The sequence below is a fragment of the Equus przewalskii genome, chromosome 4, assembly GCF_037783145.1.
Source record: "Equus przewalskii isolate Varuska chromosome 4, EquPr2, whole genome shotgun sequence".
NCBI classification, from domain to species: domain Eukaryota; kingdom Metazoa; phylum Chordata; class Mammalia; order Perissodactyla; family Equidae; genus Equus; species Equus przewalskii.
The window spans coordinates 61,009,162-61,136,455 of record NC_091834.1 but is presented as its reverse complement, the minus strand read 5'-3'; the positions used below and the strand labels follow the sequence as shown (position 1 = coordinate 61,136,455).

The 127,294-nt window shown below is 37.2% G+C and overlaps 1 protein-coding gene across 4 annotated transcripts; it reads right to left on the bottom strand.

Annotated features, from left to right (window-relative positions):
* Positions 1–32,306: 32,306 nt before the first annotated feature.
* Positions 32,307–123,672, bottom strand: ZNRF2 (zinc and ring finger 2). 4 transcript variants are annotated; one of them, XR_011539186.1, is made up of 6 exons: positions 122,743–123,639; positions 74,200–74,295; positions 53,533–53,609; positions 47,517–47,622; positions 39,701–39,780; positions 35,690–37,329 (listed from the first exon to the last, which is right to left on the bottom strand). XR_011539186.1 is itself a non-coding variant. In XM_008522959.2 (5 exons), the coding sequence occupies exons 1-4, from the start codon at positions 123,200–123,202 to the stop codon at positions 39,723–39,725; spliced, it is 720 nt and encodes a 239-aa protein (XP_008521181.2). In that variant the 5' UTR covers positions 123,203–123,672; the 3' UTR covers positions 32,307–37,329; positions 39,701–39,722. The 4 variants fall into 4 exon arrangements, 2 of the variants coding, with proteins under 2 accessions (XP_008521181.2, XP_070472246.1); XM_008522959.2 differs by lacking the exon at positions 53,533–53,609 and having other exon boundaries at positions 32,307–37,329; positions 122,743–123,672; XR_011539187.1 differs by lacking the exons at positions 35,690–37,329; positions 39,701–39,780 and adding an exon at positions 44,309–44,324.
* Positions 123,673–127,294: the final 3,622 nt, after the last annotated feature.

Here is a 127,294-nt window from a genome sequence, read left to right as displayed (position 1 = left end):
AAGGAGCGTTTGGCTCCTTGATATTTTGGTCCACTGCCAGGTGTGGCACATGTCTATTTCCAGTAACTAATCGCTGACTTACAGAAAAAACCTTGCTCTGGGGCTGAAAGGCAAAACCACGGCCATTATCCCAGGTCCACAGAGAGGAATTTAATGAAAGTGGAATTAGCTCTTGAGGAGGCCAAGGCTCGTGTTACGACACAGATGGGCTGCAGGACCCAGAGGCCATCCGAGCACGACTCTCCCAGCCTTAAAATTGAATTAACTGCACCCAAGACCAGCTTAAAACTTTTAGAGGCACTAAGCACTGGAAAGGTTATGGGCCCCCAATGATCTGTAATAAAATAAAAATTTTTTTAACTATAGTAAATTCTAAAATAAAATAAGTGCAAGGATGTTAAACACGTTTCCTATGACTACTTGGGTTCTTTTTGGGGCAAATATCAAAATATCTCAAGTTTTTTTGACTCTCTTCTGTCACAGTGCTTTTTGTTATAAAAGCAATATCACATTAAAGAAAAAATTTTAAATAATGCTTATAGTAACACTGCTTACAGAGCTAATTTAATTTTTGCATGTCATCTTCCCATGTTTCGCCTACTTTAAGACTTTTTTCCAATTTTTTTTATTGTGGTAAAATACATGTAATTCACCATCTTAACCATTTTTAAGTCAATGTTTTAGTGGTATTAAATACATTAATAATGTGTAACCATCACCACCATCCATCTCCAGAACTCGTCTTGTAAAAACTGAAATTCTATACCCATTAAATAACGCCCCATTTTCTCTTCCCCCAGCCCCTGGCAGCCACCATTCTCCTTTGTCTCTATGAATCTGACTACTCTAGGTACCCAATGTAAGTGGAAGCACACAGTATTTCTTTCTGCGACTGGCTTATTTCACTTAGCATAATGTCCTCAAGGTTCATCCATGTTGTAGCATGTGTCAGATGTGTAGCCTTTTTTTAGGCCAGAATATTTTGAAACATCTTTTTATATAGTTACAATCACAGTATGTGCTTGCAGTTTCTTTCAATCAAACATTTCTCTGCATTGTTACATCGTCTTTATACTTATCATTTGTATTCTATTGGTTTGATGATCTGCTTAATTGTGTTCCAAATGTTAGCCACTCAGGCTTCCAGGTTGGTTGTAGTGGTGGTGGTTATTATTATGGACATTTCTATGGAAGTAAAAGATTGTTTCAGATTATTTCTTTGGAGTGGGATTATCAAGTCAAAGATTCTTGCTATGAAATTTTCTTTCTTTTTCAACCTATGTTAGTCCGTAAAGTTGAGGGGCATTATAAATGGTTTGGAAGCAGGTGGAAGTGAGGAAACAATGTAATGTGAAGCCAGCAGTGTCTCCTTTGAAAAGGAATAAAGCTCCCTGCCTTGGACCCTCACCCCAGAGAATGTTCAGGCACTGCCCCCTCTGCCCCACATTAGAGCTACAGCCTGACACTGTAGTAACTACAACTGCGGGAAGAAGGACTCATCCATAAATCAGCAGGTTTGAAAGTGGGACTGTGCAAGATAATCGCTTATTAGTGAGGTGTCAGCATCTTCAAAATCAGTTGCCCTTGATTTTAAAAAGTTCTATTCATGTGTATGTGTCCTTGCTTTGTCTAAACAAACCCAGTCTGATCGAACCCATTAACAATGGGTCAAATGGGAACTACTTCTTCCCAATAACCCTATGAGGTAGGAATTAGTTCATGAATGAGGAAACAGAACTACTGAGTATAGGGACGTATCTTGTCTTACTAATCATGATGTGTATATAAAAATGGGGGAAAAGAAAGAAGAAAAAAAAAGCAAAGCCCCACAGGAAAGGGATTTTGGCAAATGTAGAAAGTTGGGCTTGGCAATATCTAAGATTTAGCGCTTAGTTCAATCCCCTCACGCTACCAGTGAGGAAGCTGGTGTTGGAAAGCAAAAGCAACTTGCCCAGGTCACACACTTCATCACTGGGAGAGCAAGAATCAGTCACAGGCTCTGGCTGGTTTTCTTTTCCCTCTATTCTGATAGTTTGAGACCTTCAGTTCATTCTGCAACGGACCTTTCTGCCAAGTCTGTTAAAGCTGGTCCCTCTCCTCTAGGGCAAGGTAAACAAAATGAACTCTCCACCCAAGGACACAGATGGGGTCTCTTTACTGTCCCTGGGATTCCTCAGGAAGCCTGATGTGTTCTTCTATATCCACGATGCTAAACGTTACAGGACTCTGGAGTCACGTTGATAAACCTTGTTGTCCAAGAGCCGCAAGGCTAAAAGCACCCTGGAGAATGTCGCATGACTGGAGTCTGACTCTACAGAGCCAACAGCTTCGACACTGGCCACATCTTCTATCTCCCAACCATGGAACTGGACCAGAGGAAGTAGGTGCACTACAGAGAGCTAGAGAAGGTCGTATTCAGATGATTTTCATCACAAGAGGGCAGCATGTGTCCAGCAATTAATCCATTATGTAAGTGGCCCAAAGCTTCAACTGTGCAGGAGGTCTGGTGACTGACACATTGTCCTATTTAAATAAGACTCAATCCAAAGCACATGGTGTTAAAAGCAATTTCATCTTAAACCCATTCATTTGAGTTCAAAGACATTGGTAGTAGGGAGAGTTGGCCCCAAGGCACACTAAAAAGCAGTATTACGGCAAGTTCTCTGGGTCCTGAGGATCTGGGTTCAAGTCCCAGTGCTGCCAGTGGCTGTGTGACCATGGACAAGTGACTGAATTTTTCTGTGCCTGAGTTTCCCATCTGTAATAGTGCTCCCCTTGCAGGGTGGGTTGGTTATGAGGAGTAAATTAATTCATATATGTAAAGTACTTCAAACAGTACTGACAGGTGCTAAGGGCTCCAGAATTATCTGGAGCCCTGCTTGTCATCTAAGCAGACCTTCTCGCCCCAGCACTGCGCTAATGAGCGTTAGGGATAAGGCGAGAGAAGAGAGGGGCCTGCGCTGGGCCATGCTTCCTACTCTTAAAAGCCTCTCCAAAACCACATGGCCATTTTCAAACTGAGAGCAAACTCCAGACTTTTCAGCTGCCCAGAGACCAGAAGCCGTTTCCAGGCTGAATACCTGTGGGATAAGAACTAACCATTCCCTACACTTGCCATTGTCTTCATTTTTATTTTGTTAAGGAGCTGCATATCCAGGTCATATCCAGAAGCATGAGTCAGGAAAGCCAAAAGCCTGTTTGCATTTTGATTTGATTTCACAGATGTTAGAGCGTATTATCTGACTTTCCACACTAAAGTCATATGGCTGAAGGTCATTTCTTTGAAGTCAGCATGTGGTCTCGGTTTCTAGCATCCTTTTCTTTCATTTTTAAACATTGCTAATGATTTCCCTGGCCTGTAATAGAAAATGAATGACTGGAGTCTTGAGAGTGAGCAGGAGAGGAGAGTAGGGAGGGAGATGGATGAGAAGGGAACAAAACAGATCGGGAGCAGGGGAGCTGGGTGGGTTAACTCCTGGAATCCTGACTTCCTCCCTGCCTTGTACCCTCCTGTTGCTGTGTCCAGGAACTGGCCCAGTGTGTCTGGGGCCATCAGCCTGGCACCCCGGGCACTGAAGTTGTGTGGAGCCAGCAGCTTATCACCTACTGAGCAGCTGTGGGGGATGTCCCAGCTGCCCGCTGCTACGTGTAGATTTCTCAGTGGATACTCACTAGGCGATGTGTAAGATCTTTTTCCTTCTGCTGAGACAATGCACTTGTTTCCAACTCATTTTCCCAGAGGACTCACTTCTGGTCAACAAAATCCTTCCATTTGAACCACCTTGTCTGTTGTGTCTCAACCTTTTTTTCATAACTGCCCCTTGAAGGAAACTTTTTAGACATTTTTTTCCTAATCCCCCCTCCCACCATGAATACCATAGATATACTGTATTTCTTTTTATATACAGTGGCCCTCTGGATTCAAACCATTGAATATCCAAGTTCCTTTTTGTCTCCCAAGAACCAATTCTCACCGTCTTGGGGGTGATAGACTCCCTGTTGGGAAAGCTTCATCTAGTCAAACCCTAGATAATTCTGGTCACCCTTACCATCTCCAAGAACCCCTTTGTCACCCTTAAGGCTGTTTGCCTTTCTACACATTATTCAGCTTCTAATTCAATAAATCTTAAGTTATAAATTTAATATTCTTATTCTTCCTTTTTACTCTTTGTTCTGAAAACAATTTTAATCTACGTGCAAAAACTTTATGTTATTTTAAAAAATGCTGTTTGTAAAAGGGGAACAGTGCATCCTAACTGGGACAGTTAGAGTCTGAAGCATTCTGGCACCAGCAGCTTCAGAGAGGAATTTCCATGACGAGTCCCCAGCTACTACCACCAAGCCTTTGGTCAGAACTTGAGGCTGACAAGTTTGCTTTTGCTGTTGTCTCACTTCCCTTTCTCACTTCCTGGTACCCCTACCTCACATCCCCTCCAGGAGACCTGGGAACGTCCAGAATTCTCCTTTTGAAATGGAACACAGACCCCTGCCCACCTCAGGGTGCCTGCCTCCCATATCAGCCCTCCCCACGCATCACTGCTGAGCTCAGCTAAATATTAGGACGTTACACTGATTTGAGTAATTCAGAATAAAATGCAACTGTCTAATAGGACTTCCCGTCAGACAGTTTACATATCAGAAGGCTGATCAAAATACTCTCCAATTAGACACATAAACCCAGAGGAACTTCTGGCCAAGTTAATCTTCATCTCCTCAGACATCTCCCTCACAATCCCAGAATAATTCCAGAACAGGGCTGACTCTTTTGAAAGGGTTTGATCCCTGCAACGTCTTAAGCAGAGCTGAGAAAGTCCATCCGTCCATCCGCTTCACAAATAAACACTGAACACCTTATCTACGAGTTATTAAATCAGGCTGTTACTGTGTTACTGTTTCATGGATGCCGGCACAAGACGGGAGACTCCTGGGTCAGAGACACAGGACTTTACTATTCACAGAACAGCAGACAGCCAATGACAAATATAAGGGTGTCAATAAGGAGATTACAGTCAACACTGTTGAACGTTTTTATAAGGCCAAAGTCAGGTTAGTCCTGAAAAGTGCCCATGGATTTAGTGACATGAGGTCGTGGGTCACCTTAATAAGAGTTGTTTTGGTAAACTGACAGCAGGGAAGCCAGATGGGAGTGTGTTGAGAAGTGACTGGAAGACAAGGATGCGTTACAGGAAATATGATGTGAAGGAGAAAAGCAGACAGTAGCTCAGAGGGGGTTCTAGGGAGAGTTACTTTGTCTGACTTAAGAAAAGAAGCTAAATGTTAACGGGAAAGACACAGTTGGGAGGGAGAGTAAGTACAGGAGAGAGAGAGGCAGTAATGGAGAATGCAAGGCTCCTGAGGAGGTGAGCTGGGCTGGGATCTCCAGGAAAGATGAGAGACTGGACTTCAGCCAGGAAGAAGGGCTTTGCCACTGAGAGAGTAAGAAAGGAGAAGACAGTGCAGACCAGACGGGTTTGTGAGGTTATGAGCAGGATGCTGATGCCACTGCCAACATCCAGGATTAATGCAAGATGCTACTGTTAAATAATAATCTCTTCAGGAGGAAAGAAGAAAGCAAAAACATAGTAAGATACATTTCTTCTAAATGTGGTAATATTTTTCAGGAGGATTTTTGCCCACTTCAATTTGTGTGTTCAAAAAGAATAAAGGAGCAGTATTAAGTAAGAAGCATCTGCAATCTTCCCCCAGCTCCCTGTCCTCAGGAAGGAGGCTCCAGGGCCCACCATCACTGAATGGAAGGAAATAAGTCAGGGCACCAGGAGATACTGCACTTATGGCAAACTCCTGGAGAAGGCTCACAGTATACCAGTGACCCTCCTCTGATCATTTATACACACTCATTGTTTTTCCATTCCTCACAACCACCTTGGAAGGTTGAGGAAACTGAGCTCCAGAGTCTAAAGTACCTTGCCCAAGGTCACACGAGTGACATTGCAGATATTCCAACAGAGGCAGCCTGGCTCCAGAGTCTGTATGTTTAACCCCTTACGCTCTGCTGCTGCTGTTTCTAAGTACACAATAAAGAGATAAGCCAAAGATGAGGAGAGACAAGAGGCCCTGCAGGGAAGAAATTCGGGAGACAGGAGCGGGAGAGGAAGAAGGAATGAAAAGAAAAACGGGAGATGGAGAGAAGTGGGGAGAGGATTTCCATCCTTCCTCCAAATTTTTATTATCAAAAATTTCAAACCTACAGAAAACTCGAAATACAATGAACATTCATATCCTACAAATATTAACAAGTAGTAAGATTTTACCATATTTGTTTTCTTTCTATTTTCAGTGTAATTTTCTTTTTTGCTATACCATTTGGAAGTAGGTTATATACCTCATGAAATTTTATCTCAATATTTTGGCATGCATCTGCTAAGAAAATAGGCAATCTCCTACCAAAACTAAACTTATGATGTAGCATCAGTAAATATTTCATTCTCAGATATAGGTCTGCAGAGTAACTAAAAAATAAGATTGTCAATTATACGTCAATAAAGCTGAAATTCAAAAAAAAAAATTAGTATGACTTTTTTTTTTTTTATAACCTTGGCTAGGCTCTGAACTAAGGGCTTTAGGTCAGTTATCTCATTTAATCCTCACAACCCTATGAGGAAGGTTGTGGTAATTATCCCCACTTCATAGATGAAGAAACTGAGGCACTGAGTAATTCAATCACCTAGGGTCACATAAGGAACAAGCAAAAGTGAGGGGATTTGAACCTGGGCATTCTGGCTCCAGAACTCAGGGTTTTAACCGCCATACTACTTCTCAAGTCAACATCATTGTGGAGGTAAAGCATGGTAGAGCACTGTGCCCTGAGCCACAGAGGGAAGCACTGTGCTCTTACAGGTGATTCAGTGTGGCCTAATAAAGGAAAAGTTAAAGGAAGGTGAGCAAGTACCGAATTTATAACTTAATCATTTAGTTACAAATTACTTTCAATAAGCCCTTTAAAGACTGCTTTAGTTAAAGTATGGATTTGGTTACAAATCCACAGGACCTTGAGAAATTAGATCCTTTAAACCTCAGGTAAAGTGGAGATCTTAATTTGGACCATAAACTAAAATATCATCACTCTAGTGGTTTAAAGAAATAAGATTCATTTGTTTAAATGCCAATTCTACTAACCTAAATTTATCATGTATTGGTAAATATTTTTATAGAGAGACCTAAATGTAATTTTAAAATAAAATCAATATGATTATTATAACCAACACTGATATTAAAACTTGATTCAGGGGTTATGAAAACAGCCTCATGGCTGAACTCTACTATCAAACATGTGGCTAAGATGTTGTACGTAAGTGACTGATTTGCCTAACCTGTGCATTAGTACTGCGGTATGTACGACAGATTGTTGCAGCAAGCGCTCCTTGATAAATTACACTTTCCTCTACCCATGTGACTTGCATTAGATAAGGGTACACGGCAAGCAGAAGCCTGAAAAGTATGTGCAGATTGGGGCTTGCCCTCTCTTGCTGCTGAGAACCCTTCCACTGCCACATGAAGAATCCCAGGCACAGCTGCTGGAGACATGTGGCCCAGCCAGCAGCCAGCACTTGTCTCCGGACATGTGAGTGAGGCAATGCTAGACCAGTTAGCCCCAGGTGACCCACCTGCTGGTTGTAGCTGCATGAACAAGTACCGGCAAGAGCCTAAATTTCTAACTCATAGAATCACGAGTACATTAAGACTGTGGTTTTAAGCTACTAAATTTGGGGGTGGTTATCCAGCAAAGGATAATTGAAACAGTACATAAAAATTAAGGAAGGCTAACTGCTATAATAAAAGACCTCTAAATACAGAATGGCTTAAATACAAGAGAAGTGTATCTACCACTCATATGAACAGTTCAAGGAGGTTTCAGATGGGTGGCAGGGAGCTCTGTTGTATGCAGCCATTCAGGGACCCAGGCTGTCAGTTTTTGCCATCTTCAATATGTGGTTTCCAAGGTCACCTTAGGCATCATAAATCCGACAGCAGAAGCAGAGAGAACATAGAGGAGAGCAAATGGGAAGTTGTACTGGGTCCCATCAAGAAACAGGGCATCTCTCCTCTTCACATTTCGGCCACAGAATCCAATCAGGTGACCAAACCTAACCATGACGGAGTCTAGCTGTGTGCCCAGGAAGATGAGGGGACAGTGTGATGAACAACTCACAGTGTGACGCAACAGAATTGCATTGGCTTTTTACGAAAATAAAAATCATGTCTGTCAGATCCAGAATGGCATAGTGCCTTGAGGGTTAGAAAGATCTGGGCAGGATTTCAGTTCCATACTCACCATGTAACCCGCGCAAATTACCTAATCCATGTTAATCTGCATTTCTTCATCTACAACATAGGGAAATAACCATCTTCACTAGGTTGTTGTGAGGATTAAACGTAAGGTACTTGGTAGAGTGTCTGGCACATGACAGCTTTTCAATAAATGGTAGGCATTAGCATTATTATTATTTTGCATGTTTCAACAGCCTCTGGAATAGTAACTTTATTTTATTTTTTTATTTTTTAAATTTTTTTTAAAGATTGGCACCTGGGCTAACAACTGTTGCCAATCTTCCTTTTTTTTTTTTTCTGCATTTATCTCCCCCCCATACACAGTTGTATATCTTAGTTGCACGTCCTTCTAGCTGTGGGATGTGGGACGCTGCCACAACATGGCCTGACGAGCAGTGCCATGTCTGCGCCCAGGATCCGAACCCTGGGCCACCGCAGCAGAGCACGTGAACTTAACCACTCGGCCACGGAGCCAGCCCCAGGAATAGCTAATTTTTAAATATGCGATAATGTTATTGTGGTTATATTTTTAAAAAGTCTTTATCTTTTACACATATATATTGACGCATTTATGAATGAAATTATATCAGGGTTTTGCTTTAAAATAATACTTTTTTTTTTTTTGAGGAAGATTAGCCCTGAGCTAACATCTGCTGCCAATCCTCCTCTTTTTGCTGATGAAGACTGGCCCTGAGCTAACATCCGTGCCCATCTTCCTCTACTTTATATGTGGGACACCCACCACAGCATGGCTTGCCAAGCAGTGCCATGTCTGCACCAGGGATCTGAACCGGCGAACCCTGGGCCGCCGAAGCAGAACATGTGCACTTAACCGCTGCACCACCGGGTCGGCCCCTAAAATAACACATTTTAAATATACCTGGGGAAGGGAAGTATAGAGCAGATGACGGATGACAATCAGCCATGAGTTGATAATTGCAGAAGTTAGTGGATGGGTACATGGAAGTTCACTATACTGGTCTCTCTACGTTTGTATACATGTGAAAATTTCCACTAAACAATCAAAGAAAAACAAAAGCCCAAGACTGATCTCATCTCAGCTTAGAGATTCAAGAAGAAAAAGGGATGGACTTGATTGGTCCATCTTACATCACAATTTTTTTTTAAAGATTTTTAAATTTTTTCTTTCTCTCCCCAAAGCCCCCCGACACATAATTGTATATTTTTAGTTGTGTGTCCTTCTAGTTGTGGCATGTAGGATGCCACCTCAGCATGGCCTGATGAGCGGTGCCACGTCCACACCCAGGATCCAAACCACTGAAACCCTGGGCCGCTGAAGCGGAGTGCACGAACTTAACCACTTGGTCACGGGGCTGGCCCCTTTCATCACATTTTTTTAGCTGTGACTTTCTGCCTTGGTGAAACTTTATGTAACTAAAAAGGAGATACTGCTGTGATCAGCATTATCCTTCACTTGGCTGCAGTCTTTCTGGATTTTGACAGAAATGGCTAAAATGACATACAGAAATCAAGACTTGACAGGGTTGGAAGAACTCAACTGCAACTGTTTCTTGACCTGCTGACTGCTGGAACACTTTCCCCACTCTCCTCACAGTGTATCGCCTAAGAAAGGCAGAGCTGTTTGGGCAATGTTTTCCTCAAGCACCATGATACTTAACAGAGTCTCAGGAGAGAACAGATCAGAGAAAAAGCAGGAGGACTGTAAAGATTACGGATCTACTTTCTAGTGATGGAGACAGTAAGCTTTCAGAATAGTCACATGTGTACTGAGGGTACGGTACTTAATCAGAATATCCAGTACACGAGCGATTCTCTGGTCAGCAGCACAATATAGAAGGAGAAAGAGATTAAGAACCAGTTACTATTTCTTTCTCATAAAATGTATTTTCTGAAAGAAAAAAAACCAATTTCTCTTTACTACACCAAAGGTGTGCATAGGTTTTGTAATCATGTTCTATGAACTGGTTGATCTCATTTGTTATACTGGTCACATAAAAAATAAGAACTGAGTAGAAAGATATTGATAACTTTAGAAAAAAAAAGTCTAGGGATACAGAAGCAAGAGTTTGTTGGCCACAATTTAGTGGCCAAAAAGAAAGAGTGTATTTGGAATGTAACTTACACCACTAACATCTTTGCTAATCAGTCGCTGTACTTAAGTCATGTTGTTGGATCCAAGTCAGACTTTTAATTTTCACAAATGTGGCAGACCGCCTTTTCCAAAGATGGATGGGTACAATATATCCAATCCCACACACTTCTTGTGTGTGTGTGTTTTTTTTTTTTACCATGGTTCCTCAGCCAGCTAAAGAAAGCTTACTTTGTTTGACCTCAGTTGTGTTCATGGTGACCTTTGGTTGGTGAGCTTTAACAAGAGTGGAGCTTCCTGATATCCGGCTTAGATCCCTCCCTGCCACAAACTGTGACCCTTCACTTGGAAATGGTGTGCAAATCTCAAACTCCTTATATCTCCATATTCTCAAGGCCATCCTTCCCAAGACAACACCAGCTGAATGTGAGCTCCAAATAATTTGTTGAGCTCTTTGGTGTTACGTTTACACTTAGCTCCTAGGACTTTTGAGTTCTGATCAGCTTGTACTGTTCCTTGGTGAAATCTGGCTTCCAAGCATTTAACTCAGTGTTCCTATTATCTGTCTAGGTGTCCAGTGTCTTGACTGTCACTCCTCTATAAGAGAAAACCTACAGTGAGGGACACAGACCAGGTAAATTGTCAGTGAGGCTGGTTATCATAGCTGATGAGTTCAGAACATCTCATTTCATCAGCCCTGAATCCTTGGAGCAAACTTGGCCTTGTGTCACTGAATTAGTTTGCCAAGAGTTGCCAAAACAAATTACCCAAAACCAGGTGGCTTAAAACAACAGAAGTGGACGGTCTCACACTTCTGAAGACTAGAAGTCTGAAATCAAGGTGGCAGCAGGGCCATGCTCACTCTGAAGGCTCTTGGGAAGAATCCTTCCCAGCTTCTGGTGGTCGCTGCAGTCTTTGGGGTTCCTTGGCTTGTAGCTGCAGCACTCCAATCTCTGCCTCTGTCATTACATGGCCTACTTCCCTCTTTGCATGTCTTTGTGTCTCCAAATCCACTTCTTCTTAAAAAGACACCAGTCATTGGATTTAGGGCCCATCCTAATCCATTATGACCTCACCTTAACTTGACTCTATTTTTCAAATTAGGTCACATTCTCAGGTACCTGCAGTTCAGACTTCAATAACTTTTTGGAAGACACCATTCAACCCACAAGAGTTCCCTTTCAAGATATTTTAGGAATTATTTTCTTTAGTTGTGTCCTCCTAGAGCTTTTCCTTTTTTTTTTTTAATAAGTCTTCAGTTAGTAACAGCTGGTCTTTGGCCAGACTCTGGAGACATGTGGTTGCACAAGCACATTATCAGTACAATAATTCACGTGAGGACTTTTTAGTCCAAGTTTGCACTCCCTTCAGACCAAATACTTTTTCCTTTATGATATCCTGTTACATTGCTAAATCGTGCACACATCTTTCCAAGTTGCATAATTTCATCATGGACAATTAGGTATTGCAGTGGTCACTTTGGAGAAATTTGACAGCAACATTGTTAATTTGACAGGCACCCTAGCACAAAAATGAAACAAAATCCAAACTATCCAATGGGCTGCTTCTACATTCCATTTGAAGTGGTATAATGTTGACATTGGTACACTGTGATCAGTTATACACGCAAATGTAGAATACCCCTAAAAACATTATATGAAGAGATATACCTACAAATACTATAAATAAATCTAAATGGAGCACTAAAAAGGGTTCAAGTAACTCACAGGAAGCTGACAAAGATCAATAAAGAACAGAAAGAACAAACAAAACAGCAGACAAATCCTAACACATCAATACTTACATGTAAATAGTTTCACACACTATTTAATAGTAATAGTCCTACACCAACACTTAAAGGTAAACGGTGTATACAAACAAATTAAGAGATTGGCACAACGGTTAAAAAGAGCGTTTTTCTGTATGCAAGAAAGAGAAGAGACGAGACAAATTTTACCAGGAACGAAAGTGGGGATATCATTACAGACCCAGCAGACATGAAAAGGATAAGGGAATGCTACAAACAACTCTGCACATAAATTCAACGCCTTAGATGAAATCAACCAATTCCTCAAAAGCTACAAACTATCAAAACTCACCCAAAATAGATAACCTGAATAGTCTTGTAACTACTAAAGAAATTGAATCAATAGTTTAAAAACTTTAGATACAGAAATCTCTAGGCCAAATGGTTTCATTGCTGAATTGCACCAAATATTAAAAGAATAAATAGCAATTTCATACCATTTTTTCCAGGAAACAGAAGAGAACACATATTGTAATTGAGTTTTGGCAGGGTCACAAGATACAAAGTTCACATATAGAAAACCAATTCTATTTCTATATACTAGCAACAAATGTTGCTTTCATTTCAACAAATGTTTTCATTTCAAAACTGAAATGAAAAACACAAAGCCACTTATAATTGCTCAAAAAAAAAAAGAAATACTTCGGTTTAAAATCTAACAAAACACATACAGGATTTGTATGAAGAAAACTACAAAGCTCTCATGAAAACATTTTATAAAGACCTAAATAGAGAAACCTAGCATGTTTATGGATTGCAAAATGATTCAACATACTGAAGATGTCAATTCTCCTCAGATTATTCTATAGGCTTAATGCAATTTTCAACAAAACCTCAGAAGGACTTTTTGTAGATATAGAGAAACTTTCTAAATTTATACGGAAATATAAAAACAAACAGAAAACAAAACAAAGAAAGAAAAGTTGGTGGAATCACACTACTCAATTTTCTAATAGTTACTATATAGCTACAGGAATCAAGACATTATGGCATTGCTGAAGGATCAGATACACAGATCAATGGAAGAGAAGAAAGAGTGCCAGAAATAACTGACAGAAGTACAGTGAACAGATTTTGACAAAAGGGCAAAAGCAAGTCAAAAGAGAAAGGATAGTTTTTTCAACAAATGGTGTTAGAATAATTGTACATTCTTAGGCATAAAAATGAACCTCAACCTAAACCTCACACCTGATACAAAAATTAACTCAAAATGGATCATAGATCTAAATGTGCAAAGTGAAAGCATAAATCTTTTAGAAGACAACACAGGAGAGAATCTTACGGGTTAGGTGGAGTTTTTAGACAAGACACCAAAATCACGATCCATAAAAGAAAACTATAATAAATTGGACTTTATTAAAATCAAATCTTTTTGCTCTGAAAAGGACCCTGCTAAGAGGATAAAAATACAAGATACAGACTGGGAGAAATATTTGCAATTCACAATTCTGACATGGGACCTATATTCAGAATATATAAAGAATTCTCTAAATGCAACCGTAGGGGGAAAAAACTCAATTAGAAAATGTGTGGAAGACACTTCACTGAAGAGGATATTCAAATCATAATGCTATTTAATGGTAAACAAGCACATGAGAAGATGTTCAACACCATCAGCCACTGGAAAAATGCAAATTAAAGCCATGACAATATACTACTATACACCTGCTAGACAAGGCATAAAAAACCCACAATACCCACTGCTGGTGAGGATATAGAGCAACTCGATCTCTCATACATTGCTGGTGGAAATATAAAACGGTACAGCTGCTCTGGAAAAGAGTTTGGCAGTTTCTTATTAAGTTAAACATAGACTTACCATAAGACTCAGCAATTGTACTCCTCGGTATTTATCCTTGAGAAATGAAAACACATGTCCACAAAAAAAATCTGTACACGAATGTTTAGAGCAGCTTTATTCGTAATAGCTGAAAACTGGAGACAATCAAAATGTCCTAGAAAAAGTAAGTGGATAAACTGTGGTACATCCACTCAATGGAATACTACTCAGCAATGAAAAGGAACAAAATATTGATACATGCACCAAGTTGAAAGGATCTCAATGCCATTATGCTGAGTTAAAAAAGCCTATTTCAAAAGGTTATATGAGTATAATTCCATTTATGTAACATTGTTGAAATGACAAAATTATGGTGATGCAGACCAGTGGTCACCAGTCGTTACAACTACTAGAGAAGGTATGATTTATAAAAAGGTTAGTATGAGAGAGTTTCCTTATGGTGATGAATAGTCTGGTATCCTGATTGTTGTGGTAGTTACAGAAATCTATATATGTGATAAAATTTCATAGAACTATACATAAAAAAAAATGCATGCAAAACCTGGTAAATTTCAAATAAGGTTTGTAGTTTAAAGTATCATACCAACAACAATTTCTTGGTTTTGCTAACGAACTATGGTTATATTACACAAGATCTCACCACTGGGGCATCTGGGGAATGCTAGGTGAAGGTACACAGGAATTCTTGCTACTATGTTTTGCAATTACGTGTGAGTATAAAATTACTTTAAAATACAGCTAAAAAATTGGTAGGCGAGGCTTCTAAATAAAATCCATAATCCAAAACTTCTCTAAAAGACTCTACCTAGACCAACAAAATGTAAAAACTTAAAATCTGCCTCACTTGTGGATTCACCTAAACCCTGTTCCACACTTTGCTGTTTTTATCTTTCCTTTCTCTTCTTTTCTCTTCTCTCTTCAGAACTATCCCTACTAACTCAAAGTCCCTTAAAATCATAATCTTCATGAAGAGGTCCCTCATATTTCCTAGTATGTCAACTTCTAATCCTGGTTACATTCAGATCTTTGTGCCATTGTTAAGAACTTCCCAAATCCTGTTCTGCCCCACATGCTCCAAACCCTCCTGACCTCTATACCAAGCAGTTCTTCTGATGGCTCCAGGAGATGCAAAAACATGATAGTGTAAACAAAAACATCACTAGAAAATTGTCCCTCTGTAGCCAAAAAGAGAAAGAACTAGAAGCCTGAGTGATTATAAAGGAGAGCCAAGGAAAGCTGTAGCATCCAAATTCCAATGATTCCCTTAGTCCAAGAAGGTGAATTATCTCTGACAGAAGGACCAAAACAAACCCTTCAAATTGACACAGGTGGGATTATAAATCCTGTAACTGTTTCTATAATTATAAAGTTATATTTTTTCAGAACTATAAAATTATCAGGTGGTAGGTTAACTTTCCTCTGTCTGATCTGCCTATAGCTGGCTCTCTCTCATTCCCTTCCCCGCTTCCCTTTCTCTTGGAAAAACTTCAGGAATTAATCAAAAATCAAAAATTAATCAAAAAACATTCTGTTACTCACATACACATCCAGTCCAGATAAAATTCAAATGATTTTTTTTAAGTCTCAAGGTTTACACATATGGGGTTTAAATTTTTCTTGCTAAAACTAATACAGGAGAAAAAGTTAACTGTTAGTTTGAATAATGGTCTTGGTTACTAGGTTGTAAGTTCCAAAAAGCAGGAAAATTAAAATTTTTGACATGATATAAATTTTTGGTTTATTGATACAGAGGTTCATCGTATATCAGAATTAGAGTGATACTAGAAAGGATTTCACCTAATATTCCTGATCTTAACCTTTTGGACATAGTGGAATGATTTTACTTTAAAAACAGCTCCAGGTCTCCTCACCGATTTACCATCACGTAAAAACCATGTTAGTGCAAAGTGTCAGTTTGTACAAGACTTGGATCTAAGGCTTATATGATTTGAACTTCCTGAATCTCCTGCCTTGGTTTTATGGTTAAGTTGATTTCATCATGTGTAATTCTTATTATGCTACAAACCATAATGACTTAATACGTAAACTTAAATTGCAGTCTCCAGATCCAGAGTTAACTTTAAGAACTTAGGTTAATATTTAATTGAGTTAAATTAACAATCAATCTTCGGATACCTCAATAATTTCTAAGTACAGAAAAGATACAAAACCCTGGTCATTTACCATGGTTTTAATTTATCCTTGTCTCCTATTCTTATATAGAACAGAATGACTAAAGAGTAAACTAAGTGCAAATGCCTTTGGACATTATTGATCTTTGCCACCTTAAAATCTATGAAAGATACAAAATGTGTAGCCATGGAGAAAAGAATTAAACAGTTTTTGGCTTTACATATTCTAGTTCCGTGTTTGGAGGAAACAAAAGCGGTTATTTTGGTTAAGCTAGTAACTAATAAAATGGTTGAGACTATGCTATAGTACAGTTACAAAACAATACATCTCCTACATATGCGATAATGGAGGTGCTTCAGCTATTTATTAAGGGAACGGTTAATTTTACTAAGATGATAAATTCAATATAATAATTTTATTTAATTGGTTTATTTAGTATGCTCATAAAGGTAATTATATTTTAAAGCTGAATTAAAACAATTTATTACATGTCTACACATTTACGTATGTCTAAATAAATATTTAGGTGCATTAATGAAAGGCATACAAATTCTTCACTGCAAATCATCATTTGGATGCTATAACAAAAGAGTCAAATTAGGGTTTTTTTTTTCTGTAAAATAACCCAACACATTCTGGGTCCAGATAGTAGAGTTTCTTTTAAAAAGTAAAATATTGTGAAATCTCTTTAGTATTGGCACACTCTTGAATTATTTTAACCCAAAGGTCCTTCTTTTTGAAAAAATTAAATTTTTACATTGCCACTTATTGCTGTTTTTATATTATCAACTTATAAAAATTTCTTACATTTAGATACTTCTTACTTATGTTTCTATTTTGTCTCCTCGTCAACTCTTCTGTAGTTTGCCTTTCCCAATTTGAGAATAAATAAAACTGCCAATGTGTCTTTTACAGCTAAATGTTCTCTGGTCACCCTGGAATGGCTACCAGGTAACCTGTGATTTGCTTCTTCACCTTATAAAAGAAAGAACAGAAATAACTGAATGTGTTTGATACTTCAAATTTTAACCAACTTAAAACTATTGTGAGAGTTCTTTTTAGTTGTCCAAACATAGGTTAAAAGAACAAAAATTGACAATTCTTAAGAGAAATTTCAAAAACTGATTTAATATCAGAGAAAACTATCTTTGAGTCTTAATGGAATAGACATTTCCAGGAGATCATAAATTCCTGAGTCTTAAAAATCCTCTGGGAACAGATGGTCTTCAGATGCAGACTGCTAAGTCAAGACCCTCAGATCAAAGAGATAATGACACAAAGCAGACAGCTTCTACCCAACATGGCAAAACAAGATCAATTTTCTCATTTTCTTTTTTCTGCTTTACTGCTAATGTGATTTGTTACTGTGCTTTGGTGCCCCCTAGCAATCACCTAATGGTTTCACAGAATGCTTTTACATATTCTCACTGTTGTATTTTCATTCTCCCATCTTCTCTGCGATGTAAGGAAAGGCAAAACTCTTGTGCCTTTTTCTCAGTCCCTAGCAACTGCTCTACATCTAACTGACTACTAGATTATTTTCATCCCCGACCTCACTGACAAAAATTCAACAGCTGTTACTTTATATACCTCAGATAGCAGGTCCCTTCTGATATTTGAATTTTCCTCACATTTATTAATCCAAACCTTCAGTCTCTCAAAAATTGGAAGCTAAGCCTTAACAAAATACTTCTGTTGGAATCATGATAGTAGAGACATTACAAGCTCACTAGTAGTGGGAACAAAAACTGGGCCTATCCTTGTGGCAATGGTCAGTCTGTTCTCTTCAGAGACTCTCCAGCCTCATTTGGAAGAACTCTTTACCTTCACACTCAGGGAATCTGCTCGCCTCAAGGCACCAATAGTTGGCTCATGCCTAAGGTGATAAACGTTATTTACACTCCCAATATAGTCTACCCCCATCCTTGTTTTCAACCAACTTTTGCTTTCATCCTTTTTTTAAACCAACAAAGCACAATTCGTGGGATACAGCTAAAGTGGGGCATAGAGGAAATTTATAGCATTCTACATAAACTCTTTCAGAAAATAAAAGAGGAAGGAACACTTCTCAGCTCTTTTAATGAGCCCTCCATTACTGTGATACCAAAACAAAGATACTGTAAGAAAACTACAGACTAATATCCCTCATGGACATAGATGCAAAAACATCCTTAACGAAAAATTAGCAAATTGAATTCAGAAATATATAAAAGGTTGGTTCAACATTCAAAAATCAACCAATCAAATTCATATCAGCAGATGAAAGAAAAACCACATGATCATTTCAACAGAAGGAGAAAAAGCATTTGACAAAACTCAATATCCATTCATGATAAATCCTCTCAGGAAACAGTAGGAAGAGAAGCCAATTTCCTCAATTTTATAGAGGGCATTTACCAAAACACCTACAGTTAACATAAACTTCACAGTAGGAGACTGAACGCTTCCCCTTTACCTTCAGGAATAAGCGCGGTTCCCAGCTTTCAGCACTTCCAGTCACAACAAACTACACAAGAGAAGGAAGGAAGGAAGGGAGAAGGTCAGGACGGGAGAAGGGAAGGAAGAGAAGCAGAAGGGAGAGAGAGGGAAAGACGAGGAAAGGAAAAAAAGAAGAAAGGAAACAGGAAGTAAGCAAAGGGAACAGATTAGAGAGCAAGAAATAAAGGATTTCAATTTGCGGACAGTATGATTGTCTATGCAGAAAATGCCAAAGAATCTACAAGAAAGCTACTAGAATGAGTGAGTTTAAGAAGATCATAGGATACAAAGTCAGTGTACAAAAATCAATCGTTTTTATATAATAGCAATAAACAATTAGAAATTTAAAATTTAAGAACTGTATCATTCACAACACTAAAAAGCACGCAATACTTAGATGTAAATCTATCAAATTATATGTAAGATCTATATGCTGAAAACTATAAAATACTGAAGACATTTTTAAAAACTGAAATAGATACAATGCGATCAATGGCTAGAAGAGGCAATATTTTTCAGACTATAACAACTGATCTATAGCTTCAATGCAATCCCAACCAAAATCCCAGCAAGAGTTTTTGTAGTGACTGACAGGCTAATTCTAGAACTTACTTGGAAGAACAAAGGAACTAGAAAAACTAAAATATTTTGGGAAAAAAAGAAGTTGGAGGACTCATACTACCTAATTTCAAGAATTACTACAAAGCACAAAGTTACAGTAATCAAGACAGCATAGTACTGAGGAAGGGCAGAAACAGAGGCAGAACAGAGAATCCAGAAATAAACCCACATATGTATGGATAATTGATTTTGACATGGTATAATTAATTGGAGAAAGAATAGTCTTTTAAACAAGTGGTGCTAGAATAATCGGACATACATATGCAAAAGAAGCTCAACTCATACTTTGCACCATATTAAAAAAAATTAATTGGAATGGATCACATACTAAATGTAACATGTAAACCTTCTAGAACATGCGTCAGCAAACTAGGGCTCATGGGCAGATCAATGGGCTGGTAAGATGTTTCTGTCTTGTCCTGTATGGTTAAGGAAGGTCTCTTTAAAGAGGAGCCTGTAGCCACTCGGAGGCAGTGTCAGGCACAGGGAAGAACAAGTGTAAAGGCCCTGAAGCAGGGGCTTGCCTGGTGTTTTTAGGAATATTCAGAGGCCAGCATGGCTTCAGGAGAACAAGTAAGAGGGAGAGTGGGAGAACTGAGTCAGAGAGGTGGGAGCGTGTGGCATGTACATAGTTGTGTATGTGTGCACATGCACTCCAGATGTTGCAGGGTCAGTAGGTTAAAGACCTCAGCTGCGGCTTTGAAAGATGGAATATATGGAGGATTTTCAGCAGAGGAGTAACATGTTCTGATATTATATAAATTAACCTATAATTTGACCTCTACTCCTTGATCCATCAACTTTAGGCAAGAATGTTCACTGAAGTATTGTTTATAACCGTAAAAAATTTGGGGAAATTATTCAACCATAGGCATCGTTTAAACATATTATGGCACAAATATGAAATGGAATACTATGCAAATACAAAAAATGATAAATGGAATGACTATGAAGAAAGTGGTTATAAAACACCATATATAATGGTATCCTGTGAATATATATGCATAGAAGAGAGTCTGGAAATACATATACCAACAAATTAAGAGGAAAAAAAATTCCCCGGGTTGACAAGGAAAGAAAGAAATACATTGTTTTCTCCTTTGTGCTTTACTTGTATTTTCCAAAGTTTCTACAACAAATAGCCGTTATTTTATGAGAAAAAATTTTACTTTAAAACATTCAAAGGATGCATTATTAGAACCATAAACTAAAATAACCTTTTTCTTTGCTTTACCTAAAGCCCAAAAGAATCATATGCAGCCCATTTCAGCTCCTATGATAATAAGCAAGTCTGAATATTAACTAAGTGGCATGCATGTGGCTAACAACTCTCTAGAATGAGCCACTGACATTTAGCGAGGGCTGAAAGAGAATATGGTTAACTGTCCTGAACAACTGTTTTAACTTATTTGAATACAGTGCAACTTTACTTTTTAACTTAGCTTGCCAACGTTTTGAAAGTTGTCTACAGGTTTCTCTTAATTGCAAGGATTTTCAAATGTCAGGATGCTGAGACAAGGAGAAGCTTTTGGTAGATAAGAACCTAGTCAACAGGGCATTTAGAGAAAACACACGCAATGGGCACCACTTGAAAAGCAAGCAGCCAAACACGGAGATGGTAAAGGACCATCCCAGTAAATGTGCTCCAGTGTTTCTAGGAAAGGTCTCTCTTCTAGTTAGTAGTGACTGCTATGTAACAAACAATCCCAAATCTAGTGGCATAAAACAATACTCATCATGAATTATCCTCTCTCACAATTCTAGGGGTTGAGTGGACTCAGCTAGGTAGTTCTCTCGGGGTCTCTGGCATGGCTGCAGTCTGACAGCAGCTAGGGCTGGGCTGGAGTCATCTAGGAGGCTTCCTCACTCACATGTCTGGAGGTTGACATGGCCTGAGCTTCCTCACAGCATGGAAACTTGGTTCCATGAAGAAGCTTCTGGGGAAAGCCAGGTAGAAGCTGTATTGCCTCTTCTAACCAAGCCTCAGAAGTCATACAGCATCATTTCTGCTCATTGGTTAGAAACAAGTTACTAGGGCCAGCCCATACACAAGAGGACTGAAATTGTTGTTTTACTTCTTGATGGGAGAAATATCAAAGAATTTGTGAGCACGATTTACAACCAGCACAGTCCACCTTCTGGCTTAAAATCTACTAGATGGAATCAGATAAGAATAGAGATAACTATAATAAAAGGCATTAGGCTGTGATGAAGGAAGTGTTTACAAATTCTGAATTATGAGCTGGGGGGTTCACAGTAGTTTAGCACAATCACAAGCAGCTTTCTCTAGAAAGGGCACTTTGAAGGCCTTATAGAAATGGTAGAATAGGGGGCTGGCCCGGTGGCACAGCGGTTAAGTGTGCACATTCTGCTTCGGTGGCCCGGGGTTTGCTGGTTTGGATCCCAGGTGGGGACATGGCACCACTTAGCAAGCCATGCTGTGGTAGGCGTCCCACAAATAAAGTAGAGGAAGATGGGCATGGATGTTAGCTCAGGGCCAGTCTTCCTCAGCAAAAAGGGAGGACTGGCGGTAGATTTTAGCTCAGGGCTAATCTTCCTCAAAAAAAAAAAAAAAAGAAAAGAAAAGAAAAGAAAAAAAAGAATTCGTGAAACTCAACAATAAAGATAAATAACTTAAAAATAGGGAAAAGATTTGAATAGATATTTCTCCAAAGAAGATATACAAATGGCCAATAAGCACATGAAGAGACACTGAACATCATTAGTCATGGAAATGCAAACCAAAGCCACAATGAGATATCACTTCATAGTCACTAGGATGGTTGTATTAAAAAAGATGAACAATAACAAGTGTTGGTGATAATGTGGAGAAACTGGAACCTTTATACATTGCTGGTGGGAATGTAAAACAGTGCAGCTACTCTGGAAACAGTTTGGCAGTTTTCAGAAAGTTAAATACAGCTGTCATATGTATGACTCAGCAATTATTACTAGATACATACTCAAGGTAATTGAAAACATATGTCCATACAAAGACTTGTGCACAAATGCTCATAGTCAAGATAGTCAAAAAGAGGAAACAACTCAAATATCCATCAACGAAATGTGGTGTATCCACACAGGGGAACTTTATTCAACCATACTGATATGTGTTACAGCATGGATGAACCTTGAGAACATTACGCTAAGTGAAAGAAACCAGACACAAAAAGACACACAGTGTATGATTCCATTTAATGAAATGTCCAGAATAAGGAGATTCATAGAGAAAGAAAGTAGACTGGCCGTTACTAGGGGTAAGGGGGAGGGGAGAATGGAGTGTAACTACTAATGTGCATGGAGTTTCTTTTTGGAGTAAGATAAATGGTCTGGAATTAGATAGTCATGGTAGTTGCACAACTTGGTGAATGTACCAAAAACACCGAATGGTACACTTCAAAATGGTAGATTTTATCGTATGTGAATTGTCTCAATTAAAAATTTTAAAAAAGAATGATGGTAAACTTCTTGCCTGAAGCTATGTAAGATAGAAGACAATGGAACAGTATCTTTAAAATACTGAAACAAAATAAAACAAAAAAAATGACAATCTAGAATTCTGTGCCCAGAAAATTTCTTTCAAAACCAAAGGCAATAATTTCAAGACTTATTATAAATCTACAATAAACAAGATAGTGTGGGCCAGCACTGATGGCCTGGTGGTTAAAGTTCGGCGCACTCCGCTCTGGCAGCCCGGGTTTGGTTCCCGGGCGCAGAACCACACTGCTCGTCTGTCAGTGGCCATGCTGCGGTGATGGCTGACATGGAGGAACTAGGACTTACAACTAGAATATACCACTATATACTGGGGCTTTGGGGAGGGAAGAAAAAAAAAGAAGATAGTGTAATACTGGCATAAGCATAGACATAGGTCAATGGAACAAAACAGAGCCCAGAAACAGAACAACACATATAAAGTTATTTTACTTTTAACAAAGATGCCAAGTTAATTCAATAGGGAGAAGACAGCTGTTTTAATAACTGGAGAGTCATATGGATAAACACAAACTTCAATACTTACCTTCACACAATATACAAAAATTAACTCAAATTGTATCACAGATCTAAAAGTTAGAGCTATAGGGAAAATCTTTGTGACTTTCCTTTAGGCAAAGATTTCTTACACAGGACACAAAAAGCATACCAGGAAAAGAATAAACTAATAAACTGGGCTTCATCAAAATGTAAGACATGTGCTCTTTCAAAGACACTGTTAAGAAAATGAAAAGACAAGCCAAAGACTGAAAGTATTTTCAAATCATCTGATAAAAGACTGGTATGCAGAACATACAAAGAACTCTTACAACTCAACAATATGATGATGGATGACCCAATTTAAAAATAAGCAGCCCTATGAGACTTCAGAAATAACTGGGTAAGGAGTATGGCAAATTTTCTCCCCAAGAAGTAATGATAAAATTTGACAAAACTGTCAAAACAAGCATTTTAGAACTTTGGAAATTGACCGAAGGCATGCAACAAGCTGAGAAACATTTACTCAAGAAAACGTACTGAGCCTTAGTCAAAACAGTCAGAATTTGGCATTTTCGCCTGGAGCAGCTCCTACCTCCACCCACCCTGCATGACCTCCCAAGTTCTGTGGCACTGTAGTTCTACCAGAGCGGGGCAGGCTGTGAGGACCTGTGGCCTCCCTGCTGGAGGGAGTTAACTATCCGGAACAAAATGTGGTAGAAACTCATGCTCAGGGGTACTGTTGGAAACAATATCGATCTTCGTGGCAATCAGGGAAGGCCAACATTGTAGCTCGCCTGAGGTTGAGATATTGGTTGTCACAAGCAACAGATGAACAGAACAGCAGAAATTTAACATAGAGATCTAGCGTGAGATGATAATAAGTGAGCCTCCAACATATCCCAGGGATGGGATGTAAGGCTGCATGCACATAACCCAGCAATTCTACTTAGAAGTACTTACCCAAGACAAATGAAAAACAAACACATTCACACAAAGACTTGAAGGTGAGTGTTCAAAGAAGCATTATTAATAATAGCCTAAAAAGTGGAAACAATCCAAATTTCCATCAAATGGTGAATAAACAAGTGTGGTATATCCGAACAATAGAATACTATTCAGCAAAAATAAGTAAAGAATTACTAATACATGCTAAACATGGATGAGGCTCAGAAACATTATGTTAGGTGAAAGAGGCCAGACGCAAAAGACCCTATCTTGTATGACTGTGTTCCATTTATATGAAATATCCAGAACAGGGAAATTATGGAGGCAGAATATAGATCAGTGGTGGCCTAGGGCTGGAGGAGAGGGAAATGGGGAGTGACTGCTAATGGGTATTAAGTTTCTTCACAGTGATGAAAATATTCCAAAATTAGATTATGTTGAGGATTGCACCACTTTCTAAATATAGTAAAAACCATGGAATTGTACACTTTAATTTTAATTTAATTATATACTACTTTACAGTATGTAAATCATACTTCAACAAAAGTGTTAAAAGTAATGGGATAAAAATTTGCACAGACATTTCACCAAAGATAGAGCAATGGCAAATGAGCACATAAAAAGATGTTTAGAGGCCCACCCGTGGCCGAGTGGTTAAGTTCGTGCGCTCTGCTTCAGTGGCCCAGAGCTTCACCAGTTCAAATCCTGGGTGCGGACATGGCACCACTCAGTGAGCCATGCTGAGGCGGCATCCCATATGCCACAACTAGAAGGACCCATAACTAAAAAAAATACACAACTATGTTGGGGGCTGGCCCCATGGCCGAGTGGTTAAGTTCGCGCGCTCCGCTGCAGGTGGCCCAGTGTTTCATTGGTTCGAATCCTGGGTGCGGACATGGCACTGCTCATCAAACCACGCTGAGGCAGCATCCCACATGCCACAGCCAGAAGGACCCACAACAAAGAACATACAACTATGTACCGGGGGGCTTTGGGGAGAAAAAGGAAAAAAAAATAAAATCTTTAAAAAAAAAAACCACAACTATGTACCAGGAGGTTTGGGGAGAAAAAGGAAAAATAAGATCTTTAAAAAAAAAAGATGTTTAATATTATTAGTGGTTAGATAAATTCAAACTAAATGGGATACAACTACATACCCACTAGAATGGCCAAAATTAAGAAGACTGACAGGGGCCAGCCCCGTGGCTGAGTGGTTAAGTTCGCATGCTCTGCTTCGGCCGCCCAGAGTTTTGCCAGTTTGAATCCTGGGCGCAGACATGGCACCGCTCATCAAGCCATGCTGAGGTGGCGTCCCACATGCTACAACTAGGGGGACCCAAAACTAAAAATACACAACTATGTACTGGGGGGCTTTGGGAGAAAAAGGAAAAATAAAATCTCTAAAAAAAAAGGAAGACTGACAATAGCAAGTGTTAGCAATAATGCAGCAGAACCCTCATGCGTTGCTGGTGGGAAAGTAAAATGGTACAGCCACTTTGGAAAACAATTTGGCAGTATCTTACAAAGTTAAATATTTACCATATGATTCAGTAATTCTACTCCTAGGTATTTATTCAACAGAAATGAAATCACATATTCACATAAAGATTTATATATAAATGTTTACAGCCACTTTATTCATTAGAGTCGCAAACTAGAAATATCCCAGGCATCCACCTGTAGGAGAATGGATAACAAACTGTAGTATATTCATACAATGGAATACTACACAGCAATAAAATAGAACTGATTCAAGCAACAGTACTGATGCCTCTCAGAGATATGCTGAGTGAAACGAGCCTTACACAAATGAAGTACATACTGAATATTCTCATCGAATCTATAGTAACATACAGCAGATCAACAGATCAACGGCTGCCTAGGGTTGAGAGAGATGGGTGGGAACTGATGGTACAAGGGCTTGAGGTAACTTTTGAGGGGTGATGGAAATGTTCTCTATCTTGGTTGTGGTGACAGTTACACAGGTATACACCACAGGTGTATATGTGTGTCCAAACTCATCAGACTGTATACTTATAATGGATGTTTTTGTCCTATGTAAATTATAACTTATTTGAGTTGCTTTTAAAAAGCTGTAAAGAAAAAAATTTCATTAGAAATATAACACCGTTCCTACTGAGGAAACAGGCCTCTAAAAACAGAAATGAATTAGGAAATCTGTGTCTGGCTGCCTCTATGCAAGCCTAATGTTTGTAGTACTTTCATCTGTTTTCACCTTTAACAGCATTGACACATACCAGAGTCTGGCACAAGGTATAAAACTGTTACCAGATGCAAAGTCAAAGTATTTTCCAATGACTTTAATAATCTCATGTCTCGAAAGATCTGACACAAACACTTATTCAAGAACCAGGTTTCACATACTTATGTTGTTTATATATTGGCTTGCAATACATGACTACCAACTTTTGCTAGGAATACTAAACCATAAGCTCTCTAAGGGGAGTAGCTGTCTTTTTTTCCCATCAGTGTATCGCCAGTGTCTCACACAGTAGGTTACATCTATCAAATGCTCAATAAATATGTGCTGAATGAATGAACCAATACTTCAGTTCACTCTGCATTCTAGTTCAAGTAACTCCCACACATTCTTCTTCAGGGTGAGAAGACTTCTGGAGATTATCAACATAACTAAGAATGAAAATCAGACTACAGTTACTCACAGTGGCTTTCTAGCAACTGATGTGAGTATAACAGAACCCTATTTTTGAATTATTAACTGGTACATTTTCCATTCCTCGTGTTCCTGGTTGCTTATGGCAACTTAGTAACTCACTGGTAGTTGCTGCTTCAATTGGGAGAGACAAAAAGGATAAAACAAAGACATCATTGCTCAATTTTCTGTCAAAGTCAAGTTTTTTTAAAGCCAAAGGAAGAGACAAGAGCCTTAAAAGCAAAGGGTTTTTGATTTGTCAGAGCCATGTTCTGGAGGCAGAAAGGAATCTACAAACTTTCCTCTGCCAATCAAGGATCTGAGCCTGGCTGAATCAGGCAGGTTATTCTACAGACTACAGAGCTGGGAATGATGCATAATGATATAGGAGTAGCTTTCTCATTCAGAAAGCGACAGGAGCTGGACCAAGCAGGAAAGACTTAAAGGGGACACAGCCAGAGGTGAGTTGCAGAGGTCTGAGACATGCTTGGCACTCCTCCTCAAGGGTTGACACCCTATTTTGGGGTATGTGAGAAAACCCCAGATATAGGTTGTACACTGGCTATACAATAGACTCACATCAGAACGATTAACTCAGCATCTCTAGGGTGGGGTCAGGGCCTTACTATCTTTAAAAAGCTGCCTTTGAGCCAGCCCTGGTGGCCTGATGGCCTAATGGTTAAGTTTGGCATGCTCTGCTTCAGTGGCCCAGGTTCAGTCCCCAGGCACGGGACCACATCCACCCTTTGTCTGTCAGTGGCCACGCTGTGGTGGTGGCTCACATTAAAAAAAAAAAAAAACCAAGAGGAAGATTGGCAACAGAAGTTAGCTCAGAGCAGACTTTTCTCAGCAAAACAAACAAAACCCCTGCCTCTGCCTTCCCTTCCAACCTTCTGAGTTGATCTAATGTTGAGCCAAGTGTTGAGAATCATTGGCTTATGGGGATCCCGAAGCAGAAGAGAGTAATATCCATCTTTCCGTGGTGTAGCCCATCCTGGTAGACCAACTCCCTGGCAATCCCATCCCCTGACTCCTTTTAATGAGGCACGTGAGCACAGAACCCTTACACAAACTAGGGAGCATCTTACTGAAGACAGCTTCGACTTGACCACTGGTGACTCTCCAGGTGGATTTTGCAGAGTCTCAGTTTTGTGAATGAGGGTCTGGTGGACACATTTAGCAGTTTAGGCATGGATGTGGTAAAAACTCAACTACTGCTGGAAGGCCTGAAACTCACGAAATGGCCCCGATAAAGTTCAACAGAGGGGACAACTCAGACCAGAGCAACACATCAGGACTGTTTACAATTCCTGCTGGTCATTTGGCTAAAACTTCAAAAAGACACCAACTCCTAACTATAAAACTGACCAGGTATTCAGAGCCTGTGTGTCCTCACCAAAACACTGTAATCACAAGGAAAGCCTGTGACATCTCTAAAAGCACATGAAGAAGATTCAATAGACCATCAACCTTTTAAGGTATTTCCATCCCTTTTCATTGAAAAAATTAGGAAACTCTGTCTCAATCTAGTAACAACATAGGACCAGCTCTGCTCATGCATAGTGCGTAAATTAACTTTGAAGGCAAGGTCTTCAGAAAGTAGGAATTAGTTTCAGGTAAGGATAGATAGGAATGGAAAACCAACCTCCCAGAGACACGTAAACTTGTGTGTCAAATATGGCAGCCACTAGTCACATATGGCTCTTGATCTCTTAAAATATGGCTAGTTCTAAACACAGAGAAGTGCTACAAATATAAAATACACATCAGATTTCCAAGACTGGGAAAAAAAAGGATGCAAAATATCTGATAATTTCTACACTGATTACATGCAAAAATGACAATAGTTTAGATATTTAAACACTCTAGGAGGGGGCTGGTCCCGTGGCCGAGTGGTTAAGTTCGTGTGCTCCACTTCGGCAGCCTAGGGTTTCGTCGGTTCAAATCCTGGGCGCAGACATGGCGCCGCTCATCAAGTCATGCTGAGGCGGCATCCCACATGCCACAACTAGAGGGACCCACAACCAAAAATACACAACTCTGTACCGGAGGGCTTTGGGGAGAAAAAGGAAAAATAAAATCTTAAAATACTCTAGGAAGGCCTTCAGCCTTTGCAATGTTTGAATTCCAACAATGGATGAACTGTATCTAGTCTGACTGCCTAGATGGATATCCTCCAAATATTTGGATAATGAATGCCATTAACATTTATAGATTTAATTACATTCCAGTTATTAGTGAGACCCTTTGAATGGTTCATGATATACAGTTATTTGATATTTTCCTGAAATACAAATTTACATTGCTAACACTGCACAGTTTGTTTTCAGTTACCCAGCGATTAAATGATCAAGTCTATCAGAAAGCACTTAAATCTCAAACTGACTTTGTTTGGAAGATATTTTTTGGTCATGCACTTCTTAAATCTCATAAAATAGTGAGTATTGAATTCATAAGTTGATGGAAAAGAACCATAGGAATAAGGCACTATATGGCAAAATTTAACAACTTTGTCTTTTAATTACAGCATCATTAAGGTATTGCAGAAAAATTATTTTTACTATATTTTATGTAGGAAAGCAAATCTTAAATCATGCAACGACATTTATGAATATAAGGGTTGTTGATACTTTAAGACAATTCCCTTTCAGGTGTTAAGTTTCTATCATTCTCACAGGCCTTGCTTTGCAGGAACTCTTGGTCTAGGAAGTTTCCAGTTATCTACAGGTGTGCCTTTGAACCAATTTGGAGAAACGTGTGAAAGCCTGAATTGGTGTTCCCATGGACACACCATATTAGATTAAGGAATCTATGAGGAGAACTGACTCCTTGACTTAATCTAATACAAGGACATCCCAAGATTTCTGCTGCTTCTCCAGGGACTAAATCTAAGTTTACCAGTCTTCATTTTCTGTCCTTCGCTAAACGAAGAAGATCATGACACAGCCAGCCAGTGGTAACACATAGCCTTCTAGAAACTAATAAACCTCTTCTGTCCTCCTCTTGCCTAGCCAAACCGACCCATCTCAACAGCAGCATCCATCAGGACACCAGGATTCACCTTTCCTGGATGTCTACTTCTACAAAGACTCTGCCTTCAACAGCAGCTTACTCCTGTTGTCAAAGTCTGAGAAGACTAGTTTAATGGAAAGGGTATGGGACAAATAAACCAAAGAGAAAAAAACCTAAAGAAAGTTTCAGAGTGCGTCTCAGCCTTTCACTAAGCAAACCTGGGAAAGTGTGGCCCTACTCTAACAGGCATCTGAGCTTAAGGAGGGATGTGCGGGAGAGTGCTGGGAGAGATCCAACTCAACCAAGCTAGATGTCGTGAAACTAGCTCAGTGTACCCCACTTGTTACGTACTTATTGACTCTTCTAATAGTGTTGGCAACTATTGTCTCTAGACACCTGCTGAACCCTAAGAGCCACACACACACATACACACACGCTTTGCTTTCTCACAACTTCCCAAATATTCCTGTTCTGGCTTCTCTCTCAAGGCTCTACCTCCCATTTAAGATCCAATTCCTTAGGTTAGAATTGATGTTCTTTATCTCTTCTCCAGCAGATACTTCTAGGATAATCAGCTTTCCCTAGGTAGACTTATTCTGTCCTTAAGATTCATCCTTTCTAGATGTGGAAAAAGAATGACTGGGAGTTGTCCTGGTCTTGTCTTTCATCTCTTGCATCTAAACAACTACCAAGATGAGTTACTTCCAGTCTCCAAATCTTTAAAGTCTTCCATTTTACTTTTCCTATTGCCAATGCTTTAGTTTTGCCCTTCATCATCTTCTCTGAATTACTATAAATTTTTTTTCCTTTTTTAAGATTGGCATGTGAGCTAACAACTGTTGGCAATCTTTTTTTTTTCTGCTTTATCTTCCCCCAAATCCCCCCAGTACATAGTTGTATATTCTAGTTGTGAGTACCTCTAGTTGTGGCATGTGGGACGCTGCCTCAACATGGCCTGATGAGCGGATGAGCGGTGCCATGTCCACGCCCAGGATCCGAACCAGGGAAACACTGGGCCGCTGCAGCAGAGCGCGCAAACTTAACCACTCAGCCCCGGGGCCAGCCCCCTGAATTACTATAAATTTTCTAACAGGCCTCTCTGCTTCTGGCTTCATTCCTCTCTAATCTGAAGGGTATATCTGATTATCTTTTTCGTGTTTAAAATCCTTCAGTCACAGTTTGGCACATACATCCCTTCAAGATTTGTCACCTGCTTACCTCTCCAGACACGGCAACTCTCCAAGAGTGTCATGCTTGTATGTGCTATACTTTCTGCCTTGGGAATATCCTTCCCAAACTTCCCATTCCACAAGTCCTTTTATCCATATCCCCTAGAGCTATGATCTAGTTGTTCTTAAAGACTTAGTTTAACCATTCTCTTGCCTAGTCTGAGTCTAATCATCTTCCTCGCTACCTCCACAACACTCTGTGTATATGTCTATTATAGCAATTATTACTCTCTATTATATGCTTATTTACTCATTTGCCTCACTCACTAAAGAATAAGTTCCTGGAGGTCACCTATCTTTGATTTCTATATTCTTGGTCCCTAACAATCCACAGAATCAAGTAGTGCCTAATATAACTGCTGAAATAGTAAAATCTCTAGATTTTAGCAACAGGGAAGATCAGAATCCACAATGTCCTCCATTATACTTAGGTTTCTTAAACACATCAGTTAAGGTCTAAGACATTACTCTTACACCTCATGACTGGAGAGAATAACAAAAATTATTTATTCTCAGATGGGCACAAATATTTTTATTTCTAATAACCGCTAGCATCATTAAGTGCCTACTATGCGCTTTGTGCATACATGTACCTTCCCACTTAATTCTCACAAAACCTTGAGGTAGACAGCAGTATTTCCTCTTTTTATAGGCAAAGGTGAGGCACAGAGCAGTTAAGTATCTCACCCAATGTCATGGAGATGGCAAAACTAAGCAGTCTGGCTCCAGAACCCATGTTCTTAACCACTATGTTACAAAACTCAATACCTCTTACATCATGAAAATTGTGCTTCAAAAGAACAAATACTCCCCTTTTTAAAACATAATAGAATGCTACTAAATACAATCCAAATTTTAAAAGTTACGACTGTACACTGACAGATCATCCCTTCCCAAAATGTAATAGCTCTCCAATCATATTTCAATGACAAAATTTACAAATAGATTTTACATTAAAAATTTGGAAGTACATCTTTACTTATGGTTAAGGTAATGAAGAAAGACCTCTTTGTGCATTAAGACTACAGTCATTTCTTAAGCTATTACAGAATTTTAACTAATACTTTTGGATTCAATTTTGTGGTAATGGGTATACAAAAATAAATAAATCATGACATCAGTTAATTCATGGTAACCTTTCAGCATTCAGATAAGTCTGTTTTATTGTGATGCACTGTCAACTTCTAGACATAAGGGTGGATATGACAAATATCCTTGAAAGCATTCTTCTCTTATTTTCTACTTCTAAATAATGGGATAATTTGGCAAGATCATTTGAAAGTCTTATTTATTAAAATATCAATAATGAGTTGTTCCATTCTAGTTTAGAACATACAAGTTGCTCTTAATACATTTTCTATATTTCTTGTGATTGACGCTTTTGATACCTTATTTAACAGGAAAATACTTTCTAATAGAGGAAATTAAGAGGTATTACAGAAGAGTTGTAGAAATCATGAACAAAGCAATAGAGATAAATATCTATTATTATCTTGATTTTCAAACAATGAAACTCAAATAGTCATTGCAAAGAAATAAAATATAATGGATTGCTGAAATAAAGATCAATTATCATCATCAAATTCCAAAATCTCTTTTGTATCTGCCTCTAGGGTCTGCTAACTGTATTATTTGCATATAGGTGCTCAAAACGCTATTGACTAATAATGAAACCTTTTCCAAATGCTGGAATCTGGTTCACTGGTAGCAGGGTCCGTCAGAACTGTTAAGTTTGTAAACATAAATCATCAGTACCTATCAACCTCAGTACACCAAATCAAAAAAGGAAGGCATGAGAATTCAGTAATAGGAGAAATCAGTCACTTCCAGTTCTAAGACTTGGAGTCCTGACAGGTGCCTTACAGTCCAGGGCAGAGCTAAGAAGCACAACTTTGGTTAAGAGATAGCACAGTATCATTTTTTAAAATTTCACTTATTTCCGGGATGTGAGTTCATGCCATGCTGCTCTTTGTCTCTCTCTAAGTAAGCAACCAACAATCCATCTTATTATTAGCCACTGGTCTAAAATTAGTGATAGCTTAAATATCTGAAAATATACCAACTCCCTTAAGTATAGTAATGTTGCACTTTCAACTAAAACTAAATATTAACCTATCTGGTTTTCTTCAATGCCTTTTACTTTCCATAAAGAATCAGCTGACTTAGAAGACTGGGTATCTCCCATTCAACACAGGAATTCTGTGATTTAAAAAGAACATTCTGTTTCCTAGCTTAAGCACAGCATTCACAGAATATGGTACTTAAAATGCTGTCTGGGTAAGTTACTACCAAAAAAGTTTTATCAGCTGTTACAGAATAAGAATCACTATTAGGAGTATACCAAGTAGCAATTTCCTCTAAAGAAAGCCAAGTAGCAATTTAATTTCAGAATGAAAAGATCTGGGTAGAGAAGAAAAGTAGACAGTAAAACAGATTAATTTAACTACTGTTAATCACAATATAGCAAAGAAAAAAATCAGAAGTTACATACTTCAGAAAAAGGTGGAAAGGGCCAAAGACAAAATGTTGGCATGCTATAGTTTTTTTTCCTAACTTAGAAAATATCCATACAAGAACAAGGGACACTTCACATTTAACCACCCACTGTCAATATGTATTTAGCTCACCTCAGGATAAACCAAACTGCAAGAAAATGGCCCAACTAACAAACTGTACTCGTATTTAATAAGCAACATTTACCTCTATGTAGTTTTACAAAGTTCCCAATAATCTGATTTATATGGAAACTTCCTCTGTGAAAGAATAAGATGATTTGGATATTATTATCAATGCAGTAATATGGATGTCAGTCAGATGGTAAATTCAATTATTCTTGAATTTTAAAAAAGGAGTTTCATGCTTTCTTCAAATGTGGCTCATTGTTAGGAAATTTCCCTTCTTCAACTCTCCAAGTTAATAAATAAAATTAGGTAATAATATTTACATTGAATTTACAATCTTTTTCATTTAAAGATATATCCCTATATCTTGCTATGTTAATTTAAATGATTCTCTGAAACTTCACTATAACCAAATTTAGAAAGTAAAATAAGCTTTGAAAAGGAATCTTCCATTTTCACTAACTCATTTAAACTGAAATCTTTTCAAAATACTTACTACAAATATACTGAGGGTGCTTCTCAGGCATTTTTGGGCTACATTCTAGTAAAGTGTTTAGTGGGTGAGAACTGAAATAACTGTGTAACATTTAAATGAAATATAAGACTTACACTAAGAAATTAAAACTTGTATAGTATGCAACAGTCAACAACACGACTTTTTCAATGTTGTTTCCACTACCACAAAACAACTTCAGTAACAGAAACATTATTTATATTTCAATCACAAACACTGCTCTTAGACAATCTGTATCTGATTTATAATCAGATCTGAAAAACACAGATTAAGACTATGCTTAGTCTATTTCTCTGGCAAAGAGCCAAAAGAAAGAATAATTTTACTATCTCTCATACATTCTGGCAAAAAAAAAAAAAAGCCAGATCAAAGTAAGATGAGTCAAAATTGGCAATAAACCCATCATGAAGAAAAGAGTGGCACTAAAGTGAAACTTCAGAACATATTGCTTTCTATATACGCAACTGTGATCTTATTTGAGAATAGGTATTTACAAAGATTCTAGAAAGTTATAACCAACTTGGTAACCTAGGCTTTCAATATCTGTCTCCATAATATTTAGTTGTCAGCAGTTTCAGCTACATATGTAAATATCTAATGTGATTTTATGTTCTACTTAGTCAGTGTCCACATACAGATTTACAAATATTATAAGTGATACTGTGTAAAATATTACTTATAATATTTTCCAGAATGGCAACTCTGGCTTTGAATAAACACTGGAGCATCTGGGCTTTAAAAACATTTTCTTTTCAATTTCTAAATTCTTTTTGGGAAGATACTGGTGGAAACTGAATTTAAAGTAAAAATTGCTAATTTTTGTAAATTTTAACAAAAATGGATTGCTATAAACAGATTTAAGTAAATACTGTTCTAGACAAATGTAATAATCAAGTAGCACTTGACACTGACAAACACTGAACTTGCTTTTAAACCACAGGAGCTTCTATTGTACCAGCTGCAGCACAGAACCTTACAACAAACAGAGGCCAAGTGAACCACACTGTGAGAGTATGGTACAGGATAAGGAAGGAAAAGAGAACTTCAGCCACTAAGTTTTAAAAAGTCAATGAGAAAACTATATCAGAAAATCAACTTCCAGGAGAATATTAACAGTTAACTACCACAACTATAGTAAATCTTTTCCTTTAAGAATGGAAGACAACAAAGTAATTCTTACCATAACAATATAGCAGTAATAGAAAGAAAATGAATTATTCACATTCTAAGAGGTTTTTCCTGGTGTGTGTGTGTGTATGTGCAAAAGCTTACAAAATTGAAAATGTGAATAAAATGGATTCATATTAAGATATCATGATAACAGAAAAAAGTCTAAAGAAAGAATATTTTCCTTGAGGGAAGAATATTTTCCAAAACTGGTTTAAAAAGCACCTAGGAAACTGTGCTGTCAAGCTGTCACGTGGAGGTTTTGGATTCTTTTATCAATTGCAGCATAACAAAAGGCATTTCACAGCATAACTTTAGGGAAAATGTTATCCAGTCTAGAATCACACAGAAAGCAATTATAAACTCTTTTAATTGTTTATAATACACAAATTTTTCTGGGTAGCAGCAGTTGCTCCTGTATGTGCCCTTTTAAGAAATATGAAACAGAAGCAATAGAGAAGGGAAAAAATTTGAGAAGAATAAGGGTAGCAGCATTAAATAGAAAAGCATATACTTAAATACATTAGAGTATAAAGAAAGCTTAAAACAAGGAAACAGTACTGTGCAACTTTCAATTACATTGAGTAAAGTGCACTGCTTAAATGTTCACTGATAACATTTTCCCCGTGTTGAAAACATGAAATCTACTTACTGGTATTTGCGATATTAAAAAAAAAAAAAAAATTTCACTACTATAGCCCTGATAGCTCTCTTCCAGTATTTTTAACCATTCAGATGAATTTTGTGGGAATATTTATTCACATAATTTTGCTTAATACATTTCTTTCTAAACAAGACTGAATTTAAAAGTCTCTATAACATCTTCAATTACAGTAATAACACATTAATAAATTATAAATTAACAAAATCTTCATATTTGCTTTAAAAAATCATTTATCAAACACTAACCTCCAGATTATCTGGAAAATTAAAGATGCAAATTGCTATAAATCTGGCATCCCAATTAAATTCTGATTTTTAAAAGTATATAAAATGTCCCTCAAATTATTCCAAGTTCCACTCAAGAAAATTTTATTTTACCCTTTTCATAAGTTATTAAGTTTATGACCTGCTAAACATTTCACCCAAATGTGGGAAAACTGCCTGGAGATGCAAAGCACAATAAAATAATTACATGAAAAAAACAAACAAAAATACCCGTTAAAACAAAGTTACTGTAGCTGGCAGCACTTAAAATTGGTAATTCTTTTTTTTTAAAAGTTGCATAGCAAGATGATTCACTGCCGATTAACTGTTCAGCAGTTATAAGAGCAAACAATGTATTTCATAAACTGCAATTCAGTAGACAATCGTAGATTTAATTAATTCAAATGTAATTATGTAACTTGATTTATTCTTTGGACTGCATTCTCATAATGTTAAGCCTTTAATTTAAAATATTAACATATTTTAGCTTTCCTATGTAGAAGTCTATTTTCCACTCTTGGGGAAAAGAATCGCAGAACTTGAGATCACGGTCTACATTCAGAGAATGTTTACTGCTTGATTACATTTCTTGGTTTCACATTTAAGACTTTATAAGAAGTAAATCATGTGTTGTTAAATTATTTAAGAATAGATGAAGGCAGAAACATCATGTTGGGGGAAAATAAAGAGACCCCAAACTAAAAAACAAAACCAATTAAAACACAACGAGTTGCGCAGCTCTAGAGAACTTAATAAAAAGTAAATCAACTTTTAAATCAGTTAACTTTGGCGTCTGAATACAAAATGTTTATCAGTATTACCTACGTAGATAACTATTAAGGGATGTGCAGCATTTCCAAAATCCCTGTGTGTCCTTTACACGCATGTTTGGTACACTGAGTCCTGCAGCAATTGTCCTCTCTTCAGCAGGATTTTTTCCTGTATGATTGTCCATCTCTGCATTTCCGAGTCTCACAGAACTCAAATTTCTGGCTGCGTATGCCTGTGTTTTTGTTTTTGTTTTTCCAGAGACAGATCCTCATATCCTCTTGGTTTTTCAAGCATCTTGAAAAGACAAGAAAACTTGTGTAAAAGTAGACAAATTTAGTTTAAGCAGTAGTTCATAAAAGTAATACAAATCAAAACATAACATCCATTTCCCCATGAACACTGCTTTAGTTACTATATATTTTCATACACTTATTTACTATTCTAAAAACTCATAAACTTAGTGTTCCGCAAAAGATCAGATCAAAGACACAGGAGGACCAATTAAAGCTTAAAATAGTCAAAAAATAGCCACTACATAACAGTCATTTGCCCTCTACAATAAAGACTAAACCAGAGTCAGAAAACACACTCCTACACACAACTTATTAATCTCTCCCCAAATAACCAAAAACCTCAAACTGAAATAGTAAACAATTTCCTAATTAATCAAGACTTTAGATATTCATTTATCTCTATTTTGGACTGAGTATTAAATTCCTCTGCTGAAGAATATCAAAAATGTTGTGCTTGCTGCTACAAGTTGTCTTTTTTTTTTTTTAATGCTTTAACAACACTGACTCCTCTTCAAACCTATATACTTTTAATCTGGGACAATAAAAGGGTTATGAGGAATTTCTCATTTGACAAATAAGAGCAGTCAAAACAAAATCAAAACGTGGAAGAGTCAAGATATGCCATGTATATACATTCGTAAAAATGACTCTTCAAGAACCACAGAGACAGACTCCATTGATTCAGATTTCTGAGGGCAGTTGCCACCAAACTCAGGTTGTACATAGAAAATAAATGAAAAGATAACACTGGTACATAAGGTGAAAAAACTGAAATGCTGTTTAAGACCAAGAGACCTGCATATGGACTATGAGATGAGACGCATGTTCCACACATCGCATTAAATCATTGTGACATTAAAGGAAAAATTTAGCTGATTAGACCAGGAAATAAAAAATTTTATGCTATAAAATTCCATCACACAGAAAAAAGTTTATTGACTCTAAAAGACAAATTTTACCTATACGGGAAAGATTTAGACATATTACTCTCACATGTAAAATACTAAGAATTTTATTTTATTAGCATTGGTTTTTAATATATCTGTTAAAATGCTTCTAATTTTAGCCAAAGTTTTACTTTATTACTCATACATAAGGCGACGCTCAAGACATTCCAAAGCATTCCCTTGTTCAAAAAACGTTTTTCACAGTGAAATAAAAACATACATGCACGTATACTCAAAATACCACTCCATCATCACACTTCTCTTACACAGCAATCTTATCCCAACTTCTACTTCAAGTGTGTAAAGGTATGAGCTGAATAATATCACAGTAAAAGGTTCAAAAGCTGACAGTCTTTTAGCTCCCTACAATTTACCAAGGCTTTCACATTTCACATGCATAACCCTCCTGTTCTTATGACAGAGGTCTGAATGTTGCCGCTCTTATTTCAATTGCTTATATCTGCTGATAAACTACCGCAAATCTCCTTTGTCATATTCTAATCTGCTGCTCTGAAATTATCCTCAGTAAGTGCAACAGAATTCCTTGAATGTGTTTATTACCTCCACACCTCAAATTTAAGACTAGAAGTTACTGAAACAAAAGGAAGTCGGGGGGGGCGGGGGGGGGGGACACACACAAGAGTAGACCTCAGGATATCATCTGTTTTAGTTCCCTGCCTTCAGTCTTGAGCCATTCAGAAAAGATTGTTGTCCGCTACTATCTCGAGTCTCTGAACATGGAGACTCGAACTCCTGTGAAACAGTTCCAGGATTGGCTAAAATGTTCTGCCTTGATGTAAAACCCAGTGCTTTATGTCATTTCTGGAAGTCTTCTCAAAAAGCGCTTTTCATATATAAGAAGATAGCAATTAAGTTAACTACTTTTCCAAAGCTAAATGAGGGCATTTAATTCACTTCACAGGGGGGCTGGCCTGGTGGTGCAGTGGTTAAGTGCAAACATTCCGCTTCAGCGGCCCGGGGTTCACCGGTTCGGATCCCAGGTGCAGACATGGCACCCGTGTCAAGCTATGCTGTGGCAGGTATCCCACATATAAAGTAGAGGAGGATGAGCATGGATATTAGCTCAGGGCCAGCCTTCCTCAGTAAAAAAAAAAAACAAAAAAAACAAAAAACAGGATTGGTAGCAGATGTTAGCTCAGAGCTAATCATCTTCCTCAAAATAAAGAAAGAAAGAAAGAACCAGGAAGGTAAAAGTTACTCAATATATGAGTCTCCTCAGGTATCAAGAAAGTTGTTTTTTATGTATCTTTTAATGTGAGTTTTCTATACAGTAGCCTCACACAATGTCCAGAACACACACACACACCCCTCAATGAATAAACGAATGAATAAAAATGGTGGTTGAGAACGTATGATTCAGCTGACAGTTTAAAAAGCAATTAAAACAGAAAAAGGGAGAATTACCTATAAAACAAGAAGCTGACGCTTAATCTGAAGGGTGCTCAGGGCAAGATCTATTTACTTCAAACCATTCATCTATGCAGCTAAAAAAGACAAAACCAGAAAAAATGAAATACTTACATTTAATTATTTATATCATGACAGCTATAATAAAAATGCTTACTTCTTGACTTTAAGACATCTTTGCAGAAAAAAAATTCAATATTTTAAATGATCATATCTGGCATATATAGATAAAAGATAAAGATATGTTTATTACATTTTGATTATTCTAAGCAGTCAAGGAAATAATATTTGCAAAATTATGCTATAAAGTACTTTAAAGTTTAAACAGAACAACCATTTTACTAAGAGAATCTAAAGAACTACCACTTTACCAATATTCAAAATTAAATGACAGATCTAGGCAGATTTTTCTTCAAAATAGATATCATTTATGCAAATATCAACCTGTTCATGCTACCTATCAACATAATCAAAAACAGCTTTTAAATTTTAATTTTTGACAATATTGCATCACATTTTAAAAGACCATATTTATATGTACTGAATACTTATTTTAATTCTATCCCATCCTGCAATACATATACATACACAAATAAATACACCTTCATCCATTTGCATTTATAAAGTATTTCATGATTTTATTAGAAGTTAAATATTAGGGTGCACATAATTACCCTCGTTGTAGATGTGCACCGTCCAATGCAGCAGCCACAAGTCACATGTGGCTATTTAAACTTAAATTCATTAAGATTAAATAAAAGAAAAATGCAATTCCTCAGTCACACTGGCCACATTTTAAGTGCTCAATAGCCACATGGCTAGTGGCTACTCTTCTAATCAGCACAGATACAGAACATTTCCATCACTGCAGAAAGTTCTATTTCACTGTGATAAATGATAATTTCAAGGCCTTGAAAAGGTTAAGTAACTTACCAACAGCTAGGAAGTTACCCATGCAGGATTCAAACTGTTTAACATCCTCATTGTTGACACATGTCAAATTTGCATATGCCACAAAGCTAGAAGGCTTGGCTAATACGCTGAAGGATAAGATTAATATTTATCATTCTCATATCCTGACAGGATGATTTGGTAGGTAAAAATAATGGAGAAAGGAAAAGTAATAGAAGAGAGTAAAGTATCTCATCTACGTGATATTCTTTCAAATATCTAAAACAATTTCTGTTGCCATTAAGACTTCTGTTGTCTAAATAAACATGCCCAATTTGGCTTATGACACTGTTTTCAGGCTGCTTTCTCCTACTCACTCGGCTCTAGAGGTCCCCTGGTCTACCAGAATACTTCTTAAAACAAAGTACTGAGAACTGAACAGAATATGCCACATGTGCTAACAACTCACAGTACCTCTGAATAGTACCTATGTGATCTAAAATGTGTACTTCTTATTTTACGACCATGTAATTTTGGCTCAATTTGAGATGGTAATAATTTAAAACCCCAGGTCTTTCTCAAATAAATTGCTATCAACCCACGTTATTTAAAATGCTATATTTCCTTCTCCCAACTTCAGTAGGAAATCATTATTCTCAATTTGGTGCTTTTCATTCTTAGGTCTGTAACTATATATGTGCATATAGTGTCGTTTCCATGTTTTAAATTTTACATAAATGCTACCCTAAAGGTAAGTATGCTTTTTCTAACTGCTTTTTTCAATCAAATTGTTTGAGATTTGCAATCGTTAATAAGTAAGGCTGTTTTTTACATTTTCATTGTGTATAGCATTCCATTATATAAGTATATTGCAATTTATGTAGCCATTCTTTTACTGATGGACACTTAATGATACTATGAACATTCTTACACGTGTCTCTCAGCACAGTGCTACTCAAAGTGTGGTCCAGAGAGACAGTGCTAATCCATAGCTGGTTTTTACTAGTCCTCAATAAGGGGCTTGAGCCAGAATACATGTTAATTTTGCCACTAAACACACTGTTTTGGGGATTGGTTTGTTTGTTTTTTTGCTGAGGAAGATTCACCTGGAGCTAACATCCACTGCCAATCTTCCCCTCTTTTTTGTAAGTGAGCTGCTTGCCACTTACAGCATGGCCACTGACAGACGAGTGGTGTAGGTGTGTGCCCAGGGAACTGAACCCAGGCCACTGAAGCAGAACACACCAAACTTAACCACTAGTTCACCAGGGGTGGCCCTAAACACAATTCTGATTGACTTTTTTTTTAATCATTTCAAGATTTTCTCAATGAAGACAGTATTATATTTACATTCTGGCACAAGCTCCTTTATCTCATCCTGGACCTGCACAATGAGTAGCACTGTCCTAGAGCAAGAGATTAAGAATTCCTCCAGGAAATATACCTAGGAGTAGAATTACTGAGTTGTAGGATATGTACAGCACTTAGCTATTACAGAGCTATCTGCCAAGTATACCAACTTAAAATTGTATGTTTATTAGCCATTTGGAGTTCCTTTTTCCTGAATTGACTATTAACAATTTTCCTAAATTTTCTTTGATATGTCTTTTTCTTATAGATTTGTACGAGTTATTATTCAAATATTTCAGCTATAATATTACATGTTTTTGATGAACCTTGCTTTCTACAGAACTGTACACTAATCTGGGCTTATGGGGAAAAAAACAGATTAAAGGCAGACCACTCACATAATACAACCTTGTAACCAGAACAAAGATGTGTTCATTCCAAATAAATAAGATACCACTGTAAATATAGGATGTTTTTAAAAAAACGGTGAAGTTAGCTTGACAGAAAGAAGATTAAGGAAGGATTGATATTGCTGGGTCAGGCAGACAAAAATCAATGCACAAAATTTGCGAACTACGAAGTAAGCAAGCACTTTCAAAATAAAGCTGTGATCTAAGCGAACTGGGTATAAGAACATCTGGTGAATGGGTGCCCTTTACCCACATTCTTCCATGGTGTGCTTCCACACACTCTCATCTGGTGAATGGGTGCCCTTTACCCACATTCTTCCATGGTGTGCTTCCACACACTCTCATCTGCTGAATGGGTACCCTTTATCCACATTCTTCCATGGTGTGCTTCCACACACTCTCATCTGGTGAATGGGTGCCCTTTACCCACATTCTTCCATGGTGTGCTTCCACACACTCTCATCTGGTGAATGGGTGCCCTTTACCCACATTCTTCCATGGTGTGCTTCCACACACTCTCATCTGCTGAATGGGTGCCCTTTACCCACATTCTTCCATGGTGTGCTTCCACACACTCTCATCTGCTGAATGGGTGCCCTTTACCCACATTCTTCCATGGTGTGCTTCCACACACTCTCATCTGGTGAATGGGTGCCCTTTACCCACATTCTTCCATGGTGTGCTCCCACACACTCTCATCTGGTGAATGGGTGCCCTTTACCCACATTCTTCCATGGTGTGCTTCCACACACTCTCATCTGCTGAATGGGTACCCTTTATCCACATTCTTCCATGGTGTGCTTCCACACACTCTCATCTGCTTTTATTTGATGGAGCAAAACATTAAAGTACTGAGAAACATTATGAACCAGTAGGATAATGTCATCATATTGTCATCATTCTTCCATCTACCAACTGCACTGAGCTAAGTGCATTACAGAAAGTCGCTGAAGGAGAGTATTGCTTCAGATATCAAAACTTTGTTGTAATGTGTATTGAAAAACACTCTCAGCTTTTTACTTTTTCACACTATCATGATGCTAAAAACTTTCAAATTTTAAAATAGTTGAATTTATCAACTTTTCTTTTAAATTTTTATTTTGCAGAAGGGTATGTTCTGCAAAAAATGATTCCTTACCAAGAGGTCAAGAACCTTTCTCTATACTCTTTCCAACACTTTAGATTTGGGTTTCCATAGACAGCTATTTAGTGAATCTGGAATCGATTCTTATTTCAAATGTAAGATAGGGATTCAACTGTTTTTCCATATCAATAACCAACCGATCCTAGTAGTATTCATTGAATAGTTCATTCTTTCTCCACTATACTGTAATACCACTGCTGGCAAATTTATTCATTTAAGAAACATACAGCATCTATTATGTGCTGGCACTTTCTAATATTTAACTCACTTAAACCTCACAACAACCCTATGAAGTTGGTACTATTGCCTCATTTTACAGATTGAGGGAGAGAAAAACTAACTTGACCAACATCACACAGAGAATTAGTGGAGGGGCTGGAATTTGAATCTTGGGAGTCAACTCCCAAGAGTCTATGCTCTTAACTCCAGTGTCATGCTATCCCTCCATATATGCATGAGTGTTTATGGACTCTTTTCTGTCCCACTGGCCCATGTCCTTTCCATACTGTTTTAATTACGTCTTATCATGAATTTGTATAAGACAAGTCCCCAGCAGCATAGTTTTTCTCCTTCATGAGTGTCTTGACTGTTCTTGGCTCTTCACTCTTTGGCCCATGAATATTTTAGAATCAACTTATTGAGTTACATGAAAAAACTAGTTGAGGGGCTGGCCCCATGGCCGAGTGGTTAAGTTCGCGTCCTCTGCTTTGGCAGCCAGGGGATTGCCAGTTCAGACCCAGGGTGCAGATCTACACACCACTCAGGAGGCCACGCTGTGGCAGCATCCCACAAAGAAGAACTAGATATGCAGATGTGGTGCATCTGGCTGAAAAAAAACAAATCTTACGTTACAATGGGGTTGTCAGTTGGCAACATCTATTTATTGAACACAGCATAGAACACTGTTCTAGGAAGGGACCTGCAAGGATATACGACTATGTCCTGGGGTTTTGGGGAGGAAAAGAAAAGAAAACCTAATTGAGATTTGATCAGGATAGTATTAACCATACAGATTAATGTGGGATGAAGTGACATCTTTATGACACTGAATCGTCCTTTCCACAACATGGTATACGTCCACATTTATTTTACATCTTCTATACTATCTTTCAGTGAAGTTTTAAGTATCTTTTGTAGGATTTATTCTTAATATACTTATTGCCATTGTAGTTTCTGTTGCTGTTAATGTTATTATTCTAAAAAAAAAGTTATTTTTCTTACTGAGATATGAATGTAACTGATTTTCATATGTTGAGCTCATATCTGGCAACCTTGCTAAATTCTTATTAATTTTCATAACTTATCTAATATTTATTCTTTGCTTTTGTTTTAAAATCATTAATACATAAGTATAGAATTTTACTGAAAGTTTTCTCACTTTTATTAACCTAATAAGGTATTTCTCCTTAGTCAATGTCATGAATTACACAAAACAATTTTCTAATCTCATAGTGTCTTTGCACTCCTAACGTAAATCCAATTTGCTCATGAGGCATTATCATATTTTAGATATATATTGATGAATTTGGTTTGCTAACATTTTTGGATTTTTGCATTTATGTTCTTAAATGAGAGTGCCTTCTAATTTTCTTTCTTAGACTGTCCTTGTCTAATTTTGGTAGCAAGTTTATACTATCCCCATAAAATACGTGGGAGAACCGTCCATCTTTTTATACTTTTTGTGCAGTTTATGAATGTTAACATGGTATTCTTTGGATGTCTGGTAGAATTTGTTACCAAACTGTCTTTGTAGGCCTGTTTTTAGGGTATTTTTCCCCTCAGGGTTAGTATTAATAACTAGTTATTAGTTGACTGAGATTTTCTATTTCTTTTTGAATCATTTTTATAATAATATAGTTTTTAAAAACTGCCCATTTTGATTTTTGGGTGTTCTTTGTTTTTTTGAGGAAGATTAGCCCTGAGCTAACATCTGCTACCAATCCTCCTCTTTTTCCTGAGGAAGACTGGCCCAGAGCTAACATCTGTGCCCATCTTCCTCCACTTTATAAGTGGGACACCTACCACAGCATGGCTTGCCAAGTGGTGCCATGTCTGCACCTGGGATCCAAACCTGCGAACCCCAGGCTGCCGAAGCAGAATGTGCGCACTTAACGGCTGTGCCACTGGGCCGGTCCCATTGGGTGCTTTTTTTGTTTTTTTGCTGAGGAAGATTCACCCTGAGCTAATATCCGTGCCGATCTTCCTCTATTTTTTAGTATGTGGGCTGCCAGCACAGCATGGCCACTAACAGAGCAGTGTAGGTGCACAGCCAGGAACCGAACCTGGGCCACTGAAGCAGAGCACAATGAATTTAACCACTAGGCCACTGGGGCTGAGCACCACCCCTCATTTTGTTTTGATTTTTTAATTGAAGAGTATAAAATTTTTCAGAGAATTTTCTGATTATTTTTCATTTCTGCCATGTCTGAAGTTACGTGTCCCTTTTCTTTCCTATACTATTTATTTTTTCCATCCAGAGACAGCCTTGCCAGAGGCTTATCTATTTTATTAGCCCTTTCAAAGAACCAACTTTTGGCTTTGTTGGTCTCTACTCTAGTGTGTCATTTTTAATTTCATTATTTTCTTCTCTGACTTTTATTATTTTCTTCCTCCTATTTTGTGTTTATTCTGCTGTCATTTTTCTAATTTCTTAAGAAGCTGGCTATTGATTTTCAGTCTTTCTTTTCACTCCCCTCTAGAAAAATGTCAAAAAGGTTTTCACTATTATTCAGTTCCAACTATTTTCTAAGTTCCATTATGATTTCTGCTTTGATCCACAAGTTACTTAAAAGTATATGTGAAGATTATTTATCTTCTATTACTGATGTTTAACAATGATCAGACGAAGGCTTTCTGTGTGGTACTAATTCTTTGTAGGTTGCTATGACTTGCTTTATTGGCAAAGTACACAATCAATTTCTATCATACTTCATGTGTGCTTGAAAAGAAAATGCACTAATTGCTGGGTGCAGATACACACACACTCATTGGATCAAACTTGTTAACTATATATTGCTCAATTGTTCTAGGTCTTAACTCATTTTGTGTGTGTCTGTTTGACTCAATAGGTGGGTTGAAATTTCCCATTATGACAGATGTGTCAATTTTTTCTGACCTGTATAAAAATAATGCGACTATGTTCTTAGGTACACAAAAAATTGTATTTTATACACTTTTATCATCATTATATTAATAATACTTTTGCTATAAAGTTTATTTTGTCCAATATTAATTTAGCTTTGTTGGTTTTCTTTCAGTGAATATTTGCCTGGATATAGTTTTCTATCCTCTTACTTTCATATTTTTCTATATCCTTATGTTTAAGTGTGTTGCTTATCAACAGCACATCCCAATCTTTCAATCTGTTTTCAACTGGTGAGTTTCTTCTATTTAGCTTTATTATAATTACTGATATTGGATTTATTTTTTCCTTTTTATTTTGTACTACTTACTGTTTCCTCTATGCTTCCCCCCATCTCCACCCCCTGCCTTTAAATAAAATTCCACCTTATTCCTTTTACTCGCTTGAAAGTTATGGTTTTCTGTTCTCTTTTTTTCTTAAATAATTTTTTTACATATAATTTTTCCTGTGTTGCTGTAAAACCAAGAATAAATACTTTATGAAACCAGATAGGCTCTGGTCAGACATGGCTGGAATCTCAGCTCTTCCATTTACTAGCCTCGTGACCTTAGGGAGATTTCCTATAGTCCCTCAGCTTATTTCCTCAGTTGTAAATGAGATCGTTGCAACGCTTACATGAGATAACCTATTTAAGAAGCTATGGACAATACCTGGGGTCATAGCAAACGCTTAACACATGGCAGATTTTTGAATAAAAACAGATGTGGGCTTAAATCTTGGTTCCTGCAGGGAAAAAAGACCATTACCTTTTAAGAAATGAGGTGAGGAAGTTTCAATGAAGAAAAAACCTTTTCAGCCCTAACTACAGTGTCTGAAACTCTGAGAAAGACCTTTTACTCTCATATCAACTTGGTAACCTGGTGAACATAAACTTACCCTTTGTGATATATGCACAGACACGGCAGTCGTGCTATAGTATCCCCCTGCTGCAGTTCTTCAAGGCATATTGCACATTCCCCAGCATCTTTACTCAGCACATCCTCTGAGGAAAGAGAAAATGAATTCAGGACAATAAAACTGCAAGAAGAATTACATCAATGCTAATTTATAAAGAGTGGTGTCTGGCATATTTGGTCAGAAATACATAAAACTCAGCATCCATATTTGAAATACTGTTCATAAATCAGTGAATAACGTTTACCTTTACTTATAGACAGTCTCTCTCGTTTCCATTTCATTGAGGCATTACAGTAAGCAAGAACAGTACAGAATTCCTCAAACTGCAAAGGATTTTGCTATAAAACTTTACCAGTCAAGTCAGTTATTTGTATTTTAGAATTCATTTTCCTTCTTTTACTAATCAATATTAAGCTGGTGCCCAAGATAGTTCAAAAAAGTTTAGAGTGTAATGTGGCTGAAAAGACATGAAAATGGTATTATAATTTTTAAAATTCTAAAATAATGAAATTGGATAAGTTAAAGAAATTACCCTGAATATAGGATTTTTAATAAAATCTGCTGAACTCAAGAAAATGCAAAGGTAGATCAAAGCTTTTACGTAGATTCTGAAGAAATTTTGGAAGTGAGGATTTCAGACACTGAATGCAACAATTCTTAATCTTTTCCAGGACAATGCAAAGCCCACCCCAGGCGGCAGCGAGAGTGGCTCCCAGGGGCCCTGCAGGTCTTTAAACACTATGTAAATGCCACTATGGTAACATCCGTTCTAAACCAAACATTTCTTTTGGAATAAAAAGTTCTCTCAACTTGTCTTATACTGAAAATTTAATTTGTTATATTTTATAAATGCTAAATTTTAAAAGGACCTTGCCGAAAATAGAATATGTTAGCTGGATATACTTTATGACTCTTTTTAAATGAGGAATAACTAAAACGTGCCATTACTGAGGAGTATAGTATGGAGAAACTGTTGAGGAGTATACTTTGTCAATAAGTTTAGAGAATGAAAAGTTTAAAGCAGGAGTGTGCAATATGAATTTACACCACAAATAAATAAATTACTGTTCTTGGAAATAAAAATCAAATAAGCTAGAGGGGAAAACTGCACAAATCTACACCTAAATGCTGGAAGAGCAAGGTAGGGAAGTTTCCTCAAATTAAGTGTGTCTGGTAGTACCACACCTCCTATAAAAACCAACAGATTTAATTGTACATATATCTATAATAGTTCCTTGTAGAAAAATTCATTCCATAAGAAGGAGTTCCCCCTTGAGTTACTCATTTTGAGCCAGCACATTAAGAGGAAACACAGACTTGTTCAGTCTATAGAAGGGAAAGTACCAGCAGATGATTTACCCGCAAGGCTTCAGGGGGCAAGTGGGCAACTTCCGCAGAAAAACGAGATGCCTTGGCAAGAAGGGCTTCTACTTTCAGAATCTAGGGACTATGGCTGAGGTGATTTTAACTAACTACTGGGTAGCTAGCTCACAAGCTAATATATCACAATCAGAGACTTAATCAAAAAAAGATTTCTGGATAAGTAAAGCTGGGCAAATGGAAAATGATGCTTATTAACTATCCTCCTCAAGTGTCCTTTCCTCATTTTTCTTTTCTTGATCCTGGAGGTCCCACCCACTACCCTGACTCCACCCCATCCCCCCCCCCCCCCAGCAACCCAAAGTCTTTCCTCCTTCTCTTGATCTCCATTTTCCCCTTACCGTGCTGAACAGCTTTCCACAGACAAGGAATCAGTTTAATGTAAAGCACCTAACTAGTGATAAAGTTAATTAGTATATGGAGACCCACAAAATGCAGGCCACCCCAGTGGCCCTGCCCACATCACAAATCTAAACCTAAATCAGCGGACACTTATGGGAAACATGTCACTGTCAAGGAAACCAAATATGCACCAATCACAACCCTCCAACTCTGCTCTAACTAGCTGACCTTACCCTAGAAAAAGGACCCGCTGGCCTTATAAGGAAACCCCCACCCTCCTAGCCAATCACGACTTATTTCCACGTAGCCTCTTCTAACATTCTGTAAAACCTGCTCTTGCCCAAATTTTTTGGAAGTGCTTGTTAGGCACTGAACTGCCCCAATCCATGGATTGTTTTCCCTTGAATAAAGGACATCAAACTTGTTACTAAATTATTTTAGTTTTGCCATTTGACACTAGGATGACAGCAGTGAGAACAAAAAGAAGAAGATCTGAAGGAAGCACTGAAAGATTTTAGTAAAGGTTTCTAATTCCAAATATTATGGCATATTCTCACTATTTAAGATTTTTTTCACCACAAAAATATACCACAGCATAATAATGAATCTAAGTTCCACAACAAACTCCAAAAAATCAACTATCACTTTTTATCAAGCCTAAGACATCAATGATTATAAGATGAACCATAGTGTTATATACCACCAAGAAGAGTGCTTCCATTAAGCTATGACACAAATCAATTTTAAGACATGTCTCATTTTTCAGAGCTTTTAAAGTAAGAAAAAGAAGTGTCTTAGAATTGATGGAATAGGGTATCACATTTTCTATCTTTTGGAATACGTTAACAATGCATCTAGATTTAAGTCTAAATGAACTACAAAATCTCAATTATCATAAATTAAGAAAATGAGATAGATAAGCTTTTAGAAAAAAAGACAAAGTATTGCCACATTTTTGCCATGTAAGTCTATGTAACTGATTCTCAATACCAAATCAAAATAAGTAGAAATCCATTAAGTACACACTTCAAAATGCATTGCTCACAGAAAGATAACTGTCTTAAAATACTTTTATGCTGACTTATGATTACCAAGCCTCATTTCTTTATTACAAAAGATTTTTAAAAATCTTTGAGTTGGGAAAATTTTAATATCTTAAAAGGCCTAGGTTTTATCCTGTTTATAAGAAAATTTATTTACAGTACAACAAAGACAAATCCAACCTGCATATAATTAACAGAATGATATATTTTTTAAGTATGTAATGTTATCCTTTGCAGGTATTAAGTTAAAAAATCTTTTTAGTTTACTCTAGAATGTCATTTTAATCATAAGCTCCCTAAGCCCTAACAATAAAAAATAATCAGCACTGTATTTTCTATGTTAAGAAGGTACACCTATATACAAGAACAAGCCAAACACATTAATTTCAATGCAGAAGCAGTCCAATGTCCACTGTAAATAGCTTTGAGTGAAATGATCTCTACTCAGAAAATTAAAAGCTAATGTTAACACATAGCCACTGCCCAAGTGCATTCTGATGAGCAACGGAATTAAAAAACAGTTCACTCTCATGGCAAAACCTCAGTTACTGTCTCAAATAGCAAATGCTTAACTTTCAAATTAGAAAGTCTTATTTCCAATAGATCTTTGAAAGTATTTTTCATTTTTGAAAATTCACTATGCAATATGATTAATTTTTGCAACCCTGGGGTTTGGTAGAGTATTTCCCTCTCCGACCCTATTATGACAATGTCTTTTCATTCAAAGGAAAGTTTTGAGCTTAGTAAGGTGTAATTAATTACAATTTAGTAATTCAGAATTAAATAAGGCCTAAAATACCACTAAATTCAGGGCACTGAAGCATCTTCAAGACAGATGGGGAAAGATTATTAAAAATCTTTAGCTAATTAATTGAAAAGATTTATGAAGATACTATCTACAGGCAATAAGGGGTCAACACTTTAGGACTGGAATGCAATGAAGGAAGACTACTAAGTAGCCAAAATTGATACTAGAGAAGCAGAGAAGAGAATGCTCATAGATTTAACTACCCTGGTTGGCTAGTCTGGATTCCCCCTCTCCACAAGCTCTGATCAACGGAGACACATCTGACATTGTGAACAGAAACTTCACTTGTGTTGCTTTTTCAAAAGTGTTGTTGATATCCTGCCTAAACATCTGGAACAGTAAAAGTTAAATCAGTATATTGCTTATCAGTCTAATTCTGTTTTATTCATATGGTCTATGAATTAATTTAGATGTACTGAAACAGAAAAAGAAGAATTAAACCCAGAAGAGAGCAATGATTTTCAACCAGAGATGGGCATTAGAATTACATGGGTATGCATTCTGTCTTAATACAGGGGAAAAAAAATTACATATACCTGGGCCCCATTCCTACCGATTCTGAAATAAAAACGTGCCTCAGAAATGCAATTGCTATCAAGGGAACAGCATATTGAAATAGAAGGAGCATAAGATTTAAAGTTGAAAACTTAATATGAATTTCCATTCTCACTATTAGTTAAGCTATGTAACCTCCAAAATGTTGGTAAACCTTGAGTTTTCTTCTACTCTTCCTTAATATTAGTATAATAAAGGTACTCAAAATATTAGAGATAAAATTTTAAAGAATTATGTGAAAAACTTTAGAGCTTATAAAAGCATTATATAAATTATTAGTGGTTTTTCTTTTTGATCAGCACCTGAGCTAACATCTGTTACCAATCTTTTTTTTTTTCTTTTTCTTCTTCTCCCCCTCAGGCCCACAGTACATAGTTATATATTCTGGTTGCAGGTCCTTCCAGTTTTGCTATGTGGGATGCCACCTCAGCATGGACTGATGAGCAGTGCCATGTCCATGCCCAGGATCCGAACTGGCAAAACCCTGGGCTGCTGAAGCAGAGGGCACAAACTTAACCACTTGGCCACAGGGCCGGCCTCCAGATTATTAGTTTTTACCATCATTATTATCAGAGAGTACTTTATGGACTTCTCCAAAAACAAAGTTGGTGATTTTTCTATTTCTTTTTCTCCCCAATCTGGTATTCTAGTTGTTTCAACTTTACACAAGTCATAAATAATCCCATGACCACTAGACACTTCCAAAGAATACTCCTGACCTAGCCATTTCCAGAGACCTATTATAACTGCCAGGCTGGGAACAATTCCATGCAAACAACACTACCTACTTAATTTTTAAATGTTTTGGCTTCACTCTATATTTAAAAGCACTATAAATGTCCACTTTGTTACATGCTTTTATACCTAAGTAAGTCTTTTACTAATCCTATGAAGTAACTAACGTTACCTCCATTTTACAGATAAGGAAACTAAGGCTCAAAGAAGTTAAGTAACTTTACTAAACGTTTCTAAATTAGTAAGTCCTGGGGTCACTATTCAAATTTAGGCTAAGTCCTTGGCCTTTTTATTACTTCATGAATTTTGCTACAAGAAACAACTGCACTTTAAAATAGCAAAAATACTGAAGCAAATCAACTGTTTTAGGCAACATTAAGTTTGAAATACTCAAGATGGTGATGGCTACATATCTAGAGGAAGCATGCCCAAGACTGGTCACATGCTTTATCTTCTGGAGTTATTAAATTGTTGTAAAAACTGGTATCAGAAATGAGCTTACATTTTATTCCTTACACTTTACTGCTTACTTCCTTCTACTGGACAGAAAAACAGTCCTATCCAATAGAACTTCCTATGATGACAAAAACAATCTTTTATCTGTGCTGTCCCAAATGGTAGCTACTAGCCACAATATGGCCTAAAAGCAGCACTTGAAATGTGGCCAGTGCAACTTCACATTTTATTTAGTTTTTAGTAAAATATCAAACTTTAAAATATACAGTAAAGAATACACATTTATAAGCTAATTAAAAACTTCTGTAAATTGATATTTCACTTATAACCTCAAGCTCTTAATTTGCATTGCCCAAAGAAATTACTTAAAATTCAAGCAGCCAAATATGCAAAATTAAAATATTTAGCAATTACAAGCACATATCCATATGGTTACTGCAGATCAAGACAACATGAAAAAAAGCAGACAGCCAAAATCCTTTTGGGGGGGAAAAGAAAGAAAGAAAGAAAGAAAACAACAACAACTAAGACCAAATTTGTTAGAAGCAGCCAAGAAAACTCCATGCGAAAATTTCATAATCATCACAACTTTATTTTCAGATCAAGCATCCAAACAGGTATATGATCTTTTCAGCAAAATACAATGCCAAGCACTATTATGGATCAGGCATTTTACCTGAAGAATTATTTTTTGTTCTTGAACCCTCAATGATAGCAGTAGAAAACAAAAGCAGCTGAAATGTGAAATAATCCCTAGAAAAATCAAGAATTAAAAAAATTCACAACATTAGTAAGAAGCAATTACTCAAAGAATGAAAAATTGGGCTCACATATACTTTCAGGTATAAAGTTATCTCTGAAGCAGTTAACATTAATATTCTAAATTATAGATTCATGAGCTATTACTGTGGTCAAAGATCACAAGGGGAATGAGAAATGATATTTAACAATGGGACACTGCCATTTTCAATGTAAGACAAATACATCAACAAAAACATGGGAATAACTTTTACTAAACTGTCTAAAACTCAAAATTCCTGGTTAGTGTCAGCTTTTATCCTTTTTAAAAACTTATTCTGGTTTGACTAGGAATTACTGGCTTCCTCTGCCTAGATGCCAGTGACAAATACTGCATCAAATGTTTTCCTTAGTTTGAACATAACTGAGAATTGACTAAACACATAGCCCGTTCCAGCTGCATTGTTAGAAACTTAATTGAAAATTAAGACTAATTCTGCAAAAGGAGACAGACAGAACTCATGACCCTTCTGATGACTTCTAAAGAAAATCGTGAATACTTGGGAATATTTTAGAAATTGACATTTGGTGCCTCCCCCAAGAAAATGTAAGTAAAATAAAAAGGAACCCAAACTATAAACTCTAAAAGGTGAAATACACAAAAGGAACACTAATCAATACTTACAGATTTAGCTTTCTTGGGTCTTTTTGTTCCTAACTTGGCTAGAAAAACTAGCTCAAGATTCAGTATTTTATAAAATTAGGTACCTAACAAGCTGCAAAAAGTCATACAAGTCACCTAAGAAATTATTAGTTTACCAAATTATTCCCCAATCTTCAAATCAAATTAACTTTCCTATGCCCCCTCCCTGTCACAATTCAACAATAAACCAAAATTCAAAACCAATTAACTGATTTTCTAAACCTTAAATAAGTGTTTTCCTAAATAAGATGTCCACATTACAAAGTAAAACAATATTTTGAAACTGCTGAATATATATAACAGAATAAAATATACTTTGAAGTAAACTTAAATTTCAGGTTCATTTTTATTTTGAATCACTGCAGAGAGAAAAACACCAGTCCTAAAAAAACAAAAAAGCTGATTAAGCTTAATTTATTACTGTAAACTTTTTAAGTCACATTAATGTATTAAATTATAATGTAGGCTCTTTGTGGCAATAAAAAGGAGTTAAGCAATCTGGGCAACATGATATAGCAAAACAAAAAATGAGTGTCACTTATAGACAATTCTGGGTTCTAATTCCAGATCTTCAACTTATCTAGGAATATAATGGGGATAACATTACCTACCTCATAGGGTAGTGGTAAGAATTAAATAAGATAATACCTGTTAAATGTCTACTGTACCTGGCAAGGAACAGATATGTTCTGAATACTAGCTATATGACTACTGTCAAGAAAGGACTCTTTCTGAGTTTGTTTTCTCTAATCTAAAGAAATGATGAAACCTGCTCAACTTGTCTCTGTAAGACTTGTAAAAATCCAATGAGACAATGTAAATGGAAGGCAATCTCTTGGAAAAAGAATAGGCTTGAACTTTGGACAATGCACAAACTTCCTTGAGGCTTGTTTTCTTCAAATAAATTGCAGGTCATAATACCTGTATCTCACATGGTCTTTATACTGATGATTAAAAATAACAGCTAATGACTGTGAAAATACATATAAGGCTCTAATTAAATGCTAGCTGAGTATAAACAAATTTTTACTACAGCATTATTGAAGTAAACTGAAAAAGTCAACTCAAATGGTATTATAGCAGGCAACAATACATACTATGTTATGTCAAAACTATCATCAGATTTATGATCTAGGATTCTATCTATCTTTGTTGGAATGAATTTGAGAGGGAGTATTACAATGTGTACGTCTACTGCTTTTTGTTGATTGATGCTCAAGTGTAATAGTCTTTCTCCTCTGCTTCCTCCTGAGGCCGGAGAAAATTAGCAGGCCGATTGATAAATATTGCACAAGGGTCACAAACTCAAAAGCCTAAAGGGGGAAAGCCAGAAAACGTTCAAGGTGCAGTTCATCTTTTTAACTATTTTATAGGAAGAAAAGAACAGCACCATTGTGACAACAGATGCCAAATGAACTGGGCTTTGGTTTTAGGGATTAATAGGTAATCACAACAAACTGGTGCACACAGTCCTATTAAAGGGGTAGTCGCTACTAGAGCAGAATGTCATGCGGGAATGAAGGCCCAGTGTGGTCAGACAGCATATATTTAAAGTAGTTGCAAATTTAAGTTTTAGGGTGAAATTTTCATTTTCAAAATATTGACTCAACATTTTTGATACATAAAAATGTCTGTGAGCCAGATGTAGCCAATACTTTGCAAGCTCTGTATTAAAGAAATGAAGTAAATTTCACAAGGGCAGGGAACCCTATGGGCTCTGCTTACTCTAGCACTTAGCATGGTGTTTTGCACACAGTAAGCACTCGATAAATATTTTCTGAACAGCTAATGAAGCGAAAGATCTCAGGAGACTAGGGAAAACACCAAGCAACCAATAAACAGCCAATGGACAGGAAATGCCCCAAAGCCAGGGGGCTGCTGTTTCAGTGACTTGGGCGGTTTGTTTGCAGTCTGGTGACTCCGCTGAGCTCAGACCTAATTTTTTTAAGCGTACCGGCTTCCTTATCCAAGAGGTTCCTATCAACCAATCAGCCAGAAAGCACCAATTATATGCCAAGTTTGTCAGCAAATACTCATAAGTCGATTAGTACGTATGGGTATTAAAAGTATGTATGCACAGGGAAGATATTTAAACTGTCCACTCCTGAGATAATAAAGCAACGCGTGAAACTCACATGTATCTGGAAAAAGCAAGAAGGTGAGAACCAACCAATAGCTCTAACAAGAACAGTCATGTAACATTAACAACAGAGTTCTTTCTTGATCCGGTTTTACTCACTACTAAATTTCTAAAATCACTGTGACTAATTGCTAGATCCTGGAGAATCTAAATCTAGATTTATTTAAAACCTGAGGAAATGAAACCACACGAAAATCAAGAAAGACCAAGTATGAAATGGATGTTTTAAACAATAGTTCTAAGGAGAGGGAAAATATATTGATTTAGAATGAGGTTTATTTGCTTTCAATGAGCCTGCTCAAAGTCTACCAATCTTTAAGTTGTCCAGGCAGTCAGTAGTACCTGAGTGAACCCCAGTGGGACAAGGGAGGAGGCTGCTCTGACACCGGAAGGAAACTACCAAGTTGGGTTGAGAACAGAAACTTCTTTCCTCACACCTTCAAACAAAAAGGCCTTAGAGTGTGCCAAGCTAATGACCACTGGAGAATATCTTCCATCTTCTATTTGAGAAAGAAATAACAGTATGATGTATATGTGTGCTGAGAGATTCTATATAACTGTTAACATTATATAATAGAAAAAAAGTCGTAAGCTATCTAAGTGCACACAAGCAATGTGAATGAAGGCAAACCAAGCTGAAAGACTGAAACAGACATCTACGATAGTGTCAGAACAAATGGAAGGAAGGGAGGCAGAGAGGGAGGGAGGGGATGATGACTTTATAAGTAAAAGTTCCTAGAACTAAAAAATCTAATTTTTAATTTAATATTTCAGAGCAAGGAGGGGAAAAAAAGGTCATTGTAGAAAACTAAATCAGTAATAATGCGAGCAAATCCAAAAAAACAAAAAATCATGAAAGAAAACTTAAGACACAAAGGACAAATCTAGGAGCTCTAATATTGAAATTATAGGAATCACAGGAAGAAAAAGAGAAACAGGGAAAGAAATAATAATCAAAGAAATACGAGAAGAAAATAATCTCTGAGCTGACTAAAGACTGGAGTTTTAGCATGAAAGGGCTCATGAAGTCTCAAGCAGCATTAGAGATGGCACTAGGATGGAAAAACACTTCAACAGATTTTCCAATCTTTAAAAAAAGAAATCGATCTACAAGCTTTCAAACGGAAAGAACAGTTAACTTAAAATGAAAAAATAATGAGACCCAGGCTAGACTTTTCACCTAAAATACTGGGAGTTAGAGAGCAGAGGAATTTAGAGACTTAAAGGAAAAAAAAAAAACAAGTAAGAATATCCTATATTCAGCCAAGACAGTAATCATATATGTGAAGGCAAACAAAAAACATTTGGGCATCCAACAGCTCATTAAACATACCATCCATGAAAGGCTTTCTAAGGAAATTACTCACAGAAACATTCTAACAAAAGAAAATTAAAATAAGAATAAAAATTTCAATATCCAGAAAGAGAAAAATGAAGAGTACAAAAAACAGCAGTGAGCAACGAAATATGTATAAGTAAAATTTAAAACTAGATAATACTGTGATTGAAACTGTAACAAAACTACAGGTTTTGAAAGAAAAGTAATATTCCACCAGTGTAAACTTAATGATGTAGAATGTAAAGTCTAAATTATTTCATAATATCCAGGAGTTAGAGATAGAGGGGGAGGGGAGCACAGGAGAGGGAAGTGAACAAGAATAATATATTAGGGGGAAGAGCACAAAGCAAACTCCCAATTTTGATAGAATAAAATAGAAATATATGTTTAAAGATACATATTAAAGTAAGGTAACCAACAGAGAAATAAAAACACACATAGTAAAAGTTCTGAATTAATTTGGAAGAAAGGGAAAGCAACTCGATCAATCCAGAGAAGGCTGGGAAAGAACAAGGTAAAATAAATAATAAATACAAAACAAGAGAAGGAACACCACCAAATCTTCCAGCTATAATATAAATGTATGTGTGTTGAACAGTATAACAGAACACCATATATCCACTATCTAGCCTCAACAAATCAACTTATTTGCCATGAATTTTTAAAAAACCATAGAGAAACATAAGGAAGCAACTATCATAGAGCACATATAAAGATATAACAGCTCAGGAGAGAGGATGAAAAAGAACAGGGAAAAACACTATCACAAAATGAAGGTGAAACTAGAAAGAGCATAAGGAAGAACCAGACGTTCCTGAAACCATAGTGAGGGACACAGAGTCAGAAACAAGAAAAATAAACTGGAGATGAAGAAAACATTTAAGAATTAAACAAAAAAAAGTCATCTATGGAAGACAATAAAAAAGAGATCTACTGCTTATCTATAGTCAAAAATAAAATCCAAGAAAACATTGCAGAAACAGAAACAGATCAAGATCTACATATGCAAAGGGCACATTGAGTCCTAGAAAAAACTAATCATGAAAAATCAATACTATTTAAAATATATCCTAGTAGATACTGGTCATAAAAAACAGAGTTCTTTGGGCATCCCGGCAAAAAGAATGTCAATTCTAAAAGGAAGGGAAATTAGGCTGGTCTTAGACTTCACCATGGTAGACTTTTATAAGATGAGAACAAACGCTTACAACATCCTCAAGTAAAGAAAGTGTAACCCAAAGGTTTTACACCCAAACTGTTATTCAAAAAAACAACGAAAAACCCAAAGACAAGCAATATTAAACATGCAAGAAGTCTAGGGAACTATTTTCCATGAGCCCTTTTCAAAGGATTTATATGAGGATGAACATCAGACAACCAAGAGATGCCTGAAAAACTAAAGCAAAAGGATTGCCGGTGAGAACTGAATCTACTTAACTGTGAGACTGAAACAAATGTGGGAACTATAATTAGATAAAGTATAAATTATACACCTAAAAAAAGTTAACAGTTAATTATTGTCTTTAATAATTGGGTGTCAGAAAGTATCATTTAAAGCTAACAAAGCAAATAACAGAAGTATAAATATATTTAACTAGCATAAGAGTAAACATTAAGATAACATAACAACTAAAATTAGGACAGAGAAGAAGGAAAGAGAGAGGAAGTACACTCATTTCATCATTGCTCTAGAAAGAAGTTAATAATCTCTAAAAATATGATCATTAAGGTTATTATACAGTTATACTTACGAAAGTAATCGCTAAAAAAAAGAAATATAGTCCTTCCTAATTAAAAGAAGGAACATATAGAACAAAGAAAAACTGGCCACTTATGAAATGTTTTTAAAACCTATAAAAACAGAAAGTATAAATATAAAATAATGACAAAACTAAAACTAGTCATATTAACAAACGTAAATGAGCTAAACCAACATAGTAAAAAAAGAGAAAGAAAGAAAAGATTAGGTTGGATCCCAAACAAAATTAGCCCCACATTGTACACAAGAAGCATACCCAAAACAAAAAGATGAAAAATGAAAATAAAAGGGAAACATTTATCAGGCAAACACAAAAGAAAGAAAGAATTACAATCTTAATATCAGACAAAGTTGAATATACTGTGAAAAGCATTAAAGGAGACACAGGACAATTTATAATACTAAAAGATGCAATTTGAACCTAAGCTATAATAATTATAACATATGCATAGCGTCAAATAACATAGCATCGACACTCATAAAGCAAAAAAGTATAGGCAATACAGTTAAAAAGAGAAACAGCATTAGGAGACTTTAATTCACCTTAGTCCATGACAAATCAAGTAAAAAAAATGAGGATGGATATAAAAGACCTTTTAAATTAAACATGAATATGGAACATTGGCCAAAAATGACCATATATTAAACCACAAAGAAAATCTTCAAAATTAAAATATAGAAATAGTACAGTACCTCTGATCACAATATAGTAAAACTAGAAAACAAATAGGAAAACTAGAGGGAAAAAGCCTCTAACACCAGGGAATTTAAAAATGCTCTCTCAAATAACTTGTGAGTTAAAGACGATGTCTCCCCAAAATACAGAGTATCTAAAGAAACAAAAAGTATCAATGATGAAAAAAATCACCACATATCAGAATCTATGGGAACAGGGCTGAAATATCTTCATAGGAAAACTCATACCCTTGCAAAACTTATGGTGAAAAATAAGAAAGAAAAGAAAGGAAGGGGGAAAGAAAATAAATGAATTAATACTCCCAACACAATAAACTAGGAAAAGCAAACCTAAGAAAAGCAGAAGAAATAACTAATATAAACAAAAGCCTAATATATGAATTAGGAAACAGAAAAAGGAGACCTAAAAGAATCTAAGAGCTTATTCTTGGAAAACAACAACAACAACAATCAAAATAGCCAATAATAAAAAGGGTGAGGGGGAGCAAACAGAAATACCTAGGAAAAAAATTGGGGTTTTCAAAATCATATAATGGTAGAAATAAAATATGATTTCAAAATCATATAATGGTAGAAAGTAAAGAATCCATAAGAGAGTACTTTGCTAAACAGTATGCAGCAATGAAGTAGATAATTTTCTGGGAAATATTAAGAAGCAAAACAGATGTAAGGCAGAAGTCCACATAGATCAGTTTCTGTATAAGAAATCAGAGATAGTTGTCTAAGAGTGATCCTCCAAAAAAGCATGAGGCCCAGACACTTCCATAGGGAGTTTCACCAAACTTTTCAAGTTCAGATGATTTGAATGCTATTTATACAGCTTCAGAGTACAGCAAAAGGAAATCTAAATTATTTCTTCTGAAGCAAGCATAACATTGATTCTAAGACTCTAAAAAGATTACCTCCCAAACTGGTCCAACTTCATTTTTGCAAAAATCCTAAATAAAATGCTAATGAATACACTCCAGCACTACACTGAAGGTAAAATACTAAAAGTATTATCAGAAATAAACATGCACATACATCCCTGACCAAGCAAGGTTTCAAGGACCATATCCCATAGACATACTCTTACAAAAGACCAGGAACAATTTAACGCCCATCAACAAGGGACTGGTTAATAACATGTGGTTCATCCACCTATGAAATATAAGGTAATTGTAAAGAACGACAAAGCTGAGTTAGAATATTTCCAGGATATAGTATTAAAAAAACCAAAGTTCAGAACAGTTTACAGCATGATATCACTGTGTAAAAAGTGTGTGAGGGCGGAATATATGTAAATATTTGTTTGCATATGCATTAAATATCTGTGGAAGGATCACAAGATAGTGGTAGTATTGGCTACCTCCGGAAAGGATGACTGAGGGACTGAGGTGAGAAGAGATGTCTTGGGATATCCTTCATATCTCTTTGCTTTGAAACCATGCAAGCATATTACCTATTCAAACATAAAATTAAAATTAATTAAAAGAAAAGAATGGTGCTGGCCCGGTGGCACAGTGATTAAGTTCGTACGTTCCACTTTGGTGGCCCAGGGTTCATCGGGTCAGATCCCGGGTGCAGGCCTACACGTCGCCTGTCCAGCCACGCTGTGGCAGCTGTCCCACATATAAAGTAGAGAAAGATAGGCACGGATGTTAGCTCAGGGCTAACCTTCCTCAAAAAAACCAAAAACCAAAACCCAAAAAACTCATTAAAAGGAAAAAAAAAGAAAGGGATGAGCAAAGATAGCAGACAAATGCAAATAAAAGGAAATTGTCGGGAGACAATTCTCCAAGGGTCTCTCATGTTTCTGCATGTCTTAGACTATCTTTCCAAGGAACTCTGAACAGCAAACAGCCTTGGAAGATAGGGTGTGTCCCCTCCAGAGCAAAGGCTAGACATGCTTATTTCCCACAAGAAAAGACTCAAGTTCCCTAAACTCAAGGTTCTTCCTTTGTAATGAACCTTACTGAGTGTGCAGATGTCACCTGGCCCTCTTCACATCACCCTGTAAGAACTGGGGTTTGAGGAGGTGGCACAAGAAAATGCTGATATTCTGGCTATTGCTATGAGTAATAATAATAAAAGTCCTTTGATTCTGTTTTCTGTCAGAATCCATGAAACTGTGACATGCTTACTTGTTAGCTTGCAAATAGAGTAAAATCTCAGACCCTTCATAGTTTTTGACAAGCATAAGTCAAAACAGTATTAGATAAAGCAGACTAGAGAAGTATACTTTATAATATAAAGAGATTCAATCCAAATGGAAAATGTCATAAATATTTGTACAAATAACATGGCTACAAAAATACAGCCAGAAAAAAACTGCTGCAAGGCATACTTCACCAAAAGGAACTTAAAAGACTTCAAATATAAAAATTGACAAAATTACAGCCATAGAGGGGATACTCTCACAAACTTCTTCCAAGACTTGTCAGACTATGTAGGCCAAATATAAGCAAGGATACAGAGTATTTCAATAATACAATCAATTTATTGGAAGGACATATATATATGTATTTAAAAAATAACAGCAGAAGTAAATTTTTTATTCTACAGAAAACATCATGTTTCTCTTATATCCATGAATTACAGAGCTCAATGATGTACTCAGCCACAAAGAAAAAAACAATAAATTGCAAAAACATAGATATTATGGGTAGCATTACTAATATCAAGATCAAAATGACTTCCCATTACACATATCCCTCCCTCCAAAAATTTATCTTCAAAATTGACTCTTTTTTTTCTAGTTAACTTCTGAATCAAACAGATTAAAATTGAAATGAGAAATTATCCAGAAATTAACAAAAAGAACATTTCATATTAAAACCTCAGATGTAACTCAAGCTCTAAGAAAAATATATTTCTGAAATAATTTTATTATTAAAATTGAAAGACTAAAAAGAAATAAACTAAGTAGCTTTATTTAGTACTTAGTATTAATAAATTAGTAGCTTTATTTACAACTCTAAAGTAGCTTCTTTAAAAATATCAATTAAATAAATATATGCCCTTTTAACTAGCTTGACTAAGGTACAAAAGCACAAAAACAAAAATACAAAACATGAGAATGAAAAAGGTAACACAAAAGATATTAAAAAGACTAAAATAATTGTAAGAGAATGTTATATACAATGCTATGGCAACTAATTCAGAAATGTAGAGGAAAAGGATTATTTTCCAGCAAAATACAAATTCCCAAATTTGTATATTCCCAGGAAGTGGAAGAACTGGAATACACTAACAATAATCACAGAAGTTAGAAAGACTCAGAGATCTACCTTTAAAAGGACAGATGGTTTTAAAGTCAAATTCTGTCTGATATGAAAAAAAAAAAGTACTTCCTGGGTTATTCAAATTATTCCAGAGCAAAGATGAAAAGCTTTCCAATTCATTTTACTAGCATAATTTTTAGCTAGCATAAACTTGGTAGCAATGTTTTGAGAGTAACAACCCATGATTAGAGTTAAATCCAACAACATCAGACATCAACACAATTCAACATTAGAAAAAAACCTATCAACATAATTTTTTAACAAATAAAAAGGGGGGAAAGCATTAAATAAAATTAAGCTGTTTTCTGCTTTAAGTAAAAGAGAGAGGAAAATGACATATATACGATAAAGATGATTTACCAAAACTCAAAGCAAACATCTTTTAAAAAGACTAAAGATACAGAACAAGACAGGCATGCCCACTGGCACCACTGTTATCTACATCGTTAAGCTTCAAACTAATGCAGTTAGACAAAGAAACAAAATAAGTGCACAAACAGTTGAAAACATTATCTTCATTTGCAGATGACAGTTGCATATCTAGGAAATCCAAGGACTCACCTACCACCAATAGCTTCTCTTTAGACCAGCAAAACCAAGCTTGAAATTCAAATGGTGAAAATAAACGCCATTCATAACAGTAATAAAATTATAAAATACTAAGCATATACTTGACAAATTTAACCCTAAAGACAAAGGTTCTCAATGAATCAAAAAAATGTAGAGACAAACCACATTCTTTGATAGATAACTGAAAATCTTAAAAAACAGCATTGAGCAAAAGACAGTATACATCTTAGTGATTTTAAAAAGGGTAAAACATGTTGAGGCTAACTGAGTCTTATGTTAAGGAATAATAAACTATATTCACGCATCTGTACTCTGTATATAATAAACACAAAAAGTCTAAAGGTAGAAAGTAAGTCTTCATAATAGAAGTCTTCTGCATAAGAATTCCACAATATAAAACCCAAGAAAAGTAACTCACATTTTCCCTCCAAAACCTGGGGAAAAGAAAATTATAGTCTTTTGTTGCTGGGACTTAGAACTGTAGCTCTCATTTCCCTAAATCTCTTTCATCCACTATTGTAATGTTGATAATAAACTAAGGTTATGTATTTCAAGTTATACACATGCGACATATACTGCTCTAGTGTGTACTGGGGGGTACTCAAAATCAGAGCACAGACGGCACATTTAAAAGATTTGGAAGAACACTCTTTTACATCACAACAAATGGAAATGTTAAAACTAAAAAAGAATTCGAAGAATGTATGGTTTGCCTCCCAGGATTAAGTCTTCAGGTTAAAATCTACTCTTCTGTATTGATTTACTGATTGACAGATGAACTCAGATACATTTATTTTATACTTTAGGTTGTAATCCAATACCATGCTGTCTTAATTTTGTTGCTCAAATTATTCTTCGGGAGCTATTTCGTATTGGCTCCTGTGTCCCTTTGACATGCCCTCAACTTTTTGGTTTTTGAACACTTCCTTGCTACAGAAAATATAAGATCTCTGGGCTCTTCTTTATTTTCTCCGCTCCAGCCCTGGAAATCAGCCATTTCTCCAAGGAGCCCTGGTTCTTTTTACCGAAGAATGATATTTAGAAACCAAGATCTGGGTGCTGGCTGTCAAAGATTTTCAGTTATAAAAAAAGTCTCTCATATCAAAAAGCATTACCAGGAAAGGCCTAGGAATTGAGGTGAACGCTAAGGAATACAGTTTAAAGGGATTAAGATAAAAGGAGACTCAAGTAACAATAATCTAGGAGGTGCTGACAGGTCAAGAAGCCTGGAGATTCCAAAATCAGTCTAGTGGAAAATGAAAGAAATAAAGCAAATCATAAATACTTAGATGGCAAAGGAGTGGGACTTTCTAGACTATCTGTCTTTATTACTTTATTGTTTTATTACCTTAATACACTGTTAAAATGTTAAGAGTTAAATACAATTCCCAAAAAAGGCAGAGCCATTATGTTAATATTGCCTTCCCTGAAACAAAACCACTCAATGGCTGGGAAGACACTTCTCAAGGTCATCGCTAAGGCAAATCCAGGGCAGTGTTTTGAATTATTAGGGCCAAGGTGACTTAAAGGGGGAGGAAAAGCATTATAAAAACAAAAAAAAAAGATACACAAGTAATAAATGGTCATTGAAAAAATATGCATAAGCATTTCTTTAACAGTCCTCTCTAAAATCTTTCTTGAACAAAATATTCATTGACCTTCTGCAAAATCCTTACTCCTCCCTTTTGGAAAAATTCTTTAAAAAAAGGAAAAAAAAATCACATTTTATAATTTTCACATTTTGGAAAGATTAACAGCCCTCAAATATCGTTTAGAGCAGCTAGGTACTCTCTTACAATCTCTTTATCCCAAATGGAGTCACTCCACTGCCAACTCTCAAGTTACCTGTGATTCCCCCCTCCCCCTTTCCAGCCATCACTAAACCCATTTCATCCTTTCTTATAATGCCTTTGACATCTGTCTCTTTCTCTTTCCAATATATCATCTAACCACTTCCCACATAAAGTACCACACGTTCTCTAAACTGGTATTTAAGAAGTTCTTTTCCTTACAAACACTTTTGCAAATTAATACTAAAATTAATCTTCCAAGCTCCAAATAATTTATTTAAAAAATTAATTATGCAGCCATAATTTATTTTTTCACCTTCAATTCTCTTTTATCATTCTCCCTTGCTCCAGACTATACCTGTCTAGTTGTTATTTCTAAACATGTCCTCCATTTCTCTGCAAATCTTACTAATGCTTTCAAGGTCTAGATTAAATGTCTAAATAGACTAATTTATCTTTTACTATGTACATACGGGTAAAATATTTTGTGAAATGGCAAAACTGTTGACAGACATGGGCTGAATTCTAGCTTTACACTTATATAGAGGAAACATAAAAATGAGATAAATTTGGAAATGCATTTTATTAATATTTGTATGAGAATCCATTTAAAATGACAGTCTGTCAATACCGCATCTTAAACCAACATAAGAACTGTGGCCAGGGAAAAAATCTTTTTCCTTTTGAGGACAGCTATGTTGGTTCACTTAGTTTCCTGCACTCCAAAAATCTTTTTAAGGTCTCTGTTTTGTTTCTTCTTTTGATTTCTTAAAATCAAGAAAGTTTACTTCGAATGTTGGAATGATTAAAAAAAAACACCAAAAATGACATTATAAAAGTGATACAAGGATAAGGAGAACACAAAAAAGGGAAGGCTTATATAAAGATCTATGAAATGATGAGACAAATTAAGAATCAGGAAATAAAGAAAAAAAGATGCCATCTTCCTTCTCAAATTTTATTAGTGAAATCAGAAATGGAATCTGAAACTGTCTTCACACTTTGAAGATCTATCAGAACTTCCTTCTCACTGAACTACGTATTTTTATTTCACTTTCTATTCTATTACCTTATTTTATAATAAGACATACGGAAAGAATGTACCTCAAGATAAACATATTTATCCATGTACAGACACAGCTTTTTACAGTATTTCTACTTCTATTCAGAATATGAAAGGATCCATACTTCTACAAAGATTAAGGAATCTGACTATCATCAAATTTACATTTCAGATTTCAGCTGTGTAGGCCACCATGTTACTTATAAAAAGCAGGAAAATATTTTTTCATTAAATTGCAGCTTTAAATTGTCACAGCACATATAAGAGCAAGTAGTCTTCCTAATTATCCTCCCACCTCCTACTTCTCCAGAACTATTGCTGCTATGCAAGATTTTTAGACATCTAATTTGAAATTTAACAACTATGGGCTTTTAAAAAAAAATATATCAAAAGAATTTTAGATTTGTTAACATGTTAAATACGGCGCCTATATGTGTTTACCTCTCAAAGTCAAAGGTAATATTTCTTAGTAGTAACAACAGGTCTTGTTTACTTAGCACTCTCTACTTAACAAAGAACTATGCATGATTTCTCATTTGATTTTCACAATAACTCTATGAAGATAGGCACGACTTCTGGTCCTAAGTTTACAGGAGACAAAACCAAGACCAAGATTACAACTACAGGATAGCATGGAGATCTGAACTCAGCAAGCTGAATTCAAAGTTTGTACTTTGTACACAGTACTGTTGTTCTTTATAATATTTTAAATGCACATCAGTGCCGCTTTTGAGCAGCTATATGTTAACAAAAGGGTAGTAAAATTGAATTTAGTGCCATATAAAATAGGTGCACAATTTTGGTAACTGGATAAGACGGTAACTATGGTAAAGTGTTTGGATGACCATTTCCAGTCCATTACCTATATAAACACATGCTAAATTTTAAATTACTACACAAAACAAGAAGCATTTAGAAGTATTAACATAAATAGAAGAGGGTAAAATATTATTTTTCAGGTTACTTTAATATTTTTCTCTTTTAATTAAGATTATGATAGTTTACAACCTTGTGAAATTTCAGTTGTACAATATTTTTCTCTTTTTATTTGGTATTTGGTTAATGTGTCTCTAGGTATAAATTCATTTTTATTTATACTGCTCAGGATCATAGTGCTCCTTCAAATCTGAGAATTCCTCTCTTTCAGCAATTCTAGAAGGTTCTCTGTCATTTCCCTTCACATACTGCCTCTCACCAATTCCATCTCCCATTATGCGTATGTTACACCTTTTGTAACTGTCCCACAGTCCTTGGATACTCCAATCTGATTATTTTTAGTCTTATTTCTCTTTGCTTTCGGTTTTTGCAGATTCTACTGATATATCCTCTAGTTCAGAGATTCTTTCCTCAGCTGTGTCCAGCCCATTAAAGGCATTCTTCATTTCTGTTTCAGTGTTCCTGATCTCTAGCATTTCATTTTGGTTCTTAGGATTTCCATCTCTGTTTACATTGCACATCTGTTTTCCAAGCTGTCTACTTTATCCATTAGCACCCTGAGTATATTAATCACAGTTGTTTTAAATTCCCAGTCTGATAATTCCAATATTCTTGCCATGTCTGCTTGTCCCGTGTCTTCAAAAAAGAACTTTTTTCTGATATGCCTTGTGATTTTCTCTTGATAGCTAGTTATGATGTACCAGGTGAAAGGAACTGCAGTAAACAGGCCTTTAGCAAGCCAGCCCTGATGGCCTAGAGGTTAAAGTTTACGGTGCTCTGCTTTGACAGCGTGGGTTTGGTTCTCAGGCACAGAACACCACCAATCATTTGTCAGTTGCCACACTGTGGAAGCAGCTCACACAGAAGAACCACAAGGACTCACAACTAACATATACAACTACATAATGGGGCTTTGGGAATAAAATTTTTAAAAATGAGAGAAAGATTGGCAACGAATGTTAGCTCAGAGCAAATCTTTCCCAGCAAAAAAGAGAAAAAAAAAACCCTACAGTGATGTCAAGCAATGTAAATACAGTATACAAAGGTTTTTTGTTTTTGTTTTAAATAGGCCTTTAGTAACATGGGTAAGATTTCTATAGTTCTATCATTAGGTCTCAGCCTTTGAGTGAGCCTGTGCCTCTGGACTGTGACCGTTACAAGCGTTTCTCAGTTTTTTTCTCCTCCATTAGGTGGAACAGGATGGGCTAGAGTGGGCTGGAGTTGAGAATTTCCCTTCTCCCAAGTCAGTTAGGCCTTGGTTAACTACTTTCCCCTGAGGCAGGCCTTGTTAAGAACATAGTCCTCTGGCCTATTTCAACATGGTTCCTTTTCCTCTTTCTGCTTCTCCGATATTTACTGTGGGAACCTGGTCGAGCTCCTGGAGGTAAATCTTACAATATTCTCCGAATGTGACTGGATCCCTCTAAAGTTTTAAACTCTCAGACTTTCCACACTGAGCCCCCAACAATTCATCAATTACAGTTCAGGTTTTCCTTCTCTGGCACCAGTTCCTGCAATGGTTCCAGATACTGAGTCTCTGCTCCAGGAAGCCAAAACCCAAGAAGGCCTGTATTCGCCTGTCTCTACAATCTTGGGGGCAGCAGTTTGCCCCGTGTCCTTCCATCTCCTATGGATCCAAAAAGAGTTGTTAATTTTTCAGTCTGTTCAGCTTTTTACTTGTTGTTAGGACAGAGTGGCTACTGCCAAACTTTCAACATGTGGAACTGGAAACAAGAAGTGAATTCCATCTCTTTTTCTGAGATTATTATATGTCTGATGGATGTTCTTTTCCAGGCTCCATGCCATGTACACCTTTCTCATATTTTCCATCTCTCTCTCTGTTACACTCTGTGTGATTTCCTCAGATCCATCTTGTACTTCACTAATTCCCCTTGCAGCTCTATCTAATCTGCTGCTTAACCTATGCACTGAGATTTCGATTTCAATGACTATTGTCTAAAGAGTTCAATTTACATCTTATTCACAGGTGTCTTATTTTTTACTTACCTCCTATTCATCCTTTTAAGGATTTGAAAATAAACATATTTATAGTTCTAAAGTTCTTGGAGTGGTAGTTCTAATCATATCTGCTGACTCTCACTCCTTGTATAGTTAAAATTTTTCATCACAGGGGACTGGCCCCGTGGCCGAGTGGTTAAGTTCGTGCGCTCTGCTGCAGGCGGCCCAGTGTTTCGTTGGTTCGAATCCTGGGCGTGGACATGGCACTGCTCATCAAACCACACTGAGGCAGCGTCCCACATGCTGCAACTAGAAGGACCCACAACAAAGAATATACAACTATGTACCAGGGGGCTTTGGGGAGAAAAAGGAAAAAAATAAAATCTTTAAAAAAAAAAATTTTTCATCACAAGTTCATCTTTAACAGAAGGTGACTGTAATTTTCTATAGGAACCCTCTGTGGGTTTTTAGAACAGTTTTGCCAAACTCTTCTGGGATATCATCTACTTTGAAACTTCTATAATATAGTATAAGGGATTTGACACTTTCTACTGGCTTTAATTTCACTGGTATGACAGCCAATTTATAGTACAAAAAATAACTTCAATTCATAATGTAATCTTTACGGAATCATTTAAAACTATCATTAAGAATTCACATTTGAGTTAAAACTCAACCACAGAAATCACCAATGCAAATAAACAAAGAGAGAGGTCAAATCAGATAACAGGAACCTTTCACAGAAGACAAAGTTCACACAAACTCAGGCAATGATAACTTCCTCCTTATTTAAAATTCTGCTTGGTGGTTGGCTTTTTTTTTTTTTTTCACGTCTATTATAAGAGACATGCCAATTTCAGAAAGCATCCTGAATTCAGAAAGATTAAAATGTCGGGGGGAAATCTTAAAACCAAGAAATATAGTATGTTACGCAGACAGCAAGTGTATAACTTAAAATGAGGACCACAACTGCCTGGAAAGCCAGACAGTATCTACAGAGAGAGGAAATATGTTCTTTCCTGCAAATACACTACATGCAAAGCCAGGTCATTAGAAGGCTGCACGTGCACACTGGAATCAGAGTGCTGACTGCCTGCTGCAATCTACCTTCAATGTTTGGGTGAGCGAGACAAGATTCTCCCATGGACAGCACAAAAGTTGGGATACTTATCCCGCATTTTCATTGTAGAACAAGCTGCCTTCCAACTGACTCAATCTTTCTTCAAATACGTTTATTTCAACAGAGTAATAATCACATCTTACTCTGTCCATAGAGTCAGTCTTCTTTCTGATGATTTTGAAAAGCTCTGCATTGATTCACTACATGAGTTCATAATTAACTCTTGGAAAACAAACTTATTTCAAGCTACACCTACCTCCAGGTGCACAGGCATAGACAAAGGATCAACTAAAAATAAAACAAAGGTTTCTTAAATACAAATCGTACTGCCCTCAATCACAAAAGTCTAAAATAAAAACTGAACCTCATATGCTACAAAACAGGCTACCATCCAATGAAGTTTAAAGACCAATACAATAAAGACTAAGAATCTGCTAACAATATTTATTTCAATTTTTGGTTTGTTCTGAAACATTTTAGAAGATGAGGAAGAAGGAAATGAAGAGAGACTCTATGCTCATAAAATTTATATTAAGTTCATAGACTTTACAACAAATTACTAGACCCATAAACTAAACAATGAAGCATATGAAAGAGGGAAAAGCATATGAAATAGGCAGTCCCTGACTTAAGGGCAACCTATATAGATGAATACTCATTGTAGCATTCTGAATTTTTTCCATGCTGCCAAAATACCACTTGCAATAACCACTCACATCATTCTGAATCACTCCCGGCCATGATGGCCTGGGCCTCCTACCTGAACCTCTGCTGAACCAGCTGCCTAAACCCTGAGCGCTTCCACCTAAGCCAGTCCATTTTCTTCTTCAGCTACCAGGACTTGAGTATCTGGATATATTACAGATTTTTTAAAAAGAAGAAAGCTGTTGTGGGATACTCTGGAAAATAAGCCAACATTTAGAATATCATCTCTCTGAGAATGAATTTGAAATTCACAGCAGACACAGAAGCTCTGAAAATAGAGTAGAAGTTACCTCTCCTAAGGGAAATTTTACATTTATAAAGGAAATCTCTATTTGTAAGACTGCCTCCCTCTCCGTACTAGGAAAAATAGGATGACTAAATCACAAGAATATTACCAATGGAAAAAGGCACCAATTTAAATCTGCATAACAAATCCCTTATTTACCACAATTTTCCTGGTAACCTCCCATCACTCCTCTCCCACCTTCTTCATCTTTAGCTGAAGATGGCATTTAAGCCGAAATTCTAAACCACCTCACAGATTTGCTCATTTTTCCCTGGGTATTTCCCATGCATACTGGAGGTACACATATTAATAAACTTTGTTTGTTTTTCTCTTGTTAATCTGTCTTTTATTACAGTGGTCTCAGCCAAGAACTCAGAACTGTAGAGGGATTTTTTCCTCCCCTACAGGGCTCTGCCTTCAAAAAAGAGTGGTGTCAGAATTCCTACAGCCTGTGACGGGGAAGCACATTACCCACCTGCCACTTCTAACCTAAATCAGCCAATCAAAACTCCTCCTCCTTTTACCCATAGTTGGCCACTGTCCAAGTTTTAAAACTTCAAGAACCATATATAATTTTTATGAAGCTGTTTTTGCTTCTTTTGAATGTTTATAGGCAGTTAATATATATTTAATAAATTAAAAAATTTCAGATCTACCCACCTTAAAGTAGATAGCCATTCTTAAAAATGGCTGCAACTTTATCTTTTGCATTAAGTTTACTAACTTCTGAACTAGAATATTGTCAAATACTTAAAACCTGAATCCTTGGTTTACAGTATCCCCAAGCAAAAGGTTACATATTGGTTCAAGATACCAAACAAGTGATCTAGCAGAAAACTTTAATGACCTGAGCACAGTTAAATCATGAAATTAAAAACTGCCAAATATCAATACACGGAAAGACTGTATTTTAGACATATTACACAAAAAGTAAATGTACAGAAAACTAAGACTGTCTGCAAATATATTATATGTCAAAGGAAATAGATTTGTGGTTTTTAAAATTCAAGGCCAAAGGCTTAAGATTTAAGGATATTTATTTTATTTATTTAGTTTTTGGTGAGGAAGATTTGCCTTGAGCTAACATCTGTGCCAATCTTCCTCTGTTTTGTCTGTGGGTCACCTCCACAGCATGGCTGACGAGTGGTGTAGATCTCACCAGGGATCTGAACCCACAAACCCGGGCCACCAAAGTGGAGCACACTGAACTTAAAACCACTATGCCACAGGGCTGACTCAAGGATATTTATTTTAAAGACACTTGTAATAAATATAATAATTATGGGAGGTAATGATAAGATAATGGAGTAAGTATGAGAAACAATCCCAGTCACTTCTACCTCAAATTCTGAACCTAAATGAGAATACTTTTTATTTTTTAAGTAGCTGAATTTCAACTAGATTATGCAAAGTAGCCAACTCAATTTCATAATGCAGAATGTTTGGATATAATCAACAGGTACATGTACTATTCAAAGGAATTGCTAAAAGCTACTTTAACTTGTTCACTGGAAAACGAACGGGGAAAAAGCACTCTTCTGTCACCACTGTAATAGTGTGGCTGAAGCACCACCTTATTAGAGAGAGAGAGTCCTAAATCAGTTTGCAAAAAAGCTACTCAAAGTGACATGTTCATTTCAAAGTTAAATTCTACCCCTCCCAACACATTTGTAATCTGAGGAGAAATCTGGAACTGCTGACTAAGTGCTACTACATTCATTAGCCTTTGGCTGACCCTAGGCTGTAGGATCCAACTGTTTTATTCACCACAGTGTCCCAAGTACTTAACACTTTACCTCATACTTGATACCTCAAAGACATTTGTTGAATGAAGTCAATCTTTCAACTGGCTTCACTGTTTACTGGCACTCTTTCTACTCATTCTATTTCAAACCAAATTTATTTTTTTTAAATCTGAAATTTCTCATAGCCTTTTGAAGTTTGTCTTTCTACTTAGGAAATTTTGAAAAAAAGCTCTCATTTTTCCTTTATTTTATTCTATTTACTTAACATTAGGAATGACTATTTGGTTTTTTTTTAAAGTCTATTCTAAAATGTACCAAGACTACTTTGAACCTCTCCTAGGGTTCTGAGTACCTGGAGATTGTGGTCAGGAAAGAATGGTACAGCCAAAGCACTAGATCTAACTAAAATACCAGTTAGCTCCAGGGCTTGTCAATGGTCTTCCTTGCCTTTTAAATTTTACCTGAAACATGAAATTCATAAAATCTAAGGTAATTCTATTTTAAAATATTATTTTAAAGTACCAGACTTACCATTATAGGTTATTCTTGGCTTTGTTAAACACATCACAAGATGTAAATCCATTTCATCTGAGGGTACAAATTTTGAGCATACAGGGCACTTAAATCCTAAAAGGTAAAAGAAACCCATGTTACTTAACTATTCTGAATATCCAACTACATTTTTTAAAAAAGCATGAAAGACAAAAAGCACTTCAACTTCAATATTACACTGTAATACACTCCTTATGTGCAGCTTAAGGTGGGAAGAGAGTTTGTGACTATAATATCTGACTTAAATCAGTTTATGAAGACCACCCTATTCCCAACAGAACAGTTCAAGTGAGGAGAATTTGGTTCACTACAAAATTCCCATATCTTCTTCTACAGTATGAGTCCAATCAATCTCATTTCTGTCTAATTTTTTTACATTGACTTAACTTAATGATTTTGTTATAACAGTTCTGTATTCTGACCATCCTTCTGGCAATTATCTTTCCCAATTTGAGTCACAAGGTTTTACAGCTAGAAGTATCTTAGAAACTATTCTACCCCATCAACCTTTTAATAATTTATGTGACAAAGAAAGTGAAGCCTTTCAGAACAGCAAAATCAGATCTAGAATCTAAGACTCATGACTTCTAGCATAGCAGTCTTTCTGCCACACCATGCTACTAAAGTCACAATGTAAATAGAAAATAGCATCAAACAGGGCGGATTTGAGAGTCAATTTTGACATAAATATTAGCTAGATTCCTACAATATTCAATCCGTACTACTAGGTATTTGCTTAGAGTACTCTATTAAAAATAAACTGGGATGCTGAAGGAGAGAAGAGGTTATGAGGTCAGCTCTATCCTGCCCCCTCACTTACCAAAGGGAATGGTCCCATCGACGGTTCCTTGCTGTTTCCTCGCTGCCCCATTGCTCCCTCCCCAATATCCCTAAGCTGCTTGAGCAGTGCTGAACACCTGATCCAAGAAAGCCAATTTATTGTTTGGCCTAGGAACAACAGATCAGAAGTGGCATAAAAAGATGATCTGGGCCAATTTGTTTTTCTTGGAAATATGACTAAGAAACAGCCAGAGGGTACACTGGTCAGCTGTGAAGAGCTGAAGCAGAAAGGTCACACACAGGTAAGAGAGAGACTGGAGTGTCCATCTTGGCTCATGTGTAAGCTAAATTTATAAGAGAACAGAAACCATCGGCAAGCACAGGAAAATGGTTCACACGGACATCTTGAGCAGATGTGCAGAGAGAAGCAGAACTGCCGTGGGAAACAACAGCTAATAAGAAGGGGGGTGAGAAAACCAGTCCCTGAAGGTGCCTCAGATTCTGGCAGCTCTCTACTTCCAGTACACGTGTTCTTACATGCACTCTCCTCCCTGTGTCATGACATGAAACTCACGGCAAACAAATGAGTCAGACAAAAGCATACCTCATGCAGAACTTTATACAAATTAGGAAAAGGTTTTGGCATGGGTACTTAATCCAGATATTCAACTTCCTAAATGAGATATATGAACACTTTTTCACATTGTAGTAAACAAGTTTTAAAAGAAAGAATTAAGGTATGTTTACTTCTCCCTCTTGAAAACCACCGAATTAAAAAAGAAGAAAAAGGAAAGAGGATTTATCTAAAATGAAACTACAAAAACGCTATAATCCCCGAAGACCATACCAATACAGCGAAATTTGGATCCAACAGGGAGAAGACAGACTCTCGAGCAGCATTCATATTTCAAGAACCAACTAACAATACTTTGCTTGGAATTGTGAACATTTTCTTCCCTTGAAGTTAAGAAATAAAAGCGGGCAAGAGGCAACCAATTTTCTAACCACTGATCAGAATCATCTGGGTACGGGCACATAAACTCTAAATTACCAAACAAAAGTGCAATGCTGTGAACCACTGAGTGCATTCAACTGCCCACAAAGTACAGCCTAAGTAGAGAAAACTGTATGTGCGAAGAACCACCTGGATTTCTCACTAAATACAATAAACAAATGTGTTTCTCCTCCTATCTAAACCCCACTAAAATCAGAATAAAGTAAACACAGAATAAAGAAAAATTTAAAAGGAGACAGCAGCAGATGAGAAGAAAACAGACGAAGGAATTAACAGGACTGAGAAAACAGACATCCTAAGTGTCTGCAGAAGTAAGCCAATTCTAACTACATAATTCTCCAAGGACTCAGCAATCTATACTTCCAGTGACTTCCCAAGACAATGGTGAGTCATGAGGTTAAAATCTAGATTGACTGAAAGACTGAATAAAAAAAGATCCCCAGATCCCCAACCTATGACACATAGCCAAGGAACTACACTTCCCAACTAGAGCAGGAGAATGAAGGTTTACTATAGAAAAAAAGATCCAAAATAGACTGACTTGAGGACTCCAAGTACAACAATGCAAAGGGAAGAAAACAAGGAATAAAGATCTACGTACTGAAAAGGGCCCCTCCTGCCAATCTCCTTTACTCCATCTCTACAAGAAATTGCAGATTCCTCTCTTAAATCAAAAGGTCCCACAGAATGAAACATCCAGATCCCTGCCTGTTGATAAGCCCAGTCTTACACATAAAGATTCTAATCAGCTTTTCAGGGCCTCTCTCATAACACAACACAATAAAAAAAATATTCTTGCATAGTTAACACAGCAAAGGCAAACTCAAAACACAAATGAAACCATTTTACAACATACATCACAAAAGGACAATATTCTTAATGTACAAAGAACTCCTAAAAAATGAGGAAAACCCAATACCTGCTAGAAAAATGGGCCAAAGTTTTCACCAAAAAAGAAAGATATGCAAATGATCCTTAAACAAAGGAAAAACTGCACAGTGTCAGAATAAAATACGTGCTTTCCTCTCAAGTACTTTCGTTTATTTTTTTATTCTCGTTTTAGTGAGTTTTAGGAGGGAGGAGAGAGAAACAGACGTGCTGAACTCACCATATTTAACTAGAAGTACAGGTGGTTCTTTGTACATACCGTTTTTTCTCTTTAGGCTTTACTTTATTCTCTACATTAAGATATCATTACTCATGCCAGATTGGCAAAAAACTCAAAAGCCTGACAACATATTGTTGACAAGCTGTGGACAAACAGGTACTTTCACACATTGCTAGCAGGAATGTAGACTTGTACAACCTCTACAGAGGGTAATTTGGCATTATCTAACTAGATTACATATGTATTTACCTTCTGACTCAGCAATCCCATTTCTAGCATCTCACCCTGAAGGTATGTCCCCCAAAATACAAAAAAAAACAAGCACAGATAGAGGATTCTGGGAAGATGGTGGAATAGGAAGCAGAGGCAGAATCTGTCTGAGGTAACAACTGTGGCACTCCGGAGTCTACTGAAGGCTTGCAGTTTCCAGGGGAGGACCTGGACAGTACACTGTGGTTAATTTCAGCTCTTAGCACAGTAGCAGCTACCCTTTCCCCACCCCCCAGCCACACAGTAGGCAGCGGTGCACTTGTTCCTGGGGCAGCTTGCACACAGTTTGCTGGAGCCAGGGTGGGCAAAAAGGACCCTGTCCTCCAAAGACTGCACTCTGATCCCTGATTGCTGCTTCTGATCCAGGAGGTACAGAAAGAGAGAAGGGCAGTCACTGCTGTTGGCCCTCTCCCTATTATTGTAGGCCCCTCCCACTCTAGCTGAAGAGACTTCAAGGGGATTTAAAGGGCCTGCATCGGGGGCTGGTCCCATGGCCGAGTGGTTAAGTTTGCGCGCTCCACTTCAGGCGGCCCAGGATTTTGCCAGTTCGTAATCCTTGGTACGGACATGGCACTGCTTATCGAGCCAGGCTGAGGTGGCATCCCACATGCCACAACTAGAGGGACCTACAACTAAAAATACACAACTATGTACCGGGAGGCTTCGGGGAGAAAAAGGAAAAATAAAACCTTTAAAAAAAAAAAGGAAAAAAACCAGCATTATTAAAAAAAATAAAAATAAAGAAATAAAAAAATAAAGGGTCTGCATCCTTTTTTCCTCCATTTTTCTCTTTTTCCCCTTTTGGAAACCAGACAGTAAAAACTAGGACATTCAAAAACAACCACACATACAGGGAAAATTCGAAAGTGCCCGTGCACGCCCAGGGGAAGACTCAGAAAAGACCTGATAAGATGTTAAGTTTATACCTCAGGCTGAAGATCCTCAGCAGAGAGAGCCTACAACACCCTGAAAAACAGTAATAAAAAATAGCAGACCCTGAGGAAGCAAGAGAATCTGATTTCTAGAGTTACCATATTGTTAGATTCGCATGTCCAGTTTGCAGCAAAAAAACATAAGGTATACAAAGGACAGGAAAGTATGGCCCATTCAAAGGAAAAAAAAAAATAACAGAAGCTATTCTTTAAAAAGACCTAATGGCAGATATGCTAAACAGAAACCTTAAAATGCCTGTCTTGGGGCCAGGCCAGCAGTGCAGCGGTTAAGTGCACACGTTCCACTTCGGTGGCCCAGGGTTCACCGGTTCAGATCCCAGGTGCGGACATGGCACCGCTTGGCAAGCCATGCTGTGGCAGGCGTTCCACATATAAAGTAGAGGAAGATGGGTACGGATGTTAGCTCAGGGCAAGTCTTCCACAGCAAAAAGAGGAGGATTGGCAGCAGATGTTAGCTCAGGGCTAATCTTCCAAAAAAAAAAGCCTGTCTTAAAGATGCTCAAAGAACTTAAGGGAGATGTGGATAAAGTCAAGAAAACAATATATGAACAAAATGGAAACATCAATAGATAAAAACCTAAATAGAAATCAAAAAGAAATTCTGGAGCTGAAAAGAATAATAACTGAAATGAAAAACTCATTAGAGGGATTCAAAGGCAGATTTGAACAGGCAGAAGAAAGAATCAGTGAACTTGAAGACAATGGAAATTAATATGTCTGAGGAACAGAAAGAAGAAAAGATTGAAGAAAAGTGAACAGAGCCTAAGGGAACGGTGGGAAAACAACAAGCGAACAAATATTCGCACCATTGGAGTCCCGGAAGGAGAAGAAAGAAAGGGGCAGAGAGAATATTTGAAGAAATAATGGCTGAAAACTTCCCAAATTTGATGGAAGACATGAAAATATAGACATATAACGAGCTCAACAAACTCCACGTAAGACAAGTTGAAAGAGACCCACACCACGATACATTATAATCAAACTTTCAAAAGACAAAGAGAGAATCCTGAAAGCAACAAGAAAAAAGTGAATCACCACATACAAGGGATCCTCGGTAAGATTATAAACAGAGTTCTCATGAGAAACTTTGGAGTCCAGAAGGCAATGGGTTGATATATTTAAAGAGCTCAAGAGAAAAAAAGTCAACTAAGAATCCTATATCCAGGAAAACTCCTTCAAAAGTGAAGGAGAGATTATGAAATTCCCAGATAAAAGAGCTGAGAGAGTTCATTACCACCAGACCTACCCTAGAAGAGACGCCCAATGGATTCTACAAGATGAAATGGAAGGACACTAGGCAGTAACTCAAAGTTGTATGGAGAAATAAAGATTTCAACAAAGGTCTTCAGGTCAGGGGAACTGTTCTTGAGGAAATGTACTGTAGGAAATGTGTCTAAGAAGCTTCATCCATATCTGGTCCTGACTGACATAACAAGATCCTGGACTTCAAACTGATGTCTTAATGGGATGAGAATGTGTGGGTCTTGGGAAGAAAGTGAGTATATTTTACATATGAAAGGAACGTGAATTGTGTTTGCTAGAAGGTAGACTATGGCATATAGTCTCCAAAGATGGTTGCTGTCAATTTCATGCATCCTGCTCCTCACATTAAGAGAAGTAGCCTAACTCCCATTCCCTTGAATCTGGGCCAGCCTTAACGACTTGCTTGATCAACAGAATGCACATGTGATATTCCAGGATTTCTCTTTTTGGTGAGGAAGATTGGCCTGAGCTAACATCTGCTGCCAATCTTCCTCTGTTTAGTATGTCGGATGCTATTACAGCGTGGCTTGATTGAACAGTGTGTAGGTTTGTGCCCAGGACCCGAATCGGTGAAGCCTAGGCTGTTGAAGCAGAGTGCGTGAACTTAAGCTATTCTGGGATTTCTGAGATAAACCTTAAGAAGCCTCAAAGCTCCCATTTGGGCCTCTTGGGATGCTCACTTTTGGGACACTCCTTCTTAGAATGCAGCTGATAGGTTCTGGGAAGCCACCGTCACATAGAGAGGTCATGGGTAGGCATTCCATCTAACAGCCTGAGCTGAGCTCTGAGCTGACAACCAGCATCAATTGCCAGGCATAGTGAGTGAGCTACCTTGGTTGTTGAGTTACTCTGAATTTTCAGATGACTCCAGCCCCAACTTCCATATGCAACTGCTTAAGAGACTCCAAAGTGAGAACCTCATCAACTGATCCCAGTCTACTCATAGAACCTTGAGAGATAATACATTTATGTTTTACTTAAAACACACACACGCACACACAGTAATTTACTGTGGCACTCTTTGAAACAACACAATATTGCAAACATGTAAGAGATCTGGTGAATAAACATCTGTGCATCTATACAATGGAGTACTACACAGCTATAAAAACAAATAAGGAAGGTCCCTACGAACTGACATGGAGAGATATCCAGGCTATCTTAAGTGAAAAAAGAAGCTTGCATAGATTATTCTAGCTATCACGCAAGAAGAGTAAATAAGAATATATGTATATGTGTGTATCCACAAAAAAATAAAAACAAAACAAGGAAGGATAAACTTTAAACTAAGGTTTACATACATGTTACCCACAGGTGGTAAGTGTGAATGTGGTGAAAAACACGGGGAAGAGGTACTCCTGAGTACACCATTTAGTAAAGCTTTTGACTTTTGAACTATGTTAATGATATACATATTCAAAAACTAAACAAGAATTAGGGGAAATCTCTTCTAAAACTAAAGATAAATGGAAACAAATGAACTATATATTAAATAGATACAAAGAAAAATACACACACACACACACACACACTTAGCTCGGTCCACTAAAAGAGCCTGGAAGCAATGACACCTCAGTAGCAAGCAGACCTAGCCCCCAGATCTTGGGTTTCTAAATATCATTCCCCCACAAAAGGAACCAGGGTTCCTTGGAGAAAATGCCTGGTTCTAGGTCTGGGGCAGGGCAAGTACAAGGTGAGCCTAGAATATCTTCTTGTGCCAGACTAAGGAAGTGCTCAAAAGTTGATACGGACATATAAACAAGCACAGAAGCCAGCTTGAAAGGGCTTCTCCTGGTCAAATTTGGGAATCTGAGAATCAAAATGGATAACATAATATATTATAGAATTTTAAATTTAAAAAGAGTGCAAAAGTACATATGGGTAATTACACATTCTGAAAGTATCAACCCAAGATCACTTAATTAACAAACATAAAAAGGTACTTTTAAAATGGAGGAACTGGCTGCTATCACCTTAAACAAACATTCCAACTTAGTATCACCAACAAAAGGGCAAGGTAACATCTGTGCTCCCCCACGTGACTGAGGACATGATACTTAAGTATACTCTTGCCAAATTTAATTTGAACCTAATTATGAGGGGATTCAGAAAAAGCCTCCAACATATAAGATGTACACCAAAACAAATTAATAGAAAACATAATAGAGATTCAATACAGAGTGGCTATTATTTACTGAAATTGTCCCTTTTTCAATTTTCAGACAGTTCACTCATTCTAAGTTCTTAGAACAGTACAGTTCTAAAATGACATTCTTTAATGATAAAACCAGACCCTTTAGACTAAAGGAAAACTTCTTGTAACAATTCGATGAGACATACCCGCTGCATCAGTTACTTTACACAGTAAGTAGCATCAGCACCAGGAAATGTGAATACCTTGTTCTTTTCCACTGTTGGTGACTAAGGCAAAAAGAATTTTCTTTATATCCCCAGTGGCCCAACCTTACTTTTACTCAGTATTTGAACATTGTTTCCTTGTACCACACACAAAAAGGGACTGATCTTACACCTGAGTCTGGTAAATACACCTACTGGCAGGAAAAATAAGGGTGAGCTTTAGGTTTTGTTTTTTTAAAGGTTGAAAAACTGCTCCCACAATCAGAATCTTTTGGGCAAGACAGAAAATGAAAGTACCAGGCCTTATTATCAGATTTACATATCAAATCATCACTCTACAACTGCAAACAAGTTATCTAAATGCGCTCGCTTAGTTGATAGCTAGAAACAAAATAAAGACACCAGAAAGGGTCACACTGGCGAAGCTATCCTCTCAACCACTACCAGAGTCCAGAGAGAAAGACCAGAAAGATAACCTGTGTTGGCTGCTACAGAGATACAATAGGTACCAGACTTTATGACTCTTCTATTTCAACCTTTACAATAATCCAAATATTCTGCTCCTCCCCCAGATGTCATCAGCCTTCTGTTAGCCCCGCTGGTTGTCAACGTTCTCTACCCAAAGCTGGCGACACTCAAAGTTTCTCCAAAATAAAAACTATTCCTACACTTTCCCTTAAACAAAGCTCTATTCTTCTCGTCTCAATCAGTTAATTTAATTGACTAATATAAATAATTTCTAGAAAGAAATGACCAATAGATTTAAAACTCCCTTAGGTATATGTGCACTAAATGTGACAAACAATGGGATGAATCAGTAATAGAGGAATGTGTTCAGGAGATTTTTACAGCAGGTGACCTCCACCTGCTAGACCAAACTCCCAGGTAATACAAAACAGTAGCTGCCAATTCCTATCTTCAATAATGGAAGTGAAGAATATTAAGCAAAAGGTGTCTACAGACTGTCTTGGTTTAAACTGCTCACTTAAAGAGGGCAGCTGTCTTAAATGCAGAGAAATTAAAAGCAACAGAACTCAACTCTTTTGATTCCTAAGCTATCAAGCTTTCTACCACAGCATCCTTGCTTTTGACCATGTTTCACATTACTGAACACACAGACCCTATTTTCCCCTACACCAGGCTTTTCACACAATCTCTAACTACTACCCTAGTACAAATCTGATATAGCTAATTTAACCTTTTTCCTCCAATAGAACTTATCCATTCACACATCCACGCCTTTGCTCTTAAACCAACATGCTTTGTTTTTCTCTTATTAAAAATCTACACCCATCTCTTCAAGCCCAGGTAAGTCTCACTATCTCAATGAAATCTTTTAAGAGAATTCAAAATTGTAATGTTTTTCTCTGTCCTACTATATTCCTTTTACTGATAACATTCATTTGATATATATCATCATCTACAACCTCTCTTCTGTATAGATTTTATCTCCTGAATTTGATAGTATCTGTGGGGCAGAAACTGTATATTCTTTTAAGTATTCTATTCAACCACCCTGCCCCAGCATCCAGCTAGACTTACAGTTGAGACAATATATATCTAAATGCATGCATAAATGAATTGTATAGTTGTTCTGAATTCTACAGAGGCAAGAGTGGCACAATTAAACGTACATTACGGAATTCTAATTACTGGTAATTCTAACTGCAATTAATAAAGTCCTAAGCACTGCATGCAGGAATGAATTGCATTTTTAAAAAATTCAGTTTAAAAGTAAAATTACCCCAAATATGCCAATAAAAAGAAAGGCAAACAGGGGCCAGCCTCGTGGCCCAGTTGTTGGGTTTGCGCACTCTGCTTCAGCAGTCCAGGGTTTCGCTGGTTTGGATCCTGGGCGCAGACAGGGCACCGCTCGTCAGGCCATGCTGAGGTGGCATCCCACATGCCACAATTAGAAGGACCCACAACTAAAATATACAACTATGTACTGGGGGGACTCGGGGAGAAAAAGCAGGAAGAAAAAAAAGAAGACTGGCAACAGTTGTTAGCTCATGTGCCAGTCTTTAAAAAAAAAAGAAAAGAAAGGCGAATAAATCAACTTCCACGAGCAAAGTTTTATAGTATACAATATGTGAGTGTAAATTGAGGAGAAAGACATCTCATTTGCCAGCAGGGCCTGTTCAGAGTTTAGCAAATACAGGATTGTCTTTATGAAAATTTTCCTCAGAAAATACAAGCCAATGTACTTAAATAACCACAGCTAGAATTAGCTGCAGACTACTCACCTTCTAACTATCAATGGTTTTCTAATAGGTAAAACTTCTGCTATAAGAGAAAAGGTGTCCAAGAAGCCAAAGGGAAGCACTTAAGTAGACCCTACATTGTTGAAAGATGACAGTTACTTAATAAAGGGCAAAAATATCTCTAACAAAATAAAAATGGCAAGATAGCAAATGTTCCCACAACACAATATGGCAGAATACATTTTAACCTTGCTCAACAAGCCTATTTACCAGATTAAATGTTTAAATAAATGTTAATGTTTAATGTTAATGTTAAAATAAATCATCAAAAACAATTCTTGATGAACCTACAAAACTAACATCATTACACATCAATCTGCAGAACAAACATTCCTGAAAAGTTTAGCTAATGTCAGAAACATATTTTAAGTCCATTAGGGAAAGTCATTATTTTCTACTATCTACCCATTTGTGATAATTCTGTCACTTTATTCTTTTTTCATATATATCTTTTTAAAAGAACTATTTCTGAGGAGAACGCAAAGAGGAAATGAAGCAATTTTTAGTGAAAATTATGATCTATTTTTTGTAGTCTCAAAGCCCTTAGTATGCCTGTTATGACATATAGTAGACATTCAAATACTGGAATGAATGAAAGGCTATCCAAAAGAGTACCATTTTTCCATATTAAATACCAGCACACTGAAATGATTTATAAAATGTCCTACAAGGGTTCTTTAAATATGCTCTGAAGTTTTCTCTGTAGTTTAAAAAAAGGGGGGGGGGGATTTCTTTTCCCTCTTTCGGTTCCTGATTTTAAAAAAACAAAAATACTTCTGGGATTGGACATTTTTCTATGCTTTACACTAGGTGCACCTAACAATGTCCTCAGTGTTGTTCAAAAAGAGCTGCTTCTCCACGTTCACTGTAATCACTCCCACGCCATCTAGACGCGAGAATGTGAAAGGGCCCTAAGGGAGCATCTACCCTAATCTCCTTTTACAGATAAGAAAATCCAGTGAAGTAAAAATTTTTGCCAAAGTCATAAAACAACTCAGCAGCAGTAGGACCACAACGAGGGCTCTTTTCATTACGCTGCAGCCCACTCACCTATCAGACCTCTCTCATAAGCATTTGTAACCAACTAAACTAATGATTTACAACACCATTTACATAAAAATGTTATAACCCATGCAATCATTATAGGGCATCTATTTTGAGCTTTTTTTTTTTTTTTTTTTTTTTTTTTTTTACCAAGGAGAGCTGATATTTCTTGTGAACAGTGGCAAAATTCTACAAAATCAAGAATTAAGAACAGACACTAGGAAACAAAAGCAAATCAAAATCCATACTGGAATCAAATCCTGGACTTCTTAACAAATGTATTTCCCATATTTGGGAAACGATTCAGAAATTCAGAGATTAAGCATTGGAGATTCAACAATCTTCCTCCACCCATCTGAAAAATGTTTTGCAGCCATTGTTTAAATCATACAATGTAATAACAACATGCAAAAATGTTTATGTCTTTGGCATTTCACAATCTTAAAAACAACACTGCAAAGATGCCCATCTTTTTGCTTTTGTTTCCTATTATTTTATTATTCCTTTTATTGTCTTCTAGCCTATCAATCAACTTTCCACTAATTTTTTTTTCCTCTCCTCCACCCTGCTCCCCAAAATATCCCATTAGCTTTATCTCTTATCCTGTATTTTGGCTTAGAGTCTAGATTATTTTAAATACATACAAACTAGAAATCAGATAGAGTAACTATAAACAATCTTAATGGTGGGCCACAACTGACAGAGAATGCTTCTCTGTCACTGTAATTTGTGTGAGCCCTATATTATGCAAAGAAAATAATTCTGATATTGAAAATTACAGCTTTATAAGAAAATAAATATCTTCAGCAACATAGGTATTTCCCTGGGAAAAATAACAATAATATAAATACTCTCTTTTAAATTTGAGTGAATTAAGAAATTAATCTATCTTACATAAGAATGTCAAATAGAAAATGATGTGATTGCTCTTAGTAAACAGTTGTAAAAGGGGAACAGAAGAATCAAATGGCTATTCAGAATGGTAGAAAAGTAAACAAAATATGGTAGTATGGCACAGGTCAGTTCCCATGGAAAACTAAAAACATTTCATGTGGCAATATAAAACAAGGTGTACTTAATTTACAATATGAGTATGTCAATTATGGTATAAGGACCTAAGAATCAGTGGTTTAACTAGCACAAATGAGTCTTATGAAATTCAATATATTGAACATCTTCTGTCATCAGTGAATCTCAAAATGGCCACAAACCCCCACTGCGGAAGAAGGTGAAGCAGGGTACAGAATGACCAAAACATAGACACAGAGAGATAAGTAATTTTTATCCTTCATCGATAGCAACAACCTCACTTTTAGAATAGGAGGAAGATGCCTCAGTCCCAAGGGTAACTCAGTCTCTGCATTCTTGGGGGCAATTTTAGAAACTTGACTAGGTATGTGTTTTAGTATATTCCAGCTGCTATAACAAAATACCAGAGACTAGACATCTTATAAACAACAGAAATTTACTTCTCAGAGTTCTTGAGTTCAGGATGCCAATGCAGTCGGTGAGGCCCCTCTTTCCGGTTGCAGACTTCTCCTTGCATCCTCACATGGCAGAAGGGGCTAGAGAGTTCTCTGAAGCCTCTTTTATAAGTGCACTAATCTCTCCCTGAGGGCTCCACCCTCATGACCTAATGACCTCTGAAAGGGCCCATCTCCTAATATCATCACCTTGGTCATTAGGTTTTCAACATATGAATTTAGGGGAGGCACAAACATTCAAACCACAGCAGTATGCAAGGCACTTTTAGAACTGAGCGTGAGTTTCAACAGTAGTCAGAGTCGATTTGCTTATTTTCCTAAACAGGACAATAGCCTCTGCTCTAGAATTTTCTGGGGAAGAGGGGGAGGCAGAGGTTGGAGTAATGGCATTTGCTCTGGGAATTCACACGCTAGATGGAGAAATACAACTCTGAGCCACAACTTATCATCTAAGATACAGTACAGCTATATAATGCCCACTAGCCTTCGGGGTCATATGTAACATATGAGCAATATATTAGCTTTGCCATGGCCCTAGATTAACACAAAAGTCAAATGAAGAGAAAAAAAATTAAGTACAGATTTCAGAATTATTACAAAGAACTTTAAGCACTACAATTAATAACTATTTACACTCATTGGTTTAAAGGAAAACTCTATGAAAAATCTGCAAAGGCCACAGCTAAAATTTTCAATAAGCTCAATGTCCCAAAATAGTTTGCTTCTAAACACACATGTTCCCAATTCCCTTGAGTTGCAAAAAAGACATATGACCAAAGTTTGATAAAGAGCTCTACAGACTATCAAGCAGGGTATAGCCCAGGTGGCTTACAACTGTTTATTACCTGTTTCATTTCAGGTTCTGCCTGTAAGATAGACATGAAGTTTCTATAATATTTATATTTCTCATCTTACCAGGTTTTTGCTATTCCAAAAACTATTTACGAAAGGCTTAGTTGAATTTTACTGAAGCTCTTAAGTCTCTTTAAAATGGAAATGGAAATAAAATGACTGCTTTTAATTTGTAGTAACCAGACTTCATTAGCCTTCAAATTTACTCAAGAACTACAGGCACAGTTATAGTCTTAATCAAACTATTAGTCAAATGTCTATAACTTTCAAAATAAAAATATTCCGCTGAACTCAAAAAAATAAGGAATGATTTAAAAATATATCTTCTTTGTGTTTCATATCAAGATATCTATTTACTTCACAGCACCATGCCAAAGCAGAGTAGATACTCAATAAATATCTATTGAATCAATGAACAACTGTGTCCTCCCTCTAATATGTCCTTCCTCTTGCCTAAATTTGAAGATCAAGTGTGGAGTTTTTTCTCTCTCCACAATTCTCCGCTTAGTGCTCAAATTAATGGCAGCTCTGAACAGCGAGCTAAAGGACATTTTTAAAGTATGGCTCACTATGTTTCTTCCTTTCTCTTCCCTCCCTCCCTCTTTCTCTCCCCCCCCTCACGTACATGTACAGGAACACACACACACAACACAGACATTTTACCATGCTGCCAACTATCAGAATTAAACCTAAACCAAAGACAACAAAACACGTAAAATTTCATTTTCTAGCAAGTAGGAGAAGATGGAGTGGCAATCACAGGGTTGAGGAGACAGAAATTCTAAGATTTGTTACTTTCTTACTGTAAACCTGGACTAGTTATTTGGTGGACAATAGATGGTGCCCTACTGTTGTTGTGTCAGGTGAAATATAGATTTAAAATGGCTTAATGTTCCACTCAGCCACAGGAACATGAGAGAGAAGCTAACACAATGAGGCACATATTCTTCTGATAAATAATCATAGTATAAAATCTCCCTAATTGACCATTAAATATATGCTTTTTTTTTTTAAAGAGCAAGGAATGATATGTACATTACACTCTTAGAGGACTTACTTTTTAATAAAAGTCTAAAATTTTTAGTGCACCTTTTGTTTCTAAAGATAATCTTTTATCACTCATCCTGAAAACCTTAAAATCTTTAACGATCTCATTCACTCACATGGAATTAGAGACTTAAAGAAAGAATTCCCCAAGAATAGCTATTTAGAACAAAGATCAAAAGAAGAAAAGTTAAGATCCAACTGGGAAGACAAAGAGCAAGAGAAAGTATGAGGGCCTGACAGACCGGCTACAGCAGAGCTGCTGGAACACAGGTGGTGAAACAGGAAGACACAGCAAAGAATAAAAATATCTGCTTTTCTACAGTTGCATTTCCCTTCTCACTGTACTCTACATTGTCCCAAAAAGAAAAAAAAATTTAATTGGAAATGTAAAAAAAAAGTTCAAAGAAAAAATATTGGGAAACATAATATACAGGGGAAAAGTGTGCAAAACATTTACATTTTTTAAGCCTTTAGAATAAGATTTAAAATATACTTCCGTCATCCTAGTTGTATCTTACACTTATATGAGTAAACGTACTTTTCTCCATGTACTAATGTACTAATTTGAAATGTGAGGAGACAAAAATTAATAATTAAAACAAAAAATTATAATTTAAATAGTAGCCAGATATCATTTTTAAAATATTATTTAAATATTCTATTGTTTACCATTAAAAGTAATATGGTTTTGATGTTACAGAGATTTCTTATGAATAATAAATTTTAATACAGTAATTCACAAGTATGTGTACTTAACATAAATCTCTTTATCACAAACACTACATACGCTACCAAAAAACTGTTTTTAGATACCTAATCAAATACAAAATGTACCTAACAAAATCTGATAGGATTTAAAAAAAACTTTTTGGTAACTAGGGCTTTAAAATCTTACATATATTTGGCTAAAAGTATGTTCTGTTATCGTCAGTAATTTTTTACGGCCACCATGACAAATGAAGAGGTAATTATGAAGCCTAACATAATTAATAGTTTAGGATCATGATTAAAATCAAATGTTAATTATAGCAGCTGGCACCTAACTGTAGTCAGTATTGCTTTTACACAGAGAAAACTTTGCCTACTACTTTTGTACTCAACCAAACTCAATGTTGCCAGTATTTCCTAATATCAATGCATACATAATTTAATCCTTATGATTTATCATGTCACATTTGATTTAGAATTAAAGGGCTGGTTCTATAAGGGTTTTCAAGTTTAGCAGAAGACGTACTAGTACATGCTACTCTTAAGACGAGCAAAGGCTAAAAGAAATACCACCTCCCAAGCACAAACCAAGTTCTCCACTTTCTTAACACATTTTATTTAGTCTGACAAAAGTTACTGACTTTCTTTCCCATAGGGGCTGATCTCTGGAAACAACTTCTCATTGGCATGGTGTTAATTACTTTCTTAAAGATACAGTCCTTGAGGGAATTCACTCTGCATTAAATATTTCCCTAGCTATACTTACTGAGTTTGCTGGTAGTTCCTTGTTTCTATGTATGTTCCCGTCTCTTGGGTCCCGCCAAACTCACAAGTGGGAGGATCAAATAATAGCATTACAGACTTAAGGATTTATAACTCCTTAGGAATGAAGGGAATTAACATCTTACAGCCTATTTTCTATTTATCTCAAAAGTTTCTTTTAAAGAAACTGCACTTGGGGTAACTCTGGCCAACTATGAGCCCACAGGCTAAACGTGGCCTACTGCCTACTTTTGTACAGCCCTTGAGTCAAGAACAGTTTTACATTTTTAAGCAGCTAAAAACAAAAAAAGAAGAAACAATCATAATGTTTTGTGATATATGAAATTCAAATTTTAGTGTCCACTAATAAAGTTTTATCGGAACTCAGCCACATGCATGCATTTATATATTTTCCATGGCTGGCTTCATATTACAAAAGGGATGACAGAGATCAAAGGGCCTGGAAAGCCTAAAATATTTACCACCTCGCCTTTACTAAAAGTGTGCTTGTGCCTGGAGTAAGTCATAAAAATTGTCCAAAATATCTGAATATTTGTTTCAAAAGGGGGAACTAGGAAAACCCCTTTGGAAAATTTTGGTTATGACAAAAATTCTGTTTGTAATCTACCAGTAAACTTGATTAAAAAGTTTAATTTGGGCCTGGCCCTGTGGCAGAGTGGTTAAGTTCGCGTGCTCCGCTGCAGGCGGCCCAGTGTTTCGTTGGTTCGAATCCTGGGCGCGGACATGGCACTGCTCATCAGACCAGGTTGAGGCAGCGTCCCACATGCCACAACTAGAAGGACCCACAAGGAAGAATATACAACTACGTACGGGGGAGTTTTGGGGAGAAAAAGGAAAAAAATTTTTAAAAAAAAAGTTTAATTTACGAAAGAGTTGAGGAATAACGATGTTCTAGTCAGGCCAGTATTGTCACTGCTTCCCTGAAGCCACACCTGTTTATTCTCAATCCATCACCAACCTGGTAGATTTTACCTCCTGAGTATATCTGTCAAACTCAATCACTTCTCCAGACATCCATCACCATCCTGTAGCTAGCTATTTTATTCTGTCCTGCACTAACGTGGTAATCTCTATAAACACATCTGAGGTAGCCCTTCCCCTCCTCATACTATTCTTACAGGCCATCTTCAAAACACAAATCTGATTTTGTCCCTCTGCTGTTTAAAACACACATACACAAACTTTTTATTCATTATACAAAGCCTTGCATTGTCTGTTCCCTCCCAACTCCAGCCTCATTTCTCTTCAAACCACTACTTGACATTTAAAAAAAAATAATATATACTACATACTACATATGTGTAGTTTCCAGATCAGCATGATTTAGTTTTTAATTGAATCCCTATAATGCAAAAATTACTGAGCACCTTTTGTACTGCATAATAACATACAAGGTTAGAGTATTTAATTTTTGCCTTCCCATCTACCCTGAAAGTTACCTATACTTTCATTTTTATCCAACAATAGCCAACATAGTAGACTCACTCAAAAAATACTCAATGCTTGATTCATTATAAAACCTTGAATGTGTTCTCAACAGCAGGCCAGGGGCAGATGTGAAAGATTCTACATCTGGGCTCTCAAAGGGTTGCTTCTAAGAATAAAGAGACAGAAAACAGTCTCTTTTAGCTGTCTACTCTAGTCATCAACTAGGGCATCATTACACATTTGAGTTTTATCAGAGAAGTAATAAATTTTAGCACTCACAACATTTTCTTATTCCTAAAAGTAAAACCCAGGTTAGTCAATCATTTTAAGAAAACTAAATTTCTGATTCTGTTGGTGAAATAGAACACATTCAGTACGATTATGTAATTGACTACATCAGAAGAGTGCAGAGAATGTTAAAAGACTCTAAGTTCATTCAAAATCTCTCTCTCGATACCCCAAATGATGTTTATAAATTGTGCTTTGTGAGTATTTTAGAAATTTTACATTTTAATATGTTGCTCTAACTTTTTAAAATAAAAAAGGCCCTCAGTAATAAACACATTATCATCATGTATAGAAAATGGTATTTATTTCAGATATGTACATTTAAGTATATGAGGCAAATGATGTAAGTAAATGATATGATATCTGAGATCTGGCTTAAAATATTTCAGAGAAAAGAGACAGATGAAGCAAATATGGCAAAATATAAATAACTAGTTATGTGGATGACAGGTACATGAAGTTTATTAGTTCACCATACTATTTCTCTCTACATCTGCATATGTTCCAAAACTTTTCTAATAATATTTTTATAGTCTTCAAGTAAATCTAAGAAGTCAATTTTTTTCAGTAAATCTGAAAAGGCAAAATTTAACTACAGTTAAAACTGAACTCAGAAAATATTAAAATTCTAATTTTAAAAAAACAAAATTTTGACAATACTAATTCTTATAGAAGATGCAGAGCAACAACAGACGCTCAAATACCATCAGCCTAAGTAAAAATTGATAAAACTACATTGGAAAACTGAATAAAGCTGAAGGTATGCATAACCTATGACTCAGCAATTCCATTTCAAGGTATGTATCCCAGAGCAGTGATTCTCAAACTTAATATGCCTAAGATTTATCTGGAGAGCTTGTTTCAATTCCCTGGAACCCACAGATTCTGATTCAGCAGGTGAGGGTGAGCCCCAGGAATCTGCATTCCTAACAAGCTCACAGGTGACAACACCAATGCTGCTGGCTGGAGGACCACTCTGAGTTAATACTAAAGAAATCTGGCCACATGAGCACCCGAATACATCTTCAAATATTTACAGCAGCAGTGTTCCTAATAGCGAAACCGAAACAAATATCCAACAATGGAATGGTTAAATAAATTGTGGTATATTCCTAGAATGGCATGATGAAAATTAACCACAGCTTCTGAAGGGTAGCAGAATATGCCACCCCAAAATATGCCACTTGAGTATACTGATTATTTTGAGCTGTAGACATCTGAAAAATAACAAATGCAGTAAGAGGCTTTCTCTGGCCTCCCCTCCAGTGCCTAAAGACATATTCTCCAAAAGGAACTCAACTGTCATAAATCCTCTCCCGGGGAGTTTCATCAACCAGGGAAGATTGACTCTTATCACAGGAGAAGAAACTAGAAGTTGATACCACATCCAGACAAACTGTCACAAACTATAATACCTCCTCCATCTATTCTTTCAAAAGCCCACTCAGCTTTCCTAAAAATGATTTAAGCTCCCCTGAGAGGCCTATATCCCTCTCCCCTTTCCTATTAAGATGGTATTTAAGTCTGAATTCTAAGCCATCTTGGAGAGTTACTCATTTTTCCCTGGATATCTCCTACATCTGCATAAAGTATACATGCTAAATAAACTTTTGTTTGTTTTCTCTTGTTAATCTGTCTTTTATCACAGGAATCTCAGCTAAGAAATCAGAAGGGTAGAGGAAAAAGTATTTTTCCTCCACTACACTACACACAATACAAATGAATCTTACAAAAATAATACTGGGGGGAAGAAGCAAGACTCAAAATAAGAGTATGATGTCACTTACCAAGCTGGCAAAATTAAAGATATTCTTTAGAACTGCATACATAAATGATAAAACAAAGCAAAGTAAGGAAATGATTATCACAAAAGAGTATGATTATTCTAAGAGAAAGAAAAGGTTTTACAATCAGGCAGACGGGTGGGTTTCTGGGGTACTGGCAATGTGCTATCTACTTCTGGACATAAGTGATAGCTGCACTGGTATTCATTTTGTAAAACTTATTATTCTGTTTTATGTGCTTTTTCTTATTATAACAAAAAATTTTTTAATATGTTTTCTTTGATGATAGAATTTTATGAAAAAGACTTCCCAAAGTTTATCATCTGAATCTTAGTACTCTAAATCTAGCCTCATCTTTTAATCAATTAAATTATATTTCATAATCTAAGTTCAGAGAATTAAATATTAGGCTTGTGGTAAATGCAAATTTCATTAAATTAAAATACGAAGTTTTGCGGCAACAGCATGACAAATACATATTGGTACCATAAATCCTAAAAAACATATTTCTACCTATTAGAAATACTTAGGCTCAAATATCTTGAAATTTGGAACAAGAAATAAGGCAACAAAGAATCTGATAGAAAATTTAGCAGTTAAGAGTCAATGAATGAAAACAGTAACACCTGCACTTAGATTCAATCTATAATTCTGCCCAAATAAATATCTTCTAGATATCTAACTGGTGAAACTTGGAAAGATTCCAAACACTGTAGGAAAAATAAAAGTGCAGGTGTGAGAAAGATTTTTCTCCTTCCCACCCCAAAGCACCCCCCACCCCAAAAAAAACAGCCGAAAGAAGAGAAAAAGGAGAATGCAGGCTCCAAGAAAAACATCACTATGAAACACACAAACGATGGATGCCATTTGACACAGCATGCAAGGACAGGAGCACCTCAAAACTAAACTTTTATCAGTCTACACACAAACAACGCAACAATGAAAACCTGGGAAACCACAGAGACCATCTGGAGTCTACAAAGTTTTCACCAAGATAGGTGAGGGTAAAAATTCCTCACTAGGTCAAAAACTTTGTAAATCTTATTTAAATACTTACCATTAAACTACTGGTTCCAGAAGGAATAGAGGTAGCAGAGTAGAAAAAAGAGGGAAAACCCAATCAATACTAAGAACAAAAGTGGCAACACAATATCAACTCTAGGCACCCACAATAAAATAGCAAATAAATATAAAATACGAGGGCAGGCGGCCAACTTTTTAATAGTATTGAGAGGTGGGTTATCAATGCCTCCCTCTGCCTCTTATTCCTATTTTGCTTATTATTGGGACATAGAGTTACTTAACAGCTACTCCAAAAAGCAGACTTGGGAAGGCAAAGAAGTAAAGTCTGTAATTTTTATTATGGCCAAGAAGTCAATATATAACTTAAATTACTAAGGAAACCAAGAATCCTTTTCTTACTTAAATTCTATTCTATAGCAATTGGACTACCCAGCATTTTAGGAAAATCACCTATGCTTACCCAAAATATAGTTGTGTAGATACACAACTAAACCAGCTGTTTAACTGAAAATTTCAGTGAATAAAATAGATGGTTTTATTATTTGTTGGTATGGTTGATATCTAAACGTTATCCTGAACAAATGAAAGGTGACAATACCCAGTCACCTGACTTACAGGCATCCAATGCCATAAAAGATTGAATTTTACTCTTCATGACTTTGTTTCAATGGTTTTTATTGTTTCAAGTATTTCATGTAATCTTTAACTTACTACTAGCTTTTATAACCACCATTTAAGGTAAATTGTAGATAGGAGAATTTATTATTTTGATTTGGATGTTAGCTCACATTTGCAGAGCAATTTACTATAAACCAAGCAATTTGCTAAATGCTACTACATTACCTCATCTAATCTTCAAAACCACTACATGAGGTAGGTACTATCACTATCATCACTTTAATATTGAGGAAATAGAGGCTTAGAGAATTTAAATGATTTGGCCAAAGTCACAAAAGCCCAACTACAGATCCAAAAATTCAAACCACTATACTACACAGAAAGAAAAAAAGCAACTTAGAGTAATACTTTCACAATGTTTCAATCTTATTTTCTTCTGTTAAGTGCTGAAAATACGTATGACAGATAAACGTAACATGAATCACAAGTCTTATGGAAAATTTCCCAATTCATTGATCTTCTAGAGTACTACAATACAAAGACACCAAATATACAAGTAGGAAATAATTAAAACAACAACACTTTAATCTTAGAAAAATCAAATTCTAGTCATAAGTAAAAACACTAGAGAAGCAATGTTTCTTAGCGTTAACTGGTCAACCTCATCTGTAACACTGCTGTGAGAATTAAAACACACACACACACAAACATGCCCACGTTAAAAAGAACAAAAAAGTATATTCCTTCTTGCTACAAGGAACTCATTAAATGAAACTAATGGCTTACGAGAAAGATAAACCCTGCTTGGTTGTTTTTATGAAAAAGGATTTTTCAACTATAGCTTTAAACAGGTATGCATAACCTATGATTCAACAATGTTTTAAAAGACTAGAACAAATTTACAAAAATACAGTCTACATTCAAGTAAAAGCTACATAAAAGGAGGCATGTTTTTCCTTAAACTTAAGCTATTTTTTAAAACATGTGAGTAGAACTAGCGCACAGCCAGATCTAACAGTGATAGTGCTTCTAGCTAACAGTATCTGGTTAGTTCGAACAGCTCCCCATTTTCCTCAGAACAATTAAAGCTTTACCACGTAAGACTGAAAGGCTCAGAAAATAAGTACATTTAAGAGATGAAAGGCAATCGGTATCTCAAACAGCAAAATGTCATACTCAGTGGTGTTCTAGTAGATGTTTAACAACTGCTATACAGAGCGGGAAAAAAAATCTTGATTTTTACTATTTGCTGATTTCCATGGTATAAACTGTCTACGTCTGAACACAGAATTGAGAGATGAGCAGTAGCACATTGTCACATAGTATTTCCACCACACAGATATGACAGACGTCAATAACCTCAACAACACAGCTAACAGGAAAATGCAATAAGATAACCAGGAAATGACTGCTGAGTTTTGAGTATTTATTACCTTTGCTTTAAATACAGCTTACTTAATTGTAAATTTATATAATTTAATTTTAATGATAGCTGCCAAAATCCTTAACTTCACAATCAACTCTAGGAAGAGCTGGTTCCAGCACACCACTGGCATACAGTTCCCTTTTTAATCCTCTCCAGTCCTTCATTTATTTCCCTCATTTTGCTATTACACTTTCCTATTAAGCAAGGAAGAAAGCTGTTATATTTTCATCAATCAGCTCTCTCAACTATTTCTTCTAAGCCTACGTGAATGTCCCCTAAGTCCACCCATTTTTGCTGTTCAGCTAGCAAGGCCCACCCCTCACGCCCCTAAAACATAAGAAACAGATAATATTCATTCACATTTTTCTCCAGTCCTCACCACAGAAAAATGAAGGCAATGGCCAAGTGCATTTGCTGCAAAAATACTTCCCCCAACTAATTCCTTTGACATGACAGTTTTGGCATGGCATAAGCTCTTTTTAAGTATCCTAAAAGACCAGAACAATTCACATTTACACCAGTATCATTTATAATCCATATCACCTGCAATGGTATGTTATTACTTTACTCTCTGCCAATCTGATAGGCACAAAGTGCTATCGAATTACTACTTTAGTTTGCATTTTCCTAGAAAGCAATCTGGCAAAATCTATTGAATTTAATCATAGAGAATGCTGTTCCAGGAATATTGTGGAATAGGTACTTAGACCAACCCTCCTAAAAGAAACAAATCAAAGTCCAGGATTCAAAAAAGAAAATCTTAAAAACATTAATGTGCTGACAAGAAAACCACAAATTCTTAGGCCAGAAAATGAGAGAAAGCTGGAAACCCAAAGCAATAAGGTGGACAATAGCAGGAGGCTTTTGCCTTGAGCTAGGGTGTCCTCAAAGTGCTATGAATTCACCATTAGGGTAAATCAGAAATAACCCTCCTCTCCTTACCACCACCTCCCAGGCAACTTCAAAAAAATCCACTGAACCTTGACACTGGGTTGAAGGGGGTGGAAAAATCCCCACTGAGAATTTGGAACCACAAATAGAGCTCTTGCTGCTTTTGCTGTCTGAATTCATAATTTCTAGGTGGTCTAGAAACCCGAAGCTGAAACTCTCACTCTTAAGCATGCATCAGAATCACCTGGAGGGCCAATTTAAACACAGATTGTTGCTGCCTCTAGGGTGGGCCCAATGATCTACATGACAAGTTCTCAAGTGACGCTGATACAGCTGGTCTGGGACCACATTGTGCCAGGCCCACTGATGTAGAGTGATCACCGCGTCCCCAGGCTCCTGGAAGAAGCAAACATTTTATGACAAGCGTGGCAATGCAGTTTGGAGGATTCATAAATGGTGCTGGGACAAACGGGTATCCATGTGGGTATCCACAAATTGGACCCTTACCTTATATCATATACAAAAATCAATTCCTGGAGGATTAAAGTCTCAACATAAAAAAAGCAAAACTATACTACTTTAAGACTCAGGAGAAGGCAAGAGTTTAAAAAACAGGAAAAGACTGATAAATGTACATTAAATAAATGACTTCTGTTCATCAAAAGTCTCTATTAGAAATGACATGTCTGGAATCTGCTTTAAAATATTTCAGGAAAAAAGGAGAGGGGACAGAGATAGATAATAAAGCATGGCAACAATCCTGATAAAAGTTGAATCTGAGCAGTGACAGTTTATATGCTAATTTTTCCTTAACCTTTGTGTATATTTTTTCCTTTCACTCTTATACAGCATTAAGCTGGGAGAAGAAATTTGGAACTTACATAACGGACAAAAAAGCAGAATACAGAATATATGAAGAACTCTTACAAATCACTAAGAAAAATACAAATGACAACAAAAAAATAAGCAGAAGACAAGCACTTGATTAGAAGAAATGTTTATGAAGAGTAAATAAGCAGCATGGAAAGGAAAATTAGAACCACAGTAAAACACCATTTCTTACCCACCAAACTGGCAAATATTAGGAAGTCTGACAAAAGTAAAAGGATATGGAATAAATGAACTATTTATTCACTGCTTTTGAGGATGTAAATTGGTTTAATCACTTCAGGAAACAGCATGCTTTTCTTCAATAAAGTGAAGATCTGGCTACCATGCAATCCAGCAATTCCTCTCTTACCTTAGAGCAGCTGTCTTAAAATTGAGGGCACTCAAAGACTCTCCAAGGTATCAACTTTCAAAGACATCACCTTTTACATACCCAAATTCAGAACATATCTTTATACTAACTTGAAAATGGTACAGGTTCTCCTTTCCTGTCATCCATTTCACATGTGCCCTTCTCCCACTTTCTAAAAGAAAGACACACCTTACTCATTCCAAATCTTATTGTGATGCACTGTACCACGATGTAAAAACCTCCAGGCACCAAAGGAAGTATTTGACAATTACTTTAATCAAAGAAACCTAAAAAAACCCACTCCAACCTCAGTCCATCTCATTGAGAAACATATTTCCAATTAAATACTTTTTATGCCAAATGTATATGAAATTTCTATAATTTCAACATTATTTTTCATCAATTGTGTATTAGTAGAAACTGCAATAAATGTTAGTATCTAGAGCTTGATGGCAACATAACATTTTTAATGAAATTTAAGGTATATTTAAAATATATGAAATTTTATGTATAAATACTACACAATATACATGTATGTATATAGATACATACATGAAGAGGAGTATGATAAAGTGATTTGAAGACATTTAAACATAAAAGTATGCTCCTCTGGGAAATAGAACAGAAATATGATTTCAAGGTGAAAAACAAACAATGTAAAATTTCCAATGACAGACTAGCTTGTTCACGGATGTTTTAAAGGATGCCAGCAAATCTCAAGACACTATGGTATTTATATTTCATTGGATACATTTAAAAGAGTGATAACTATTTTTAAAATATCAATATTTTTAATATTACTGAAATTACATCCTTTGCAACTATGTAAACACTATGATTAAAAAATATTAGATGTCAACTTAAAAATGTGCAAGAAGGTAGATAGTTTAAAAAAATTATTTGGGGGACAAAAAAAAGCAAAAAACTTTGAAGACCACTGCCCCAGAGTACTTGTGCACATGCACACCAGGAGTCATGAATAAAAACGTTCATGGCAACATTGTTTATAATAATGTAAAACTGAAAACACCATCAATTCCATCAACAATAAAAATGGATTAATCGGGGGCCAGCTGATTTATGGCATAGTGGTTGAGTTTGTGTGCCCTGCTTCGGCAGCCAGAGTTTGGCTGGTTGGGATCCCAGGCCCTGACCTGCACACCACTCATTAAGCCATGTTGTGGTGGCATCCCACATACAAAATAGAGGAAGACTGGCAACAGGATGTTAGCTCAAGGACAATCTTCCTCACCAAAAACAAAACAAAGGATAAATCATAGTATAATCAATCAATGGAATATGATGTATCAATGAAGATGAATAAACTACAGCTAAGACAATAATATAGATGAAAAGTACAAATAATGTCATATACTTAAAATGACTCCATTTATATAATATTCAAAGCCAAGCCTATTGTTTGAGAATGTTCACTGTTTAGGTATGCATAACTGAGGGGTAAAGGAGCAGGTGGCTCTGTGGCCAAGTGGTTAAGTTCGCATGCTCTGCTTCAGCGGCCCCCGGTTTCACCAGTTCAGATCCTGGGTGTGGACCCAGCGCCACTTATCAAGCCATGCTGAGGTGGCATCCCACATAGCTCAACTAGAAAGACCCACAACTAGAATATACAACTATGTACCTGGGGGCTTTGGGGAGAAGAAAAAAAAAAAAGAAGATTGGCAACAGAGGTTAGCTCAGGGCCAAACTTTAAAAAAAAAAAAAAAAAAAGATAAGAGAAATAGCGGTTATCCCAGGGGCGGGGAGAATACTATAAAAGGGCACAGAGGGAGATTCTAGGAAACACTGAATGTTCTATTTCTTGGCATGGGTGGCGGTACAGGAAGATTCACTTTATTAGTCTTCAAGATGCATATATGTTTTTTATGTTTTTCTATATTTAAGATATATTTCATAATAAAAATTATTTTTAAAAATTACCCTTCGATCCAGCAATCCCCACCTGGTAATTTATCCTAGGGATAATGGCATCAGTATACAAAGAATATATGAACGAGGATTTTTTTTTCTGTCTGCAGTAGCAAAAACTGACCAATAAAAATAGCTCAATAATTTGCCCAATATCTGTACCATGGAATATCATGGAGTCATTAAAAAGAATCTGAGGTATACTACTCGAGGAATTTTCACAATGTTTTAAGTGAGAAAAGTAAGACGCAGACAAACATCCATAATATAATCCCATTTTTGTAAAACAACGACCACAAAATCCCTATATATGTGTGTATATAATTATATCCATGCACAGCACAAGAATTCGAAAGATAAACACAAGTTTATCAGGCAAGCGGAGATGTGGGAGATAAAAAGAAGGGAAAGATAACCAAAACTAATTGGGTGTGCACATATACAAATGTATAAAGAGATGTACCGACTAGCATACCAAAGTGTCAGGGGTATATATCTCAGGGAGTGGATTTTCAGGTAATTTTTATTTTCTTTGTTATACCTTTATGTGTTATCTCAAGATTTAATACTAGCACACATTATTTTATAGTCAGGAAACACTGAGGTAAATACACATCTTCCTTGACTTATGATGGGTTATCTCCCGATAAACCCATCATAATTTGAAAATATCCTAAGTCAAAAATGCATTTAATACACACAACCTACCGAACATCATAGCTTAGCCTAGCCTACCTTAAACATGCTCAGAACACTTACATCAGCTTACAGCTGGGCAAAACAGTGTTGAACATCTCATGTAATTTATTGCACACTATACTAAAAGTGACAAACAGAATGTTTGTCTGGGTACAGAATGGTTGTAAGGGTATCAGTTGTTTACCCTCGTGATCTCATGACTGAGTGGGAGCTGTGGTTCGGTGCCAGTGCCCAGCATCACAAGAGTGTTCTGTACCTATGGCTACCTGAGAAAAGATCGAAATTCGAAGTAGAGTTTCTACCAAATGTTTATCATTTTCACATCACTGCAAAGTCAAAACATCATAAGTCAAACCATTGTAAATTAGGGACATTTTGGACAAAGTATTTCTGGACATTAGAATAAATAATATTCCACGTGGTAAGATCTATACAGAAACAGCCCTAGGTGCTCAGTTAATAAAATGGAAAATAAGTGACATACCACACTAGGGAAGCTTTTTCCAAGACGTATGCCACCATCAGTGCCTCTCATGTGGTAATGTGTATACAAATCACTCGGGCATTTTTAAAATGCAGATTCTGTTTCAGTAAACCTGGGGTGGAACCTGAGATTGTGCATTTCTAAGCAGCTCCCAAGTGAAGGGAACGTCATTGTTCCACAGACTGTACATTGACTAGCAAGGAGGTAAGCACTTGGAATGTGCCAGGCTCTGTACTAGGCACTTTTGAAAATATTATATCATTTAATCCTTATTACCATCTTTTGAGGTAGGTTTAATAATTTCCATCTACAGACGACTAAATTGAAGCTCACAGTAAAGCAGAAAAATACTCATGATAGAAGTGAAATACTGCCCCTTGGGTAATTTTGTTAACGAAGCTTCCTCCCACCCCCAGGCTCTTTCCATGCTAAATACAATTTCTTCCCACTTTGAATGATACCTTCTTTCAGCAGCAAAACACTACTCAAAGAGTTCTATGAGTTTACACTGAAGGCAAAACAGAATAGCAAATCACATGACAAAGGGAACACAAGGTGTGGTTCCTGGGCCACTAGCAGCAGCAACACCTAGAAACTCATTAGAAACGCACATTATCAGGCCTCACTGCAAACTTACTGAATCAAAAATTCTGAGGGTGGGGCTGATTCTCAAGCCCACTAAAGTTTGAGAGACACAGAATATCAATAAAGGATGAATGAAAAAGAAAGTCAAGTTACTGTGAAATCTGGGAAATGCTGAATTAAAACAAGTTAACCAGATTTCCTTCTTTATTACAGAACTTTAATAGGTTACAAACATGCTTGGCTACAGAACTCCACCTTCCAGGAGAATGTTATGGAACAAGCGTTCAATAGGAGTAAACTCTCAATGATGCTATCCAAAGCAGATTTTTCTCCTTGAGGTCTGAGGGGTAAGGATACACACCTAGAGTCAGACTTGAGCATGAATCTGAGCCCTGAAAGTAGGAGTAATAGTAGCACAGGAGTAGTAACAAAAGATGATACCACTACCAGTTATTTTCTGCTTATAAAAGTTAAACATGTATTACTATAGAAAATATACGGCAATATATGAAAAAAATAGCAGTATTCCTACTGGCCACAGATAATCGATTTTTAGTGTTATGGATATTACCTTCTGGTCATTTTTCTTTATGTACACATATACACACTAATTTGGTAACAAAATTACCAAACCACAATCCATACTACTTTTATATTATAATCATTTGTTTCCAAGCTATCTATCCATTAGACTATGAGCTTAAGACAATTAAGTGTTTTTCACCTTTGCATTCCCAGTACCAGAAAGCCTACCCAGCTACCGCAGCAGGCACTGAATATTTTTTGACTGAGTGAAAAAGTAAAGCAACAAAGCAAAATCAGATACATAGATTATGTATGATAATAGGGGAACAATTCAAGTTTCCTCCATGCTGAATTTTAAAGCCAGCTAAAACACAAAAGAATATCTAAGCCTTGTGCCGTTTTTGCTTGTAAAAGCCCACTATCACATTTTCATACATAAGGAATACTTTTCTCTAGTCTTTGCTACATATAACACCACCTTTTAAAAAAGTCTTATGACATTAAGTATGTGGATACACAGCAAAAGCAAGAATAATGTCAACGGGGTGGTAGACAATATGGTCCCCAGCAGACCTTAATTTTCTGTGGCATAAGCTTGTTGGATTTCTCAAATTCCTCTAGAGCTCCTAACTCTCAGACAGAAGATTGCTTTCAAACATTAAGGAATGATGCTGACAAAACCAATTCACCATTCCCTCTGAAAAAAGTGAAACCACCTCCTTCTCTGAACAAGCAACAGCACACCCCTTTCAAAAGTATCTTTAGGACCCTCCTTTTAGTGCACTAGCCTAACAAGAGGACACTTCTCTGAGCTGCTGACCTAACCATTTGTTCTTATACAGTAAATATAATTACCTTTTTGGAGTTTGTAATAATGGGATTTGCCTGCACTAGTATATTCAAATCCAAGACATGGACATGGTTTAAAAGAGAAAAAAAAAGCCTCACTATTCTTTAGTCTATCTTGGAAATTGAAGCCCAGAAAATGAAAGATGAAGGTCATAAAGCTAGCTCTATTGACCTCAAAATAGAACTTGTTCTCACCATACCCAGGGACCCTTCCAAAAATATTTAATATGTCAAAAGTAAATACAGCTAACTATGCCCCAGATTGCTTTTAGGAATTTTAGTCAAGCCCATTGACTAGCTTTTTAAAAACACTCTTCCCCAGAGACTCTAAAGGAATCCCCAGGCTCAAGTTCTGCCGTCCTAGTCACCTTTCTCAACCCATGCAGCTTGATATGAAAGATGAGCAGATCCTTCTCTTCTCCTGTTCTCATCTTTGGTGAATATGGATTCCATATTCAAGACTTGGTACATTCTGTCTCACTATCATAATAGTCAATTCCCTTTTCTGGTTCCTCTTGCATAAGGCTGGAATTTCTTTTAGGCCTAGCTGTTATTTTGGATTACAGTTAAGTTGTACAAAAAACTTAATATGATCTTTGACCCACTGATACCTCCTAGACTCACATATGAAAACAAAATACGTATTATAGGCAGAAAAAATTATATGTCTAGCCATTTTCTACTTAATTTTTTAAAAGATTTAGACTAAAACAAAAACAATAAATTCCCAATTCTTGAATCTTTGGTTCAACCAATTCTCTACATTCCCTAGACAAGTGAAATTTCTCCCATATTTGGAAATAGGATCCTAAAAATAAAGTTCCCTGAACTTTGTCCTTTTCCCGAGAATTGACAATTCGTGATAAAAATAAATCAACCACTATATCCCACTTTGCTATAGTGAATACCGTCTAAAACATTTAATTATCCAAAAGCTTTGCCAATCAGATAAATTAAATTTAAATGGATAAATTTAAGCATTAATTTATAAATTAAGTTTATCTTTTGAGATACTTACACACTCAAGCCTTCTACTATATATCCATCATTAGTTAAACAGTTTGGGTACTCTTAGCTCTGATGTCCACACATTAGAGAACTGTGTTCCTGGACAGCAACTGATTGAGGAGGGAATGACTGGCATGAAGGAGACAGAGCAGGGAAAATGGGAGTAGCAAGAAAGAACTGCATTACCTTTTCCAATGTGTCCCTCCCTTTTCTAATTTATTATACAATTACCCCAACCCCTCAACACAAAAGAGCACATGATGTATGACTTCATTCATATGAAGCTCAAGAACAGGCAAAACTGATCTATGATAATAGAAATAGGTAATATTAATCAGCCTCTTAGAAATAGGGTGGGAATGACTGGGAAGGAACATAAGAGAATTTTTCTAGTGAAGAACGTGTTTTCTATTTTGATAGTGTGTTGGTTACACCATGTATTGTCAAATGTATTTGTCAAAACTCTTCAAACCGTACACTTAGGATCTGTGCGTTCCAACGTATGCAAATTAATCCTAAATTTAAAAAAAAGAAAAAAGTAGCTGTTTTCTTTTCACAAAGAGGTCAGTTCCCAATGATGACAAAATTAGAGAAGGCTCAGGAGAAAACATAGTCACCTTTTTTTAAATTAAGAAAAAAAATGACAACTACCCAGCTTGATGAAAACAGGGTCCATGTCTGTTACATTCACTACTATCAGCACCTAGCATATATCAGAAGCTTAATAATTTGTTTTATACATAAAATTTCAAATACAAAAGAACTATACAAAAACATCATAACTGTACCAAAAAATTAATAATTTTGACATTAAAAAAATTCATAGACCAATGGTTCTTGATTAATTTAGGGCGATATATCTCTTTGAGAATGTGATGAAAACTATAGAGTATTCCTCTAGAAAAATGAACATATAACAAAAAATTTTGTATATGATTTCAAAAGCTTATGGACCACCTGAATTTTATCCATAAATTCCTTGGGGACCTACTGATTATAAGCAAAGAACCTCTTTCTATAACTGGACTTGTTTTTAACATTTGATTTAATATGAATAAAAATAACAGACAATTCTGCTTTGAATTGCTCAAGAGTCTACACCAGATGATCACTGCATTTTTTCTTTTGTTTGTTGTTTTTTTTAATTCTACTAGTCCACTCATTTCTATTGTTTCATAGCAGATTTGAAAAATACTCACGTAACCATCTTTTAGATCAAGAATTCCTTATAATTTTCTTTTAGGTACAACAGCTAATAGCTTATTCAAGTTACTCAAAGTATTTTTTTTACATTTGATCTCAATGCTTTTTCTTTCTCTCCTATTGATAACTCATTAATATAACCAAAAATACTGCATTTTCCTCAAACAATAGGATATTCAAGAGTTATCATGGTGTGGTAGGTAGAATAATGGCCCTCCAAAGATGTCTTCAGCCTAATCTCTGGAACCACGTTAGGTTACATGGTAAAGTGGAATTAAAGTTGCAGATGGAATTAAGGTTGCTAATCACTGATCTTAAAATAGGGAGATTATCCTAGATTACCCGGGTAGGCCAACTTAATCACAAGGGTCCTTAAATTGTGCAAGAGTGAGGCAGAAGAGTGAAAACCAGAGAGACAGCAGTGTAAGAAAGACTTGGCCCAATGTTGCTGGCTTTGAATTTGGAGGAAGGGGTCATAAGTCAACAAATCCAGGTGGTGTCTAGGTGGAAAAGTCAAGGAAACAGGTTCTCCCTTAGAACCTCCAGAAGCAGCCTACCAACACCTTGATTTCAGCCCACTGAAACTCATTTTGTACCTCTAACCTCCATAACTATAAGATAATAAATTTGTGGTTTTAACTCAATACATTTGTGGTAATTTGTTACAGCATCCACAGGAAACTAAGACACATGGTGAAATGAAAAAAAGTACTGAATTGATCCAGAGTCATTATGATTTATACCACTTAAAAGCCAAATTTCTTAACATCTCAAAGTCTCTGTTTTCTCATTTATAAAATGGAGATATTATGTTCTGTCTCTGGCAAAGTGTTACTTGAAGATATAGAGTACGTAAATATGCTTTTATAAACTAAAATATCTACATATGTGAGCTAGTAATATTATTACACAAGATCATTATGAACAAGATTATATTCATGGTGGTATATTAAGATATATTTCAATATATATACATATACAACTAAGAGTTCCAGAGACAAAGCTTCATTAATATTTACTGAAGCTATTTACGTTTTTCTGATAGCTTTATGCCAAAAAAATAAGCATTTAAATTTCTAAAAAAACTCTTCAATGGTAAAATATTGAATGGTAAGAACTAAGTCTTTTACTACATACTTCTATATTCCATAAAGAACACCCCACATAGCAATTTATAAAGATACTACACATATAATAAATTACTGTAATAGAGAATTTAATATTTACGGAATTATGTCACTTGGAGTTACGGTCAATTCTAAATTACCTTTAATAAAACAGAAGAGGGATGATCTGAATAAATACCATCCACAGAATTTCTTTTAATTAGTTATTACCTGTGGACTTCTCTCATCAGACTGTCATAATAAATATTCTCCCTTAAGAATTCAACTGTTCCAAAAAGTGGAACAGACAGGAGCCTATATAATTTAAATCCCTATGAAATTAGATACCTGAAATAGCTAAAAATCACACAAAAAAATCTTGCCATTAATAAAGCCCCTTTCTTCTTCATTTATAGAAAGCAATAGACTTTTAAGAACCATTTTAATAATTTAAATTCATAACCCTGCACCTTTATAACTGACACAATAAACCTAATTCATAAAAATTTAATCTTATAAATCAATAATCTGGGAGGGAATATTTAAAACATATGAACAACCAAAGACTAATCTGTAGAAAATAGCATGAACTACAAATCAATATAAAATAGATGAACAACCAAACAAAAAAAGGGCAAAGTCACTGAGTAGGCAATTAAAAACAGAAAATACATGGCTAATAATAAACACATGGAAAACTGCTCATTTTCACTAGCAATCAGGAAATACAAATCAAAATTTTTCATCAAGTGAAATGGAGGAAAAAAGAAATAACATCTAATACCAGCAAAGTCATGGAAAATTTAGTATTGTCATATAACGGTGCAGAATAGATTAGTAATGCTTTTGGAGGGGAGTTTCAGTATCTATTAAAAATTAAAGTGTGTATACCATTAAACCAGAAAATTCTACCTCTAGGAATCTGTTGTATAATAAAGAATTTGTCAGGTCTTTGTTCCTGGCTACCTGGCACAGAGCTTCTAAAACCCTTGGAATTTCACAAGTAATAAAAGTGTCTTCATTATTCATGAGACCCTTGGATCACATCTGACTTTAGGTTAATGAGATGATTCAGAATGAGGGCTAGTCACCAGAAAGACCAACCACGTGAGTAAAGGGTTGGGGTGTTTTGAGCCAGGCAAACCTCTGAGGAGTAGAGGAATTTGGAGATTGAGTTCAACCACATGGCCAATTTTTAATCAACCATGCCTATGTAATAAAACCCAAATACCGAAGTCTGGACACCTCAGAGGAGTTTCCTAGTTCATGAACACTGTGTTGTGCCAGAAGGGTAACACAGCCTGATTCCACAAGGACAAGGCAGGGAAGCACTGCATGTAGGACCCTCTCAAACCTCATACTATGTCTCTTCATTTGGCTGGTCCTAATTTACATCCTTTATAATAAAACTGTAATTCCAAGTACAGCATTTTCCTGAGTTCCATGAGTCATTCTAGTGAATTATCAAACCTGACGGGTGGTAGAACCCCCCACAAATTTGTAGTCAGTTGATCAGAAGTGCAGGCAACCTGGGGACTCCCAAAGTGTGGCTGACATCTTAAGTGAGAGCAGTCTTGTCAGGACAATGTCCTTAAACCTGTGGAGTCTGACACTAATTCCAGATGGCTGGTGTCACGATAGTGTCCATCTGAGAAAAAAATCTGTACATATGTACATATTCATAAAGATGTTTACTACAACACTGGAAAAGAGGAAAGGTGGAAACATCCTAAATTCTTACCAATAGAAGAATGGGTAAATAAACTACAGTATTAGGGAACAGGAAGTACACAGCAATTAAACCTCCTAAACACATTAAAGAGAGAAAGGAAGATTTTAGAAGAATATAGTATGACCACATTCTTGATAGTAACACTCTCCATCACAAAATCACATACAAAATCAAACTCTTTTTCTCTGTATTTATAAGCACATAAATAAATTTATTAAAAAGTTAGGAAGTATATTTATAAAAAAGGATAATAGTGACATCTGGGGAGAGAATGGGATAACCAAAGGAGGACTGGAAGTAACTTTCACTTTATATTGTTTAAATTTCACAGAAAGGGATTCGTATTTCTTCTGCAATAACAAAAAGAGGACTTCCAGTTAAAGACAACTGCCTGAACACATTTATCAGCCTCTGCTCAGTCCAACATCCTACTAAATTCATTAAAAATGTATTTTTTAAAGGGAATAAGCCTATAAAAGGACAGAGAACATGAAAAAAAAGCAATACAATTGGACCACAGAAAGAAAATGAATGAGTGGTAACTTTCACTGCAGAACTAGGAAAGCAGGCACCAGAGAGGACTAACAAGAGCAAGATTCACTGCAAGCCTGTGTAAGAAGCAGTCAGAACTCCCCAGTTGTCCTCCTTGACTTCAAGCAACTAAGCAAGTGCTCCTCCCCAACCCGGGAATTAGACTAGAGCTCTGTGATTGGGAGAGGGAAAAGTTTCTGGACTTGGGGACAGTACAAACAGCTAAAGGCAGAGGTAACTACTGATACTGAATATGAAGACTGAATCAAAGTACCACACTAAGTGTGAAGACTCCCAACCTTCTTCTCACTCTGCTCCTAGAACACTGGTATAAAAAAAGTATGTCCTCTAGGCAAGAAGAGAGAACAGCCATTTTGGAAAATAGGACCAGCCCAAGAGAAAAAGACCATAATTTAGTATTCCTAACAAAAGGGCCCAGACAGATGACCTTACACACACACACACACAGCTTCCAATCAGCTTTTTAGTGCCATATTTTTAAAGTACGAGTAACCTGCCAAAGATCACCAAACATTTGAAGAAAGACCCTAAAACTGGGAAGAAACTGAGTAGCCAGAAAGAAAAAAAAAAGCATATGACACACACATATATGCAAGCACAAATACATATCATTAGTATTCTTAGAAAAAGATATTGTACCCATAAAATAAGAACAGAATCTATGAAAAAATTCACAATAAGAAAACACCTTGGAAATTTTAAAAGATTACAGAACAAAGGGTTAGACAATAAAGTTGAGGGGGGAAAATCCCTGCAAAAAGATTTTTAAAAAAGAGAGAGAAAAAAGATAAATAAAGCAAAGGATCACTCTAAGGGTCTAACACTGAAATAATGAGAAAACAAAATGGTGGAGGAAATAATCATGGAAATAATTTTTAAAAACTACCCAAAATAAAAAACAAGAGCAAACTGAAAGGACCTGCCAAATAAGCAGCACAACTGATGAACAGAGATCCATCCCAAGACACATAATAATGAAATTTTATAACCCTAGGGCAAACGAAGATCCTAAAAGCTTGGGGTGGGGGTGGGGAAAGAGAAATTTCACACAAAGGATCAAAAACCAGAATGACATCAAGGTGCTCAACAGCAACACCTGGAAGCCAGAAAGCAACAGAGCAACACATTTAAAACACTGAGGGAAAATAATTTCCAACCTAGAATTCTATAACAAGCCAAACTACCAATCAAGAGTGAGGGCAGAAATAAAACATTTTCTTTCAGACAATGAAGTCTCAACCTCTTCCTTTACATTCTTTCTCAGTAGGACGTCCGAGACTGTGTTCCACTAAAGACAATGGACTACTACACGAAGAAAGAAAAGATGAAACTAAGGAACTAAGAGATTTAACCTGAGAGGCAAATGGAATCCCCAGGGTGATAAAGAACAGAGACCTCACCGGATAACTAATTCAGAATGGAGTCAGTCCGAAGGCTCCAGGAGAGACTTTACCACCACCATGAAATTCACGGAATGTGTAGTTTATGAATAACCTGAGAGGAGATTTATACAATTGAGGGAGGGTTTGTAGACTACACACAAACCTAAATAAATTTTAAAAAACACAAAATTGTGCAGAAAAAGAAAAGCAGCCAACTGTGAATAGACACTGGATTAGGAGAAGAAAGTTAATTAGGTTCCATACACTTTACAAGTAAGATACAAAATAAATAACATTTAAAATACAACAGGTGCATGTAGCTCATCTAACTCCTGATTCTCATCTCCAAGTAACAAGGAAGGAAATTATTTACCTTACACACTTCTTATGAGACTCAAATGAGTTAGTGCTCGTGAAATCACTTTCTTAACCCATAAATTACTAAATAAAAGTAATATTTTGGGGCCAGCCCCGCGACCGACTGGTTAAGTTCGCTCACTCCACTGTGGGCAGCCCAGGGTTTCACCAGTTCAAATCCTGGGCGTGGGCATGGCACTGCTCATCAGGCCAGGCTGAGGCAGCGTCCCACATGCCACAACTAGAAGGACTCAAAACAAAAGAATATACAAAAAAAAAAAAGTAACGTTTTTAGTTCAATATTTAAAGACACAAAGTGGTTTATAATATTAAATATTCATTTATTTTTTCTTTTAAAGAAACTAATGGCATTCCTCCAAGGAACTCAATATGGCAAGATGGTGGAAAGAGTGGACAACGAGAGTTAATAAGGAACTAAGATTTCACTGTGACTAGATGTGCTGTTTTTGAAGAAGTGCTACAATAAACAGGAAATCTGGAGAATTCCAAATCAAGACCTTAGACCTCTCAGACTAGAGAGTGCCAAAGCACCACAACGTGGTAACATGCTTTATCAAATGACACGTCATCCAGGCTGCCTGAGATGCCGTAAATCATACAATAACTATAAAAATACTAAGATTTTCAGATTCTGCCCTGGAGAAGTAGCATACACTTAACAAAGAGACTGACCCACCTTAACTCCTCACCACCCATCCCCCAACCATCTCCAACCACCCACAAAACATACTCAGATTGATTAAGAATATTTTGTAGCACATTCAAATGGTTATAAAAGTGCTATTAAGCACAACACAAATTTTTTTTTTGAGGAAGATTAGCCCTGAGCTAACTGCTGCCAATCCTCCTCTTTTTGCTGAGGAAGACTGGCCCTGAGCTCCCATCTGTGCCCATCTTCCTCCACTTTACATGTGGGACGCCTACCACAGCATAGCTTGTCAAGCAGTGCCATGTCTGCACCCGGGATTCCAAGCGGCAAACTGCGGGCCACCGAAGTGGAATGTGCGAACTTAACTGCTGTGCCACCAGGCCAGCCCACAGCATAATTTTATTTCTAAGAATTTTATGATTATCCCTATTGGTATAGTTCACATCATACCTATTTTCTTTGGTTCAAAAATTCAGTTTACATATATTTACGCTTAAATGGAGCAGTAAGTTTTTATGTATGATTTAAATAATTTTGGTGATCAATAACCTTGTTGTCAAATAAATTGTGAAGAACACTGAATATTTACAAAGTTTTTGCCACATGACTAGTACAGTAAACGTGCTATAAAGCTTAATTCTGGGCCTGCCCCCGTGGCTGAATAGTTAAGTTCACGTGTTCTGCTTTGGCAGCCTGGGGTTCAGCAGTGCAGATCCTGGGTGCAGACCTATGCACTGCTCGTCAGGCCATGCTGTGGTGGCATCCCACACAGAAGAACTAGAATGACCTGCAAGTAGGATATACAACTATGTTCTGGGGCTGTAGGGAGAAAGAAGGAAAAAAGAGAAAGAGGAAGACTGGCAACAGATGTTAGCTCAGGACCAATCTTCCTCACCCCCCAAAAAAGCTTAATTCAAATATTCAGGGAAGATTCTTAGAAATAGAAGTCACATAATAAAAATAATGATAAAACCTAAAACTAAAATTTTGGATTGTTTCTGCAAAATCTGAGAAGTTGAGAAAAGTACATGGTCTTTCTGAAGGGAGTGAGTATGGGGAGTGGCATATGAATTTCCATTTTTGATAGAGAGGTTCAAATGTTAGTTAAAAATATAAAGGTATAACGTACCTTATGTAGATTACTTTGATCCTCACAATACTACAAACTAAGTATTATTTTTATCCTGATTTTTGAGATGAGAAAACTAAGGTTGAGAGGGGTTAAGTAACTTGCTTAAAGTCACATAGTGTGGATGGAGTCGACCCAGGCAGCCTGACTTGAAGACCCAAGTTCTTCCCCATAATACCAGAACACAGCCTGCACATACAGAGCATTCCATCTCCTTCTCTTCAGTGACTGATTTATGGATAGGCACATGACTTAAATGGGGCTAATCGGAGTCTTCTGTTGGATGTAAAGGTAAATACTCCCTTCAGGCCTCTCAGATCACATGCGGATGAAAGTAAGAGTGAGCCTGCAGGCCATCAGCTTAAAGACGACTTGTATTCACTAGAAGATGACAAAACGAGGTAAGAAGCAAAAGGAGACCAGATGGTGTGGGTGAACACACACAAGTGCTAAATTTCAGCTGCAGGGACCCTGGTTTCTGCACTCGTTCCTTGAATTCTGTGGGCCAACCCAGGATCCTCTCTAATAATTTGACACAATATATTGTTTTTCCACTTAATGATATTTTGAATTGTGTTTCTATCATAGGCAAATGAAAAGGTCTGAAATTCTCTGGCCACAATGCAATTATTCTAGTTAACACTAGAAATAACAAAAAGGGCAGCAAGAACAACAACAGTAAAGGTACCACCTAAAAACGTTAAATCCACACTTTAAAATAATTCCCAAGTAAAAGAAAAAATCTAAACGTAGTTAACAAAATTATTCCTCAATAGAGTTGATTTAAAAAGAAACCAGTGTACTTAAAGACAATGAAAATACTATGGGAAGTGACTATATGTACCGAGGAGTAATCATAGATTTAAACGCTTTTATCATTAAAAAAGAATAAATGAAAAATAAATGAACTAAGAAGCTAGGAGAAAGAACAAAATTAACTTTACAAAATGAGAAAGAAACTAACAGAGAAGAGCAGAACTAATGAAATAAAAATCAATAAAAGTAGTAGGGGCTGGCCCTGTGGCATAGTGGTTAAGTTCATGTGCTCCACTTTGGCAACCCAGGTTTGTGGGTTTGAATCCCAGGCACGGACATCCACCACTCTTCAGCCATTCTGTGGTGGCATCCAACATACGAAATAGAGGAAGACTGGCAGAGATGTTAGGTCAAGGCAAATCTTCCTCAACAACAACAAAAAGTAAAATTTACTGTTCAAACGAAGAGCTGGCTCTCTGAAACAAATTACATGTAATAACCGATTACGTATACAGTTTCTTCTTTTTTTCTCAGCTCACGTGTATATAAATAGGATAAATTAATGAACTATCATAGACTAACCAATTAAAAAAAATTAGGATATACAGGATGGTCAGAATTTATTAAATTCAAATGATGTAATGTACTTATTCTTTTTTGATATACTAAATTTCTTTATTGAAAAAAAAAAAGCACTGAATAGAACAATGATTCTGATATTAATCAAAATGCATCTACCAACCAGTACTTATAAATATCAAAAATCTCACGAGTCTTCATGGGGAGAAAAAAAAGATTTAGATAATCCTAAAAATTATACCTTGCTTGAAGAAGTTTGCCCTTTCTAAAGGGCAATTTGGCAATAAAGATCAAATGTCTTAAATAAATACATATCTTTGGTTCTAACAATCCCAGATCTTTGACAAATTTCTGAGAACTAGAAAACTATAAAACTGCATATCAGAATTTTGACAGCAATGGTAGGTTAACAGTATCAGACCGAAAACAAACTATACAAATCCTGACTCTTTTTTCACTCTCACTCCTCCACATCTAATCCAGTTGGCCCCATCTTCAAAGAACCAGATATCCAGAGTCTGGCCACTGCTCACCACCTCCGGTCCAACTACCCTGGTCCAAGCCACTGCTACCCTTTGCCTAGATTTTTGCCTCCTTGCTTGACTCTTAGCCTCCAGTCTACTCTCACCTAGCGGCAGAGTAATCCTGTAAAAGCCCGTCAGGTAATGTCAGTCTTCTACCCAAAAAACTCTCGAATGCCTCCCCATCTCTCAATAAAACAAAATCAAACCCAAATCAAAATAAAACAAAAATCAAAAACCAGGTCAAAAATCAAAAACCTGGGGCCGGCCAGGTGGCACAGCCGTTAAGTTCACATGTTTCACTTCAGCAGCCCAGGGTTCACTGGTTCAAATCCATGCAGACATGGCACCACTTGGCATGCCATGCTGTGGCAGGCGTCCCACATATAAAGTAGAGGAAGATGGGCACGGATGGTAGCTCAGGGCCAGTCTTCCTCAGCAAAAAGAGGAGGACTGTCAGCAGATGTTAGCTCAGGGGTAATCTTCCTCCAAAAAAAAAACCTGGATACAAGGCATTTGATGATTCTGCCCCACCCCACTCCTCTCTGCTCTCATCTTCTACAACCCTCTGTACTCCAACTACACTGGTTTCACAGTGTTCCCAGAACACATGAGATACATTCATTACATTCATACCTTAGGGCCTTTCTAGTTACTGTTCCTTCTGCCTGGGAATGCTTTTCCCCTAGAAATCCTCATGGTTTGCTCCCTCACCTCAGTCTCTGTCTGAATGTCACCTTATCGGTGAGGTTTCCGCTAAAACCCTATTTAAAATAGGGACAAGCTTCTACTCTACAGTCTCTACCCACTGTTCCACTCCATTTTTCTCCATGACATTCAACACCCTCTGATACACTACACATTTTACTTATTTATTTACTGTCTCCCCCAAGTAGAAAACAAGACCCACAAAAGCAGGGATACGTGACTTATTTCTCCACTTCTGCATCCTTGGGACATGGCAAAGGAGCTCCTCATTAAATATTTATTGAGTGAATTTTGGAATACTGGGCAGTCATTAAAAATCATGTGATAAAAAAATTTAATGAGATGGAAGAAACTGATGAAGTGGAAAGAGTCTGTTACCAAACAATATGCAACCCACGGATCAAAGAAGAAATCACAAAGGAAATCAGAAGATATTTTCAACTGAATGTTAACAAAAACACTTCAAAATGTGTGGGGTTCAGCTAAAGCAATTCTTGGAGGGAAAACTGTAGCTTTAAAATCTTATATTAGAACATCAGAAAGTTTAAAACCAAAAGAATACATACAATGAATGTTCCAAATTTTATATCTAAAACAAACATACATATACATGAAAAAAGAGACATCAACATTTTATTCTATTTCTGGTGGTAAGATTACAAGTGATTTGCAATTTCTTATATGCACTTTTCTGTGTTTTCTGTATTTTAGTTTTCTCTAACAAATATGTATTATTTTTATAATAAAAAACATTTTAAACACTTCTTTTCCTTGTGGTTCAATTCTAATCACTGGCCTCCAACTCCGCCTGTCTCTCAAAATTCTTGCTCCCAGGGATTCCATGCTTGCTCCTTCTCAATTTACATGCACCCCTAGGTAATCTTATCCACTTTCTGGCTTCATTTATAACCTGAAAATTGACGATTTCTCAATTTTTTGTAATGTCCTAAATTAGAAACTTATATTTCCAATTACTTAAAGGCTATTTCTCTAGATGGAAATTCTACAGCCATTCAAATTATAAAAGGTGTAAAGGACCTCATTATCATTTCCTAAAACTTGTTCTTTCCTCTTTATTTTCCATATTGATTAATGACATCACTATGCACACCTGTTCTCAATCCTATCAGTTTTACCTTAGAAATCCCAATCAAACCCAACTTTTCCTCTCCCTCTCCAATGCCATGATTTCGATTTAGGCATCTTCCACCAATTAATTTCTGAGAGTCCTAGTTTATCTTCCTGCTACCACTCTCCCCTCCTAACAAGCAATTTAATCATGATCAGGGTTACTGTATTCAGCTTCAAAGGCTGACCAGTGCACTGCTCAGGAAGGCTGCTGTCCATATAAACTATGATTGCAATGGTGCCCTCTGGCCTGATCATGATACTACCCTGCTTTAAAAACCTGGCTGGCTAAAACATACTTATAGCACTATAAAATCCTTCAACGACTGGTCCGATCCTATTTTTCTAGCTTCTTGTTATTCTTCCTTGCACCCTACAATTCAGACACATTTAACTTTCCAGTACACCCTATCAAAATCTGTGGCTTTTCTGGATTCTTCTCTAGTCTGTAGTATCCTCCCTACATAAAACTTCTAAATCCTTCAAAACACAGTTCAGGGGCCAGCCCCATGGCCAAGTTGTTAAGTTCACGCACATCGCTTCCGCCGCCCAGGGTTTCGCCGGTTCAGATCCTGGGTGCGAACACGGCACCGCTCGTCAGGCCACGTTGAGGTGGCGTCCCATTTACCACAACTAGAAGGACCCACAACTAAAATATACAACTATGTACTGGGGGGATTTGGGGAGAAAAAGCAGAAAGAAAAAAAGAAGATTGGCAACAGTTGTTAGCTCAGGTGCCAATTTAAAAAAAAAAAAAAATCACAGTTCAAATGCTACCTCTCTGGGAAGTATTCTTCGGCTGCCCTCCTCACAAAAGCATTTTGTTAATAGTTCTATTACAGCACTTGTTACAGTGTATAACAATCTCAAATTCAACTGAGCACTGAGTAAAAACAGAAGCTCCATGTTTGTACCCTAGACAATTACAATGCTCAGCTCCTAAAAGGGGCTCAAATTCATGTTTACTGAAGCTACACTTACCACATACTTATTACAACTTTTTCAAAGTCAATAAAAAATGAGTTTAAAAACAAATTAGAACAGTTGCATGTTTAGCTGGTCAACCAAAGTCTATAATCAATGTGGCAGACAGATTTTAGGTTGGTCACTCATATTTCCTGCCTCCTGATATTTACACCTTTCCGTCATTCCCTCCCCGTGAGTATGAGCAGGACCTGTGACTTGCTTCTAACCAATGGAATTCAGCAAAGGCAATGGGCCTTATGTGATTACATGTATATACTGACATAACAGTGTAGCACCAGCTCATCTTGCTTGAATCTCTCCTTTGTTGACTTCGAAGGAGCAAGCTGCCATTAGCTTAACAACCATGAGGAAATGAATTCGGCCAACCAGCTGAGGCAGCGAGGAAGCTTAGAAGCATGGAAGCAGACCTTTCCCCAGTCAAGTCTCCAGATAACAACCCAGTTCTGGCAACACCTTGATTGCAGTCTTGCAGAGGACCCAAGTTAAGCTGCACCCAGACTCCTAACCTATAGAAACTCTAAGATAATAAGTACATGTTGTTTTAGGCAGTTGATTTGTAGTAATCTGTTAATAAGCAGCATAGAAAATTAATACACTCAGAACCTAAGGTATTTCTTAAGTCTTTGTTCATACAAAAGGCACATTTTCCCCAATTTCTAAACACTTAAGTAAGTGTAGAACAAACTTAACTCATTAGTTAATACAAGTCAAGTACATGCAGAACTAAAACATTTAGGAAGTATTCTGCTACACAAGGCAGTTCCTATACTTCTTTTTTAACCCATTCGCTAATATACCCAATTGTACATATACCCAGTATATGTAATAAATATAATATTAAGGCAATTCTCCTTATACACACAAAATAAATAATAAACATGGAAAAAGCTGTTATCTAGTTAACAGTATTGGTAACCATAAAATAAGAACCTACTTACTGGTTACCAAGCCAACTATCTGTTCATTAACTATCTGTTAGTAACAACAGAACTCTTAGTGGCTTTGCAGCCAGCAAAGTACCAAAAGTACTTAGGTCAGGCAGCTCTCATAACAGATGATGCCCAGCCCAACACAAACCACTCCTCCCTTGCAGTCAAGAGAACTTTTTGAAACATTCCCAAAGCAGAAACTTCCATGACAGCGTCCATACTTTAGCATAACAAAGCATACAAGGTGTCTCCTACAGTGTTTAAACATACGTGGGATTACAAGTGAGAAACATTAACCACTGGAGTTCTTGTTTTTTAGAGGGGTAACGGGGGGGGGGGGGGGGAGGTTAAAAGCGTCATTTTTCTTAAGAAGCAGATATTTCTCTTCTGCCACACTCCATAAAAGTCTCCAACTGGATAAAAGAACATTCAGGAATAGGAAGTAGATTAATCACAATATCCCAAATTCAAACATTTTGGCACTAGATACTGATAAGAAGCAATGAATGAAAACAATTCAGTAACAGAGATAATGGACATAATCTACCACCTTAAAAAGCTACATATGTCCTGAAGATTAAGAGAAATAAATCTGCCTAGAAATACAGGTTATATTTAACATATTCAGTTTTAAGAGAAAACCCACATCCTTCAATGTAAGGAAGCACCTTTCCTAAGTAACTGGAGGCAACTGAATTACAATCAGACTACTGAAATACTCATGAACAGAGCACACCCAAACAAACTCAAGCCAATTAGGAGGAGGTCAAAAGCAATCCAGCACCACCGGATAGGTTAATTGTCCAGCTTAATTCATTTTACGTTTTTACTTCCAGACTCAAGGATATAAGAAAAGCCCACATGATTTCTCCAGAAATAATCTCCATTCTGTGGTATATTTTTATAGTCCAATTTACCTCCCCCATCCTTGCTGGATCATTAAAGACTATTTTACCACCCATAATAATTGATTTTATGAACATTAGCAACTTGACAGTGGAAAAAATGCAGACATAAAATAAAGCCAAAAAAATCCTAAGCTATCTCCAAAACTTTTAAATATGAGACGATAATATCCTTTAAAGACTGGTTTCAAAATAGAAGGGATAGACAAGAGAAGGCTTTCGTTCACTTTAATAGTACTCTCAGCAGCGTGAAAAGAACAACAAAAACAAGAAAAACCTACTTTACCTAGAAATTCCTGTATGTATGATAATCATCTTCTGATAGCCAACAATTCAGTTCTAGGAAATTCTACAAAACTTCTGTAAACTGAAATATCTGGGTTAAGCACCTCTCTTTTAGTTCTCTCTAGAGAGAATTAAATAAGAGTGTATATGGCCAAAATACAGGTCCAAAAGAGACCAAAACACAAAAGCAATATAGAAAATCTCATTCAATTAGGTAATTTATTATGACAAACTAGTAACAATTCAAGTTGCTAGACTCCCAAATAAAAAAAAAAAGTACTATTGCAGTTTTATACAATTACAGTAAGAACTTTCCACTAATTCAGAAATATTCCTTTTCTCAATTTTCAGATGGAATTACTTTATATATGCCCAAACATCTGTACAGTTTGTTACTAAATAAACACATTAACCCATAACACATACCAAAAAATTATGTCACTGTTTAGAATATTGAAGTCTAATTCTTAAAATAATAAGATTCATCATCTGGCTCTCTAAATCTCAGACAATGAGAAACAGGCTCCAATTGTTTCCCTGATGAACCCATCCACTGAAATATAGGTAAAAATCTCACTAAAGCAAATGCCACTAGAAAGATGCATTTTTACCTAAACATATTCCATCTCCCTGTCTCGACCAGGATTTGTTCCCATCATATAAAAGGAACAGGTAATTTCTCTGATTCCCTTCCAATCCTTCTCAACTGGGGCTCCTCATCTGAACCAACAAACACAAATTATTTGAGTGACTGTTTTCTCAAATTTCCCAAGAATGATACACAATTAGATCATTCTAAACGTACACGAAAAAAAAGTTAATTGTTAAAAGTTAATTGCATACAATAGGTGCCTTAGGACATCAGGGCTCCATTCTCTACAAAGACTAGGTTAAGAAAGGTTGCCACAAATTCCTCAACGACACTGTGCTGCTCGCAGGCCCCAATCATCCTAACCCCAAAAGTACTAAGAAAACTAAGTGCACAAAGCTAGGAATTTAGGTAAGAAAAAAGATAAATGCTTTACTTCTCCAACTTTCGGCAACCAGATCTTCATTTGCTAATTTACTATGAATTAATAGCATGGGTGTCAACTATTTGCCCCCTGCTCTGAAAGGAATATATTCAAGAAAATAAAGTCATACAGCCATACTAGCTCTTTGTCAAAGGAAGTTATCAGCCCTTTAAAACAAATGAGTAAATAGTAATTGATACATTAAAAAAATAAGAGACATTAATCTGACAAGCCTTTTCCTATTCCTCCTTAAGCTTTTAAATATACATGTCTTTTGATGATCATAACTGCTAAATGCAAATTTCCATTTTAAAAAGACAAATTTTTTGAAAACCAGCTTATCCTTTACTCTTGCACTAATCTCCCTCTGAAGAAACTGTCTTTGGTTACTCCTCAATGTGGTGGCTACAACACCTTCAACTGTGTTAATATGATCAAACCACAGTAAGAACAGCACTAGTTCTTTTTCCCCAAAACAAGATTTTTTTCTCAAATGGCCCAATTTTAAGAAATATCAATATTTTTATTTATGCGGCAAAATTATAACAAGTAATTAAAGTAAGGTAATTAAGGAGTTGTTCTATATTGAATGGGCAAGGCAGTATTAAAAAGATGGAAACAACTAAATATGACATTCCCATTTTTAATTTATGCTAACGTGAATGCGGATAGTACAAAACGTCAGAACAGATAAATTACATTATTGAACATCCCACTTTACCAACTTCCTACTGAAATTTTTCACATTTAGAAACGTACGAGTGAAAGGGGCACAAAAATGGAGGGGATGATGTTTTCACTGTTCATCTGTGCTCAACTGTAAATGTACGTAACATCACGATACATAATGCAATGACATAGGAATGTTTATCTTCTATAGTCAACATCTCTAACTATATTTAACTTCTGTTTCTTTGCAAGAACTGGAAAGGGAGAGGTGTCTTGATTTATCGACTATTAGCTGTTTTGAGGTAAAGATTATCACCATAAGACACAATCGAAGAGGCTGAGTTCATTTTCCTCAAACCAAGTGCACCTCCCTCCTGTTTCTACATAAAAGCACATCATTTTGCCATTAAAAATTTCCATTTTTCACAAGTGACTTCTCCTGAACTCTGGCCAACACTGCTTTTCAAAAGTGCCTGGGCTTTTGCTGCATCTTGCAGGCAGGGTTGTGATAATTATTAGTTTCTCTCCTTAAGAAACTGTTTTCAACTTTTTAGACGCTCTGTCCAAATGAAGCAGGACTCACATTAACCATTATCTAAAGTTGCAGTTTACTGGGCTTAAAAATACACTATTCATTAACACATTCGTCCAATTAAAGTATCTGTGGTAGGTGGGACTATTTACACAGACTTCGGAACTACAGTTTCATATTAACAGTCAGCCCAAAGGAGACAAGCGCCTCCTTTTTCAAATACTCCTACGTTCACTGAGACCCTCTGACTTCTGGCCTTTAAAAACGGCTCACCACTCGAGTCTCCAGATAGAACGACATTTCAGCAATGGGTTTTCTCCTGACTTCCTGATACCAAAAGCCACAAGCACGAGGGCTGTTGCGTCGGCTTGTTTTAAAACAATATATTTACTCCATTCCCTTCCTGGGGAAAATAAAGACTTTCTCTACTGGGGAGCCGCTATGGGGTGAGGGTGCACACCGTGCTTTTAAAAAATCAAACACCAGGGTCTAGGCGGGAGCGGCGCCGCCAGGGTTAAGCGGCAATTTTCCTCCCCGGAGGGGCGGCTGGGTGGGCCGCGCGGCAGCCCCCGGCGCTCGGGCTGCAGCAGGGAAGGGGGAAAGCCGGCGCGGCCGTGGCCCACGTGCCGCCCGCGGGAGGCAGGGACCCGGGGAGCGGGGAGGGAGGGGGCCGTACCTCCAAACATGTGCGGCGAGAGGTGAGCTGGTAAGGAGCCGATCACCAGGCGCGGCCCGCCGGGGCCCCCGCCGGCCGGCCGGTCCCTGCCGCCGCCGCCGCCGTCCTCGGGGCTGCTGTGGACCGAGTCCTGCGAGCCGTACGGGCCGCTGCTGCTGTTGGGGATGCTGAAGGAGGACTGCGCGCCGCGGGCCCCCGACGCCACGCTCCCCCCAGCCCCGCCGAGGGAGCGGCTGCGCGGGGCAGCCGAGGCCGCCGCGGCGCCGCCCGAGGCGCTGGGCTGGTGCGCGCCGGGCACCTGAGCCGGAAACCTCCCCGCGGCCGCGGCCCGGGCCCCGCCGCCGCCGCCGCCGCCCGCGGTCCCATTGGCCCCTCCGCTGCTGCTGGAAGGTAAATCCGAGCCCGAGTACGCGCGAGTGCGGCCGTTAGCCGCGGCCGGGCCGCTCTGCTTGGCGCCCATGTCTGCCCTGCCCCGGGCCGGGCCCGCGCGCAGCTCCCGGAGCGCCGGGAGGGCGGGAGCGAGCGCGGGAGCGAGAGGGCAGGGCCGAGGCGCCGCGGCCGGCCCAGAGAGCCGCCCGCACGTCCAGGGCCGCCACCCGGCGCCCCGAGGGGCGGTCGGCGCCCGGCGCGCTCTCCTTCTCGGGGGCGACGGCGGCGAGGTCGGCGGCCTGACGGGGGGCGCGGGAGGCGAGGCGAGGCGGGGAGGAAGGAGGTGCCGGCGCCGGCGGGCGCCGCTCGCTGGCTCTGGCGGGAGGGGCGGCTCAGGTGGCTGCGCGGCGGCCGCTGGTTTCGGTTCTGGTGCGCCGCGACGGGCCGCTGCCGCTCTCTGCCGCCACCGCCGCGCTCTGCGCCCCGGCTCTCGGCACCGCCTCCTCCCGGGCGGCCGCTGCTACCGCCGCCATCCTCCTGCTCCCACGGCGGCTCGCGGGTGAGTGGGAGGCGCCCGCCCAGACGCCGCCGGGGCCACCTTCCCTCCTCCCGCAGCCACCCAGCTGTTATTAACGGAGAAAGAGGAGAAACGGGTGGCGCGTGAGTGGAGGACGGAGAAGGGGAGGGAGGGGCGGCGCGCGCTTCCCGGCAACCGTCGCCGCGCACTCCCCCGCGGAGGAGGGGCCGCGGTGTGGTGGGGGGGCGGGGGTCTGGGCCGCGAAGGTGGGAGGGGGTGCTCTGGAGGAGAGGAGGCTGCCGGCCCTCGCACCGGAAGGCCGAGGAGCGGCGCGGCTCCAGGGTGCGCCCCGGCCCGTGTGTTTGGGTTGCGCGCGATGACCCCGCCCTCGCCCCCTCCCGCCGCCCAGCGGATTGGCTCCCGCTAGCCTGGCCCCGCCTCCCCCGGCCGCGGCCCTCCCGCCCCGGCCCCGCCTCGCCAAGGTACCGCGGTGTGGTAGGTGCTGCCACCCGCGGACTCGGTGATGGACAGGTGGCTGGCCCCGCCCCTACCCAGGGCGCGCCCCCTCTTCCACCTCGGGGCCTAAGCGGATTGGAGGGACGGCAGCCGCTCCTCCAGCCGTGGCACGTGTGGTCGGACGCTGGAGCAGACCGTGTTGCCCCTTCACCTTTTCCCGGCTGGGGCTGGGCGTGGCTGGGTCCCGTGTCCCAGCCATTCAGATTGGGTGGGTGTTAACCTCCTCGTTGGTGTTACTCGGTGTGTCTTTTAAATAAACCAGAGGGTTAGCAGTGCTGATGATAAAAGACTGAGAACTGAGAACACAAGAGAAATAACCAAGAAGGCAGAAGACAGATTTGAATTAGACCTATCCCATAAAACTCTCTGACCATGGAGGCAGCATAGTGTTGGAAGAACCAGAGATAATCCAGCCAGACCTTCAGTTGTTGGGCAAAAACTGTGGTGCAGAGAAAGCTGCACCCGGTTTAGGAGACCTGGAGTCTAGGTCTGGGACCAAGACTAAATTACGTGTAGTGAACAAATTCTTTTACCGTTTTGGACTTTAGCTTCCTTACCTGTGACATTTGTATTACATCTCTAGGACATCTGCAGCTTTAAAATCCTATAATTTCTCTCAAATGGAATTTAATAAAATCCTCCTCAGTCCATTCTTGACTGTGGTATATCTTGCTGGCAGAGCGTGGTCTGGATATCCAGTGGACGCCTGTTCTGACTCAACCATTTTAAAATACCTAAAGTGCCTTCTGTGTGAACATAATAGCAACTGGTGTTTTTTGTACAAACTACAGAAATAAAATCTTTGTCTTTTTTCCATATGTGGAATGAGTCATTTATGTAATGATTTTCATCACTCTTTCAATTATGAGAATTAAGTTTTTAAACAGAAGTGATGAATATATGTATAGATGTTGATATGTATATGCATTGTGTGTATGTATATATATCATAATATATCAAAAATATATATAAGATATATATTTGTGTATCTGGGAGTGGAAACACAAAGCTGCTCACTGCAAATCTAAAATAGTTTCATCCCATGTATGAGCTTGCTGAAAGCAGCATTTGCTTGGTAAGCAAAGTTTGAAAGGCCAAGGGGGTTACCAGAATGACGAGTTCTAATTCAAGAAGGTATTTAATGATTCGATCTGGTTTAACTTTTATTGAAGGAGGCCTTCTGTGTAAAACTCTGGTTCAGCAGGAATTTGTTACCAATACAGTAAGAACTTATTGCTAATAGAGAAAAGTAACAAACACTACAATTTAAAAAAAAGGAGTAAAAAGATATTTGCAAGTGTCTTAGGAGCTAACAAATGATAGTTTCACACTCATCATTAAATTCTTATACATGCATTTTAGAAGTTTATAATTTGGAGCAAATCCCTAGTTGAAACTATTAAGTGGAAAGATTTAACAATAAAACCCGTGACTCTTAGTTGTATACAGATTTAGTTATATTTTGCTTTATCACATTCAAACTTAGTTATATTTTTAAATCATTTTTACCAAATGGCAATTACACCTTGAAAGTGCTCAACATTTATTCCTAACTGGGAAAAAAAATCCCCTTTTAATGCCAGGTTTCCAGCTATCACATCACTCACAACAGCTGGAATTTTACATTTCCTTGAGTGATTGTTTGATATAGATCCATTCCTCACAAGACTGTAAGCTCCATGAGGGCATGGAAAGCATGTGGTTTTTGCTCACCATTGCAATGCTTGGCACACAGTAGCCTCTAGGTAAGTATTTGTTAAATAATTGGTGAGAAGGCCAATTACAGGCTCAATGTTAGACATAAGAAAATAAAAATTGAAGTTGTAATTCATTCAGCTCACAGATCAATGTTTTGTATTCCTCAGTGCCAGGCACAGCGTTAGGGCAGGCTAAGCTAGGCAGTGGAAACAAACCTCTACACCTCAGTGCCTTAATGCAGCGAAAGCACACTGCAGATTCACCTGGTACACCGTCTCATCTCTCCCCAAATGGTTCCCCTCTTCAGTGGCAACTCGGGGGGTGTCTTCTCCAAGTGGTGACTCAGAGACTCTTATCTGATGGCCCTCAGACCCCTCACAGAGTCCTCCACTAAATCCTGTGTACCTGGCTGGCCAAAGAAAAAGGGCAGATAGTGAAAGAAGTCTTGGCCAAGCCTGTAAGAGTTGTTTTGCCCACTTTCCGTGTTGGCAGAATCAGTCACATGGTCCAACCTAACTGCAAAAGGGTCAGGAAATGTGGTTTTATGTGTGCGCCCAGAGAGAAAAGGAAGTCATTTTAGCAAGCCTTTGCCACACACAGGAACAGTTGTCTGACTGTCAAATATCTAAACTGAATATTAAATCTTAGTAAAACTTTTTACAACAAAAATTGTTATATGAAAATTTTCTAGTGACAGCTATTGTTACTAAGCCATCATAATGTAGTAAAGAAAAATTAATTCTTGTGTGTGCACGTGAATCATCTAAATTCTATCTGTTTTAAATTGTTCTTCTAGAAACACCATCTAGCACAACTCTTAATTCAGTCATTTAGATCAGTGATCTTCAAAAATATGATTCCCAGGTCAACAATATCCGCGTTGCCTGGAAACTTATCAGAAAGGCAGATTTTCAGACCCCCACCCCACGCCTACTAAACCAAAAAGTGCTTGAGCAAGCCCTCTAACGGCTTCTGATGCATGCTGACATTTGAGAACCACTGATCTAGAGAATCACTGATGAGTTTTAAGTAGAATACCATGTTAAGATGTTCTCATCATTTTCATTTAATACCCTCTCCATATGGATGTCCCGTCACCTCATTGTCACAGGCTGACTTCAGTATTCTCACTCACTGCTGTGTTAATACTTCCTTCACAGCACTGATCGTGCTATTATTATTATTGATCTTCTTGCTTGTCACTAAACAATGCAGTGCATGATAGGCCTCACATCTGTACCCCCAGCATCTAACAGTGCCTGGCACCTGTGATGGTACAATAAATTATCTGTGAATGAATAAATGAGTGAATGAATTTCCTACTTAAATGATCATTTCTTGAAGGTTACACATGACCTCATCTTGTACTTAGCCTCCTTGACATCTCCCCTGTGGTAGATGCCCCTTCCATTTCCTCCCTGGGTGGGACTTTTTGTTTCTTTCCCCAGGAGG

Coding starts and splice junctions, on each gene's coding strand:
- ZNRF2 (XM_070616145.1), bottom strand. CDS start 123,202: ATGGGCGCCAAGCAGAGCGGCCCGGCCGCGGCTAACGGCCGCACTCGC. Junction 74,296..122,742: donor CTCGCCGCACATGTTTGGAG/GTACGGCCCCCT, acceptor TTTACCTTTTAG/GATTTAAGTGCCCTGTATGC. Junction 47,623..74,199: donor GCCAAGAATAACCTATAATG/GTAAGTCTGGTA, acceptor CTCTTTCCTCAG/AGGATGTGCTGAGTAAAGAT.